Source organism: Podarcis tiliguerta (genome assembly GCF_965153285.1).
Source record: "Podarcis tiliguerta genome assembly, chromosome: 5".
Classification (NCBI taxonomy): domain Eukaryota; kingdom Metazoa; phylum Chordata; class Lepidosauria; order Squamata; family Lacertidae; genus Podarcis; species Podarcis tiliguerta.
The window spans coordinates 41,711,805-41,818,715 of record NC_139538.1 but is presented as its reverse complement, the minus strand read 5'-3'; the positions used below and the strand labels follow the sequence as shown (position 1 = coordinate 41,818,715).

The 106,911-nt window shown below is 46.0% G+C and overlaps 2 protein-coding genes across 5 annotated transcripts; one reads left to right on the top strand and one right to left on the bottom strand.

Annotated features, from left to right (window-relative positions):
* Positions 1-5,404: 5,404 nt before the first annotated feature.
* Positions 5,405-67,204, bottom strand: LDB1 (LIM domain binding 1). Of its 4 annotated transcripts, none has more exons than XR_014512116.1 (11): positions 66,794-67,199; positions 16,606-16,708; positions 15,855-15,899; positions 13,704-13,779; positions 13,367-13,469; positions 11,970-12,142; positions 11,621-11,743; positions 11,041-11,124; positions 9,435-9,558; positions 8,624-8,957; positions 5,405-8,283 (listed from the first exon to the last, which is right to left on the bottom strand). XR_014512116.1 is itself a non-coding variant. In XM_083443865.1 (11 exons), exons 1-11 carry the CDS (start codon positions 66,816-66,818, stop codon positions 7,635-7,637), a joined length of 1,236 nt encoding a protein of 411 aa, XP_083299991.1. In that variant the 5' UTR covers positions 66,819-67,204; the 3' UTR covers positions 5,405-7,634. The 4 variants fall into 4 exon arrangements, 3 of the variants coding, with proteins under 3 accessions (XP_083299991.1, XP_083299992.1, XP_083299993.1); XM_083443865.1 differs by having other exon boundaries at positions 5,405-7,865; positions 8,809-8,957; positions 66,794-67,204; XM_083443866.1 differs by having other exon boundaries at positions 5,405-7,865; positions 8,815-8,957; positions 66,794-67,204.
* Positions 67,205-80,286: 13,082 nt separating this feature from the next.
* PPRC1 (PPARG related coactivator 1) lies at positions 80,287-103,806 on the top strand. Its single transcript, XM_083443780.1, has 14 exons — positions 80,287-80,510; positions 88,465-88,605; positions 89,149-89,301; positions 90,311-90,412; positions 91,238-93,926; positions 94,545-94,598; positions 95,882-95,942; positions 96,207-96,274; positions 97,267-98,125; positions 100,306-100,443; positions 101,202-101,268; positions 102,433-102,554; positions 102,715-102,866; positions 103,409-103,806. Exons 1-14 carry the CDS (start codon positions 80,403-80,405, stop codon positions 103,510-103,512), a joined length of 4,818 nt encoding a protein of 1,605 aa, XP_083299906.1. The 5' UTR covers positions 80,287-80,402; the 3' UTR covers positions 103,513-103,806.
* Positions 103,807-106,911: the final 3,105 nt, after the last annotated feature.

Sequence of the window (106,911 nt, the reverse complement as noted above, 5' to 3'; positions counted from 1 at the left end):
GGCGGGGTGCGCTCCCGTCGCTCGGTCCCAGCGCCTGCCAACCTAGCAGTTCGAAAGCACTCCCGGGTGCAAGTAGATAAATAGGGACCGCTTACTAGCAGGAAGGTAAACGGCGTTTCCGTGTGCGGCTCTGGCTCGCCAGAGCAGCGATGTCACGCTGGCCACGTGACCCGGAAGTGTCTCCGGACAGCGCTGGCCCCTGGCCTCTTAAGTGAGATGGGCGCACAACCCTAGAGTCTGTCAAGACTGGCCTGTACGGGCAGGGGTACCTTTACCTTTACCTTTACCTTTATTAAGGGATGATGCCAGGTGCAGTATAAACATACAGGCTACACTGGTTTTTCCTTTCAAGAGATCAGCTGATAGAGGTACCATTAAGAAACAGAGAAGTGTACTGGGCCATAAAGTGCAATTGGCAATGCAAATATTGTACTGCCCAGCTCCAAGTGGTGAGCAGAGACAGAAAGATTGGGAGGGGGAGGTTGCCAGGGCTACATGATGTCACCGCAGGAAAAGAGGTGGTTTTTTGCAGGTGGTTTTCGGAAAAGAGTGAGAAGGAACAGGCAGCAGAACTCCATGCAGATTGGGGGACACCTGCCTTGCCATGTGAAAAGGATCTAGGGGTCTTGGTGGATCACCAGCTTAACGTGAGACAACAGGTTGATGCAGCAGCAAAATAGCCTAATACTATTCTAAGCTGCATCAACTAAAGTATAGTGCTCCTGATCAAGGGAAGTAATATTGCAAAATGGTATCCTTTTTTTCCTCCTCACTCGCTGCTTCTTTTTAAATAACTACTTCCCAGACTGCCTCTTTCTGTGCACTGCTGCAGCATATTTATCAAACTCCCAACAACCTGAAGCTAGCAAAAATCTGGAGCCAGGCTTAAATGCTTTTAAATAAAATAGTGCACAATTATACGTATGCTTTGATAAAATACCCTATGAGTGTTCACAGAGCTTCACATACATTATCTCAATAATCCTTAAAACAACTCTGTAAGGAGTATCTTTCATAAACGGGTGCAAGTGCTTAAAAAGAGAAAGCAACATGCTACTTTCCTGTTGCTCTTGGGTTTGTAATTCTTTGAATTGTTCTTAATCCGCAGGGTGCTGTGCACTTTTGCTGTGGGCATGGCTGACAGGAACACCTCTGCAGAGATTAGCACGCTTGAAAATACAAGCAGGAAGCAGGAAGTTTATGAGGGGCAGGTGGAGGAGGGTAAATCCAAACTGTTCTGGCTTAGAGTTTGTGATGGTTGCAGACCACTTCCTCCTTGGAAGGTGCAGGGACAGGCATCGTTGCCTGGCACCTGTTTATATAACACACAAGGCCACCTTTTAAGTTCACACAAGTAGTTTTGTTTTCAGGACAGCCGCTGCTCTTCCCAGAATCACAGATTAAGAACTGAAGGGAGCCAATGGCTATCTAGCTTGCACTCCAAAGCCACCCTGGGGTCAGCCTCTAAGAATCCAAATGACACTGTGCCATTTACCAATGGGAGCAGCGGTGCTTTCAGAACAATTGACCCACCTGTGTTCACAGGATAAGCCTTTAAAACATTCCTCCTATGAGAAACACAGGAGGAATATTAAAAGGGCTATACTCTGAAGAATGCTTCTAGATTACTGATATAATCAGAAGCAGATAGAAACACATTTCACAATGTTGTTCCATTTAATAACATACTAAACAGTTAAATGTGTGGTCTCAGGCATGTTGAGCAGCATATCACACAGGAAAGAGGGATGCAAACCTTTGGACCAGCCTTTTCCTCCGTCTCTTTAAAATGATGACCAAGGGAAAAGCAGCTTTTTTTGTTTGCCATCTGTACCATCACCGAACCCCTGTATCTATCTGCTGATTTTTTTGCCCTCCCTGTCTCTGGAAAGAAAAGCCTGCATTGTATCAATGACTGCCAAGGGGCAAAAAGACTTCCCCACCCCACCCCAAAGACCTCTATATATTGTATCTACCATATTTTTCTGTGTATAAGACACCCCCATGTATGGAAACTCCAGATTAAGAAAACACCCGTCAGCACTACCCGTGTAGAAGACGAGCCCCAATTTTAAACCTATTTTTTTGGTAAAAAAAAACCCTAGTCTTATACATGGAAAAATACGGTATATGGGCGTTTTATTTCAAAGTCACTCCAGGAGCCAATCCTGGCTGAAAACAGGGATAAAAATGCAATACGTAAATAATAGAAGACAACATGACAGAATAGGATGACATATTGATGTTCATATTTTGCATGAAAATCAAATCCCAATGAATGATGGGATAATGAACATGATTTTAAAGGGATCTGAATATACCTGAAATGTGATGTACAGTAAGTCTGCCACTTACATGGGAGTTACGTTCCAGAGATCGTGCCTAAAGCCAAAATCACATATAATCAAAACACATTGGATGCAATGGTGAGTGAGATTGTGAAAGTTTTTCCCCCTGGATGCCTGTCCCCTTTTAAAATGTTTTTGGGAGTTTTTAATTGCCAAGCGCATAAAGCTGAATGCACACAAGTTAAATGCACACAAGTTGCAGACTTACTGTGCTTCCTAAAGGCAATTTCCTGTAAGCAGCTTGCAGCATCAGAAGTGGCCCTTCCTTAGAATGAGTATACAGTCAAGTTTTAAATGGACCATAGAGAGAACTAAATATACCCAAATGTTACCTCCATATCCAAGCGCAAAGTCAACACGTCTTCACAGAGCAGTTAGGCCTAAACTGCAGTGCCTTTGTGTTCAGGCTGATCACACTGTAATCTTCTGGAGAGGAAAGGGCAAAGTGGCAATTGCTCTGCATCAATTTGCTCAGTGGAACAAGGCACCAGCTCCTAGCAGCTACGGCACAAGTAGTGGGTGGGGGCAGGGGAGGGGTTCTTTGATTTTTTTTCTCAGCGGGTGTGCATTTCAAAGGGAATTAGGGCTGCAATCCTGTGCCTGGTTTCCTGGGAGTAAGCCTCACTGAACTCAATGGGACTTAATTTTGGGTAGACATGTGTATATGATTGCCCTGCAAGTAATCAGATTATCTTATTCAGTGAAATCAGTGTCCCTGTACGCTCTTTTCTTCACCAGTGTTTCACTGCATGGCAAGCAAAAACAAAAAACAACCCTGTGGATCATGACTCTGTGCATCTTGGTGTTACAGTGGTACCTCGGGTTACATATGCTTCAGGTTACAGACTCCGCTGACGCAGAAATAGTACCTCGGGTTAAGAACTTTGCTTCAGGATGAGAACAGAAATTGCGTGGCGGCAGCGGGAGGTCCCATTAGCTAAAGTGTTGCTTCAGGTTAAAAACAGTTTCAGGTTAAGAACGAACCTCCGGAACGAATTAAGTACATAACCAGAGGTACCACTGTATAGTGATACCTCAGGTTATATACGCTTCAGGTTACAGACTCCACTAACCCAGAAATATTACCTCGGGTTAAGAACTTTGCTTCAGGATGAGAACAGAAATCGTGCTCCGGTGGCAGCGGGAGGCCCCATTAGCTAAAGTGGTGCTTCAGGTTAAGAACAGTTTTAGGTTAAGAACGGACCTCTGGAACGAATTAAGTACTTAACCCGAGGTACCACTGTACTGTTGTAGGACATGCTAGCTCTCACTGCAGCTGATATTTTTTTAAACAAAATCTTGCCATTAGCTACTGACCATCAAATGCTAAGACCAACTATAAGCTACATGCTGTTCTTCTCTGTCCCAAATGAGCATCCTTTCAATAAAGAAAAAATGAGCAAGTTGAAATCTGCAACTCGCAAACTGAGAAGGTAACCCTGAAGGAAAGAGGGGTTTTTATTGTGGGTCCCAACTCACAAAAAGCAGGCTGCTGGCAATGAAGATACAACAGAGCTGATTTGTACTCAATTTTTCAACCCCAACATTATGAGTTTCTAGTAACCTATGACAGCTTTTTCTTTTTTTCTTCTTCTTTTTTTTGGAAAAGGAGGATCTAGGATGCTGGACCTGAAAAGTATTTTTTGGCTGCTCCTACTGATGAGGAAAGGAGTGAGAAACCTGAGCCTTCCCCAATGGTATCATGACAGAACTGGCCTGACCTTTAGTCTTTTGCCAACAGGATAGGACAATTGGCAAGATTAACCATTGCTTAACCTCCTCCTGTCCTCACCCTCAACAGAACAAGCACTGTGGCCTGTTTGCATCTCTGTGGTTAACTGCTATCGGGATAAGAGCCAAGGCACAAGGAGGCTGCTGTCAGAACAAAAGCGTGGAGGCCCATTTCCCCCTCAGCCACCCAAAGTTATAGGCTTCTAAAGCAGCACAAATAATTATCCTGACGGAAAACTCCTTACGGCTTCCCTTGAGTAGGCCTGTCGTATAAAGGTTAAAGAAATAAAGGCCCAGGCTTTGGAGAAGTTGGTCTCTTCTCTTCCAACAGGTTTGTGCCTATGGGATCCAACAGTTTAGCAATTGCTAACAAATGTGTTTAAGCTTAAAAGAAGAATAAAGGCCTAGACAGAACCAGGCACGTTTGTGCTATGGCTGTTTGCTGACAGAAGTTACCACTCCATCCTCACTTTTTAAATTTGCATGGAGAAGGGACAGGAGAGCGGTCAAAGGACCTGTGTCTCTGAAATGTTGGAAAAGTCTGTTCCAAATAGGAGATGTGGAACAGGGAGGAGGGTTGCAAGGACTTTGGAAAACACAGGTCTCACAATGGGTTAAGATGGCCTTTCCAACACGAGAAGAGTTACAACTGAAGAGTTACAACTACTTTGAAGTAGCTTCACTGCATTCATTTTGAAAACACATGCAGGCGCAGGGAAATATAACGCTAGAAGTGACCACTGCTAGTGAGGCAGGAAGATGGCTCTTGCAGTTGGCACTCCCATCATAAGTTGTTCAAAGAACTGCTGCCTATCATGATTTTCCACCACTAACTACTTAACAAGTGACTCTCTTAGCCAGCCTGAAATAACATTTCCCTCCTTTCCCCCATCTCCCTACAACATGGCTTATGGTTGCTTGCTTATGGTTGCTTGGGTCAGTGATGTAGGACAATTTACTATTGCAGGTAAGAAGCCGTGTTGCAAACTCCCAACTCCATGTTTCTAGGAGCAATGCCATTCCAATCACTACCAGCATTGTTGATCCATGCCCTCACATCTTCTGTGATTTTTCGATGTGTCTGTTATTTCGTTTGTTTCCTGGTATACAAATCCCAGAATGGGTTGTACCAGCAAACACAGTTCCGTGGAGATGGAAGGGAAGACGGATAGGAGAGAAGGATGAGAGTTTAAAGTTTGGGAGAGGTTGGCATCAGGAAACAACAGGTAAGTCTTCAGGCTAAGCGAGGAAGTCCTAAACCTCACCTAGGACAGGTCCCTTTTCTCAAGGTCCAATGAGAAACGACTCTGGCAGGAGAGCACCAAACCGAAAAAAGTTGTTTTATTGGTACCATACATGACCATAAATGGCACAAACTATGCAAAAAAAAAAAAAAAAAAAAAGGCTTTACAGTGCCCCGGGGGGAAGTGGTAGGTGGAAAGGGCAAGAAGGGTGGGGAGAGGGGACAGAGTTCACGTCACCAGTTCATGCCGAGCACAGCAATGGGGGACGTGACACTCATATATTTAGGTACAAAAAGGTTACAGAAAAACGCCCTGTAAATTATAGTATTGACTGTTGTATTGCCTAGTCCCGGGGGACAGAGCAGAATGGAGCATCTGGGCCCAGTAACACAAAAAGTGACCAGTCCCACCCCACACCCCAAGCATGTTCCAGGTTGATCCATCTGGGCTCCTCCAGGGGAATGGAGAACATGGGATTCCAGCGCATGAGCCAGGTGGCATCTACCACAGAGCAATGGCCAGAAACAGCAGCTCTAGGGTAAGCCTGGCGGCAGCCATCCTCCTAGGAAAACCCCCTCGCAGTCTGGGACCTGCTCAGAGAAACAGTCTAAGTAAGGCAAAGGGTGGTCGCCATGACAGTCCAGACTGTGCCCTCTAAATGCCACCACCCTCACAATCAGCCCATGCCATGAGGTGACCAAAAGACTTTGGGGGCTACCTCACACATGGCAACCCAAGCTTGACAGATGGTTGGTTTGAGGCCTCCATGACAACGCAACTTCTCTCCATGGTTCTCAGGACAAAATTAAGAGTAAGGAATTGCAGGTGGAAAATGCTGAGTGACATCCGAACACCAGAGAGTGAACTGGGTGGGTTTAGGAACAGGTCTTCTTTCCTTGGGGACCTTTGTGAGCCCTGTCACTCCCCACCAGGAAGGATGGATCTGGTTGTAAAAAAGTTACCTAGAACCTCACTCCGCAATGGAGGAAATGGCCACCCTTCTTTACAAAGCACGTGTTACCCCATCTCCAGGCTGCGTTCACCCCCATTCCCCATGTTCTGCACTGCTGTAAACTGGTGACAGTACCCTCTGAACTCTCCTGCCTCCCACAAAGGACGCCCATCACAATGAACTCCCCCAACCACTGGTGGGGGCGGCTGCATTAGTGAGAACACAGTGAAAGAACAGTATCATACACACAGCCTACAGCGCGGAAATATACAAGCACAAGGTACACAAACCCGAAAGGGGGGGGGGAGGTGGTAGAGAAGGGAGGGAGCAAGGACAGCAGCACACACAAGTTACACAGAGGGGGCAAAGTGGGGCAGCCATGCTGTCCTCAAAGGATGTAGAAAGGAAGTCTGCAAAGTCTCTCCTTGGTTTGAAGCTCTCAGAACTGTATATAAAAACCAAGACTCCCAATTGGTAGACAAGCCTGTACAAAAATCAGGACTGGGGGGAAATAGGGAGGAAGGGCAGATATTTTTTTTAAACGTACAATTTTAATAATATTTTTTCTGTAAAAAAACAAAAAACCAAACCCAAAGTACAGGGGAGGGGTCAAGATTGCAGTTTTCTGTAGGAGCAGGCCTGACCCAAAGGGGCAGGTGCCCTCACCATGCCAACTGCAGGGTTGCTTTCTAACCCCACTCCAGGAGGCATTAAACTCCCCTTGTCTTCAGGCGGGGCAGCAGTGGCCCCACTGCCGCACCTACAGCCGCCAGGAGGGACTGCTTGAGACCCACCCCACAGAAATCATAGCTGCCCCCATGACATTGCCAGACCCTCCTGTTAGAAGGGAGCCCCCCTGAGGCCAAATATGGAGCTGGACTTCTATATAAAACGTGCTTAGGGCTGGACATTCTGCCAAATGGCCAAGAGCATTCGTGGCCCCTTCCCTTCCTGAGGTGTTTCGTGCCAGTCAGGTTCCAACGGGGCGTATAAAGAGCACGGAACGCCATCCTGCAGGAGTGCCGCCTGTGTTGTCCGGAGCTCTGGATGCGTGGGTGGGAAGGGAGGAGGAGTTAAAATTCTGCCAGGCCTAGCGTGAGACCCAGGCTCCGTCAGGCCCAGCGCCCCAAGTCTGCCCTAAAGGGCACAGCCAAGAGTGCAGACATCAGGGAGTGGTGGCCGGGCCAACTGGAGGCAGGTAGGTGGGCAGGCTGGTGCTGCAAGGCCCACTGGCCCTGATACCTTGCCGGCCAGCCAGCCGGCTACTCTTCTTCACAAATTGTCCAGGTAGAACGGTTTCGACTCAGTCCATGGGGACGCCAGCCAAGTCCGTGGAAGGCCAGGCTGGGGGTGAGGGCTTTACTGCGATGCTTGCGACGTCGGGTTCTCGGACTTGCTCTCCTGACTGGAGGGGGGCTTGCTGTTCCAGGGGCTGTTGGCGCCCAGCGCGGGAGAGTTGTTGAAGCTGTCCTCGTCGTCAATGCCGTTGGCAGCGTCGAACTGCGTGTTCTCCAGCCGCGTGATCAGGCGCTCGTCCTCGTCACCAAACTCCCCGCCCATCAGGGTCGGCTCGCCCACCACCATCACATCCTGAGGAGGGAAGAGGGTCCCGAAACATAATCGAGGTGGAGGCTGCCCTGACCCACACCACAGGGGGAGCCAGCCACCGCCAAATCAAAACATTCCCTTCTGAATAGGAGACCCACACCCCTTGGCTTCATTTGCTCTCTACTTCTTTTATCAAGCTGAACCTCCCACCCACCAACATTCCTACAACTGTGGCTACTCCATTTCCACTGTGTGTTTAGGAGCTGACAGCCACTTAACACGTCTGGGAGGTCAAATGCCTCTGGATCTACTGTTCCCTCATGAGGAGGAAGCTCTCCCTCCGACTATGCCTGAATGTAGGTGGCATAGAGCTGAGGGGGGCGGGATGTCAAACATGAAGAATTACAGAAGGAATCCTCTTCCTGATGTGGTGCTGGCACCAACAGGCGCCCAAACAGTGCTGCCATTTTCTTTCTTTTTCTTTTTCCACAACAGAATTTTATTTCAAAAAGCTAGTAGTAAGAATGATTATCAGTGCTCTAAGCCAGGTTGTGGAGGTGAAAAGCAATAAAGGAGTCTGATCTAGTGTAGAACAAGGAAGCAAACTGCCACCACTTTATAACAGGCGTGTAACCAGGTACCAGTGAAATATTTAAGCCTTTCAAGTTGCTTCAGGCTTTAAACAGTAAATAGTCTCATATATGACCACCCCTAGCCCCTTTCAGACACTACCTCAAACTGAATACAGCAAGTGATGGCTTCCAGCCCTTTCCCCAATCTCCACCTATTCAGGTCAGTGCTGCCATTTTCAAGATGGCTGCTGCCACCGTTTTGAACAAACGAAGCTCTCTATCCCCCCCCCTGCAGATATACCGCACAGAGCCTTCTCCAGCGTTTCGGAGGGTGTTCCAGCTACATGGAGCAGGGCCCCTCGTAGGAGGAGTTCTCAGGTTACAAAAAGAGAGAATGAAAAGGGGATGCTTACAGGTACCTGACTGGAGAGGGCAAAGGTGCTGGCTGGGCTCTTCTTCTTGCTGTTGCTGTTGTTGGTGTTGCCACCTCCAGAACTCATGGTGCTGCCCCCTGACATCTTCCTTTTCCGGCGCTTGCTGGGCTGCTGACGTGCAGGCTCAGCTGGAAAGTGTTAGCAAAGGGAACGCCAGTGAGATATCTTGGTCCCAGCAAATGAATCCAATATTCCCCACTATAATCAAGCTGTAACTAAAAATAACCTCCCAACCCAACTCGCTATTGTATATTTGCTAGGCTTCCCCCAAAGCCTGATTCACTGGTTACATTTGCCTGTAACCTCTTCGAACATCATCAACCCCCCAGATCTCATTCACCCATCCCACATTGTTAGCAACAGAGCCAGGAGTAGAAGCCAAGAGTTCTGGCACCAAGCACTGTCAGCATTCCCTACTAGCAATTGCATCCCAGAGAAGGGCAATGCCCATAGCACCCTCTGGTGGGTTTCACAGGAAATGTCAGTAGTCCCAACTAGCAGTTGCTGACCGGAGAAGGGCAATTCCTATACCTCCCTCTAGTGGGCTTCACAGGAAATGCATCCAGGAAGCTGTAGTACCGAGGGTGGCCCTGCAAAACTCTCACCAGGTGGCGCCACCATCCGTTGCCACTTTTGGAAGAGGCATGTCTTGAGGCAGTCCCGGGGACTGAGGCTGTAGGTCTTGTGCCGTGACATCAACTCCTGCATTGGTTCTAAGATTACGCAAAGCTGTAAAGAGGGAAAAAAGAGAGGTTAGGTTGGGTTTTGCTGCAGAGAGCAGGCCCCTATTAAGAGGCCAGAAACCCCTTAGAAAAGGAAGGGACCTTTTATCATATGTGGCGGGAATGTAGCGAAATTTTAAAAAATTGGGAAATGATATATAATGAATTGAAGAAAATGTTTAAAATGACATTTGTATAAAAACCCAGAAGCATTTTTGCTAGGGATTGTAGGACAAGACCTTCCAAGGAAAACAAAGAACTTATTCATGTATGCAACAGCAGCAGCAAGAGTCTTGATAGCACAAGGATGGAAGAATGAGGAAACCCCGACAAAAGAACAGTGGCAAGAGAAATTGATGAACTATGCAGAACTGGCTAAACTGACATACAAACTGCGAGATAAGGACAACTGTGACTTCAAAGAAGAATGGGAACTTTTTACAAAGCACCGTATTTTTCGCTCTATAAGACGCACCAGACCACAAGACGCACCTAGTTTTTGGAGGAGGAAAACAAGAAAAAAAATATTCTGAATCTCAGAAGCCAGAACTGCAAGAGAGATCGCTGTGCAGTGAAAGCAGCAATCCCTCTTGCTATTCTGGCTTCTGGGATAGCTGCGCAGCCTGCATTCGCTCCATAAGACGCCCACACATTTCCCCTTACTTTTTAGGGGGGGAAAGGTGAGTCTTATAGAGCAAAAAATATGGTATTTAAAAAGACAACAAAATGAATTGGGACTCCTTGGCAGGTTTTGAATAAACATACACAAATTTAGTGATTGCTAACATGGTAGATAGATAATATAAGAATTGAAATAATTTTATAATATGCAAAAAAAATATATATATATAAAAAAGAGGCTAGGAACCCCCTCGAGCCAAATGCAGCTCTGTGTCTGTGTCTTGGGCAAGATGGAAAAGGAGCACCCTGGCAACCTGAACCATCTTCTAGTCTCTGGTCTCAGAATAAAGTACATTCCCAGCTTCAGCCTTGCCCCTTTTCTTTGCTAGTGGAGCATCCACAGGGACACACCTCCAAGCCATGCATCTCAAGCTACACACAGAATGCAGAGGCTTTTCTGTGCACATGGGCATAGCCCAATATGAAGGCATCTTTGCCCCCAACAGCTATGGAGCATTCGCAGAAGCCAATGCCACAAGCTGATTTTCATACATAAATATATTTATGGAAATTCATGTTCCTCTGTTTAAACCTTCAATATGCATTTTCCTTTACTCTTTCCTTGCACGGAACTAGTTTCTAGCAATAACTTCCTGGCCTCCAGTCCTCCTTGCAGCCACAATATGCACGCAGTAAAACGATCTGCTCTGTTCAAATAAATCGTAAAGTAGAGCAAAAAATACAGAGGCATTTGTCCCCAGGTGCCGCATTTGAAAGGTAAGCTTTATGTTTCTTTATGAAAAGTAAAAGGGAAGGATGCAAGGGAGCTTTTTCCGCAGCCTAACCAGCGCTGTGGGAAAGCACTTACTCGGAGGTAGTTGAGCGTGGAGTTGGACAGTCCGCATCGAGTGATGTTCTTGGACAACTGGTCCAGCATCTGGGGATCTTGCGCCTGCAGTGAGCAAGGAGAAAAGGAAGAGTCCAACAAGAATAGGAGGCTTCTTTGTACTATTGTTGCACTTAATGTGATCGTCAATATTTCTTGGGCTTAGTTTTCATTGCATTTTGTATTATTTCTCTCCAAAGCCACTTTATGATTCTTTTCAGTAGAAAAAGAGTGCTAATGAAATGTAATAAAAACAAACCCATGAAATGCAGATATGAAAAGCTGGATAAAAGCCTCATGTATGGCATCCAGTCCAAGATCAACAATTTAGGAATTGAGAATTGTGCACCCGCTTCTTCCCTCTGGTGACAGGTGCTGGCCTGGGTGCAGAGGAGCTGAGCTGGCAAAGATCCAAGAAGCAACAGTGCTTTTTTGGGGGGTGGGGAGGGCTCAGCAAAACAAAGCAAGCTCCAACTACAAAATGCTCCTGATTTCAAAGGGAGTCCGGCTGAGTTGCTTAAACCAGGTCAAGCCCACAGCCAGTACCAAACACAGGACTCACATGCATAGCAAGGATGCTGCGGGGAATGAGCTCCCGGTGCTGCCGGATACTGAAGTGCCACGTCTTTATCCTCATCATGTCGTCAAACATGAACTCCAGGTAGAGGCGGCCCTCCACACACACCTGGGAAAGTGGAAAGCAAACAAATGGCATTGGAGGCTCAGGTGAGCCTTCTCCACCCTGCAAACAAACCTGGTCTCTAGGTTTCTGCCTGCTTCCGCCACCCTCGGGCTCTTTGCAGGAGGTCATAAGCAGTGACAAAGGCTGAACTACTCTGGGGAGCAGTTCAGCACAGACTCCTGCTAGCCTGGCTTGGGGGCAAGGCAGAGGACCAGTGCTGCCCTCTCACCTGGGTGAACATGGGCTTGCCATGCTGGGTGACCATGGTGCACTGGTCACAGTCAAGCGAGACAAAGTTGTTGTGGAAGGACTCCTTCGGGTGCTTCAGGACATAATACAGCTCGGTAGCACCCCCTTCGAAGATGCTGCGGAAATAGCGGGGGATCAGGGTGCGGCCAATCGCTAGACGCAGGGGAAGGAAAGGGAGATGAAAATCAGTTACTAATGTTTTGCACTGTAGACTCAGGGCTGCTAGAGCAATAGGCACTTATTTTTATGATGGGGATCATTAGCATCTCTGTGGAAATACCAAGCGAGCGAAGTCTTCCATAGTAAGGCACCAGGTGAAGTATCCAAATGAATATGTAGAGCAGTCCAAGCTCCAGTTTTGGGGGTCCTGGGCAAACTGTCCTTGTTTCCCAACCCCTCGGGCTTACTCATAGGTGGGTTGCCCAAGGCCCACCCATGACGATTGTGGGGATCAGAGCTGTGACCTGCTGTGATCAACAGGGTCTCTAGGAAGCTATGCTTCAAAAGCCTACTTGGACAACAGCATTCCAACCTCTGTCCCAAGGAGAGACTGGTGATGTGCCAAATTGCTTTAAAAAGAAATGATACACATTTTCATCCTGAAAGAATTTGCCTCTTATCTAGAATATAATGTATAAAGGGAGGTGTGTGGGTGTGCCTTAGACACATGCAAGTGCTGACATGAATGCATAAATCAAGACCATTCTGGCCCTGAAATTTTTCAGTTCCTCCATGAGAAATGAAGATTCTTGGAGGAACTACAGGGATGAAAATGCTTTTTAAAAATTGCTTGGCACTTTTAAGACTAGGAAGATTTTCATTTCCAGTGCGCTTCTTAATGCACCGACCTTTTCAGCCAATTTATGTGTCTGTGCCTAGGAAGCACTACAAATCTGTTTTCAATCATGGAAAATGTATTTATACTGGAGGAACAGAGAGAAATTGCTGAAAATTCTGAAAATTTGCCCTGCTCCATCACAGGTACACACCATGAGCTCCTAAGCAAGATCGCAGGTGCTAAATGTCTGCTGGAAGGCAACTGGAGTGTTCTGTGGTTGCAAAATGAAGGGTCAGTTTTTATAGTCTAGTAAGCAGTACGATATAGGCTCCGTTCCTAGTCATCAGCTTTACCAGTATCTGAGCTATGTAGTAGATTCTTCTGGAGTTCCTTCTTCAGGGTGTGAAGGCAAGGGGGGCTGGTTGAGCCACACCAGCTATGTACTAGATGCTAAGCTCACAGCCAACCCTGAAAACAGGGGACTACTCCTTCAAGGTTAGCTCAGGAGAGGCTTTGAAGCAACCTGCTCAGTTTCCAGCCCTTTCCCTGCATGAGACAACGGTGTCTGCCTGCAGGATCCGTCCTAGGCTGAGACTCACTGTATCTCTTTGGTCCATCTTCCAGACAGAAGGTGATTGTTAGCATGGCATCATCCTCAAAGAACTCGGTGGTGAAGGCATCCCACCACAGATTGTCACATTCCTGCAGCAACAGAGGACAAAAGCATTACATGCAGGGAGGGGAGATCTCCAAAGGCTAGGAGATAACCAGCCACCACCAAAGGCAGCAAAGGAACCCAGGAAGGGTGTTTCCAAGGGCTTGGTGGACACCCCAGACTCTTCGTCCATCCCCTGAAAGAGTAACAGTACCCCCATCCGCAAGTTTCCCCACTCTTCCTCCTGAGTCAACCACCCTGAACTCCCATATAAAATATACCTCTGTCCAGTTTTGCAGCCGCTTATTGAGCTCAAATATCCTGTAGTCAGTCTGGTTGCCATATGGTGTGTGCCTCCTGTCAATCAACCACAGCAATTGAACAATTAATATTTCAATCTAATAAGATAGAATAATTTGTCTGGGGTGTTACAATGATGCAGAATGAATTACTTGCTTTGCTGTTCACATTTCACAGACAGAAAAATGCCTCCCCACACCCCAAGTGCCATCCACCAAGTTAATGGCTGAGCAGGGATGCAAATTCAGGTTTCTCCACATCTGTGTCCAACTCTCCAATCACTGGACCATATTTTTGCAAACTTTTAGAAGGTTTTCTTACAATCAAGCAGTATAGTAATCTTGTCAAATAACAATTCCATTGTTAAATAAATAAAAGGCCTTTCCAGAGGTAAGCTGGAGGGCACACGCTAAATTTACTGTTCTCATGATACAATTAGATGTGACATTAACCACATATTTGCATGCCTGGAGTCCTCCTTTTTAAACTAACAGCAGCCATTAAGATCAGGGATGCAAAATCACCACACCACCAGGTGCTGCTGATGAAAACTGTAGGATAATGTCTCTGTAGATGGTAATTGCCACCATAGAACTTTATATAGCTACTCATATTAAAAATATTTGGGGTTTTTTTAAAATAAAAAAACTATCGTCTGATTTATTGCGGGTCGTTTTTTAGTCAATTAAAATAGGAACACAGGAAGCTACCTTACACAGGGTCCAACCACTGATTCATTTACTCATTGCTGTTTGCACTGACTTAGCAAGGGTTCTCGTTAGGTTTTCAGGTGAAAGTCTTTCATAGTCCAGAGATTCATCTACTAATCATTCCATGATTATGAAACAAAATAGACACCAGCAGCAATGGTTATGGAGCAAAATAAACAATAGGAGTAAGAACATGCTGCATGCTTATTGCTGTGGGAGGGGAAAGGGTATTTGTATCTCATGATTATACAAAATAAAAGCAATATTTTGAAAAAGTGCAGTCCTATCTTGTGATGCCAGGGATTGAACTTGAGACTCTTTTATAAGAGTGAGCCCAATTGAATTCAATGGGATTTGCTTCTACAAATGTTCCAATCCTAGTCAGAAAGTACCTGCATGATACTTGATGTGGGAGACTATTTCACGGGATTTCCTCAAACGAGAGAGTGCGTTTATTTCATAAAATTTATATACTGTTTGATTGTAGGCAAAAACCCTCAGAGTGATTTACAATGTAGGAACAGAGAAAAGGTCACTCCGCTGCTGCTGTTGCTGCTGCTAATTTATTTCTTATATCCCACCCATCAGACTGGGTTACCCCAGCCGCTCCTCTCAGCTTGATTCCACTTCCCTTCCCCCCTTTTCTCCCTACACACTGAAGTTCTGACTCTTGTCAAAATGGGTAATTTCATACACATCTGAAAATGCATAAATATGCACACCGCATGCACCCTTCATTTAAGGTTCTGTTTGGATGAGGACAGATGTTAATATTTTAAGTGGTTTGAACACAGATCCGCTACCATGAAAGCAAATGCCTCCAAGGGCTGCAAATGTTTCTTGAAACATTTAACTACAGAGCTTTGCTAGACTGTATCATGAGATTATAACAGCTGTCATTATAAGAAGGTTTGGAAACCAAGTTTTGTTTTTCTTCCGGAATATGAGTTCAGTAATACTATGGTACAGTTCCAACATGCATATGGATTATATGGGTTGCCAAGCTTTTTTTAGGTCTATGGGCACATTTGGGTTTTTTTAGTGTTATGGGTATGACCCTCTCTGGTCACTTCTCTCCCTTCTCCCTCACATCAGCCCCACCCCGAGAAAGAGAGAACGCACACAACCTTCACTTTTCTAAGGGATCTAGGTAACAGTCAGATCCGACAGAATTAAGCTAAGCCTTGAAAAGTACATAGAGCTGAAAGAGGAAGTGGGAAAGAGAGTCTTCCAACTTCCTTCTTTACCTCTAAGTACTTGTCAAGGTGAGGTGAAAGTAACCGCCTTCATACCCTCGTGAACAAGGGGGCAGTTGGGTGATCTGCTCAGAAATCACTTGCACCACACTTGAAAAATGTTTTATCTGTCTTTACCCTGTTGTTAACACAGTTTGTTAGAAGGAAAAGCAGTGCAGTCTCTTACCCAATCCCAGGCTCCAGGTATGTTGGCGGATACATAGGAGTTGGTCTGCAGAGAAATAAGCCAATACAGGATAGATTAACAAAAAAGCACTGTATGCAAGGGCACACCAGTATGCCAGAAGAGAATGGCTGGTGTGCCATGAGAAAATAAGTAATGGCTCCTATCAGCATACAGTAAGGTAAAGGTAAAGGGACCCCTGACCATTAGGTCCAGTCCGTGGCCAACTCTGGGGCTGCGGTGCTCATCTCGCTTTATAGGCCGAGGGAGCCGGCGTACAGCTTCATGTGGCCAGCATGACTAAGCTGCTTCTGGTGAACCAGAGCAGCACACGGAAACGCTGCTTACCTTCCCGCCGGAGCGGTACCTATTTATCTACTTGCACTTTGAACTGCTAGGTTGGCAGGAGAAGGGACTGAGCAATGGGAGCTCACCCCGTCACGGGGATTTGAACTGCCGACCTTCTGATCGGCAAGTCCTTGGCTCTGTGGTTTAACCCACAGCGCCACCCACGTCCCTCAGCATACAGTAGCTACTCTCAAAGGTAACCAACCACCTGCTCTCTGAACTCTGTCTCTCTGAACAATTAATGTCTCTGGGATTCCCTCCTTCTAATCAATAGTGGACCCTGCTGATGATACGCAGGAACTGAGCTCCCCTGAACTCCAGGGGTGTTTCTCCAGAAACAAATTTAGGTGACCTCCTCAGCTATCAAAAGGAAGGAAAAACATCTTTAAAAGAGCCTCTCACTTACCCCACATCTCGATCCAGCATAGTGCCCGGGTGAAAGGGGGGGAAGGCGTTGCCGTTTGGGGGCTCCTTTGGAGAGTACAGCTTGAATGACTTAGAGGAACAGCCTGGGGGAGGGAAAATGAAAGAAGATCACTCAGCCAGGAGCAGACGAGAGACAAGAATGAGACATACGTGATTTCATTGTGACTACTACAGCCCCTTAGGCATCCACGCCACTACCACACCAGCCCTGACTCAGCTCCTCCAGACAGAGATGTTCCGAATATAAAATGCCACCATCAAACAAAACTCAAAGCTGAAGATAAGAGAGCAAATATCATTGGCTGAAGAGCTGGGTGACAAAAACTGACACCTGCCACATCCCCCTTATTGCCACTGCACAGCCCTGTCTTTCCCACACCATGGAAAAACAGCACAGCGCTACAGTAGCTGTGCTTCTGGTCCTGTCTTCTAACATTGAAGGGCAAGAGACGCATGGAAGGAGCTGTTCCAGCACTGTGGTGTGGCTCCCAGCAAAGGAAGCACAGCGAACCACTATGACAGCTACATGCACTCCTCCCTGCTTCTAAAAAGTCACACAGAGTGGCTGCCAAAGTCATGTTGTGCCATGAAAGTATAATGCTCTGCTGTAGATGCTATCCTCACTCCCTGCCTCCCCTTGTCTTCACACTGGATATGGGGAAGAAGAGAAAGAGGAGAGGGTGCAGCCATTGTTTAGTGCTGCTTTTTCCCTGTCAGGGAAATGGACTGTGGCAGGAGGAAACCACTTCCAGCCAAATTAAGTGGCAGGTGACCACCTCACTGAACACCAATTTGCGAGGCTTCTCCAGCATCCACAAGGCAGTAGCATTTTCAGAAGAAGAGATAAAAATAAAAGGAGTTTGGGGGGGGCACTCTCCACCGGAGTCCTGTGGAACCTCAGAGGTTAACAAAGTAACTGTAGCAAAAGCTGTCATGGCCCAGAACCCACTTCCTCTTGTAGATCAAGTGCCCCTGAGCCCAGAAGAGTTGGGGACCCCTGCTCAAGATAGCATCTGGAGTGGAAACCTATAGGTGTAAATAGTAGAACATTGGTTTGCAGCACAAGGTGTCATTTATATGTTTGTTGCATAATACCAGCACTGCTGGGTCAGACCAAAGGTCCACCTTGCCCAGTGTCCTGTTCCTGAAGCTTGCCAAGCAGAAACACAAGCACAACAGCACACTCCCCTCTTGTGTTTCCCAGCAACTGGTATTCAGAAGGCCTTCTGTCTCCAACAGTGAAATAGTTCATTTTGTGTGCAATGCCTCTTCCAACATACGATTTTCTTTGTTGGCTTTTGGTTCTATCTGCTTCTTCCACCCCACACATAATTTTAGGCACCTTTATTATGCCCCTGTGCTTACTCAACTCTTCTACAAACTAAAAAGCCCAAAATGTTTTGACTTCTCCTCATAGAGAAGTTGCATTAGTCCCTTGATCATTTTGGTTGCCCTTTTCTGAACCTCATACCTAGACCTCTGGAGTCTATATGTCCGGGCGGGTGGGGGGAAACGGTGGTCCTAAAGATGTTGCTGAAACACATTTCCCATCAGCCCCAGAAAACAATGTGAACCTGTCAGAGATGGTGGGAACTGTAATCTAACATCTGGAAGGCCACAGGTTCCCCCTTAACTGTCCTACATTAAAATTAAAAAAACAACAACCACAGAAACAGCACCTGCATGCATGCACCAGCCCAGCAGGCAAGAGGTATGGCTCCTTTCTCCTTGTTATGCTTTCTTTCTTGTGACAGGGAGTTTTTATGTGGAAGAGTACTATAGTGCTGCTATGCAAATTTAAGTGGCACAGTCCCTTCTACCACCTTCAAATTTTCCCACCTCATTCAGCTTCCTTTGGGCTCAGAGAAGTGATTGGGAACATTTATCTTAGCAGGGCCCAGGTACAAATACTTTCTGCCCCAACACAGAAAAAGAAATCTAGACACTACAGAAAATATGTCAGGTGATGTGAATTAAAAGTTCGCCTTGTGGTTTGTGTACTTCCAGAGATCTAGATCAAAGTTCCTTCGCAGGTAATTCAGGCAGCTAGAACACCCCCTCAATCCAAACCGCTCCACATCCTTCCTGCCACAAAGGGTGTGGCTAGCAGCTCTGGTACAGAGTGATGGAGAAAGGGGAGTTGGTGCCTTATACCCAAGGTCATAGGCAGAATCAAGAGCAGTGTGGTGTTGTATCCACCAACTCACTTCTGGCATCTAATCTCTCTGCAGTGGGTAGGAAAAATTACACCACAGACTTAAAGGGTCAGTTGTACATGCGAGAACCCACTGAGGGAAGTCCAAGGAGCAGGGAAATGTCTCAGCATACAACAGCTTTAAACCAGAGGTGGGGAACCTATGTCCCTCCAGATGTTGTTGTACTACAACTCCCATGTGCAACTCTAACCACTGGCCATGCTGGTAATGGCTGATGGGAGCTAGAATCCAGCCAGCACCCAAAAGGCCACAGGTTTTCTATCCCTGTTTAGAAACAGAATGTAGGACTTAGTTGCATACAACACATAATAATTTTCAAAATACATTATAATTTTCATTTTTTAAAAAACGGTAGTGTTGATGGTTTCTCCTGTTTTTATTGGATTTTTTTTTGCCTTCTCATAAAGTACAAAAACCAAAGAGATGCTAGGTTTCTTACAGCTCAGCAGCTTGTAGCTCCAAATGTAACAAAAAGAAAGAAAAGCAAAAAGTATATTCAATTTGTAATTATTAACTGAATAAATTGTATTTTTAATATAGCATAGAGAACATGGTAATTTAATAGCAAACCAAGTTATGGATGATATATTTTATGTTTCTAAAGTAACAAAGTGACTTTGGATCTTTAAAGGGCACTAGAAAAAAAGTATTGCCTATTTTTCAATTTCCTCAAGAATTTCACCCCCAAAAAACTGTTTTGGTTTTTTTGTCCTTGATGGCTTTAAAATTTATGGTAATTTTACATCTCTCTTCTTGAGGAGGCTGTCACTGACAATCCAGTGTCATTTAAAGCACTAAAAAGTAATGTCAATTAGCGAATGTGTGGGGAGATACCAGAGTTTCAGTGGGAGTGGAAGGGGCTGAAAATACATGTGTTCTTCCGGCAAGTGTCTCTTGTGCTAACAAGCAAGTGTGTCACTAGAGGGCTCTATTTGCTGCTCCATCAATCTCTGCCACATCATTGCAGAGTACTGACATACACACTGGTTTCTGTCCCCTCCCCTCTGCCCCATCCCTTTTGGTGTTATCAGTACAGTTTTCCCTCTCCCTCCCTTCAGCCCCCTTCTTTGGACCAAAAGAACAGAGCCGGATCTTGCCTCTGTTTCCCCAGGAGAAGCACTGCACCAGTGCAGCAGCCACTCCCGCTGAGCAAGAAAGACCAGTTCCACTCCTGGCAGGTGCCGCCGCTGTGTCTGGACAGTATGTGCTGCAGCACATCACCTTCCCCACCCAACCAGCCTTTGGTCCTAACAGCTGGGTTCAAGCTGGAAATGCTTAGCTAACAACATCATGCACATTGGGGGGGAGGGGGGAATGGTAGGGGGCACTTACAGGCCCTTTGTTTAGTCAAGTAGCAAAACACCCTGGATATATTCAATCAAAGACAGGGGAGCCAAGATGTGGAAATGCACATGCAATCTGGGACACAGTGAACCAGCTCCCTGGCATTTTGTGTTGGTAGTTTTAGTTAAAGAACCCTGGTTGTAAGTTTCCAAGCTGCCCCCCTCTGAGCTGTTGCCTCAAGGGAGCAACTGGGGAGCTGTCTGTGCTAGACATTGTTGCCTTAGCACTGCCACCCACCATCAGGAATTATTTGACTCCAGTTGGTTCCTTCACAGCAGATGGCTCTTCTTCAGAAAAGGAGCAACTTGCCACATAGGATGCCCTGGTGACAAACTGTTCCAGTTTCTCCTCTCTGCTTCCCTCCGCAGGATGCTTATTGCAGGAGGCTGCTACATGGAACACAGACCTGCAGCTCCTCTTGTCCCTCATCATAAGTAGATACATGGGAAAAGGCAAAGAAACATGTGTGCTCTGATAAGAGGAGTTTTTGGCTCAATGAGAGGCAGTGGGGGAACTTTTGATTTTCAAATACCTAAATGAAGTGACCTGACGCAGGTGGCACTGTGGTCTAAACCACAGAGCCTAGGACTTGCAGATCAGAAGGATGGCGGTTTGAATCCCCACGATGGGGTGAGCTCCCATTGTTCAGTCCCTGCTCCTGCCAACCTAGCAGTTCGAAAGCACGTCAAAGTGCAAGTAGATAAATAGGTACTGCTCCAGCGGGAAGGTAAACGGCGTTTCCGTGCGCTGCTCTGGTTCACCAGAAGTGGCTTAGTCATGCCGGCCACATGACCCAGAAGCTGTCTGCGGACAAACGCCTGCTCCCTCAGCCAATAAAGCGAGATGAGCACTGCAACCCCAGAGTCGTCCGCGGCTGGACTTAACAGTCAGGGGTCCCTTTACCTTTGCCTATGCATGTGAGCAAGGAACGGACTATTCTCACTCTGGAAGATGAAGCAAGCCAAAATCTGGATTCCATTTCACTCGTGTGTACTTCGAACTCAGTCCAAAGCATTTGGAACAGGTACTACCTGCTGTTCCAAGATCTCAGGAGAGGGGTCCCCAAGACAATTCATCCTGGAAGGCATCTCTCTAACCTCCACTGCCCCCTTCCCAGAATATACCATCCCTCCAATCATACCCCCTGACTTACGTTCCAACAAATCTCAGAGCTTCATACACAGGAAGGGAGAGCATGAAGGACCCTCTGGGTGACCTTTCTGTTGCTGTGGTGATGGAAAAATCACCGAGGCAACCACCCTGCTCCTCCCCTCTCAGCATCCCTTGACAGGCACCATCTGCTGCTGGTGAGTAATGGAGTTTCCCTGGCTGGCTGGCTGGCTGCACATCCGGCTTGGTCCAGCTTGACCAAGGGTTCTTAGTGCCTAGACCTGCACACTCCAAATGTCTGACCTCTTTTTAACTCTATCATGTGGACCACCAACCCTAAAACATTCGTGCTTCCTGGCAGTTTGTCCCTTCCAGGTAAGCCAACAAATCATCTGCAAGCTATGCAAGGACAATGTGCCTGCACTCACCTGTAATGCTAAGCCTCCAGTACACCTGCATGGAGGAGACTGGAAGCTTCCACTCCCATTTTAAATTGACCACAATTTAGTGTTACACCTGAACCCTAAAATGCAGTTAACCTATAGTTCCAGAAACTATAGTTTCTGGAAACATGGCAGCTTTGTAAACAAAAAAAGAGTTTGAGGCTGGCTTGTTTAAACAAACTATCATTAAAGAGGGTGATGCATTTAGAGATTTTATACTCCACACGATCCCACTATTTCAACAAATACAAGACCATCCCCTTGATGCAAAAACCTCATTTGGAAACCACAGAATAACCATAGACTGAAAATTAACTACAGTGGTACCTTGGGTTAAGAACTTAATTCATTCTGGAGGTCTGTTCTTAACCTGAAACTGTTCTTAACCTTAAGACTACTTTAGCTAATGGGGCCTCCCGCTGCCGCCGTAGCATGATTTCTGTTCTCATCCTGAAGCAAAGTTCTTAACCCGAGGTACTATTTCTGGGTTAGTGGAGTCTGTAACCTGAAGTGTCTGTAACCTGAAGCATCTGTAACCCGAGGTACCACTGTACACCTTGCTGGGCTGAAACACCACGACAAACTGTGGTTAAGTCTAAAATGGAAGGAAAAGCTTCCAATCTCCTCTCCATGGCTAAACCAGAGAAGGGAGGGGGAAGGCACATGAGCTCAAGACTCACTCCACATGCACAGCCAATGGAGAAGCATCTCTGTGCAGCTGCATCCAGAACTGTGCCGAAGGAAGTCTGAAAAGGGAGGTATTTAAAATGGGATCAACCTAGAGCCTGTCTGCCATATGCTGAAAGCTCCACATGGGGAAAGGATTTCTGTCAGCAGCAGGAAAAAGCTAGTCAGAGTTCACAAGATCAGGCTACCCAAGGGGACATCTAACACTCCTTCACGAAGCAGCTTAATTACACCAAAACCATGCATTTCAGAGATTTGCATGGCACTTTAGCTTTCCTTGCAAACTCACTGCAAGCTCCTCCAAGATAAAGTCTGCTCTCAATATTTAAATTAAACTCCAACAAGCTGCATAAAAAAAGAGGAGGGGAGGAAATAGTTCCCACACCTTGGGAGCAGCCCATTTTTAGGCAACCTTCATGACACTTCACAACCTTCATTAAACTAAAGCGCCCCTTCCATGCCTTGCACCCTGTGCATACTGGATTGGTAAAGCCCACTTTGGAGGAGTCCTACTCCCCAGGTGTCTTGAAAGCTGAAGGGACTTCTTATTTGGCCCCATAACTCAAAAAGGAGGCAGAAGCATTGGTCTCCATTGCCTTGCTAGATCAGAACTAAGACCTTCGGTTTCAACATCTTTTTTCCAAAATTCCCTGGACAACTGCCTGTCATCTCTGGAAGCTCAAGGTGATAATGACCATCTACTGTTAGACCCTGGCAACTGGTATTCAGGAGGTATACTGGCTATATCACAGCTAAAAGCTGCTGATAGCCTTCCTCTTAAAAACCTTCTGAGCTAGTGGCCATCATTGCCATCACCATATCTTGCATTAGTGAATTGCATAAGGTAATTATGCATTGTATGAATAAGCACTGTTCTTTTATCAAATCTGCAGCCAGATCTCCAAGGCAATTAGGTAGGTGCTTTCATGCTGGTTTGGGAAAAGCTAAAACAACCTGACAGATAATTTCATGGCTTACTCATTCACTGCATAGTCAATTGATATGTAGCACACATCAAATATAAGTTAATACATCAGTTAATAAGGCTAAGTTTCCGAATGTATATTTCCTCACAGTAGGGGTCTACACTGCTCCTTTAATGTGTGGAACATTTACACAGTAGTTATCAGTAACCTGGAAAGAGCAATGGCATTGGTATAGGGATATTCAATGGAGATGCCTCCATCCACAAGATAAGCCCAGAACACACTACGTTTTGGAGTGGAAAGCATGTCACCAAACACAAAGTATAAAGCAGTCATCATTTGCTTTACCGCATCGTCAACTTTAACAGCCTATCACAGTTCAAAGCAAACAAATTTGTCAAATTTCCTTAACTTGCTTAATTGCATTCTGGTTACAAGTGTTGGTATGATGCATTTTTAAAAAAACCTGGCTTCTGAGCTAGAGAAATTTGCATGGAGATAACTAGTAGTATGCTAACAGCCAAAAGCTCTCTCAAAGACCTTGGGTTTTACCCCCAATTCTTTTCTCACAGTTGCATTAGAAAGGGACCGAGACCTGTTCTTACTTCTGTGCTGGCGCTTTCATGTGGACTATATATGGAACAGAACAAAAGTAAAATGATGTGGTAGAATGGACCACTTCAGACTGCAGGGATCACTTTAAAAAAAAAAGTTCCCTATTGGTATTGGTGAGCAAGCAAAAAACCTAGCTAGAATCTCTCTCTCTGATGTGCAAGCTCTTTACATGCAGAAGTTCTTTGCATTGGGGGGGGGGGATTCATAAATGGCATCCCTTGTCCTACAGACTGAAGTGATACAGCCTATTCTGCCCTTTTATTTTGAGTCATACATATTTCAGGTCTTTGAAAATTAGGTGTTTTAAATTTCAAGACTAAGGCCTGGTTCAAAGATGTGCAAAAAGCACTTAGGAAAGAAAACAGAGCATCATATGGTCCAGCATCATACCAAAAGGTTCTTGACCCATGTGTTGACCTCAGTTCATGCACCTTTTGAACTCTACAGTTTGGATGGAGGCCACACCATGCGCAAGCACTAGATATGTAGGGGGCAGCATACAAGTTAAGGCCGCTTTAAATCGGACACCAGACTATGGGAAATCTTGCATGTATAAATGTTTTTCACTTGCGTACTGCCTTGTCTAAATCTGGTCTGGGTTTGCGGAGGTGTTATATGTTAGGACTGACAGCCATGTGCTCTGAGAAGAGTCACCTTGAAAGCATACTAGCTGGTAGGCACATCAAAGTTGAAAGTCACTGGCTCAGTTTATTACGCAGTTTTCCAGATGGGTTGAGTCAAGATGCCTCACTGTCCCAGAAGCAAGGATATTACCGTATTTTTCGCTCGCTAACACGCACCCGACCATAACACGCATGTAGTTTCTAGAGGAGGACAACAAGAAAAAAATATTCTAAATGAAACAGTGGATGTATTATTTTTGTCGTTCATGCTATGGCCACAGACATGTGATCTGACGGTGAGTTTGGGGTGAGTTTGAGGATCCATGCGATCCATGCTTGTAACCACGTTTTTGCACCACTGCAGCCCCAGGCAGCAGTGGGTGCGTGATTTTTTTGGTGCAAACTGTAGCCATGGACATGCTATGTGATCTGATGGTGAATTTGGGGTGACCCAGTGCAAAAATCCTAAGGATCCATGTGGATCTGTGCTTTGTAACCACGTTTTAAGTGGGGAGGGAAGGAAAAGCACTCAAGGGACAAGGAGCACACATGGAGCAGGCTCTACTTCTCTCCCTCCTCCCCCCCCCCCCTTAGCGAGCTGAAAAACTTTGCTGGAGGGACAGAGAGCCTGCTTGCTTTAAAGGAGCCAACCGGACAGGAGCCGCTTACACTTGTGTAAGCGGCTCCTCTCCCGCTTTGCTCCTTTAAAGCAAGCAGGCTCTGCTTCTCTCCCTCCTCCCCCTCCCCCTTAGGGAGCTGAAAATCTTTCCTGCTATTTCCAGCAAAGCAGGAGAAGAGCCGCTGAGTGGGGACGAGAGATACAGAGAGCCTGCTTGCTTTAAAGGAGCCAACCGTACAGGAGCCGCTTACACTCCTGTAAGCGGCTCCTCTCCCGCTGGAAACCACGGAGGAGGGAGCGAATACACGCACAGACATTTCCCCTTACTTTCTAGGAGGAAAAAAACCACAAAAGAGGTGAGGAACTAAATCCAGTTGGCAGGCAAGACCCTTATCTGAGCAAACTCACAGCAGGCCAGGTGATCAACACAAGACTCTAGACTCAGAGCAAAAACCCAGAAGGGAGTTTCTGGGAGTGGTATTTTTCCTTCCTGTGCCTTGAATGCTAATTTTTAGGAGCGAAAGATCTGGGCTCCAGCAAGGTCACACTGTGATCTCCAAATCATTGTTTCTGGTGGTCCTACAGAATCACACATTCCATGCAGTGGATTCTGTGGGCACAGGACCAGTTTATAAAAACAATACATTCAATAGCCTTTAAAAGCTCAAACCCCCGTTTTAAATGCAACCAAAATTTACAGACTTCAAGGATCAAGTGCCAGCTACTGACGGTTCACAAAATCCATTGTTACAAGTTATGAAGTTATATGCTTGCCTTTTTAGATTGGTGTATCTGCAATACCTAATCATCCTGGCTGGATGTTTACTACTGTCACTCATCTGCAAGAATTATCACAAAGCAAATAGGATTGTGTGAATTTGCACTCGGCTTCCCTGGAGCACAAAGAAGCATAGCAGTTTCTTTTAGAACAGGCTATGTTGGGAGTAGGGATGTTCCAGAAGACAACCTAGAATTGGATCCCAGAGAAAGGGTCATCTAATAGAGAATAGTATTATGTTATCAGGTGTTCGAATAAATGTGTAGTGATAATGGTTTAGCTGAAAGGGAGGGAGGTGTGATGCTGGATGAATTCATCTGGGGATGGACAGCAGAGAGTAGAGGAAAAACCCACACAATGGCTAAGAGCTTCACCCGCTGAACTGTGAGGGAGGAAAGAGTTTAGCAATGAGGGTTGTTCGGCATCAGCCAGGAAGAAGGTTAGTGCAGAGACTGTGATGAATTAGGGGATTCTGAAGAGATTACTACTGCAGCTTGGCTATAGGGCAAAGACAAGCAGTAGGACTTGGAATATACTGCACCAGAGAAAACTTAACTGGCTTAAGATTGTTACATGAAGATGCAAGACAAATGCTTAAAAAGCATTGTGTAACTGAGGAAGCAAAGTTGCTATCCAAGGTTAAAAATGCCAAATGCATGACCTGAACTCTGCTTTCTGTACCAAGGCTCCAGCACACAGCTGGAATGTCACAGGCCAGAAATCACAAAAAGGAGTTAGAGCAATTCCCGAGCACTCTGAGCAGCTGAGCACTTGACCCTTGATTGGAGACTAAACATATAGCTTTTCCTAGAATAACTGAATTAGGCAGACTAGTGCCAATGAGACAAAGAAAGTAACCCATCACAGCAGCATTCTGGCTCCTACAAAGGGGCAGTTTGTGGGCAGAATATCCACAAGCTCCAAAGTTTTGAGTAGCCTTTTGGGAAAAGGAAATGGGTTGCTCATGAACTTGAAAGCTTAAAATTACTTGGAACCTAAATATCTTCTAGTCTGGAGTGGAAAACATTTTTTGACCTGAGGGCCAGTGATGGATGCATGTAAAAGTGGACCACACCACACTTTCACAAGTGCGCTCTCTCGCTTTCTGTACCCACAGTCATAGGAGAAGCACACATATACCTCCACCTCCTCAGCTGCTCCAGTGCAGATCAGCCGAGAAGACAGACAGACAAATTCCTTGGCAGACCAGGTTAGGTCCCTGGGCAAGGGGTTGGTCACCTCTTTTCTACCCACTGGCAATAGGGTCATCCTGATCAAATTCATTTATGTGCGATTTTGAACTTCACGAAGCATGTACAGCCGTGCATGCAGTAGCTGCTCCTTTCTCCTGGATGTCTGTCAGAGCCCTAACCTGATCACATTTGACAAGCAGCATTCAGAACCTTCATATCTCAGCACACATTTCATGGCTAGAATTAGGAAGGCTCAATACACAGCTGCAACTAGAGAGGCTGCAGAGGAACAGAAGGGAAATTCAAATCAGTGATCATGATGGTGCAAGTTTATATTAGTTACCCCTAACACCATTTCAGCAGGATGATGTCCTAGTGTGGTTAATGTGCACTACAAAGGGGCCTGATACCGTGGTTGATGACAGCAATGCTTCTGAATACCGGCTGCTGGAGACTACAGGAGGCAAGAGCGCCCTTGTGCTCAGGTCCTGCTTAGAGTTTCCCACAAACATCTGGTTGACCACTATGAGTACAGGATGCTAGACTAAATGGGTCATTGGCCTGACCCAGCAGGCTTTGCTTATGTTGTTATGACACCCCTTACAGAATCTGCAATACCAAATCCAAAACTAAATTCAGTTCCTGGCATCCCTGTCTGAAATCCTAGACAGCTACCGCTAGTCAGAGCAAATAATTCTGAGCAATATGGACCAATAGTCTGACTCAATATAAGGCAGCTAAGTATGCTCTTCCTATCATACAAAAACCTTGTTTAGTAGTTGTGCGTATTGAGCAGGGGTTGGCAACCTAAGGCCCATGGGCCGGTAGTGGCCCACGGGGCTCGTCTATCTGGCCCATTGTGACCCTTGCTGCCCCCCACTTTTACTGGTGTGGCGCAGTGTGGGGACTGACTTCCAGGTTGATGGCACCTGTGTGCGTGCGCACAGGCGCTCCTCCGACCCAGATGTGTGCCGGAAATAGCATGTGTGTGGGACAGAGAAGCGCCCATGCGCATGCACACACACTATTTCTGGCACACATCCAGATCAGAGAAGCGCTGGAAATACCATGCGCACATGGGCACTCCTCTGATCCGGAAGAGTGCACCTGCACACACACTCTGACCCATCCTCCAACTGATGGAGCATGGACCTGCCCATCATCCGGTAAGCTTCCTGACCCCTGGTATTGAGTATTCTAGGCATTTACAGAGGGAAAACTATGGTAGTCTGTTGCAACAAAAACAAAGAGTTGTGTATGACCTTACAGACTAACAAATTTTACTATGGCATAAGCTTTCATGGACTAGAGAATCATGTGCTTGGTGCTTTTGTTATCTTTAACACTGTTTTGTGAATGGTAAACTTTGCATACGTTTAAACTTTAGCCCAGCTGTTACATTTTTGCATTTCATTTCACCCTGACTTCGCTGCTTTCTTCTTCCTCTCTCTACCATCAGGTTTGTACTGACCTACAAACATAGAATAGCACTTGGGTCTCCAGCTGTTTTTGAACTACAGTTTCCACCATCCCTGACTACTGGTTCCGGTAGCTGGGGATGTTGAGCGTTGTAGTCCAAAAGCAGCTGGAGACCCAAGTTTGGGAAACACTGGTGTATCTGATAAAGTGGACCCCAGTCCACAAAAGATGGTGCACATCTTTTAAGGTGCCAGAAGGCTCTTCCCTGGTGCTGTACTCCAACAGAAATACCATGTTGAAAAGGGGGTTATGAAGTTCACTTTCCAACATGAAGTTCTAGATGAGGTTGCACACCCTCTGAAGAATCATGGTTGTAGCCTGAGGGCACTCTTAGATCCATCCTTGTTATTAGAGGTGCAAGTGGTATCTGTGGTGCACAGTAGTGCCTTTCACCAGCTTAGGTTGGCATCCCAGCTACAACCCTATCTAGATGTAGATAAGCTGGCTTCACAGATGAATGCCAATGTAAAGGAATGCTAGAAGATGTTAAAAGGCCTTGGAGAACAACTAAGTCTGTCTGGTGGATCAGTGGCTACAAACCATGATGGCCAAGCTCCGCCTCCACAGTTGGTGGCAGTAATACGGAGGGGAGAGTGCTTTTGTGCTTGGGTCCTGCTTGCAGGTTTCCCACAGCATCTGATTGGCCATTGGGAGAACAGGATGTGGACTGGATGGGCCATTGGCCTGGTCCTTCTTAGGGTATTGTAAAGACATTGTAAATGTGGGTATCAGGTGAGCCACTCTTGAGAGGGCATTTCACAACTGAAGGGACTCTGCTGAGAAGGTCCTTTTCTTTAGCAACTACTCTTTGTATGTCAGACTGACTCAGGCAAAACAGTTTAGAAGGTCATAATGCATGGATTGATAAATACAGAAGGATGTCTTCTGCCAGCTTCCAAAGTCCCAGTCAGAGAAGAAGAAGAAGAAGAAGAAGAAGAAGAAGAAGAAGAAGAAGAAGAGGAGTTTGGATTTGATATCCCGCCTTTCACTCCCCTTCAGGAGTCTCAAAGCGGCTAACAATCTCCTTTCCCTTCCTCCCCCACAACAAACACTCTGTGAGGTGAGTGGGGCTGAGAGACTTCAGAGAAGTGAGACTGGCCCAAGGTCACCCAGCAGCTGCATGTGGAGGAGCAGAGACGCAAACCCGGTTCCCCAGATTACGTGACTACCGCTCTTAACCACTACACCACACTGGCACCTATAAATAGGTGTAAGGCTTTGCAGATCAAAACAAACACTTTGAATTGGGCCTGGAAGCAAATGGGGAGCCAGTGAAGGTGAGAAAGGTTGTGATGTTTTATTCTCCTTGTTTGGTATCAGACTTTTATACTGAATTTTCTTGCATTATGCTGTGCTTTAAATTCTGTTTTAAAATCTAATTGCTTCATGGCACCTAAAGAACATCCAGTCTAAGGTGACCAGCAAATGCAAATAATAAGTAAAGTAATAAATATATTTAAAAGTGGTCTTATGATTGCAGCAGGGATAGAATAGTAAGCAGGACTGGTGCAGATAAATGTTAAGAGAAATATAGAGTTGTGTGGATTGCAGTGCATTGGGGAGGGGGAATCTGCAGGCCTCCAGATGTTGTTGAGCTAGAATTCTCATCGCTCCTGGCTAGTGGCCATGCTGGCTGCCACCAAGGGGAGTCTAAGAACACCTGAAGGACCACAGGCTCCCCACCCCTGCAATTCACAAAAGGGACTCTCATAACTTATTAACATTTCGGTATCTAAATAATAATAATACAATGTAAGGCAGGAGACATGCCAACAAGGGGGCTGGGGTAATTTTATCAAGCTTTGTGAGAGGGGGAAGAGTTTTCTTTAACAAATATCAACAGTAACGGATGGAAAGTAGAATGCAGTATCAAATGCAAAAGGGTCCAAGTCAAAGTTTCCACAACCACTAGTTTGCTGCAGAGATCCTTCAACTATCATTCTGCAGAAGATCAACTGGGCCTGCAACTTTGGCCTGCCGTGTCTTTGATACACTGAAATCTGTTATCCCAGCATTGCTTCTGGCACTATAAATAGGTGCTTCCTGGCTCCCATTAAGTTTCCTGGACACTCAGAAGATGTAACGCACCGCAGTGTATAAGGCAACGTTCCACTAAGCGTTCCAAAACACCAGTACGTGCTCCAACCCTGAGACTGGAGAGCTGAAGGAAGCACACGCGAGTTAAAACTGCCTACTTACAGCTCACCATTTTATCCCTCTTCCCTTGTGTGTCTTGTCTTTTTAGTTTGTAAGTTTGATGGAAGGCCCTCTGTCTTTCTTTCATTTATGTGTTCCGCTTTAGGAGACAACAGGACAGAAACACAGCAAATTAAAAAGAGACAAAGAAAGAAGAGGTAGAAGGATTGTGATCTCCCATGCTGCTGTTTTAAGGATCAAAAGCTGGAGAAAATCTTCCCTAAAGTAATGTGCATTACTCCAGATTTTGTCCTACCATCAGTGCTGCCCATTTTGAAGTCTACACTATTTCTGAGGTTATGCATCCACATTTATATCAGTCTGATGCCTCAAACCCTATAATGCAACAGTGTTAAGCCAGGAGAAAAAGGCAAAATTGTGGTCAATTGAAGAGACGGTTATCTATTTCACTAGCTCCACTAGGCTCAGTAGGTCTATCAGCCAGGTAAGTGTTTACAGGATTACAGCCTGCACACTTCAACCAACATTTAAAGCCAAGGTAGAATCCCAAAGTACTCCACTTTGGAATTCTAAATTCTTGGTGCAGAAAGGGTGGTCCTATTTATCTTTTTAAAAGCCACAGGGAGAGAAAAACCAGGCATATTTGATGAAGTACTACAGCACAGCAGATGTGCCAGTGGTTCATGCTTCCAGTATAATGCCTGAAGAGGGATCATACATATCTCTTCCCATTCCACCCACGGTAAGACACATGAGATGAGCTGGACTACCGTTTGGGGCTCATGCCTCTTACCCATGGAATAAGCTGAGCAGCTTCCCTTTTGGAGATTGGCAAGCACATCCATTATTTGCATTCCCAATGCTAGTCAATTGTATGTACAGTGGTACCTCGCAAGACGAATGCCTGGGAAGATGAAAAACTCGCAAGACGAAAGAGTTTTTCGTTTTCTGAGTTGCTTTGCAAGACAGATTTCCCTATAGGCTTGCTTCGCAAGACGAAAACGTCTTGCACCTTTTTTTTTTAAAACCGCCAATGCATTCCTATGGGAAACCGTCAATACACATTGGTGCTTCGCAAGACGAAAAAATTCACAAGACGAAAAAACTCGCAGAACGAATTAATTTCGTCTTGCGAGGCACCACTGTACATTATTGCCATTTCTTTATAACCTCCAAAAGCTATTCTACATTCCAAATGAATTAACCCTTACATGAGCTGGCCCAAATACTCTTATGGAAAGGAAGAGAGATCTCAAAAAGCAAAATGGAGCATATATTCCTCTATACAACTGGAAAGGCCTTGACAAAGAAGTAGAGGAAATAAAAGTGTGAGTTGTGGGCTTTTTAAATTATACTTGTCAGCTTGATCAGCAAAGTGCTGTGCAACCATGAGCCCCCGTGGGTTGGCAGTAGCACAGTGCTTTGGAGAGTGGATGGCATGCCTTAAATCCAGTGCCAAGGACCTGCGGAGTCTGGGCTAGGACTCTCTGCTGTGGAATTCTAAACCAAAATAAAGAAGCACAATGAAAAACCACATTTCCATTAGATCAGTTTCCAAAAGCTACAGAATAGATCTGAATCAGTACTGAGCATGTGAGAGATGGTGTGACAGAGCTAAGAAGATACAGCTTTGGGGAACTGATAATCCCTCACCTAATCACTAATGGTTTTGTTTTGCAACACTGAGCTTTGTTGAGGGAGATAGTGGAATCAGCAGGTTTTCCTGTGCAGATCCAGGCTGTGATGTTTAGCCAGCAGGCCCCAATCATACTACAACATAGCCTGCTCTAAACAATAGTTTGAAATCCGGGTGCTCTTACAATCTTGTAAAAAAGAAAAGGAAGGAAGTTCCCCTTGCCCAAATAAATTCATACTGGGAAATCTATGGTGCTACTCAATAGCTAGAGAACCCTCTACTTTACATGGCAACTGGATAGAGCAACATGGAGAAGCAACATGCCTACTAGATCTATTTCTACAACAGGAGACCCAGAAGCAATCTGGAACTGACCACAGACAATAAGACAAAGATGATGGGCATAGTCTGTAATTGACAGGAGCTCTTCAACTGCTTGGATTTGAAAAGTTGGGGGGGGCATAAGGTGACACAAAAACATAGTAATACAGACAGGAGTATTTTGCCACATGTATAGTATATGCTCAACTTGGGTATATTTGATGGGTGAAATGAAAAATGTTCATGGGATTCCTGGGCAGGAAGGTGTTCTCTGACAATCATTCAAAAACACAGGGCACATACCTAAAGTGTGATAGCACTGTTGTGCGAGTGATAGTTACATTTTTAATCTTTAGAGTGCTTTATGATTCTGCACTGTTCCAAGTGAGACACAAAACTCAAACACAGATCCCTGCGCATTCAAAACTTCCCAGCAACAAGAGATTATCCATTGTGGGGAGACCTCTTCAGCTCCTTCATTGATGCTTCCAGAAAAGGAGAGACACCAAAGTATCAGACATCTCCTTTGGCAGTATTAACATAAACATTTTACCAGCATACTCCTCCAAATAAACTCACAACAATTGCCCTGCAAATATGCAGAAAAGATAGAAACGGCTTGTTTATAACAAAGAACTAAGGAGATTAATAAGTTGGCAGTTGACCTATTATTTGCTTTCCTCAGCCTCCTTAAATGATTCTTACTGACCTGTTTGTACTCCCTACTGGGCTCAGTGCAGAAGAAGCACAATACTGTGCTTTACTCTGCATGTGGCCAGTCTGTCATGGCGAGGTTGCTGCTTTCCAGCACTGCTTTAGTCATCCCATGTTCAGAATAACTACCCAGATGGGGAAACTTAAACCTTGGAGGACAGATGGTGCCCCTTGAGCAGCTCTTGATTGCAGCCTCTATTCACCAAATCTTCTAGAGAAACTGCATCTCATCCCTTATCTATCTTTCCACAATGAATACTGACATTGTCAACACACAACAGAGGTCCAAAGATTTTTATGATTTGCTGTCAAATAACACACACACACACACACACCCTTCCCCAAGTCTGGAGACCAAGCACCTAAATAACAAAACCTAAAGCGAATACAATATCCTTGTTAATCTGTTGAAGCAAAAAATGTAAATTCTTGAGGCACCTTAAAGACTAACCAATTTATTATGACACAAACTTTCATATAGACAAGAGTTTGGTCCACAAAAATGTATGCTGTCATAAATGTGTTTAGTCTTTAAGGTGCCACAAGGTAGTCCGTCAAACCTTTAGCTGAGATTTTAACAAACCCTTCTCCCTGTTCTGAGGACTTGCAAGAAACCAAAGGGAGACACTAAACTGGAAATTCAAGTTCTGTAGAGTTGTCTACACTAACAGTGTTAGTGTCTGGTATGCAGGGCCTCTTTGAGGCAAGAGTCTGTAAAGAACTGGACGTGTTCTAATTTCAGTACACGGAACCAAAACACACTAAAGCAGCTGTTCCCGACCTGGTGCCCTCCAATTGTTGCAGATGGACTACCTCTCCCCTTCTCCCTGATCATTGACTATGCTGGCTGGGGTTGAGGTTAGAAGTCCAGAACTTCTGGAGGGCACCAGGTTGTAGAAGGCTTCATTTAAGCCTAGTGCAGGTGAGAATTCTCTTTCATGAGCTCAACATATCCCCACCTCTTTACCCTGCTCTGAGTCAACCAGCAGCTAGGGTCCAGATTAGAATTAGCCAGTGTGTCTAATGATCCCAAGACAAATGTGCTCTTCACTAGGTAAGGACCACAGTAAATAAACTCATATGGGTACAAGTCGCCGGCTCTTCCAAGTTGAAGACATTGTGTCCAATGCAAATTTTGCCCCCTGGACAGGGTTTGATAGAGCTACAAAGCATGTGAATACTAAGAAGAATCACAGAATATGACAGGTTAATTGAAAACACCTCCCACATTTTCCACAGGAACTACTGTCCTATCCCAAGTCCTAATATTTGTTTGAAACTTAAGAAACATAAAGGCCTGGTTAAGAGAGCTTCCACGCTGACAGACTCCCAACTCCAGCACCGGTCTACTGGATATGCAAAGGCCGCTCCTCCACCACCCTGTCCAGCTCTAGCCTCGCTGAGCAGCCTGGAAACTGGAAAAACTTATAACTGGTTTTCCAGGGGAAAGAGCTCTCAGCCAAACACAAGCTATTCTGGTTTACTGAAAGAAGCTGGAGCAAGACAGAAGGAAAAGGTCTGAGGCCAGGGAGGGCTGCTGCAGAGTGACAGCAGGAGAACAGCCTCCGGCAAAGAAAAATTAAACGACCCCATCATGCACACTGCGACCCCTAGTGCTGCTTATCTCCAGGGACCTATCCCCCCCCCCCCAAACCCATTCTCACAATTTCTTCCTAACACTCCGAGATTCTGCCATTCCCCTGTTTTGAAAACAGCAGACTTGGGAGTTGCAAACTCCACTAGAGAATTCTGGTCTCACTCCTGTCTTGGCGGCCTCCCTCGCCCACTGACCAAACATACACACCTTGAAGAGAACTTTGCTGCTGCTGCTGCTCCTAAGCAAAGCCCACAGACCCAGGAAGCCCCCATCTCCCAATCGACCCCTTCAGTTCCTTTCCCTTCCCACACCCCCTCTTTCTTAAGGGCCAGCTTGCAACTCTGTTCCGAGGAGAGTAGGGCCTAGTGTCACTGCCTGAAGACACGGGGTGGGGGGTGTGAAAGAGAGAGAGGAATCCAGAAGAAAGAAAGAAAAACCGGCTGGGAACAAGAAGACCCCCTCGCTGGGAGATCCACCCACCCACTCAAAAGGCAAGCCGGAGTGTCTTCAATCCCTCTGCCTTTCCTGCCCAACACAGCTCCTTCTCAATCCTCACATGGCTCTGGGAGCGCAGACATGCTCGGATGGAGGAAGCCCTTCGCCGCTCCGCATCCATGCAAGAGCCGTGGCTGGGAAGAAGCCATTGAACCGCCCCCCGCCGCCGCCGGCTCCTCCACCCCCCACCCCCCGGACCTTTCCCAGGCACCCGGGACGGCCTCGCGGACCTCCCCCGAACTTGATCCGAGCGCGAGCGGCGAGCTCCGAGCCTTACCTGGGGAGAAGTGGCGGAGTGTCGCTGTTGCGGGAGAGGGGCGGGACGGTGGGGTGGGGGGAGAAGTGGGAGACGGCGGCAAGACGGGAACTCAGAACATCCCTGCTGCCCGAGGGTGCTTTACTCCCAGCCAGCCATGGGGAGAGGAGAGAGAAAGTTCAAAATGGAAAGAATAATTGAGAAAAAGGCCAGGAGCCGGGTTGCAACTGGACCAGGCGGGAGCGGAGCGCGGCGGCGGCTGCCGAGAGGCCTAGCGGAGCGAGCGGCCGCCGAAGGAAACAGGAAGGCTTCGGTGAAAAGGAGGAAGCCCGTCCTTTGTCTGCCAGGTTTTCCCTGAACAATGGCTGCTCCTGCTGCTGTCTCAGGCCCTCTGTTGGGGCATGGAGGAGGCTCGGCTCTTGCACACACGCTCGCTCTCGCGTACACGCGCGCACACACACACACCTCCCTGTGCCTTTCAGAAAGAGGCCCAGAAGCTCCTCTCCAAGGAGGAGGAGGAGGAGGAGGCCTTCCCTCCCCACTCCCACTCCTCTCTCCCCCGCTCCAGGGGCTGCTCTGATCGCATGAAAGAGGGAGGGATCTGCCATGCCTAGGCTGAGAAAAACAAAAGGGAGAGACAGACCCAGACAGAAAGAGGTAAATCCCAGGGAGGGAAGGGGACGCCAGGCAGCCGGAAAGACCAGAGGAGAGAATGCTGCGGTGGGCGGTGATACCATCCGCCCTTAAAGATGATGATGGTGAAGAAGAAGAAGAGGGGTGGGTGAAAAGCTCCCCACTCTAAGTAATGCAGGCTGGGAAGAACCAGGTCTTCTCCCACCATGGAAGTAACCTTCTGGCTCTACAGCAAAAACGAAAAAACAAAAAAGGCCAATTCCCCCCACCCTCATCTAAGCGGGATGGAGAGCTTCAAAGCCTCCCTTATTCCAGGTCTTGCAAATATCCCTAGTAGGAAGGAAACTTCGCCACGTTGGGAGGTTTCACTCGTTTCTTCCATCTACGCAAATCTTGTGCCCAAATCGCTTTAATTCAATGAAAGGGTTGGGGTTGCGTGCTGAAATAGCTTGAAGTGCTTTTTCTTACTGGCTAGTTTGTTGCAAGGACGCACCTAAGAAGCAAAAACCCTTTGCATTTAGTAGGAGTTACTTCCAAGTAAATTAAAGATTGCATAGAATCCAGCTGAAACTGATATTTTGTTACCCACAAACAACCACGAAAATAATTACTAGCGGAACCGCATGTGAGGAGATGGGCATTTAACTACTCCAGTTCCTGCTAGCGTGTAGGGTTTGATTTAGAGTAGACCAAAAGTCTAAATTTCTGCAATGCCAGATGCAAAATGTTTATATCTCAGTGTAATTAGGGAAACTACGTTGAGACATCCTAGGGCTGTGCAGTCCAAAGCCTTCACTGCAATTCCCAGGATGTGGTGCCTTATTGTGATATGGGGTCTCTTCTAAATACTGTATAGCCAAAAATAGTTATGTCTTCCCTTGCAGCAGGGCTGAATTTGTGTCAAGTTGTTATGAGCAATGGCTAAAACCAGTAGAACTAAACTTGTGCCGTGGCTCACCAAGGACAGCCATGGAACCTAGGGCTCAGATTGTCAGTTCCCCCCATCCAACAGAGGAGCCAACAGCTTCACAGTTTGGTTGCTGGGAATGGCGATAGCCATTCCTTTTGCATTTCTACATGTCCTCCAGCTGCCAACAGAACAGAACCACTGTCAGGAGAAAAGGATGCAACCTTAGCCTAGGGCTCAGCCTTGAACATGTCATGTAATCATAAATAAGAATACCTATACTGGCTGCCTGATGAATAACTACAAATATTATGAGCACATTCAGAATTCAGTGGAAGGTTTCTAGCGCAGGATAGTGACCTGCAGGCACATTTGAGCCTTCACATTTCTAATTTTAGAAACAGAGTGAATCTATAGCATTGGTCTTTATGTAAGATAGTATTGAACTAAAGCAGGGGTAGGGAACCTGTGTCTTCCAGACATCACTGGACTACAACTCCCATAATCCCACAACAGCTGGAGAGCTACAAGTTCCAACTCATTAGATCTAATGCCACTGTGTCCCCTTCAGAGCTGCCCTGGGATATAGGAACCTTGCAGGTACAGACAAGATGTCTTTCAAACCCTAAATGTTACTAAGCAGGGAAGCATGAAATCCAGTGCTAGCCAGAAACGAGGGACAAAAGTGAGTTTTCAGCACCTGTTCTATGGGCAATATATGTTCTGTAGAATGTAACATCCCAAAATAAGGACACATGGCAGCTTTTGCAAATGAGAACTGATGGACAGAGCTGGCAAAAGACACTTTTCCATTCAGAACTTTTAATTGCATTTTTTTTAAAAAAAAAGTAGTAACAACACATTATTGTTTTTAACTTGGAAGCTAAACCCCAAGTATGTATCATTCCATTTTAGAGCAAGTCTTTTTAGCTACTCAGATTGGCTGGTATTGCTTGGTATATTTAATTCTCCTGCAATGAGGAGAACCGTAATTTTGAGACATACACCAGGTAAAAAAGCCAGTAAGATTCAAGGCATAAAATTAGGTGCTTCCTTCAATTGAGCATTGGAAAATAATTGGGGGGGGGGGGAGTATATAGCTGGTTGTGCAAATGTGCACACATATACAGCTGCAGCTGTACAACTGTTCTAGCACAATAGACTTTTTATAAGTTACAGGTTTCTAGGTTTGACTGTAATAGAACAAACCCTCAAAATATGGAATGCGTGCCTTCCACTTAACTGATGGCTTGCTTTAGCAGCACAAGCCTAAATGTACTGGCAGCCTGAACCAGGATTGTCATATTTTCATCAGATGCTAAAATCAGAAGTCAATAAATACAGCATTTTAAATGCCTGCTACTCATCTGAGCAAGTAAGAAAATAATGGAAGAATACTTCATTCTGCAGAACTCTGAGTAACGTGCAATTGCAACTGCAGCTGAAAGGCTACACATCTGTTTTCTTTTTCATAAAAGGAGTCGGGGCTTGGATTATGTGCTGAAATACGAAATCATACACACACACAAAACGTAGCTAAAGTGCTGTGTGTCAAACTGCCACTGGGACTAACCAAAGCTCTGCTTTCGGGAACAGCCTAGCGATAGGAATGGTTCTAATTACCAGACTCTAAGCTACAGAATTCAGGACACAAATTTCCTGAGAATCGCAGTTGGTTCTAGTGAGGGTCTAGCAAGGAGATGTGAGTCTCCGCTACATAAAAACAAAGGATCAGTCTTATGTGGTTAGTACATCTAGCACAGTATCCCCTCTCTGACAAGAACCAGCTCCAGATGTACCAGAGGAAGCCTGAAACAGTGCAATGAATCAACATATAACTCCAGCCTTTGCCATTCACTTTTCAGTTATTTCACTCTCCTAAACTGGTGACACCCTCAGCAAGAGGTCCTCCTATGTATTTACAAAATCCTAAACAACTTGGGTCCAGGGTACCTCAGGGATCACCCGAACCCTTATATCCCATTTTGATCACTAACTAAAATAATCTGCAAGAACTAAAATAATCTTCAGGAATGTTGTAGACCATTCCCCAAGTTGGCAAGGCTCACTTGATAACAAGAAATGGAGCCTTTAGAGTCTTCAGCCCAGGCCTGTGGAATATTCTGCAAACAGAGATTCAGCAGGCGCCTTCTGCTTCAACTTTTAAATACCTGCTGAAAACTTTTCTATTCCACCAGTCCTGTGAAGGAAATGAAGAACACATCTACAATGGTTAATTGATGTCTGTGTTTAACTTTTTTATATGATTTTTATTGTGTAGTTTTACTCTTTTTTGTTGTTGCAAACTGCTTTGTTATTTATTATACTGCTATTTCATTTAAAAATATTTCTATAAAGAAATAAGATGTCTGAACCATTTTAGTTAGTGGCTATGGAAAGGATTATGTCTAGGAAGAAATTCTACACCTTATGAAGTTAGTTAAACTATTGGCTATCACCATGATCTTATGGTAGCATGTTTCAAGGATCAATGATGCATGCTGTAGTAAAGAACTTAAAAAACAAAAACTAGATTTTAGTTTTAATTTCACTGTGTTACCCCTTCAGTTCTAGTGGAATGGTAAACATTAAAATGTTAGGCGAACAAGGCGAACACTTCTGGATGGTTCCAGACAACTGTATGAAGGTGTTTCACCCATTTGAGCTCAATGGAAGAGCATACAGGGAAATGATCAAGCCAGTATTTTAAAAAAAACAGAGCTGCTGCTACTACGTTCTCAGACCTATGCTCAGTCTCCCAAGTGGATCACAGAGCTTCCAGCCTAGTAAGCAAAGGCAGCAATAGACTTTCTCCTCTTGGCTGCTTCAGTGCCACAAAAAGCAGCATAGCCTAGGGTTCTAGCCCTGGGTACAAGGGTCAGTTTCTGGCTCTGATTTAAAATGCTACCAAGCAGTCCTCTAATAAACTTGGGTTTTGCAAGGAACGGCAGACAAAACAGGATGAGTCACAGAATAGCACCTTAATGAGATACTGCTCCTTTCAGCAGAAGCACCAGGGTGCATCTGTTATTTGATGTGCCCAGCTGCTATGGCTGTAGTGATGGTGTCTGGGAAAGGATGGTGCTGCTATATGTTCACTACTGCAGCAAAGGGTTATGAGTCATTTCCAAAATTCAGGGTACCATACCATGTCATAAAACACTGAATGGTCACATGGAACCTGAAAGGCTGATTGTGAAGCTATTTTCCTGATAACTCCAGAGTCTGATTTAAAAATAAATAAATAACCCTTGTAAAATATTATTATTTTTAATCATTTCCCTCTCCTGGCATTAACAAGTATCATCCTAACAATCCACAGTGGCAAGGAAACACTTCTTCAGGACCCAAAGCTGCATGAGCTTGGGAAATGGAGCCACAGCATATCCTAATGCACACATATTTGTGAGGTTTCCAACCTGTGGCTGATGCAGGTTCAAGGCTTCCTAGAAAGGGAGACCCAATCCCTTGCTGTCACGATCATATAAATCTGAAATTTTGGAGGTACAGCAAAATAGCTTATCCCCTTCCACCTCCTCTTCACACCTGTATTTGTGCTACACTAGGAAGCATAGCAAAGCAACTCTAAGCGCCAACACTGTTTAAAATCCTTTTCATAGTGTCATGGAGTTGTAGAGTTGGAAGGGACCCTGAGAGTAATCTAGTCCAACCCCCTGCAATGCAGGAATCTCAACCAAAGGATCCAGAACACTCATTTCTTTCATCTGTCATATTACGGTATGTCTTGCTAGAACAGGAAGACACTGAAAGTAATGAGGGTGCCTCTAATACTACTATAAGAACAAAAATACTGCCTACTATAACATTCTTGATTTCCTAAGTGCTTTACAGCCTTTATTGTATTTAACCTCACCACAATGCTATGAGAGAAAAGTTATCAGGATTCCTGTTCTACAGGTGTGGTGGGATTGGTGCTGAACATTTCTTTCTCAAAACTATATAAGTAATCTTTAGCAGCAGTTGAACATACATCAAGAGCTTCCAGATCAAAGTACCAGATCTATTAATCTACTGGAGTGCACGTCTTTCAGGCATTCACACATTGTAGACTTCTGTCCCACCTGACATCTCAGATTCACACATCACACAACTGCACCACCATCAACACTGCAGTGACAAGGAATGTCAATATACATATTATAATAGGCTTAGGAAATGAGACAAACAAGCTTCCCAACAAAGCTAGGCAAAGCTAGAAATTCTGTGATTCAGGTTAGCTAGGCATGGAGATGGTGGGATATACCTGCCTCATGGGGTGTATCAAAATCCAGAAACTGGGGGGCTAATTTCCCCACATGTATTTGGGGAGGGTGAAAACCACTAAGTCCTGCAGACTGGTACGTGTGGGGGTCAGCAATATCATTTTTTAGCAGCATCAGTCCATGTCACAGGAACACATTCTCTAGTAGGAACACATCTTTAGCAACCTTTGGGTAGGCAGAAAGAAAACATGCCCTGTGTGTGCATTTTATTCTCCTGTCTGCTCACTTAGGGCACCCTTATGCTACAGCAGCCTTGCAGCGCATCCTCACCTTCAGCGATCCCTCTTTGGAGCAGGTCCACAAAGATGCAGCAGCTCCAGCTGGTTCTGGTTCTGGTCAAGTTAATAATTAAAGAGGCATTGGATGGATGCTGAAGCAGGACTGGGATGTGGTTGGCGGAAGTCCTATTCAGTCTCCAGTGGGAGGTATTGTGTATTTTGTGTTCTCATTTTGTATTTTAATGTTGTGAACCACCCTGTGATCTTTGGACAAAGGGCACTATACATATTTTAACAGGAAGAGGAAGAGGAGGAAGAAGATCCCTTCCACCTTTTATACATAGGAGTCCAGCAGCACAAGAACCAACCTCTCTCTCAACTCCTGCAGTTCTCTCTTCAGTCTTTTCATGTGCCACAGTTCACCAGCCCCTTTTTACTGTACTCTGTGCAGCTAGCACTGGTGCTCTGGGAGATATAAATCACACAGACACAGCTTTACGGCCATTGATCCAACCACGTGGCAACGGATGCCGCTCTCCGACGAGGAGCACTTCCCCTTGTTAGAAGAGAGACACAGCTGCTCAGAAACTTAAGTCCTTTTTGCTGGGGCTTTGCCAAGATTGGATAGCCAAGATGGTTAGAACGCCTTAGGGAATATGGAGGGTGCAGGCTGGGTCGGATTTCCAGATCCTATGTGTAGGACCCTGAGGGGCTTGAAGGGACACTCCAGAGAAAGCACCAAAACAATTGCTCACCAACAAATCCTGGGGCTGTGTGTGTGTGTGACGGTGGGGAAGGGCCCTCATCTGAGGGGCAGGCTGTCTACTCCAGGACTTGTTGGCATGTGAAGTCAAGGGAGGAGAGGGGGGGGACCTCTGCACCTTGCAAAGGCCACAGCTGAGCAGGTGTTTCCTGTCACTTGTTTCAGGCAGTTAAGTGCTTCCTTCAGGGCCTGCTAAACAGAGTCCTTCATCTTCCCTCTCTAGTCTAGCCCTAGTTCCACAGGCAAATAGTCCACTGTCATTTTATCTCATTTCTTTTGTTGCCGCTGATCAATGAGGTTTCCAAAGAGCTGCCCCCAGCAAGGCAGCTTCTATGCTATGTTCCCAGTACCCAGGTACGCTTCTGCTGTGGGTGCCACTCAGCTTATCTCCTGTGCTATACAGGAACATGTGGCTACTTCATGTGTAGCAGGGCCTCAAGCGGGGTTCACAGCTACGGGCAGTTTTTGCTCCAGCTGGATTCTATTAGGTTACAAAAACTTACCCAATTTTACATACAGATTCCTGGCATGACAGTATTCTGAACAACAAAGCTAGTTTTACCAACTTTTTCATTGCCCTGCAGGCACCTTCAGCATATAGCAACCTGGAATAATTTGATCTCTTCTGTTGTTTGTTGGCAGCTCAATATAATCAAGAGACTGTGTCTGTCTAGAGATAAATAAATCATTGTTTTTGACCAAGGAAACCGAATGAAGCGGCCTGTATAAAATCATGCAATATCAATTTGATTTGTTATTATTTTTTGCATAATCTACTCCTTTTCTGCTAGCCATAGGGAGGAACAAAGAGCTATGCCAGGTGCTAAATCTGTTCTGCTTGTCTACTGAAATTCCTGTCTTCCCCCCCCCCTCTGGCTTCTGAGACTTCATATGATGTTCAGGGCATTTTAAAGTCTTGTTTTGCAGCCTTAAGGTCTAGAAACTTAAAAGAAGGTGACATTCTCAGGATGCTGAAGTTTGACCCCAACACCAATTCTTGTGCTTGCACATTGACCTGAATAAAAGGCGGAAAGCATGCCTTAATTTGTTTGATGGCCCTGCACTGCCCCTGGAAGATAACTGGAAGAGACATCAGGTGTCTCTGAACCAGTCATTGAGACAGAAGGGAAATTATTTTAAAGTTGCTCTGATTGCAACTTTGAAAACATTTAGACAGAGCTTGTAACTGTCACTGATTCCTGCACTAAGCTATTAGACCAGAGATTCTGAAACTGGACCATAAGCTCCATTTAGGTGATCCCAACAAAAGATTGTGAGCAGTCAATAATATTTTTTTTGTTGGCTCTGTGCCTGATTTGTTGTTGGGGTTTTTTTCTGACAATTGAGATTGAGGTCATTTTGACCAGCGAAGGAATTATCAAACAAGCTAACAAGGACTTGGCCTATGGCCCATTATTTTCATAACAGAACACTGGTACAGTTTACTAATTTCTCCCTTTTTTAAAAAAAGGCCACTTAAAGGGGCACTTCTCGGTGGCCTGGCCTAGAGCCTTTGGTTTTCACTGGGTGGTGCTGGTTTTGAACATGAAGCTGGCATTGAAAAAGAAGCAAGTGCTACTATGTGATTCTCTGAGATGAGTTTTCAAGTGTCTCTCTACAACCATAGTGCTCCCTAAATTGACTTCCCTAGCCTGCATTGCTATAGTCACCCACTGCAGAGTAAGCCCCATTGAACTCACTGAAACTTACTTCTGAGTAAACAATGGGTACAATTTTTATTTATTGTTATTTCATAAAATATATATGTGCCGCTTGATTGTAGAAAATATTTTTCCTATAAGGGCTACTTATATTAATTTTCAGCAACTGGATTTGTTGCCCAGTTGAGGAAAACTTCCACCTGGCCCACTGACCAACGAAACTTCCACTAGTTCACTCTTGGACATTTGAAGCACATTAAAGGACACTGGAGAAAGCACATTCTTTCCCTCACAGAATTCTAGGCACTGTAGTTTACCCTTCACAGAGTTATGATTCCCAACAACCCTTAACAGGCTACCGTGCCTTGAAAGTGGTGCTTTGAAAGTGCTTTAACTATGTAGGGTGCACACAGCTTTGCCCTCTGGCTGCTCAGTGACATCAAGCCTAGTGGACAGGGTTGGTGGAATTGGAGAAATCACAATAACAAACAGCCATACAGCATGCAGAGGGAAGAAAATGCTTCATAAAAATGCCCTAGTGCAACTTTCTCCAACTTGGTGCCCTCAAGACATTTTAAGCGACAACTCCCATCATTCTTGACCGTTAGCCACGCTGGCTGGAGGTGATGAAAACTAGAGTCTAACAACATCTGGAGGCCACCAAAACAGGGAAGGCTGCTCTAGCGGATAGCTAGAAAGAAGGCCTGTGGCACCCAAAGTGCTCTTGTGGTTCCCATGGGATTGGTGCCCTCTTAAGGGGGAGTAGCTATCCCTATAGGGAAGTAGCGATCACTCTAGTTTGAGGTCTAGATTAACTGGCAAGCCAATCTACTTGCTAACCAAAACCCTACAGAAAGATGTCTGTACTAGCAAAACCTTTTGCTGGAAACTACCACACACCCAGATTCTGCCAACCTAGCAGTGCAAGTAGATAAATAGGTACCGCTCTGGCGGGGAGGTAAACGGCGTTTCCGTGCACTGCTCTGGTTCGCCAGAAGTGGCTTAGTCATGCTGGCCACATGACCCAGAAGCTGTACGCCGGATCCCTTGGCCAATAATGTGAGATGAGCGCCGCAACCCCACAGTCGTTTGCGACTGACCTAACGGTCAGGGGTCCCTTTACCTTTACCACACACCTAGCACTATGCAGCTCACAACTCTCAAGCAGAGTCCCACTTAAGCGGCTTCTGGCAGACCAATAACTTCTGCATTACCCTAACCTTCTGGTTTCATGTTACATCTGTGCATGCCAATTCCATACAGCGGTGATTCTCTTCCTGCTAGGGAAGGGACAGAAAGAGCACAGGCCAGCTGCTCCACAGCTCTTCAAACCACCCTGCTGTCAAACAGCAGGAGAGAAAACCACAGACAGGCCCACTAATACTCTGGCACTTCTCACCTATACGTGAGTTTTAGTGGCAAACAAAATGCCAAGGAGATGACTACCATCCATCAGAGTCTCTTGTTAACAAGGGACACACAAACAAGCCAGGAGAAAGGGCTGAGAAGGAGAGGGGGAGCAGCATGTTTGAAATAAATAGAAGGGGGAAATGCACCACAGTAATGCATCATTACCCCATTCAGAACAAAAAGTGCTCTTACTCACGAGCCACATAGCCTACAGCTGTCCCAATCCTGACCCCATGCAACTCTACAGACCCCAAAGCATGGCACTTACCCCTTCCCACATGCTTTACAGGAGCTGAGTTGCTTATCAGACTTTGCCAAATATACTCTTCCATCTCAAGCTTGTTATCTGGGGAGTTGTTTGTAACCAACAGCCTTGCACAACTCTGAAAAGTGGGTGCTTCTTGGGCAGGGGGATTCTTACAGCAACCAGCCAAGCAAACACACCCCTGGTTGAATCTCTTCAGCCATTTACAATTTATGGTGCTTCTCTAGGAAACTGTGGACTCCACCCACCACAGATAACAACCTTTATCTTATTTAAATTGTTGTGCTAGAAAGGAAAGAGTGACCATGCTAGACTTTCAGCTGCTCACTTCACACTCAAGGTTCATCCTTTAAGCATGTAAACTAATCAGTTACTGAAGCGAGTCGGTTCCCCAGAATAACCAGGTGTCTGGAGGTGTCTGGAGACGTTTGCATGGCTTTGGGTAAAGCTTGGGACATCTTTTGGAGAAAAATGGAAGTCAATGAACTTGGAAGGGGGAAATGAACATATTGTTGTTCTTAACCCTTACCTAGTGTAACTCTGCTGCATCAGGCATTTTGTTCTCACAGTAGCCAACCAGATGCCTGCACAGGCAGGACCTGAGTGCGGAGAACTCTTCCTATGTGAAACCCCACAATGGGTACTTAAGAGACAGACTGCCTCAACAGTGGGGCAACAAAATAGCCATCATGGCTACTAGCCATTGACTGTCGTATTCTCCATGAATTTGGCCAAACTTCTTTAGAGCCATCCAAGTTAGCCACCATCACTATCTCTTCTGGGAGCACATAGTTAAACTAAGGAATTCTTGTGAATTTGAAGAAAGCAGAGTCTCCAACTGCTTGTATGTTTCTTTCAATTAGCCATATTGGATGATATGTTGAGGATATTTAATCAAGATCAGTTTTTGCTTGCTAACAAAAACAGGCAGATCACTCCTTCTTGAGGAAATTATCTTCACTATATTGTTAAGTGGAGTCAAGAAGTGTACAGAAATTACTTTTTCCAACATCCTCCCCATAGTGATTAAAACCTGATTTTTTTAAAAAAAATAAAAGGTAACATTTTAAATTGATTAATCACCTCTTTCATCCCTAGACAAAAAGGCTGAAAATGTGATGGAAGAATGCATCAAAGGGTCAGGAACTGGTAATTAAATACTGTTTTTTTAAAAAAGATATCCATGTGCGTTTAGAATTTCTGAAGTCATTCTCATGGCTTTTAGTGGTTGACTTAAGATTTTGAACATTAACAGCACCAGTGGTGGAAGGCTACACTTTAGAAGCATATACAGTGGTACCTCGGGCTAAGAACTTAATTCGTTCTGGAGGTCCATTCTTAACCTGAAACCATTCTTAACCTGAGGAACCACTTTAGCTAATGGGGCCTCCCGTTGCTGCTGTTCTGCCGCCGCACGATTTCTGTTCTCATCCTGAAGCAAAGTTCTTAACCCAAAGTACTATTTTTGGGTTAGAGGAACCTGAAGCGTCTGTAACCCGAGGTACAAGATTACAAGATTCAACATACAAGGAAACTGTTTCCTGAATGTGAAATACTGTTACTATACAAGGCAGAGGATCAATTGTGTTGCTCTTCTGAAGAAATTACAGTTGCACTAGCATAACATGCCCACATCAATCAGATGCAAGTTAGCTACAAAGCACTACCTGATTATACAATTGGCAATGGTGTACACACACGTCTGTGTGTAGGTGAGATATGATCACCTACTAGTAACAACAGGTTGCTTTCACTTTCTTTTTAAAGTATGGAAGTAAGCATGTTGAGACATTGGCAGAAACACCATGGCAGCCTATGATATCAATAGACCAACCCCCAGCAAAAATAGCCCAGGTTACGTAGGGATTTGGGATTTGGGCATCACTGGGAGCCTTGGCTGCTATATGTTGGCGTTTGGGGAGGAAATCTGGTAGGGCCCCTTTCCTAAGCATGGCTTCAGCATGTGGAACTGTACAAAGCAACTTAGGCAAAGGAGGACAGGCAGCAGCAAAGTCAGCCCCACCCTCACCCAAGAGTTGTTCTGCAGAAGGCAGGCTTATCGGGCACCTGCATGCATGACTTGTGGTTTCCTTCAGTTGCTGGGCAATAAGGAGGATCTGCCGGGCTCTTTTTGCAGCTGGCTGAGGAAGGGAGCATTTCCCCCACTCAGCGACACAAATCTTTTTTTTTAACCTAGAATTCAGGAGGAATGGGTCGGTGATAACCATGGATTATCTGAGCCCCCCTCAGGACTTGCACAAAGCAAATTTATTTTCCAGGCTTATAAAGGAGGAAAACGCTGTGTGTGTGTCTCTATATGAAGAGTGCCTTAGATTCGGCATCTCAAGATGAAGCTGCTGATTACTGTTTTTCCAAGGCATCAATATGCATTCTATGGAGAAAGGCCTGCCCATTCCTAAAAGCCCAAATGTGCACAAATGCAAGCAAACCAGAGATACACAAACAACAAATATATCAATTGCAGAATTCCTAGTGTGCAAACGTATTTGGTATACACGCATGCCTGTATTTGCACAAATACAGAGATGCTCACTCTTAACTAACTTGCATGCACAGTGGCTCAGACATGCGCACTGCCCCACGCTTTCCATTAGCTCCAGCATCTGGATTCCGGGGGGGGGGGGGGCATACTGAATGCATCAGGAATAGAGTTTCTCCTGCCAGTTCCTTCCCCAGGGGGGGTGCAGTTCAATCCAGCCTGGCTTACAGTCCCTATTGGGACTCTGCCTAGTTAAACAGATAGCTCCCTACTGAATAGGTAATTCTTCCATCTTCCTCCACTTGTTTCCTGAGCCTGAGGTGGCTGGTTCCAAGCTGGAGGAAACATTTAGCAGGTTCTAATCATGGTGCTGCAGTTGCTGCTGTTCCCCACTGGCTTCAGTGGTGGTGGCAGATAACGTTTCCCAACCCGCCTGAGCTTCAGAAACCGTCCCTTACAAACACTCAGCAACAAATACTAATACTGCCCAAGAGTTCAAGTATTGCGTCCTATAGGCCTCACTGAAATTTTCCACGATTAAAATACTGCTGTGTTTCCACTATTCTCTCTTCATAACAGAGTCACAAAAATGTAACCAAAGTCCTACAGTATTTGGGTGTTCATGAGTTCCAGTGTTCAACAATAATGGGCCACACAAGTGACACTGACACAACCCCCCCCCCAAATAGAATAATGAAGCATTCCCACCCCACTCACCTCTCCACCCTCCCCCTCTTTCCCCCTCTTTTCTTCTCAACCTAATACTGCATACAACACTAATGTCTCACAACAAATGAAACTGATCTGTAGAAAACACAGCTCGAAATAAGACAATACACATATTTTTGTAAACTAAGAAATCTTTAATAAAAATCATTATATTTTCCCCCCACAGTGAACTGTGAAACCAGATACATATATAATATATAATATACATATATAATACATATAATATAACCAAGTAGCCCCACCTCCAGGGTCACACACTCCTCCCCCAACATCTGCAGGTACAGCACAAAAGTCTGTAGGGAAAGGATCTTTGCACACACCTGTGAAGGCCCCCCTCCCTATAGACATTCACCTGTATGTCAGGAGAGGAACATGCCACCCTAGGGATGGGGCTACTTGTTGTGGCTCTCCTCCTTGCTCCCATGTTGTTGAACACTGGAACTCACGTTGCTTGAACACAGCTAACATTTATTAGGAATGTGCCTGCTGCAGAAGTGAGTGATGCTCTCTGTGCAAAGGAAACTATCGAGTTAATACTGGTTGAGAGTCAACTTCTGAAAGTGAACTTGAATTTGCCAGACACACAAAAGGCTGGTGGTTTAAACTGGGACACTGGGGAAGCTCTGTTGGCTGGTAGGATTAAATGCTTAGTGGCTTTGCTAGGAGAAGCAGATTACACTCATCCCAACAAGGTACCAGGTTTTTTTCCCTAGGAGAAAGCAGGGGAAATTCCAGCAAGGAAATACATCTAAGATGGAATGGTGCTTTGCATTCTGTGTCCAATACCACTGATCCTGCAGAATCCTTGCAAGAAAGAGAGTGAATGAGAAATACTGATGGCAGGGCACAGTTGACCATCATGAGCTGTCCTCAAACCTAAACAAGCTCCTCCAATTTCTCTCTCTCTCACACACACACACAGAGAAAGAAGAACAGGCTCCCTGGGTGGCTGGCCTTGCACAGTGAGCAGCGAAACCACACCAAAACACTTCTACTGATTAGAAATAACTGTATTTTAACATGAAGAGAGATTAGCCAAATTCATCCACCAACATCTCAAATAAACAAGCACAGTTTCCACAGCCACCACATCTGCATCTGTGCTTTTATATACATTTTTCCAGGTTTGCTCTTGACACTAAAGGGGTGAGAGCCCCAGCACAGTCTTCAACACTGTTCCTGGTAATACACTGAGCTGGTCCTTTCACCATTAAGAGGCAAAGAAAGGGGATTTGTTTCATTCATAATGGCCAATTGCACCTGTCAGCATAATACCAGAAGTTCAGAGCAGTGTGTACCTCTGTCCTTCTACCCTGATCTCTATAAGCACCACAGTAAAATGTTCTAACCCCAAAAAATTCTTTGCTTGCTCCTCAGGAAGAAGAGTCACAGAAGTTATGGGTACATGCAGAAAAATCCTGAAGCAAACCATGGTATCTGCTTCCCATGGCTCAGGCAAATAATTCTGTTCTTTATCACTACAGCCACCACTCAGCCTCCCCGGTAATCAATGAAGCTGTCCATGCTGAGAACAGGAGCACTCCATAACACTCCGGCCCCTCTCAGCCAGGAAGCAATTCAGAGCCTGCTTGCAGTTACAAAACTATTCTTTGTTTTTCTCTAGAGAGCCAGTGTGATGCAGCAGAGTGCTGGGTTTGAACAAGAGAAATCTGGAATCGCCTCCCCACTCAGGGATGAAGTTTACCAGGAAAGTCACTCTCTACAAGCCAGATCTTCCTCACAGGGTTGTTGTGGGGTTAAACTATTGCTCTGAGCTCACTATAGGACCAGCAGGATACAAGTACAGTCATACCTTGGAAGTCGAACGGAATCCGTTCCAGAAGTCCAAAGCGTTCAGCTTCCAAAGCATGGCTTCTGATTGGCTGCAGGAGTGTCCTGCAGCCAATCAGAAGCTGCGGAAGCCATGCCAGATGTTCAGCTTCTGAAAATCGTTCAAAAACTGGAACAATCACTTCCGGGTTCAGGAACCAAAATGTTTGAATTTAAAGGCATTTGGCTTCCAAGGTTCCACTGTGTAGGAAACAATCTAATTGTCAGTGGAGACTGGTCAACATGGGTGAAAGGAGCACTGCCTTACCAACTGCAGTCTGCCCTCAGCTACCCCCTGCCTGCCTGCCTTATACTTACAACCAGCCATGGGGTGGCTCTGCCTCTCACTGGCTCCGACTCTACCTGCTGTTAGTCTCCCTGCCGTCTATCCTGCCAGTCCCACTGGACACTAGTTGTTGTGAATCTAGTTTTCTCCAGAAGCTACGTTGCTGGAAAGAGCCTGTGTTTCAAAAGCAGCCAACGCACACCTTTGGCCTCTAGCAAGGAAAGGAACGCTCACAGACTTGGTCAGCTGAAATTTCCAAGACAAGAGATGAAAGGATCACGCTGCTATACCTAGAAGGGAAGAGTTATGGCATTTGCCTTGAAGATATGGACTTAAAAAGCAAGAGCAACTGTCAGTTCTGGATTGTCTCAGGCCAGATACATGCTGCAGTAGGCACCTTGATTATTAAATAGGATCCCCAGCCTCCCTCCCCTCTGAAAAGAAACCTCTGCAAATTGAAACTGGGACTCAGGTGTAAGCAAGCAGCTGCATTTTCATTCGGTTTTGCTGTACAAGTTGTCCTCTTTCCCCCTTATGCCATTCTAATTCCTTTCCTCATCCCCAGTCAACTCATATATATTTTTTTGAGATTCTGTAATAGCACACATTTGGGGGGAGCATCTAATGGAGTTAAGCCAGTCAACTAAGAGTTCTGCATCTTCAGAAGAGTGTTTCCTTTTTACATATCTTGAAAGGCTTTAGCAGCCCCAGCTGCTGTTGGGTTTTTTGTTTTTGTTTTTTAGGTGGGCGGGGAGAAGCCTTAAGAGGTAGAAGCCTTAAGGGTCCTCTAGGAATCATAAGAATGAGGAGCTTCTAAGCTTTCCCCCTGCCATCTAGACATATTTGGGGCAGTTATTATCACACATACCCCTTTTTTTCTGGAAGAGCATTCGGTCATGTGAACCTCCACCTATAGTCTGATGTGGTACAGCCCAAACACAGGTTCACATCTCAGTGAAAACTAAGCCCTAATGGGAGCCTGCCATGCTGGGGATTCTGGGAGGCAGCAAGGCTGAACAGGACTGGCAATGCACAGGACCCTCCCAATAGTCAGACTATTGGTGGTCCATCTAGCACAATACTGTCTACACTGACTGGCAGTGGGTCTCCAGGATTTCAGGCAAGGATTTCTCTCCCAGCCCTAACCTGGATATGTTCAGGATTGAGTCTGGAACCTTCTTCATGTAAAGCATATTCTCTACCATTGAGCTATGGCAGACAACAGTTATTGGTGATACTTCTGTGCTAGGTAACTCCAGTGTGAACTGAACAATCCAAGCTGCATCAGTGTTAGTTTTTTGTGTGAACCTTAATGCCATTTACGCATTCTACCAGCAGTGGGGAAGCCACTTATCCATGAGTTAGTGTTCTCATGGACAGAACAGGAAAGACCAATGTGGCTGGCTAGGTTATTTAGATACAGTGGTACCTCGGGTTAAGAACTTAATTTGTTCTGGATGTCCGTTCTTAACCTGAAACTGTTCTTAACCTGAGGTACCACTTTAGCAAATGGGGCCTCCTGCTGCTGCCACACCAGCACCACGTGATTTCTGTTCTAATCCTGAAGCATAGTTCTTAACCCGAGGTACTATTTCTGGGTTAGTGGGGTCTGTAACCTGAAGCGTCTGTAACCTGAAGCGTCTGTAACCCGAGGTACCACTGTATAGCCTCCAACTGCATGAGATCTGATCTCCAATGAGATGCACAGCTGGAAGAACTTTTAAAACACATCCTTCTCTTGGCCTCTTTTACGCACATATTAATAGAGGCGCATAGCTTAACACAGCTTTTGCCCTTGCCCATAGAACAAACAACTGAAAGGCATTATCTTACTCAACACCCGGCTGGGCTAGAGAAAAGGGAGTTCATGCTCTCTTTCCAGAACTCTTCATATTGGCTGTAAAATGAGTAGGAGCTGTTTTGTTTTTGTTTTCCCTTGTGCTGCAGTGTTTCTGCTGCCAGCAGCTTTGCAGTCCGTACCATGTCCACCCACCAGTGGCATAGCGTGGGGGGTGCAGGGGGGGCCGGCCGCACCGGGCGCAACATCTGAGGGGGGGGCGCTTGCACTCGCAGTGCTAAAATCCACTGGTTAGGGGGCGCAAATTACTTGCCTTGCCCCGGGTGCTGACAACCCACGCTACGCCACTGCCACCCACAACACTTTTGTGAGGTAGGTCGTTATTACTCACATTTTGCAGCAGGGGTAATAAAGATTAGGAGTCCACCCTGGGCTCAGCCAATCCATTTTCCAACCTGATCCAGACCAAAAGAAATATGTAGGATGACCCATATCTTTTATCCTATCAGCATGAGAGTGCACAAACAACAGAATCCAAGCACACCACTCCGTCCTCAGCTTTCTCCAAGCCTCTTCCATTCTTTCTTTGAGTGAGTGGCATTCCAATCCTTGAAGTGCACATCCCCACCCAGTCTCTTTAGTCTTCCTGTCACCTTTAAATTTATTTATTGAATACTATTGCATATACGCCGTGGCAAAAGACACGACTCCCTGCTGGTGGAGACTCTGTTATCTGGAATGCCCAAGCTACAGGTGAAGAGAGGCGGATTTAAATCAGCAATAACGTGGCTGACACCTAGTCCCTGTCCAGAATGACTACGGAGCAAATACTGTGTTGCTAGAACATGAATAAAACCAGTAGAGAGTCTCACCAAAAACTGGCAGGAAACAGAGGTCAGCGTAGAACATACAGAGCACAAATTCCATCAACATGATTTAGATGATATAAGGCAGATGCAGCTAAAGTGGTGCCCTTCTTTAAAAAATAATAATTGTTTTTATTAAAGATTTTATTGTGTTACAAAACAAACAAATAAACAAGGAAAAGTATATACAGCATCTCAACTTTCAGTTTATAGAGTCTTTTTCACAGTTCAATTACATTTGGTGTGAGACACTACCATAGAGTATAACTTCCGTCGGCCCCAGCTAGCAAACCCAAGGATAAGCAATAATGGAAGCTGTAGCCCAGCCACATATGGAGGGCACTGTGTTGGCTAGCCCTGATATAGGGCTTCCCTAGGAAAGAACAAAGCAGGGCTCTTAGTCCTCAGCCAACTTGTCTATGACAGGACAACTTCAGCTAATGTATGAATAGCTCTGAATAAAGCTGAGTGGTTTCGGAAACCAGGCAATTCTGGCAACGTGCTGGTAGATGAAGGGAAATGAACAAAATTGGGGATGAGCCTGCAGTCAAAGTACCCACAAACTGGATTTTGTAAACAGAGATTTCCTCCCCTCACCCTTTTAAATCCCCTATGGGATGTTCTGGGTCAGGAAGGGTCAAGTTGCTGAGGTTACAAAGCTAAGTCCACTCTGCCTTTGACCTCACTGAACCACACTGACAGTTTTAGGAGGGAATGCATTCTGAGCAAGATTCTGACCAAAGTACAGGTAACTTTGCTGTATGAAGCATGAGTTATGCTCAGGTAGCAATTTCTCTTGTTCACACCTTCCCACAATATGATCGCAGGCTCCACTGAAAGTTTATGCAGAATTTAAACACTCTGTGCAATGAAAAGGAATGGGTGGGAAACAGATGCAATGGAAGTCAGAATGTGCATCACACATGAGGAAATTATTCCATGGTGGACTTTTATTTTAGATTACCAACTAACGAAAGTTAAACTCCAGCTCAGAAAGTCTCTGAAAACCACAAAGGACAAGGCTTTGAGGCCAGGAAAAATACATTGCTCACATGTAGGCAACAGTTCTGAGCATCACAATTCAAGGAGGGTGTTGACAAGAAGATGGAAAGGAGTCAGAAGAGAGCTACAAAAATGATTAAAGGCCTAAGATCTGACTTTAACTGGTGAGTCATGCCACCACAATTCTTTTCAGGGTTTTTGAAAAGAGAGAGAGAGAGATGAGTGGAGATGCGAAACATATTATTCTGCATATGGGTCCTTGATCTGCAAAGGCTAAAATTATTAGTCAAAAAAAGTCCTACTGGGTTACACAAAGCTCACACCTACATAATGTGCACTGAACTGCAGCCTGACAATGCAATCCTGTGCATGTTCACTTGTGTTTGGTGGTGCTTACTTCCAGATAAATGTTTATAGAATCACAGTTTAAAATGCAAATCACACTTAGGACAGGCTGAATCAATGGGGTATCTTCAAGCCTGAGGAAAATATCAAAGGAACGGAAATAGGCTCACTGTTTTGTATTGTCTATAATGATCTAAAGTGATCATTTCAGCCTCAGCAGCAAGAAAGATAAGAATTTTTCTTAAAGTACAAGGAAGAAAATCAGGTTAAATGTAAGAAAGAATTTTAATAACTGTAAAAGTGTGAAATGCTTAAATAAGCTGCCTTGAAGTTTCCATATTCATATACATGTATTTATGTATGTATGTATACATATAGACAGTTTTTAGCACACTGCTGATATGGAATATCATGTCCCAGAGCAGAAATGAACTAGGTGACAATTAGGTCAACTCCTGTCCTATGTTTCTATGAGCATCTGAGGTTTAGGAAAGGGTGGCAGAACTTCTCCACCATCATTTACAGACCCATAATTAAGATCACTAAATGTAGAGTAGTTACCTCTTAACACTTTAGCTCACTGTACTAGCAGCCAGCATAGTTTAAAAGTGCTAAAAACGTGGTCAAATGCTTTCCACCACATGCTGTTCATTCATTCTAGTGAACTGAGTGGATCTGAACCCACATTAGTGACCCTGTTGGTGCATAACCAAAGGGTTATTCCAGACTAGACAAAAAGATCTGCTAGATTTAACACTAGGCTTTCATTCCAACTGTTGGGCCTCCCTCCTTCCCTCCCTCCAGCAGGACAGAAGGCAAACGAAAGCTGCATCCTAGGCCACCCTTATGACCAACTGGGTGTACAGAATGAATCGTAGAAGTGTGGAAGGGACCTAACAGTGATGACAACCACTTATAGTAAAGCATAGGTGGGCAGAAAGTAGGTTGGATTCTACGGGTAGATCTCTGTATTATTTGGAGTAGATCAGCAAAAACTCCCAATTATCCAAGAACAACAACAAAGCTCCCCCTCCCCTCACTCCCCACTGGCGAGAGACCAGGGGTGATTTTTGTGTGTGAAAAGATGTGATCTTGGTTCTGGTTCTGATAAAATTCCTGGACTGAGCATGTGCTCAAAGGCAACCTCTGCCAAATAATTCTCAGCCACCTGCATGAGACACTCTTATTCACCTGGCTCTGGCTGGTGGGTTCTAGTGGAAAACAAAATGGACCCTGAAAGCCTGAGGTTCTGCGCACCTCTGCAGTAAAACAGTATCTTTGGCAGCTGAACATCCCTAACAGAATATACCAGGCAAAATAATTGCACCCGTACCATGGTGTGCAAAAAGCAACAGCCAGTAAAATAGGCAGCTTAGCTTGGAGATACCTAACGGAGCCCACCCACAAGTACAGAATCATACTTGTGACTCACCTCCTTTAGAAGCCTAATTGTTTCCCTCCCCCCCCCCACAAGCCATGAAGGGATTCATTTCACAGGGATGGGTGCCCAGGCACCATGGGGATGGGTGGGGTGCACAGTCCTAGGCAAAGCACAAGGTGTGGAGAGGGGGAGAAACTTGCCAGGAAAATCCAAGTGAGGAGGAAGAGAAAAGGCTTGGCTCAAAAAAAGATGTTATTCCTTCAGGTGCCATATGTGGGACATGATCTAGGGGTGTGGCTTGTCATCCCATCAGCCAATCTAAACTACCACCTGCTATTATTCCATTACGCCCTGCATAGCCTCGTGTATCTTCAGCATCCGTGTGCAGACAGTGCCTAACCTGCAGTTGAGTGCCTAATGCATCCTTTCATATTCCACGGAAGCTGCTCTTCAGCAGCAAGGGTATCTTTGGGGGGCCCTCCTGACTGGGCTTGCTAAATTAACCTCAAGTAACTGCAACCTGCTTATTTGGGTTGGAGGATGCTGCTTCCACATCTTGGCAGAAGATACGTGCAGATTTTTCCTCACACAGGTCTTCCAACTTGCTTATTACCTCTAATGCGGAGTCTCCCTCCACATGCAATCGTGTATAGGACTCACAAAGCCCCTTGCCCTAATCTCTGCATAGGAGCACTTCTAGAGCTGTCTTCTACTCCATTCTTTTCCAGTGTGTATGTTGGGGCCACATGGCAAAACTTACCAACGTCATCTGCAAGGGTAGAGATACACGTTGCCCTCCCCCCCCAAAAATGCATAACAAAACTTCATGAGCAAAGCACCTTCAGGGGTGGGCAGGCAAACTGGAGCACTGGGATGGTGGAGTGTCTGCATGCATCTCCCCTGACCTGCTGCTGCCCCACATTGGTCCAAAAGCAAGATCACCCTTGCAAACATGTGTCTGGAAGCCCATAGGAATAGTGGCAGGGGGGGGGGGCAGGCAGAAGCTGAAACAGAAAAATGACAGCTGGGAGAAGGGTTAAGCACCCACTGCCTCCTCGTGCCTCCCTGCCTCTTCTCTGGAACCAGCCTCCCTCCTGAAACTACTTTACCCTAATAGTGTTTTGTTATGTGCAGTTGTGCATGACATGTAATTCCTCCCCAGCTATTGCAAGAAAAAAGCTCCATCTTACAGACTGTGGAGGAAGAGCGCATGCATTAGGAAAGTTCCTCTCTCAAAACATGCAGGGCAGATGGCTTGATTGTGAAGGGAGCTGCGAGCGAGTTTAGACGCAGGCTCTTCCTGCTGAAAGCAATGTCTGAATGACGGCAAGAGGGCTGGCCGGGTGGTGGAGGGGAATTCCAATTTCACTCCAGCCCCAGCCTGCCCCAGTAGGAAGCATATCCTGCCCCCTGCAGTTCTCCCTCCAAGGCCCTGCCTGCCCCCTCCCTATTCCCAAGGCTGGTGCATGCCCAGGCTGCGCAGTGTGTGCCCCCAGGCTGGCAGCACGGAGGTTTCTTTGTGTTTGTCTCAGAGCTGGTTGGCTGGAGAATTCCCTGGGCAGCCGAGCGGCAGAGCAGAGCTAGATGCCGCAGCGTGGCTGGCAAGGGCTCACATGCACCCAGCATGTGACAGCTCCCAATTAACTCCTGCTTCAGTTCTGAGTGCACACAGGGAAAGCACCAATCATGGCCCAGTATGACACAGCAGCTCACTCGCCCCCCACCAGGCATCCGCTGCTCCTGCCCCCACTCAGCACCCACGGGCTCCATCAAGCAATCTCTCACTACTGCTTCTCACCGCCAACCCTTATTGCATCCAGGTGCAGCAACAGCCCTGCCTAGAACTTCCTATCTTCATCTGAAAACAATCCCTACCAGCATCTTCCACCCCTTCCTAGCTTGGACAATAAGAAAGTTCCCTCTGATTGCTATGCATCCTGTCATCTCTTTCCAGCATCCACTGCTGAGACAAACTGGAACTGCAGTAGCATCATTAGCTGAAGTCTAGTTCAGTATTCTCTTTCCAGCCTCATGAAGTCACATCTGGCATCCTGTTTGGAGGCTCCACAATTTCCACAGGATTTGCTTCATGGATCTCCTAGGTTCTTTCACATCCATGAATTATGTAGAATTTTCCAGTTCCTGGTTACTCTACAACAGAATTAATCATACAGCCCTAGCCATGTCGAGGGAAGGACCATGGTTCATAATAGAGCATGCAAAAGGTCCCAGGCATCTCTGTGAATGGTTAGGAATGTCCCCTGCCTGCAACCCAGGAGGACAGCTACCAATCAGGGTAGGCAATGCTGAGTTAGAGGAACCAGTGGTCTGCTTCAGTGTAAAGTGGCTTCCTCTGTTGATTATGTATCTTGGAGCAGATGGACAATCACAGACCCATCTGGACCTAACAGATCCCACGAATACTTTTGATTCTTTGTTTGGCTACACCCACATTTTCCATATTAGAGATTGCCATAGGAATGCTACCCGAGTGAAACATGTCTTTCTCTTTGCAAAGGATGGAGTTTTCAAGTGCATGCAGAGATCAAGAGCTGCTCAAAAGCTTGGGAAAGAGAAAGACTCTCTCTGTGAGAGAGACAGAAAGGCAGACAGAGACAGAGAGAATGTACCTGCATTCTGGCCTTATCTCCATGTAATCAACACACAACTGTGTTTCTATCTACTGTACATTAAATTCCAGGTTGTGACTACAAAGTTGCTACTGCAGTGGTTTCCTCTCCCCACTGGGAATGTCCATTGCCACCTCTTTCTTGGCACAAGCAAGATTAGTCTTTCTACAAGTGTTTACTAAAAGGACCCAATTTCCTGCTGCTATAATGCTACTAAAATACTCTCATTCTGGCCAGCAGTGTATTTCGCTCCAGTGAGGAGCACCACTGATGCCTCTTCCATCTTATACTTAATGTCCTTGAAGCCACCATGTGGTACCTGCCCTGTTTCTTCAACTCACAACGAACTTCTCCATTTGCCATGCAAGCATCCCTGACCAGTTACTCCAAAGGGTTAAGAGAAGGCTTTCCAATTCTAAATATTGTGGTGAATTGCACAAGAGAATGTCCTTCAGCAATAATCCCTTGGGAGTCAGAGGCAACATCTGCCTATTGTTTATACTTAGTAGCACCTTGATCTTCATGGAAAGCATCTGACAGTAGCCTAAAGGTAATATGGGGTCTTTGGGATTGTTAGCTGTGGACCCTGGATTAGAGGGGCAGAAAGTTAGCATGAAGCAAATTCCCAGACTCTTCAGCAGCAACAGATATTTGTGGGAAGTATTCACAGTACTAAATAACCCCATAAGAAAGGAGGAATTTCAAATATCTATTGAACAGCCTCCGCCACCCTTCTTTTTCACACACACAAACCCAACAGAAGCCATTCCTGGCTGCATGCAGGGTTTGAGATTAGCAGGGCACCAGGTGCATTTTGCATCTAAAGATTCTCCATTTGCAAGCACCTCAAAAATCTGGGTGCCATTTTTTGCGCCTGGCTGAAACTCAAGGATTACTGAAATGTATGTGCTTTGAAGGCTCAAAGTATATGTTAAGCTTAAGGATAGACAATATGTCAAGGAGTTTAGTAATAAAGAGTAGCATTTTGAAAACTGAAGTATAGTACCAATATTTTTATTGTAAACACCAAATTAAACATGTATTAACAATTTCTGTTAAAAATATGATATTAACAATATGTCACTTATGTGAATTAGTTCATGCTTATCAAAATAATAAATAAAAAGCGTTGCCGACTCTTCCCCACCACCAAATGGCCACACTAGATATTCTGTTTAGGTGCCCACAACCCAGGCGCCGTTTCTATCCCAGTTTCTAACACTGGCCACATGGTTTGTGACAATCTCCAGTCAGCCAGCAGTCATGGAATCAGGGTCTGTTCATGTGCTCTGAGGCCATTTGGATATCTGGAGCACTTTAAATCCTATGTAGCCTAATAAATAGCCTGACTATTCAGTGGTGATTCAAATGGAGAAGAACCAGGAACTACTCTATTGCACTTCATAATTTCATTAGGCAGTACTTCCCCTTTGAGTGAAGGCAGAAGTATTCAATGCCTAAGGAAAAACTGCTCTGACAGGACAAATACACTAGTGCTATCAATATTGCATGGTATCTGGGCTGGGCATCTCAGCTTTCATAAAGTTCTTGTTTTTTTAAATCAAGTTTCTGGTCCTCACAACTGCGGAGAAAGACTGCTGAAAATTCAGAAACCAAAGAAGCTTTTGGTTAGAGCTTCCAGGGGTAATGGGAGAACTTTTGAGCCCCCAGCTCCAATCACTCTGCCACTATAGTGCTCCCACAACAGACTGCTTCTCTCCCTTTCCCTTGCTCAAGCATATTCTAAATCATGGGTAGGCAAACTAAGGCCCGGGGGCCATATCTGGCCCAGTCGCCTTCTAAATCCAGCTCAAATCCAGCTCGCAGACGGTCTGGGAATAAGCGTGTTTTTACATGAGTAGAATGTGTCCTTTTATTATAAATGCATCTCTGAGTTATTTGTGAGGCATAGGAATTTGTTCATTTTTTATTTTTCCCCCAAAATATAGTCCGGCCCCCCACAAGGTCTGAGGGACAGTGGACCAGCCCCATGCTGAAAAAGTTTGCTGACCCCTGTTCTAAATTCTGTAGGAGAAGGGAAACAAAGCAATCATAACCTATTTGTATTTACTTACATTTGATGGATGAAGGGCTCAGAACAGAGAATAATTCTGAGGCAATATGAGCCATTATGCAGTCGTACCTCGGAAGTCGAACAGAATCTGTTCCGGAAGTCCGTTTGACTTACAAAATGTTTGGAAACCAAGGCGCAGATTCCGATTGGCTGCAGGAAGCTCCTGCAGCCAATCAGAAGCCACGGAAGCCATGTCAGACATTTGGGTTCCAAAGAACGTTCGCAAACCAGAACACTCACTTCCAGGTTTGCGGCATTCGGGAGCCAAAATGTTTGAGTCGCAAGGCGTTCAAGATCCAAGGTACGACTGTATATAAGTAGCCTCTCCTTTGTAGAACAAACCCACTTAACCAAGTGTCTTTGGCCAGCTGGTTCCCATTTTCTTGTGCAAAGTCACCTTCAGAAATCAGTAATAGAGTCTCCATCAGCTGTAACATTGACTTGTGAAAGTAATGGGAAGGGAAGGATTCCACCTCTGCCTTAAATGGGAAGGACCATAGCTCAGTGGCAGAGAATCTGTTTCGTATCCAGAAGGTCCCGGGTTCAATCCCTGGCATCTCTAGGTAGAGCTGGGAAAGACTCCCTGCCTGAAATTCTAGGAAGCCATTGTCAGTCAGTGCAACCTCTGAGCTAGATGGACCAATGGTCTGACTCAGTATATACAACAGCTTCCTATGTTCCATGTCCTGCATTCCTATCTCCGGAAAAACCACTTATAAAATTATTCTTTGCAGGTGTGGGAAAATGCAAATATAGCATTGCAATGACCCAATGTGCTTCTTCATTATGGCTCTTTAGTGCTATTGAGGCGCTGCTCTTCTGCAATCAGCTAAGAGTGAGATTATCACTGTAGTTCCAAACTGTTATCGTCCTGGAATGCGAGAGCAAAGGTGGAAGTGGGTGGCACATTACGAGCTGCCCAGTCCCTGGCACAGAACTAGTGAGCAGTGTCAGGTATCCTACCCCCCACAATCCGCTTTACAAATTTGGAAAATCTGAGAAGTGCCATAAATAAAATGAAATTAAAATTTAATGAGTGAAACAAAACAAAAAAAAAGGCTAATGCCAACTGTTGGACAAATAATAACATTAGGGATTGTGTTACAGGTAATGGAAGAAGTGTAAACAGGTAGCTGCAAGGCAAGCAATGCAGAAAGGCAGGACTTCATACTATCCCCAGCTATGTTCTAGACCACTTTTCTGCACCAGGTGAGACAATAGCAACCGCTGAAATGTTTGTGTTGCAACTGAACTGGAAGTCAAAGAAAAAAACAAAAGAACATTTTCATATGCCAGTTTTTAAAAACCACAATGAGAAAGAACTTGGTACTGATTTTTGTAAGACGCTTCAAGGGCCTTTTTTTGCTAAAGGGTGGGGTATAAATGCCTTTATGAAGAAAGGAAAAAGCAAACAGCAGAGAAAACATGGGAAGGAATTGTATGGGAGGAACATCTTCTGGGTTCTCTTTATTAACCCAATGAGTGACTGTTGTCTATAACAAAGGAAAAGACTGTGAAATCTCTCCAAGAAAGCCAAATGGGCTTCTGCAGGGCCCTGTATCACTATGTCCAGCACTACTACACTACTACAAAAATATATTATTTTTGTGGATGCCCTGAAATACTCCTTGAGGGGGTGGGATCAAAATGGTGTTGGCAAGTGAACCATGCCATATACCAACGGAGAAGCCAGGGACTCATGTTTATCAGCCAATCTTCAGCTGCGAAACCACAACACCTTTACAAAACTAAACATTTCCAGTCCTTTCTGAAGCAGAGTTGTTTATCTGAACAATTGCAGCTTCATAGGAAACAGCTTTATAACATATACACAAGCACATTTATTTGCACAAACTACTGCGGTGTCCTGATCGCACAAGAATTTTCATAATGGAAGTCAACATATGGTACACAACGCACTGCGTAACACAACCCTGCAGGCCCAGCTGTGGCAGTGAGACATCACACCCAGCACCAACATCATCATTACACACACACACCCCTGCTTTGGCTCTCCTGCATCACGCGTTTTATAGCCACCCCCTACTTTAAAAAAAAATAATCAAGAAGGATGTCTGCTTCTGGGAAATTGGAGGAATTTGGAGAAAGGCATGGAAGGATTGGTGCAAGGCAAGAGACTCAGTAAGCACACTGGAATCAGATATTTCCCTCTGGTCTACAGGATGCGTGTGAGGCACTAGTCTTGCTTTCTGTCCTAGAGAAAATGGAAGGAATACAGAGCTACACCACATGGAGAAATGCCCTATAGAGGCAACCCTTTTGTTGTAACTTACAAATGCCATGGCTTCCCCTTTAAAGGCAAATATACCCGCAGCTGGAAACTCCTCCAAGTTAATGCAGCCCCCCCTCCATAAGAGCAGCCACACGAGAGGCTCATTAAATGTTTCGAGCTGGCAGGAGGCCAGAACCAGAGCTTGTTTGTTCTATATTCCGATAAACAGTCTGTTATGGGCTCCTAGGAGCAAAATCATGGGGAAAACTAGAGTTGCAGCATGAAAAAAGATGCACATGCACGGACTCTGCAGCCATTGGAAATAGCCAGCGCCCATTCTAGCAGGGGGACTTGGTTCTCCTACGGGGCCTTCTGAACCCCAGGCCATTTGCAAGATACTATCTATAAACACCTGGGACAAGACATGGCTACAAGACAGCATTTGTTGTCGTGTGCACACCTTGGGGAGCTGGGATTTTAACAAGCCCCTTGGTACACACAGGTCCAACCTTGAATGTGAAAGAAAACAGGAGTGCCATGTAGCTAAGGATGCAGAGAGGATCAATCTTCATCTCGCTTAATGCAAGATCCTCTATGAAAAGCCAGGCATTATGCAGCAGCAGCAGACCTGTTTTTTTTATAGGCAGATTGCAGGCTCCTTGGGACATGGAGTACCCTGGCTGCCCCCCACCCCACCCCACTTGTATTGGCCAGCAGACGGGAAGGGCCAATGCAGGGCTAGATAAGGAGGAATGCCTGGAGGGAGGAGAGGGAGAAGAAACCCACGCTGTGCCTGGTGCTTTAAATGTTTGGCCTGGCTTTGGAGGGAGAACACGTGACTTTCTGCTTGAGGAAGCAGCCGCTGCTCTGGCAGCTTCCAGCGGGAGATGGAGGAGGAGGTTGTGGGGGAAGGGAAGTGGAAGGGAAGGGGGGTTGTTTAGAAACAGAGATTGCTGCAAGCCAGGGAAGTAGATTCAAGCAGACAACAGGTAGGGGCTAATGAGGGAATCTGAGAGGTTAGGGTCTCAGGGATCCAATGTCAGATTAGGCGGAGGCTCCTGTGTGCTGGGAGTACAGTAATGGCCCATGCCCACTGGAGGAAATTGACCCACACTCAGGAAATCTGGGTCAGGCTGGTGTGTCACTGGGAGATGGAGCAGTTGGACATTACCTGGCCACTAGCATTACCTCAGTGTGGGGTGCAGTGCCCCTCTAAGAGTGAGGTATAAATTCTCAGACAGTCAAGCCACTTCCCTGTCAGTTATGGGAGGTCATTAGTGAAGCCTCTCTGGCAAATTAGGCCTCTGCTGTGAAGGGTTTTCCCCAAAAAACCATGGGCTGTGTGGGTGCAGCACAGCAGGCTCCCTACTGAAAGCAGCCTAACTTTTCAGTGACGCCCACACAATCTGCTTGATTGTGTCACAGGCTGCTGAAGCAGAAGAGGAGCCACGGGCAGCAATTGTTCCAAAAGGAAAGGGGCTGGAAAGGGAGTTGAGCATGGTCATGTCAAACACATCTTTGAAGAAAACCTACTGGGGAAGCTGTTTGACCCCACCCCACCACTCATGGCATTTAGAGAGATAACATTAGACAAAGAGTTCTGATAATGGAACAGAGAGTCTGCAGAGAATCAGTACCCATCCTTGATGCTTTATGGAGGATGGCCATCAGCTCCCTCTTAGCAGCAGTCTTGAATACTTAATGCATTCCTCAGTTATCAGACACACCCAGTCCCAGATCTTAGCCTTCCTGACTGGCACCTGTCTTTTACCAAACACTCATGGGATGGGTCCCTGCTTGGCTTCACATTTCATAACTATGGCAACTTATGTGCAAGTGTTTTAAAAGCTCTGGAGCAATGGTTGTGGGGCATAATACTATATTGAGGAGCACCCAGAATTTACAAAACTCTCTAGTTCTGGAGTAACTCCCAGGCTTATCAGGAAATTTTCACTCTGATAGCACAGTAAGACCCATGTTGGCACAGAGCTGAACGCCTGCCAGCTAGATCAATTTATTTATTTATTAAACTTGTTGGTTGATTTTTTTTTAAAAAGGGAATGCAAACTCAAAGCAACTTGCAATATAATACAAAAATTAAAACCAATAAAAATCTATGTTAATGAGCCAGCTAGTTCTCCTCTTCCCCTAATCCAACTCAAAAGCACTTAGCAAAGAGGAGAGACCCAACAACCATGTAGTCTCAACAGTTTCTCCAAAAAGAGCAGTTGCAGGGCAATAGTCAGTCCGTCCCCGTCCCCCCAAAATAGCAACTTCCTCAACCCCCTTCTTGGGACGCACAAGTCAAGCCAGAAGTGGTCACAACCACAGCAACTCTGGAGGCAATGCTTAACCTCACCAGACTGGAGTGAACCCCAATAAACCACATCCTTGAGCACTGTCAGGCTATGAATTACTGGAATTAGTGATCCTAAAAACGGAAGAGACGTTTGCACAGAACCCTGTAGAGGCGGAAGAAGCGCACACCTTCGCGCGCTGCAAAGCAACATCCCTTGAGGATAATCGGCACCCCACTGCTGAATACAACCCCCACAGGACGACCCTCCGCCCCACAACCGAACACCCCTGGAGAGCAGTACCCCCGCAGCCACTGCTGTCACAGAGCACAGGTCCCTCCCACAACTATTTTTGTAATGTTGATCTAGCTATCCTAGCCCGACCCCCCCCCATTCCCAGCATTCCTCTTAACTGCACAGTGCCCCACTCCCAGCCCGGAGACCCTCCCCCATCACAGGAGCAACTCCAACAGGCATTCACCTCAGCGCTGGGCACACCGCGCAAGCCCCCCCCCCGCCCCCCACTCTCTGGCTAGATACCAGCTATACTAGTGGCAAGCAAAATGCCCTACCGCAAACGCGCGCGCGCACACACAGATCCCGAGCCAACGCCAGGTTCCCCCACCTCATGCTCGGCTGAAACCCCGCCATCCCCAAAACTGCTCCCCCTGCTTGGGAGGGGAGGGGAGGGAGGAGGAGGTTTCTGCGGGGTTGTTTTCCGTCTGGTTGCAGAGGGGCCCGGGCAGGGGCAGGGAGGCAGGCGCTTCCCCCAGGCTTCGAGAAGGATGTACGCCCCACCGCTCCCTCCTCTCTCCCCTCGCCCTGCTTCCCCGAGCGCTCGCACTCACCTGGGCACGCACAGCCCACTGACATCTTCACATGCCCGGCCTGGCGCAGGGGAGGTGCGACGTGCCCGCTCGGCGGGGCCCTGGCATCCGCCGCCCTGAGAGAGACCCTGGCCGAGCCCTCGGGCAAGGCCGCCCCCCGATCGCGGGGCCTCCCCGCCGGGAAGCGCAGCAGCCGCAGCAAGCGGAGCGGCGGCGGCAGCAGCAACAGCAGCAGCCCGATCCCGCGTCTCTCGGCGAGTCCAGGGCTGGGCTACGCTGCGTTCCGGCCTCGCCGTGCGCGTAGACGAGGCGCTCCGATCGGCTCCGAATCCCGATCCCGGGGGCTGATTAATATGCTAATTGCGCGGCGGAGGGGGAGGAGAGCGAGCGCGAGCTTGTCAAAGTGACCTGAGCCGAGCGCCGAGCCGCGACAGGGAGGGGAGGGGCAGGCGGGCGGGGGGGAGGGGCAGCCATGTGACGCAGATGGGGAAAAACACACCAATCTCTGCCACAGCAGCCACCCTGGGCGGGCTCGCGCGGGGAGGGGAGGGGAGCCGAGGCAGGCGCGCGCATTAGTCTGCGCGCTCGCCTCTCTCTGTGTATTCTCGTGTGGTGGCATGTGCTGGCATGTTTTGCAAGCGTGCATATACATGTGTGCGCGCCGGGGGTGCAAAAGCACGGGATCACGTGCGTTGCGTGCATCTTGCTTAGGCGCGAACTTGTGGCTGGGGCTGAATCGTTCCAAAATCAGAAGGATCCTCGGGAGCCGTCGATTCCCTCTCTCCCCTTGCACCGAGGCAGGATTCATTCGCCGACCAAATCCCTGCTGCAGATGGCCCAGCCTCTTGCACCGATCCTCCCCACGTTCCCCGATTTCTCAAACCATTTGTCTCCATTGCCCTGCCCTGGATGCCCTGTGTAGTTTCGCTTGCTGCAAAGCCTGCCTGCCACCTACCCTGCAAGGCCTGCTAATGAGGTGTGTGGGGACCGGCCACGATGACTCAGTGGCGAAGAAGGAAAGGCACTCTGCAATGCTCAGCGGGGACACTTTTCTTGTATCGTTACTTTACATTTCCCAGGACTCACTAAGCCCTGGTGTTTGCAAATACGTTTCAGAGCTGAGTCTGGGTTAGATCTGCCACATCAAAAAACCAAACCAAGCAACACAAAATTCCCTCCCCTCCCTTTACCTGTATTCCAAAGTAATTACTCCTGGATGGAAAATGCAACCTAAATGGTTCTTCCCACAAGTTACAAGCATGGCATCTTGTTCTTTATTATCAAAGAAAAACCACATCCTCCTACTTTAAAAGCAATCTTTGTGAAAAATTAAAATTAAAAAATTGTTCCAGAGGCAATTGCTCAGGAATAGCACTCATTGTCTGAAACCTCCATATGTTTTTCCCTGTACAAGATAAATATGAGATGCCCCTTCAAAATTCCTATATATCTATCATGTTTCTGGTGCTCTTTCCTGAATCTTCCATTTTTTTTCCTTTGCATCATATTCAGCATTAAGCAGTCAAATTTTTACATATTTCTCTCTGCTGAGACCTAATCAGTGTTAAGCAGAGCAGGACTAATACTGTGTCTTGGCTATAGTGTTTCTACTAAGGCAACACAAAATGGCTTTCGCCTTTTTATGACAGTGCCTCCTATAATGTACAGTAGTTTGTGATCTGCTGTAATGCCTGTATTCTTTATCTATTGCCTAGCCAGTCTTTTCCTATATTGTATTTATACTGTATTCTTGTTGAATTTCCTACTGCAATTTACAATCCAGTTCTTCAAATTATTTGCCTCATTTATAACCCATTTTCCTTCACGGACAAAGCAGCATACTTTGCTATCCTTACAACAACCCTGGGAGGTAGGTTAGACTGAAATAGCCCTATACAGTATTCTCAGTGAGCTTCACAGCTGAGTGAAGATTTCAACGTGAGTCTCTCCAGTTCTAATCAAAGTGACCACTATACTGTACTACGCTGACTCTCATTCAGTTATAAATAATAAGTTCAGTTTTAATTTATTTTAATACATATTAATTTGATTTTCATATTGGTTACTTGAAGAATTAGACTTATATTTGCAGCCTCAACCTCTTACAACTTTTGGTCCTCTGCATAATTTATATGAGTACCCTTATCACATCTTAAATGGATCAAGAGAAACAGACCACAAAAAACAGAGAGCAGAATTTGATCTCCAATGTCTTTTTAAACGCAATGACTCTGTCTTGGGACAATTAAGTTAAAAATAAATAATAGCAATTAATGGACCTAGCTTAGCCATGTTCATGAATTTTAGTGGAACTATTCTGAGTAAAAAGGGACACCAGTGGCGCTGTGGGTTAAACCACAGAGCCTAGGACTTGCCAATCAGAAGGTCGGCGGTTCAAATCCCTGCGACAGGGTGAGCTCCCGTTGCTCGGTCCCTGCTTCTGCCAACCTAGCAGTTTGAAAGCACGTCAAAGTGCAAGTAAATAAATAGGTACTGTTCCAGCGGGAAGGTAGACAGCGTTTCCGTGCGCTGCTCTGGTTCGCCAGAAGCAGCTTAGTCATGACCCCAAAGCTGTACGCCAGCTCTCTCGGCCAATAAAGCAAGATGAGCGCCGCAACCCCAGAGTCAGTCACGACTGGACCTAATGGTCAGGGGTCCCTTTACCTTTACCTTTTATTCTGAGTAAAACTCTTGTTATATACAGTACTCAATTAATTTCTCTTGGCACTAAAGAACAATCAACAGCGCTCCACAAATATAAGCATAGGGTGGCATTCAACTATGTTGTACTGTACTCTGAGTAGACTCAGCTGAAATTAATGGGCCTAACTTGGAACTGTAGAATTGGAAGGGACACCGAGGGTCATCCAGTCCAACCCCCTGCAATATAGGAATTCTGCCCGCAGCTATCCCTGGGTGGGCTGGAACCACCAACCTTTTTGGTTAACAGCCAAACACACTGACTCATTGTACTACAGGAGTGTCCAATTAATTTCAGTGGGCCTCTTCTGAGTAAAACCTAGCTGAATACCACCCATAATGGGGCAAAACTTCTAGTAGATATCATATGGCTCTCAGGCATGCTTAAAGGTAAAGGTATCCTTGTCCGTTAGGTCCAGTCGCGGACGACTCTGGGGTTGCGGCACTCATCTTGCTCCATAAGCCGAGGGAGCTGGCGTTTGTCCGCAGTCAGCTTCCGGGTCATGTGGCCAGCATGACTAAGCCGCTTCTGGCAAACCAGAGCAGCACATGGAAATGCCATTTACCTTCCTGCAGGAGCGGTATTTATTTATCTACTTGCACTTTGATGTGGTTTCAAACTGCTAGGTGGGCAGGAGCAGGGACCGAACAATGGGAGCTCACCCCTTCATGGGGATTCGAACCGCCAACCTTCCGATCAGCAAGCCCTAGGCTCAGTGGTTTGGACCACAGCAATTTATCTTTAGAAATTAAGCCTGTTAAACCACTTCTGACCATGTCAAGACTGCACGTAGATAATACACAATAACACAATCAATATTAACTCCCTGCTGGATACTTTGAAGTCTGCTTTTAAGATACAGGAAAGCAGAGCCTGCCTCAGCTTGCTTGTATGCACTGAGTACATTATATTGGGCCACAAACAGCATGTGCTCATTTGGTCATCTCCACACTGCTCCCCACAGCCCAATTCCAGCAATGTGTCAATGTGTACTAGGGTAAAAAAACAGGTTATTTCTAATTAGTACATGGCAGTACAGTGGTACCTCAGGTTACATATGCTTCAGGTTATATATGCTTCAGGTTACACACTCTACTAACCCAGAAATAGTGCTTCAGGTTAAGAACTTTGCTTCAGGATAAGAACAGAAATTGTGCTCCGGCGGCGTGGCGGCAGCAGGAGGCCCCATTAGCTAAAGTGGTGCTTCAGGTTAAGAACAGTTTCAGATTAAGAATGGACCTCTGGAACGAATTAAGTACTTAACCCGAGGTACCACTGTATTTCTTCTTAGCTGTACTTTTAAAATACAGAAATCTAAATTTTGACAGCATCTCTTTATACGTATTGGTATTATCTGCATTACCAGATTTGTGCAGCTTTTAATTGCCTTTTTCCCTAGTTTCACCATAGGTTTTCCTGGTCCTTTCTTTTCATTCATGCCACTTCAGAAGGAACTCTTTACAAACCTAGCTTATTTTCCCCCCAGCTTTATATAAAAATTAAATATCTACTCTTTGATTAATTATTAAGTTGAACTGATGGTGCACCTATGTGTGATGGCAGAATTCTCAAATTTTCTGCTTAGGAAGATGTCATGCAATCAGTGAAGAAGAAGAAGAAGAAGAAACTAGGTGAATTCATGGTGTTCACTGATATCTCTTGACACAGTTTACCCCCCAAAGGTAGGGTGGAATAGTTTTGTGTGATTGCTATAAAGGAGTGGGTGGGAATCAGGTTTTACATCATTTTTATTCACCATACTTTCCTTTCCTTTAGGTGTATACAAATCCACAAACTTACCATTTATTTTAATAACTTCCCAGCAATGGGAACCATGAGAACAAGCAAGGGTAGTGGTTAGAGGAGTGTTGCCAACACTTGGCCTGTGGGCATGCATGTGCCTGCAGATGACATCCCCAGTTATCCAGGGATAACCAACATCTATTTTATTGAGAAGCACAACATTCTGTTATAGAAAAATCTGAGGCTGCCTTTAACAGCTCAACTCTCCATCAAGGGACTCCACTTGTCCCCTATCAGTCAGAGAAGGATGGATGGAGGCAGGAGGCAGTGAAAGCAAGGCAGATCTTTATTTACCTGTTGCAACAGAATTATTCGCCCCCTTTGGTAGGTGGTGAGGACCCAGAACAAAGGTGTCCAATAGCTTTTAAAGGCTTTAGAAACTACCCAGCCCCTTAGCCAGGAGGCACCCAAAAAGCTTCATACACTTGCCACCAAAAGAGGTCTACAACAGAAATTTGAGAGTGTGACTTGTCTCCTGTCTATCAAGATACTTGATAATATTTTACTGATTACATTACCTGGCCAGCCTGGGCCATTATTTTGAGATGGTAAATACCTTAGTTCCCGAATCCAGGTCACAGACCTACCCTATTCATATACATAATATGATTTAAAGGATTTGTAAGTGAAAAGAACTATTGGGTGAGGTTTTTTTCAAATATACTTCCTTCTGGTGAGGAAATATTTGGGGTCATTAGGAAAAACAATATGGATTTGGGATTGTCCAGTGTGCTAAAGTAAAGTGCCTATTTTTTCAGGGAAATATTTCCTAATTTTGAAGGGTGAAGGATTGGTTTTCTGTAGAATATGGCCCACTATGTGTGTACACCTTAAAATTATTTAACAGTTCTCCAGAGGGTTGGGACAATCTGATCTCTTAACAGATGGCCAAGCTCTTTAATAAATTAGCTTTTACCTAGCAGCAAGGACTTTACAGATATGGAGCACATAAAAAGACTTCACAGATATGGAGTTGGGGAAGGGATATGAAAAGCAAACCTGCTTCCTGAAAACCTCTTACAAGAGGCAGGCTGTTAGCAAAATGTACATTCAGATTGATTTATTCTTTTTATTGCAAGAGAATGACATTAAACAAAACTAGAGGAGATAGGGTGGGGATAAGTGGTCACTTAATTATCACCAAAAAGAGAGCAAAGGGTGCTGCAGATTTATTTAAATTTTCACATGTGTTGATCAGAATGAGGCAAAAGCTGAGGATGGAAGAGAAGAGACCCTGGCTTTCAATGTTGGTGCTCTGAAAGACACTGACCCTCTAGCCTAAAAGCAATTTGTATTTTGATAATTATTTACGATAATGGTGGCAGTGATCATTACTACTAGAAGTCTTCCAAAGGATATTAGATAACCTGTTCCTAGATGTTTAATCTAAAAGAACAAAGAGAAAGGAAGTACAGTGGTACCTCGGGTTACATACGCTTCAGGTTACATACGCTTCAGGTTACAGACTCTGCTAACCCAGAAATAGTGCTTCAGATTAAGAACTTTGCTTCAGGATGAGAACAGAAATCGTGCTCCCGCGGCGTGGCCATTAGATAAAGTGGTGCTTCAGGTTAAGAACAGTTTCAGGTTAAGAACGGACCTCCGGAACAAATTAAGTACTTAAACCAAGGTACCACTGTAATACTGAAAGGATACAGAACACATTCACAAAAAGAAGGGAGCACTTACTAATAAAATCTGATAATGACAAGAAACTTCACATTCTGATGCTCATTCTAGCCAGTGCAAATGGAAAAGAGTTGTCATATATTTCTGTCAATACAAACAGATGAAGTATAATTAAAAGCCTTTAAAATATACAGTCTGACATCAATAAAACAGTACCACTAAACTGTAGCAGGCAACGGAGCTAAGAGGTGAAACTTGAATATTTATCCAAAACAGAAACTTTAAAATAATAGCCACATTGCTCAATAGATGTAGTGTCTTCCAGTTAGGAAGTTGCAACTTTATTCAGTATCATTCCTTTTCAATGTAATTTCCTGAGAATATTCAGAACAATTTAAGATGCCTTACAAAAATTAATGAGGCTACTGATGCAGGAACCAAGTCTTTGGGCTCATGGCTTTTGGTTTCAGACTCCGAAATTTAGGGCAGTGCCAGCTTCCTTGCCTTGAACATGTGTGTGCAATAGAAAATAGTATTTTAATATTAGTATTCTTAAAGAGGAGGCTAGGGGGAAATCTACTGAGGCTGGCAGGCAGGGAGGGCAGGAGAAGATGCCAGGAGCCATATGAAGAGAGAGAGTCAGGAAGGCATCTATGGAGAAATCACTTAAGAGACCTTCTAGATTCCACATGGCCACCCAACTGCTCCCATTCTCCTGAATAACATACAGTACTTTTTTTTTTACTTACCAGGTCAAACTTTGGAGAGACTGGTAGCTTATTTGTAAAGAGGATTGCTGTGATTCTCTTTCAGTTTGTCCACTTTTGACTTCAATCGCCCCTCCCCAAACCATGTGTTTTAATTAGAAGGAAAGCTTATGTTAACCATGTTGTCTTGATTAACTAGTTTGTAGAACCATTCCCTTGGTGCCGGACACAGCTCCAGTCCCTAGTGAGGGGGAATTAATCAGGTCCAGGGATGGGAAGTTGGCTGGGATGTTTTCCCCACTTGAAGCAAAACTGAAAATGCTGCTCCCACCCGACTCCTCCTCTGCAGGCTGACTGGGGTGACTGGAGGTGTTCTGGGAAAGCCCTGGTTCGCTGAATGAGGGGAAAGGGGTGGAGTGGGGTGGGAATGTGCACAGCAGGCTGGCAGTGGCAGGTAGAACTGTAGAGTTGGGACCCTGAGGGTCATCTAGTCCAACCAAATATGTAGGAATCTCAACCAAACTACTGATAACACTCCTTTCTTTCTTTCATTCATTGTATTATGCCCAGCTGTAGCACTAAGCTAACTGTATGCTTCATCCCACACACCCCAACCCACCACGGTCTTACAATCCAGTGTCATCCCAAGGTCATTGAGGCTATTTCGCATTGTCCATGTCAAGGACATGTTGAAAGTTAAATCCCTGTTTCTGTCTATGTGTCATGTTACTTGGGGTTAAGGGAAGAAGTAGGTTTTATTCAGGGCTTTTTTATACGGGAACCTGCTGTGTCCAAACATCTCACATATGCACACACCTGTCAAGAGTGAATTCCCAAAAGGCAATAGAAGCCTTGTAGGCAAGTATTTTCCATGGTGAGCAGTATATGACAGCACATGGAATAAGGGCGTTTTCGTAGCTGGGTCATTTCGGGGTAACCTCCTCTAAATCTTGCAAAGTCATCATGCCATCACAAGGCATCCGGCTCCCTACAGTGGTTTTGTGCACTCTAAGATTCTCCTCCTGGTGCCCCAATGCCAATCAACAGTTCCTCAGTCCTATAGCCATGTCTGGGCAGAAAGTGCAAATGTGCCACTCATAGGCTGAATTATGAAAAAATCTGAAGCATGTGGGTAGCTGGCATTCCGCCCAAGCAGCAGCTGCCTAAGGTGAGCTGCATCCTGTTCACCCAGGCATTTTAGGGCTGAAAAAAACTGTTCTTCTTGTGCTCTGGAGCTTCCTTTAGAAGCAAGTGTAAAATTTTACAACCAGAGTCTTTACCTACGGTATATGATACACAGGGAGTTTTTCACTTCTGCTGCAAACTAATTGCAGGAGAGTTATTCTGAACACATGCACCAATCCACTCTCTTGCATGTGTTCACACCATATATCAATATATCAATATATATCAATAGTTTTCAACCAGTGTGCTGTGGCACCCTGGGGTGCCTTGAATGATGGTCAGGGGTGTCACAGGTAACACTGGCCTCTATCCCTCTTTCCTTCCCTTCTTCCGCTGATGCCCTCTCACATCTCTGCCTCCTGTTTGTGCGGCTCTTGGTTGCAGCAGAACCACCCCTGAAACAGCGTTATCTCTGGTGCCTGCCAGTCTTCCCAATTTTGAGCCACAGAGTGTGATTACTGTGGTACGAATTTGGTTTCTACACCACCTGTTTGTTACCCAGGTGAGGGAGCACCTTTTAAATAAAACACAGAACCAAAAGAATTACAGCAAGTGTCAGCATATTCAGTTAGGGACCTGGTTCATTTACTATTGCAATAGCACAGTCTTGCCAATCAGTTACTCAGCAGAACCAGTTCAAAAAAGGCTGCCCAGAGACAAATCAGAACAAAACTTATATACAGTAGTTCAAACACAGCACACAAAGCATCATACAACATCAAACAGTCTTCTGCATACATCAAGAAAGTTTACAGATCATGAGAAAGAAAACACACATGGCTCCATACAGGTAACTTCACCTCCACAATTACTTTTGGGTGCTCCTAACTGCTCAGGCCATTTGGGTCTCAAATGTGCTACTTTATCACTGTTTCCTTAGCAACCCAGCCTTTGCCAGGGTTGTTGACATTCCTGTCCCTATCTGTTCCTTGAAACCCCTAAGAAGATGTTGGGGCTAATTCACAACAGACATAGGAAAACATCCTGCCTTTTGTGCCACTTTCAGGGTCAGATAGGAGAGATGGAATGCAGCGGAGGAGGGAGGCATGAGAGTCACAAAATGCTGGCATGCAGGAATAATTCATGGATGCATTCGAGCCAAAGGCTAAATGCAATTAATATTGAAACATTTTTTTAAAAACAGAAACCTACACCCTGGGTCAAGGGACGCAGGTGGTGCTGTGGGTTAAACCACAGAGCCTAGGACTTGCCGATCAGAAGGTCGGCGGTTCGAATCCCCGTGACGGGGTGAGCTCCCGTTGCTCGGTGTCTGCTCCTGCCAACCTAGCAGTTTGAAAGCATGTCAAAGTGCAAGTAGATAAATAGGTACCGCTCCGGCGGGAAGGTAAACAGCGTTTCCATGCGCTGCTCTGGTTCGCCAGAAGCAGCTTAGTCATGCTGGCCACATGACCCAGAAGCTGTATGCCGGCTCCCTCGGCCAATAAAGCGAGATGAGCGCCGCAACCCCAGAGTCGGCCACGACTGGACCTAATGGTCAGGGGTCCCTTTACCTTTACCTTTACACCCTGGGTCTCTAATTCGTACATCATTACTGAGGCCAATCACCAGGCTTAGGCAGATTTACATGTATGGGTAATTAATTCATCTTGTTATAGAAAAAAAATGGGGTTGGCTTTTACAGCCCAACTCTCCATCAAGGGATTCAGTATCCCCTACTTATGTTATCCCTGAGAGAAAATTGAATGGAGAAAGGAACAAGCAGAAGGAAAACAAGGAAGATCTTAAGATAACTGATAATGTTTCACTGATTGCATTACCTGGCCAGCCTGGGCCATTCTTTTGAGATGGTAAATACCTTATTTATTGAATCCAGGTCACAGGCCTACCCTATTCATACACAAAATATGCCCTTAAAACAAAATTAGAAAGGTGTGCAATTGAAAAGAACTATTGGGGGAGGTTTTTCCAAGATGCTTCCTTCTGCAGAGCAAATATTTGGTATCATTAAGTGTCCAGATGGCTTCAGGATTGCTCTCCCATACTATTTCAGACTTGTATTTATATATGTGTGTTTACCTCATGCACTTATGAACATTCATTTTATTTATGATACCTTACAGAAGTCTTATAACAATATAATCTGGTCTCAAACCTTTTACTGCTGTAAAAATCAAGACCAGCAGTTTAAATGGGTGCCCATCAACAACTTGGTAACCAATACAATTGATTTAGGAATGGGGTAAAGCAAAACAGGCCATCTTGTTTCTTCTAGTATCTTGCTAGCTGATTTTTAACAAACAAACAAACAAAAAATATTTTTTAAAAAATATCAAATGAAGTTTCTGAACTTTCTTTAATGGTAGCTCCCATCAGGCAGCATTACAATACTCTACCCTAAATTTTAAACAAATGTGTGTGTATAACTGAGGCTATCTCTGTTTTCTGCACACGAACATATAGAATAGTGCTGTTGTATGTGGCCTCACTCTGGCACTGGACTGGACTTATATCTGCAGCCAGCTGGGACGCGGGTGGCGCTGTGGTCTAAACCACAGAGCCTCTCGGGCTTGCCGATCAAAGGTCGGCGGTTCGAATCCCCACGACGGAGTGAGCTCCCGTTGCTTGGTCCCAGCTCCTGCCAACCTAGCAGTTTGAAAGCATGCCAAAAAGTGCAAGTAGATAAATAGGTACTGCTCCAGTGGGAAGGTAAACAGCGTTTCTGTGCACTGCTCTGGTTTCAGTGTTCTGTTGTGCCAGAAGCAGCTTAGTCATGCTGACCACATGACCAAGGAAAAACTGTCTGCAGACAAACGCCAGCTCCCTCACCTGTAACGCGAGATGAGCGCCACAACCCCAGAGTTGTCTGCAACTGGACTTAACTGTCAGGGGTCCTTTACCTTTACCTTTTACTGTAATGGGCTTTCTTTAAAGATGGTCCAGAAGTTTCAGCTGTTGCAGAATATAGCCACCAAATTGCTTGCAGGGACAAGGTGGTTGGAAATCCAAATCCTGTATCAGTAGCACTAGTTGCCAGTGTGTTTCCAGGCCCAATTTAAAGGGCTGGTGATTGCCTTTAAAGTGGCAGAAACCTTGAAAAAGTATATCTGAAGGACTGCCTGCACCTCTATGACCTGTCCATGTCCTAAGAAAGAGTGCAGAGGTCCTGCTCAAGAAGCCCATCCTTAAAATTTATCAGCTTAGCAGGGCTCTTCTGTGTCATCCCATCCTTATGAAATACCTGGCTGTGACATACCTCGGGTTCCCTTCCTTATGCTGAATCAGACCTTAGGTCTGTGTTGAACCAAATAACTGTGTTGAACTGTTCTGGAAGCTCTGCAACACCATCTTGGTAGTCAAGATAACCCCACAATTAAGTGGTAGTTGTTGTAGCAATGAGCTCATATATGTTTATATTCACATGCTTTGATATAAGCTAATTGGCTTGCTTTGGTGTTATCCTTATCTATGGGTTTCGGGTGTTGGGCTCTGAGCCCAGAAAAGGAACTATCTGTATGATTTGGGTATTTGCCACCTATAACCTCATCTGGTCAGGTGAAGTGATGGGAAGTCCTGGCTAAAATGATGTATGCTGCTTTGTGTATAAAAAATGCACGAATGTTTGCTTGGGCACAGATAAGCAATCTCTTTGATGTGGTGTCCATCCTGCATCTGTAAAAGCTGGGAGACCTTGCAGGCTGATTTTCTGTAAGTCTACACCTTTCTCTTTAATATGTCCCTAGAACTGATCACTCTGGCATTTTTGACATCTTTCTTTAATAACCTTGCACCCAACCACTCCCACAAGCCCTCCTTTGGGCCTATGGACCAGAATAAAGTCCATCTAGCTCAGTAATGTCTACCACTGACTCGCAGCAGCACTTCAGGCCGGAGACATTTGCAGCCCTACCAGATGTCCAAAATTAAATTTGAAACCCTCTGCATACAGAATAGATGGCTGTCTGTATTTTATAAGCTGTAGTGTTGATATATATTTTAATTTTAATTTGGTAATTCAATGAAATGTTTATGCTGCTTCTGCTTCAGTTAATGGCATTTTATTGCTCCATAGCTTTAGTTGCACACCCCCTTGAGAGGACAGACAGAAGGATTAGCTACGATTAGAATTGGAATCTTCCGCTGAAAATATTTTAAGATTTATACGTGCTGAACTCAATTAATGTTACACTTTTGCACTCTTTGATGCTCTGGTTGTTACAGCTATTATACTGTTAATATTTATGAAATGTATGAACTGCAAAAAATGATAATAAACAAACAAGTAAATCCTCTGAGCCCAAGTGGCTGCAGCTGGACTGGGTGGTTCTAAGAGTGCCGGCTGCTCAGCCCGTTCGCCCCTTGAGGCTTGGAGTATTACCACGGCCTCTTGTCTGCTTCCTTCTTGGCAGAGCCGCAGCTAAGCTTGACTCACCACGCAGCAGCTCAGCTGCCCACATGGAAGCCAAGCACGCACCAAGCAAAGCTTGTGGGAGGAAACTTCCGGGCTGTAACCGCGGGAAAATGAGGCCACAAAGAGGCGGGGCTGAGTGACGTCACTCACTCCCGGAGTCGAAGGGCGGGCCGCCTACTATTAAGATGGAGCTGAGGCAGCAGCCCGTGCCCAACTGTAAAATGTCTTCCTCCTTCGCATAATTGTATTATTGTATTGTAATCATGTAATAAGATTGCCTAACGGCCTTAAGTCCAGACCTGATCTTTGTTAAGAGTCTGCTTTCTCTCGCGCCGCATAAGAAGAATATAGAATTCATGGCAGCTGTAAGCAAGGAAATGCCGCATTCAATAAAAAGGAAATTGTCGGAAATGATTTAATACTGCTTTGTACCGAGACGTCTTTCGGGGTCCAAGGCTAGAACAAAACTACTGTGCGTCACCGAATCTGCAAATCAGTCACCAGGCTGCCTACCGCGCACATAGGGTGCTAAGCAGCGCGATCCTATGCGTGCGTAGTCGGACCTATGAAATCTCGCTGTGTTCAATGGGCACGCTAGTTGGCAGTATTTTTGCAACCTTGGTTCTTGAGATCTGGACCTGTTACAAAAAAGAGAAGGCTAAACAGAATAATTGCTGCAATACTGATCTCCGTAGCCTTTCCTCATCGTTTTCCCCTGCATGCTAACGACGTAGTAGAATAACAGGAGAGCAACTTTTGAGGGTCTGCATCTTGTATAAAAACGAACCTCCGATTACGCTGCTGGAAAAATCAACCACGCAGCTTGAAGAGATCCCATCACCAAGCATCAGATTCAGACAGGCGAAGGCTGAAGAACACCTCTTAGTTATACCCTGCACTGAAGTCCAGTGCCAAACGATTTCTCCTCTGTACAGTTTCTTAACTGCATAACAAATAGGCTAAAAACTGTAGCATTACCTCAGACCAATGCAAAGATAAAGCAATGCTATTACCACTGAATGTCCGCGCTATTACTGCAAGCCTGAAGTGATTGATTATTGTTTGAGCCCGCCTCCAGCAGAAGAAACTACAACGCTCATGATGCTTTAGGGAACGGAGCTCCCAACATACATCGCGCCAGAAGAAAAGCTCACTTCCCCGCCGCGCTGCCTTCCGGGAAACAGAGTTTTAGCGTGCCGGCCGGGCTGCTGAAACTGCTTGCGAGGAGGTGCCAAGATGGCGGCGCTGTGGGGCGGCGGCGCGGGACATGCCGGGGCTGGGGGAACCCTCCCGCTGCGAGGGGCCCCGGAGCCCGTGGCGGGCAATGGCCTTTCTTCCACGCAGGTAATGGCCGGGTCTGGCGGCTGGTAGCGGGCGGGAGAGAGTTGGGCTAGCCCATTTGGCTGGCGCTGGGTGGACACGTGGAGGCGGCGTGGCCGGCATAGGGAGGTGGCACCGGCCAGCACGACCGGGAAACCGGGCTTAGCATGGCCCTGGGGTTGGGAGGCGAGGAGGGCGAAGGCAGCGCTGGAACCGGGCAGGAACGGGTACCCTTGGAAGGGAGCTTCGGGGGCAGGAGGGGGAAATGCTTCGCGGAACATCTGGCTCCAGCTTTTGCGAAGTTGCGAGAGGCTCCTCGCGTGGGCCCCGGGCGCGCGGTGGCGGCCAGAGGAGTGACACGGTGACATAAGGTGGGCTTTGGGGAGCTGGGTCAGGGCCACTGCAGTTCAGAGATCTGGAGGTGGCCTCCACCCCCGACAAAAAAAGTTATTGGGGGCCTCGACATAACGGATACGTTAAACTGGAGGTTTCTAAGACATGCTAGTCCTATCTTTAGGGTTTGTCGGGAGGGGGGTGTCTCCTAGACCATCATTGGGGCAGTTTTGGACTTATTTCCGTGGAGAACTGGGTATTTATGACTTGGCTGGGGTCCTGGGTTTAAGCAAGGGAAATAGGACCTCCCCACTTAGTCGTGGCATATGAATCTTTTAGGAATCGCTCTGATCAAATCTGGCTCAGAATGAGCCCCTTTGCCGTGATTATTTTTAAACTCCCTCTTCTGTGGTATATCCACATTATCTTTCATAACGGGGCGGGGCTCGTTTTGTCTCCTCCACCCATGCCAATGTGGGCTAGAGCACTTTTTGCTTGTTCTGGAGATGGGTGAGCCCAGTCTCTCATGCGCTGGGTTGGCTGCAGACGGGGAAGCGTTCCCTCATGTAAAAATGGGCCCTGATGCTTTTGCCTGCCTTAACTCCACCCTCTTCCTCTTATACACCCCCCACCCAAAGCTTTTCATTTCTGGGTGTGTTCATCACCACCCACTTGCTGATCCTGTTCAGCCCCATTTGATGATGCAGACTTTCAGCAGTTTCAGTCCTTCTTAGAGAAGACACTCTAGAAGCATGCATGCATCTGTCTGCTCCAAACAATCTAGCATCTCTTGTTCTCTGAATCTGATTCTACCAGCATTCCTGAAAACCCTTGGTGTTGGGTTATATATTTTTTGGAAAAATTATGATCACTTGGAGCATGGCTTTTGCTTCCAGCAAGCAGTTTCAGAGAGAAGCCATTTATGGGAGTTGAGAGTGTATGCCCATGTTAGGAATGATAAATAGCAGTAATGTGCATGTGGCCTGCTTTGGCATTTTGTTCACTGGAAGAGTCTGCTGGGACTCCAGCTGGACTTCTTTCTCCAATTGAGTTCCTTCCTACCACGTTCATACCATGTGATGAATGTACTAAGCATGTGATTGCAGACTGTGTCCCGACCATGCAAAAATAAATTAGTTGTTTTGTGTGTCTGTGCAGTGAGAAGTAAAGGAAAATGCATTTAACATAATTTATATTGCTAAATTGCCAGCCTGTTGCAGTTGGAAGTGGAAAGGGTGTTAAGTAGTAGGTGAACCTGCCTTCCTTAGCTTTCATCTGCAGAAGCTGAACCACTATGTTTGGCTTCTCTTGCAAGATTTTATCTTAGGTTTTCATTTGTCACTATTCTTCATGCATATCTTAATTGAAATTTGCAGTGTAGTAAGATCACTAAGCTCATGAATTCTTTCTGAGTACAATCATACCCTATCACAAATCGTAGAAAGCTACTTCTGGTCAATTAGACAGTATTGAGTTAGATGGGCCAATGGAATGGTCTGACTGTGTAAGGCAGCTTACTATATTCCTAATACCATGGAGAACACACTGCTAAGCAGATACAAGTACCAGACTTTAGTCTTCATAACATATGTGACATTATTACAGTGATAGATGTGTTAATTCTCAACCTGTCATCTCTTCTTTAGAATCCTCTTTAAGGATTCTTCTTTTGTTTTCTATTTCCCTTCACTGTATTCTTAATGTTAATTCCTTAATAATCTATACTTTTGTTAAATTACAATTGAAGTATGATATATTTATAGGGGCATTTATTAGGATACAGTAAGCCTACAACTTGTGTGCATTCAGCTTTATGTGCATGGCAAAATGATGATGATTATGATGAAAGGGAGCAGAAAGGGGCCTGGGAAAAATGACTTTGGCAATCCCACCTGCCATTGAATCCATTGTGTTTTGACTACTGTATGTGCAATTTTGACTTTAGGTTCAACCCCTGGAATGTAACCCTGGTGTAAGTTGTGGGCTCACTATATAACTGGAGTATGTTTGTCTATTGGAGAAGGCAAATCTGGAAACAAGGTTCAGTATAAGACACTGGGTAGCATAGACAAAGATCTTGTGAGCTTATAGCAGGGAGGAGGAGCATGTAGCTCTCTAGGGAGTTGAATGTTGGGCTCCAACTCCCATCATCCCTGGTCCACAGTTATAAAGGGGTTGGGAGAGAAAATCCAGCTTTACGTGACATGGCGTTGTAATCAGGGACCTGATGGCTAACCAAACATAACCTACAGCAGTTTGAGGGAGCAGCAAGGTCAAACCTGCAGTCAGTGGCAGTGTCAGGAATTTACCTGCTGATGCATCCCTGCTCGCTTAGGTGATTGCTCTTCATGCAGCATATTGACTCAGGCCTAGTGACAGGGTACTTGCTTTGCCACAGTAATCTACTGATGGTGGGAAACTGTTCTGTAGTCATTGGTGACATTTACAGACACATGGTGGTGGGGGTGGGAAGAGGTTAGTTGTGAAATCCACAGCAGGGAAAGGGAACATGAAGGGTTAATCATATAATTGTAGAGTTGGAAGGGACCAAAAGGGTCAACTATTCCAACCCCTTCAACAGGGGAAAATGCAGCTGGTCCGTACAGGGATCGAACCCACAACCTGGCCTTATCAGCACCATGCTCTAACCAACTGAGCTAACTGCCTGGGTTGTACCCAGTGCTCTGCAAATAGAACTCTGCTTGCATAGCAAAAAAAAGGCCCCCTTCTCCTTGCCCTGCTTGTCCCCAAAATCATCTTTGTAAGGTCCCCCCTCCTAACCTTCCAGAGCTGACTTTGGGGGTGTGCTGGTGACTGCATGGGGAGGTATGGTGGGGGCGGGTTCTGGTCCACAGTCTCTTGTGCTAGTGGAACTGGAAAGCTGGATACCACCTATAAACATTTAATCCAAGAAAAGATGTTGTCCTATCCAGTTGACATCATGAGCTATGGGTCCAATTGAGAAATTCACTTTTTCCTTTTGCCGTTTTATGAAGTGCCTTAAAAACGCCACATTTGGACCTTCAGAGAAAGATGGTAGACAAATCCACTTTCCCAACCAAATAATGAGCAGTTGATGTTAATGACCACAATGGAGGCCAGGATGGTCTCCCCCACATGTGAAACCATCTTATCCTGAGTTTGTTTGGATTATTTTCAAGCTTAAACTGATTAGGAATTTTCAGAATCTGAGAAGCTAGCAATGCAGACGACTCCATGGGAATTTTCAGAATCTGAGAAGCTAGCTATGCAGACTCCTCCACGTGGAAAATGTGGAACAGTTTAGCAGCCCTGCTCTGGATTCTGCATCTGAAAAGAATTTTGGCTGACTAGGTGGGAAGCTGTCATGGAAAAATTTGGTGACTGAGACATCAGGCCAAAGAATGCTCCCAGGTATTCATGGAGTATTGCCAAGTCCTTGTAGTGAGAGTCTGCTGTGCAAAGCCCAATAATTTCAGCTGGATGTCTAGGGAGGGAAGCGGTTAAACGTGCTTTGAGTTAGAACTTGTTCCATAGCTGCTTTCTAACCAGCTCTGCACATTTCCTCCCTCCCTGAAGCTGAGGTAGCTGCTCTCTGGGTGTTTGCATCCCTGAGACTAGCCCTGCTTCACCAAAAAAAGGAGTGGCCCTAGGAAGAAGTGTTTATGAGCCTGCCTTGGTGGAGTTAAAGTACTGTCAGCAGTAGGATCAAAGTGCTGAAATGGATCAGAAGGTGCTTGTTTGTAGAGAAGCAGCATCCTTTCCCTAGCTTGCCACAGGTAAGAGAGTCTGTTACGGTGGCCTTTGCACAGAGGAATGGACATGAGAAAATACGGCAGGCTGGAAACCAGGATTTTTGACAAACGAGAGCCAGACTGAGAGGTGCAGAACTTTGGTGGTGATTAGCAAGCATTAACTCAGGGTGGGATTCAACTTCATACTATGGTGAATGTTCCATCAGCACCAGCATTCTAGCTGGCCAGACAGAATGATCTCCTCCCCTGCATGCTGCTGGGGGCGGGGGGCATTGCCACTGAGTTGATGCAAGTGCAGGGCACAGAGAAAATGATAACAGACATGCTGAAGCGATTTAGCATCTCTGTGCTTGGTATCTGGGAAGAGCAACAGTTCATGTGACTCCCTATTTCCCCCCCACCCCAACTGCATGGGAGACCAGTGTTAGAAACCAGGGATAGAAAAGGTAGGAGCCATGTGGCTCCTGGCACCTGTATCATAGATTCTGTGAAGGATGACGAATTGGACATTTCTGTTCCAGAAACTCATCTGGAGTAAGGTTTAGCTGTAATGTGAAAGTACAGCGCATTAGGCATATATTTGTGAACAAATTTCTTGATGTCGGAAAATTGTTAATGATGGTGACGATGATGATAGTACTACTACTAGTAGTAGTAGTATCCTGCCCTTCCTAAAGGAGTCCAAGGCTGCAAACACATCCACAACAAAACAATTCTTAAAAGTATTCTAAAACATTATCTCATCTAGTGATCTCTCAGTTGCCAGGAACAGCTGTCAGACTTCCATGTTAGCATTTGTTACCTTGGCAGGAGAGCACGGACTGCTACTCATGGTGACTTGGTTGTTAACCATGTATGTACACACAAAGAAAACAAAAGGCTACCCTTCAGATTTACTTTGGTCAACCATTGGGCACCTTACAGTTACATAACAAAAATAGTCTTTGCCCCGAGAAGCTAGTCTTCAGCTTCATAGTTTTACCTATCTCTCCTATCCTGCCAGCTCTGCTACCTTCCATTGACCTAGTGTTTACAGATAATTGCATAACATTTACCAACTTGCCTGCTGGACATCCATGTGTGTGCAGTGCAGTAGTAGGAAACTGCTTACGTGGACAGGATTGCAACTCTGAACAAGTGGTTAATTGCAAGGTGGCCATGCCTTGATTTGTTGAGTGGTGCCTGTAGAATGTTCATTGGAAGAGTATAAAAACGTTGCTGTTCCCATTGCAGTTTGATATACGAGGCTAAGGAGGATCCCAAGTTACTGCAAAACATATGTCAGACTGCAATAGTATTCACTGAATGCATGTGCTAGAGGGTTTTTTTGTAGTACAGTGTGTTACAGCATATTTGACTTTATAATGCTCCTTGGCTGATATTAGACTGCAGTGGAATATGCTATCCGGAGAACATTCCTCGGAAATAAAGGAGCATTAATGGAATTTTTTGTTGTTGTTCTTATGGTGAATGAGACCAACTTCATTTTTTCTGTAATCTGAAGTGGGATTTAGTGGTGCAGCAGTAAAATTGCTAGCATGTCTGCAAAGCTAAACAGGGTCCAGTATGTGTTGAGACCTATAGCCCTATAGATATTTTTTGGACCACAATGGCTGGGAGTCCAATAGCATACGGAGGTCCACAGGTAATCCATTCATTGTCACAGTTTCCCATAACTTTGCTCATCACGTTCTCTTGCAGTTATGTCTTCCAAAAGGCTAGGGGGCAGGCATTGGAAAATGGAATTCCCACCATATCCATCTGTCAGAACCAGTAGTGAAGGCAGACTTTGGGAGTTGGCAAGTTTCCCATCTTAAATGTGTTGATTCAGCAGCCAGAAAATATTTCCCAGGTCAGAATGGGTGGCTCCTCCCAGAGATCATGTATGTTTATTTGCTGACAATACTGATTTTGGAATGCTGCCTCATAGTTAATGTTACTCCTGTAGAATCTGTCGTGTAGAAATAGATGAAGACCACTGCTTTCTTCCAGTTTAGCCTTTACCTTGAAATAGTTGTCCTTGTTTAAGGCAAGCCATTTACAGCGACTGCTCCTGTCTTTTCTCACTACCCCCTAGCCCTTGAGAAGTGATCAAGAGATCAGCATGGTGATCCTATTGTGCAAATGTCTCTTGAATATTCCAGTGCTGATATGATAATTCCATTGCTTAGAATGTTTGAAGATCCATTCCTCAAAAACACATTTAGCAGAGTTGGATGATATGAACCTTTCTTGCATTAGCAACAAATTGCACCTTATTTTGTGGCTTGGCATTTCTCTTTGATTTTTTTTTGGGGGGGGTGTGTTGGTGGGGTGTAAACATGCACTGACTCAGGAAAGTTCCATGTTCTGGGCTAATCGACAGAGACTGTGGAAATAGTCAACTGGGGATAGAAACTAGTGCAGGGGTAGCAAGGTTGTGCTTTCCAGACAAATTCCATTGGCCATGCTGGCTGGGGTTGATGGGAGTTGGAGAGCCCCACATTGACAACTCCTGACCTAGTGCATGCTAGCACTCACAGCTTTGGGTAGTAAGGCAACATTGGTACCCTAATTGGAGGATAAGGTATTAGCAAAACAGCTTGAGTTTACTTAGGGGCAGGAATCCAACATTTATTGGATGAAAAGGGCTGCACTTCTGACTCTAGTGATCTGTTTTGCCGAATGCAAGAGTTCTTTGGGAGTCAGTGGAAATAACACCAGGGGAGAAAAACTCGGTGATTTATTAAATAGTAGACTCGATACAAAATAAAAGTCATTGAAATCAGTATTTAAGCAGAGCAACATAACAGAAACAAGATAAGATACTTTCCTATTTAGTTGATGAGAATGAAAATGGGGAGACGAAGCTGGCCAGCACAGCACCCTACTGGTCTGGATCTACATTGAAGGTCAAATTTCAGATCCCACCTGAGAGCTATATAAATATACCTTAAACCCTTAGTGGCTATGTGTTGGCTGGCCTAATATCTAAATCCCTCACATCTGCTTCAGAAGTCATTATTTGGATGGTGTGAGGAATGTCACATCACCTGCAAGGTAAGATATGCTGGCCCCTGCCCATTGGCCTAATTAATAAATTCTGCAGCTGTACTGCTCCTGGCAGGCACCCAACCTTGTGAACTTGCTCACAAGCTGATCCTCCCACATTCTGCCAACACTTATCCTTGAAACACAAGCAGCAAGTCAAAACAATAAAGCAAACCAGAAAGCCCTTGAAAGTCCTGAAGGATGTGCTGAGAAGCAAGGAAGAATAATTGTACAAACCAATTAACGCATCTCCTTGAGATGCAAAATTCTTCCAGTATGTGTTTCCCCTATATGATCTCAGGGTGGGGGAAAAGTTTTTTCACACCTTGGAGGTTTTTCCAAGATTGCAGAATAGTTGGTCTTTTCTGCCTTAGAAATACAGTGTTGCTTCCCTCTTAAGCAGCTCAACACCAAAAATGTAAGCCTTATTGGCATTAAGGCTTTTCTTGCAAGTAGCTGCTCTGTAATACTTGAGAAAACAATGTTATTGTACGATATGTAAGCATAGTAAGTTTCTGTTAGTATATAATGCCTTCAGCAGTTTGGAACAAGGCTCCTGGAAGGAGTGTTTCACCCCATATGTGCCCACTTGACTGCTTAGAACTGCAGAACTGGTGCTTGTGCCACACATGCAATAAATCCCTTTTGTGTGTACCTTTTTTTCATTAAATTGATATATATCCTCCTCTTCATGCTGAAGGATACCCGATTGTTTAGACTAGTGTTTGAAATAGAGGGGAGGGTATTAATATCAGACAGAGTCAACTTTTAGGAAGGCCCTAACATGCACCTAGCAGGCAATGTTTAATTGACTTACATTGTCCCCCAAGCAGCTTTCTGTGCCCTCATCTGTTGCTCTTCCTTTTTCTCCTTCACCCCAGTACTTATTGGCAGAGGATTTGCATTTGACATCACTGGATGCAGAAACCATCCTTGAAGCAGGAGAGTTCCTGGAAACGATGCAGGACTACTTAGACTCTTCCGTCATCTCCATCATTGAGGATTTCAGCAGTCTGACTGAGGTATGGTCTGCTCTATGGAGAGACGAAAGCCAGCCAGCACACAGCAACCTACTGGTGTGGGCCTGCGTTGAAGCTCAAAGTTTAGACCTCCTCTGGGAGATTTATAGACCTTAAACTCTTAGTGGCTATGTGCTGGCTGGCCTAATATCTAAATTCCTCACATCTGCTTCAGAAGTCGTTATTTGGATGGTATGAGGAATGTTAACCAGCTGCAAGGATTTTATTTTCAATTGTTCTAACTATTCTGTGTTTATTTGGTTGTGAAGCTATCTTGGTAATGCTCCTTCATCTTGCAGATCTGAGCTGGTGGCCTTTAACAGCAACCCTCTGTTATCATTCCATTCCTCGACCTCCACAGCTTGTTTACTTGATTTGTTTTCCATGTAACTTTCAGTGAGTTAAGCCTGTGTTGGTAATGAGCTTGAGAGTTGCTCCTTTCCTTCCTTGGACTCTCCCTGGGTAAAGCTAAATTGGCCATCCCTGAGTTTCATATGTGAACTGAGTGTCTATTCCAAATTTGGTTTGTTTTCCCCCTCCTTACAGACGAAAGGCCGCATGGATGTAGAGAACGAGCTTTCCCTCTTGACTGCAATCACAGATATTCTGGATAGCACCGATGACGAGTCTCTCTCTCCTTTTGATACCATTCCTGACTCTGAATTGTTGACATCACCCAGAGAGCGTGATAATTCTTCGGTATGACATGGTTTATGGGACAGAAGATTTTGCTTGCCTTCTCTTGTATGGCCAGTTAAAATTGTGGGGTTACCACAACAGTGTGTAGCACCTTTGAAATTGCAGCCCATCCCGGGTAAGGTTAATTATGAAATGTCAGTTTGACAGAAGCTAATGTAACTTTGATCCTGTCTTTGTAAGACCATAGGCTGATTGAACCCTGGCAGAGTTTGTCTCATCTAATCTCTAAGTTCACAAGTATATATTTTTTCTCCACCGAGAGGAGACTTGGATGTGAATGACTCCATCCTCTTCTTCCTTCAGCTTCAAACTTCTCCCATAGGCTGAGCATCCAAGCTGCTTAATACTTTGCTTGGTACTCACCTCCAAGATTTCCAAGCTTATTGCTGTCATCATTATATACACACAACAGCATCCTGTTCTTGGCTGCTAGCATTTGGTTTTCTTGTGGGTTGTGTCACAGTTCCAGGACCATGCTTTTCACCCTTATGGAAGTTCTGGAGGCCCTTTTCTCACCTGTGATCTCATCTCAATCTGCATTTGATGATGAAGTTTCTTTGGACAGTCACGTGTTTTTTTTTTTGCTTATACATTGACAATAGTGACATCATTTTCTCCAGGCTAGCTGCCTCTTCCTGGCAGGCATGTGCATCAGTACACGCATTCAGAAAATCCTGGCAAGGATCCCTCTTCAAAGTTGGCATCCAAATGTAATGGGTCTAGCACACTGTGAACTCTGCAAGGTCAGAGCGCCCTCTGGTGCGCATGTTGTGGCATTAAGAGGTGGCTAGGTAGTGTTAAAAGGGCTCTCTTGACATTGGGTAGAAACATGCAAAGATGCTAAATGTGGTTTGAAGAAGATTCCTCAATCTATGCACCCCATGCAAGCATGGATTGGCTGCTATCTTGCAAAGCTCAGCTTCCGCTGGTAAAATGGGAGCGCTTCACATGGCATTTTCAGATTTAGTTGAATTTACTTCTGCTTTCCAAACTACTCTCCTTCTGTCAGTTTCAGAGGTTTCTCAGCTTGTCCGTGACACCCCCTGAGCAAGACTTCCACACCATAGAGGACTTAAAGGAGCCTAGACTTTGCTCCATTGTGACAGAGAAGGTGAGATGTTCCAACCAAATAGGTGGGTTGTGCAGTGGGCAACCCAGTTTTTATCTCTCTGGTTTACCGTTTGTTACATTATCTTGCAAATGGCTTTGAGGCTTACAATCAAGCAGTGTATAAAAAATATATGAAATTAAATATTAAACTAATATTTCCCTGCACCTATCTGTGCCTTGTATCAAGGTTATTTATGAAGCCCTCTTTGGCATGGCCTCTCCTGGATTGGGGGCTACATAGAGGGGGAGCTGAGTTCCAAATCAGCAAGAGCCGAGTAAGGGCAACCTCTGCAACCAGAGTACTTCAGAAGTGGAAGAAATGCCACTTGCTTAGCTGTTGTCTTTCACATAGCTATGAAAGGCGCAAATGCATTTAAAAATGCTTTAAATAAGTAAAAGCACCCCTTGGGTGATGACCTGGCAACCCTAAGAGACTAATAAACAGTGGTACCTCTGGTTAAGAACTTAATTTGTACCGGGGGTTCGTTCTTAACCTGAAGCTGTTCTTAACCCGAGGCACCACTTTAGCTATTGGGACCTCCCTCCGCTGCGCGATTTCTGTTCTCATCCTGAAGTAAAGTTCTTAACCTGAGGTACTGCTTCCGGGTTAGTGGAGTCTGTAACCTGAAGCGTTGGAACCCGAGGTACCACTGTAATTCTAGCACTGTAACTCTATTTTCTAGCACTGTAACTCTATTTTCAAGTCAGAGTTTATTAAGCATCCTTTGGTGAGATAGCAAAGGAGTCGGAAATCACGTCTCCCCCCCCTCCCCAAATCATCAATACCTGCAAGGAACTTTACTACATAATCTCTCTTCCCCTCCAGATTGAAGCCAGCTCTGCCAGCCTCCCTTTGGGACTGCCTCCAAGTTGTCACAACGACTCGGCTGCTTCAAAGAAGCCCAGTACTAAGCGGGTGCTGTTTAGGCATAGGGACCGAGAGCTGCCTGTGCTGCAGCGCAGTGATGGGGAGGAGGAGGAGGAGGAGGAAGCGGCCGCAACAAGCAGCAGGCAGGGTTTGGGGGCAGGTGTGAAGGAGACCCTTGTAGCATCAGCGATGAAGGAGGCGGAACCGAACCCACCTGCAAGTGATGGTCCCTGTGTCATTGCCCCGGAGAGCATCTCCCTCAGTGAGCTGGTGAGGTCCATGCACCCTTACTGCATACCCACTTTCACAGTGTGCCTGAGTCCTAACAACCGGCCCCTTGCCGAGGAGCTCCTTGCTGGCCCACTTGTTTTGGAGGTGGTGCCTGAGAGTGGAGAGAGCATGGAGATCCCTGTGGTCCTGCAGAGAATGGAGACAGAGATCCAGGACGTAACTGAGAACAACTGCACAGCTAGCCATGTGGATGAAGGGGCAGCACTCCTGGACCCTGCCCTGGAAAAATTACCACCTGATGACAGCACCAAGGCTGCCTGCCTGGACGGAGAGCCTGACCTGGACAAGCGGGCTGAAGATGTCGGCAGGGTAGAAGGGGTAGAAGATGCTCATCCAGGGGCAAAAGCTCAGGACCCAATGGATGATCAAGATCATATATTTGAACCTAGCTCAGCTGCACACAAAAAAGCAAAGCGCAGTGCCTTGGCAAAGGACCCGATGTGCACCAAGAGAAAATCGAACAAGGAAACAACGGGGCGCAAAGAGGCCTCAAGCTGTGGGCCGATTCCTGTCTGTACTGAAGAGCAGGCTGGGACTAAGCCAAGCCACCCTGTGCCAGAGAAGGAGATGGAGAAAACTGGAGGGGAAGAGCAGGGCAGGTTGCTCTCAGACCAGTCAGCCCATACAGTGGAAAGATCGGACATTGAGATGGAGGAACTGGAGCCCCAAACCCCACTTGTGCCATGCAACAAGGAACTGCGGTTTGCTGAGCACAAGGAGGGGGATGCGCCGAGTGAGCCTGTCCTGCTGGCGAATGAGGTGGCTGGCCCAGAAGCTCCCCAGCAGCTCCCCAGCAGTACTGCAGACTTTGAAAGGCAGCCTCCCAGTAATGAGGATGCTAGCTGTCCCCCAAAGGAAGCCAAGCCCAGGCCTCTCAGCCTGAGCGAATACAGGCAGCGCCGTCAGCAGCGCCAGCCTCGCGATGGGAGCTCTAGGAGTGGCACAGAGAACCAGAGTGCCAGCAAGTGGCCCAGCCTCCCTGAACTCCCCACAGAACTGGCTGAGCTTCCTTGCTTGGTCCCACCGCTGCCTTCCAAAGTTGCTTCGTCTGGACTGGCAAAGGACCCTGAGAAGCCCACTGGCTCCTCCGCTGCTCCTGTCCCAGCTGGCAGTGCAAGTGCCCCGCCTCTATCCATGCCAGCTCCAAATTCTGCACCAAGAGTGGCTCCTCCGTTGCAGCATGGCTGTATGAGCCCTGTTCCTCCTCCTCCACCTCCTCCTCCACCACCACCTACCACATCTCTCCCTGCTGCATCCCCACTGCCCAGCTCAGTCTGTGCCTTTCCCCCTGTTGGGGTTCAGGTGCCTCCAACGCTGCCTCCGCCTTTCCTGCCCCCAGCCTCAGGGGCTTTCCTGCCACCTGTGCCTCCCTGGCCTCCCTTTGCCCCTGTGCCAGCCACCTACCAAAGCCTGCCACCTCCACTTCCTGCTGCTGAGGCCCGCCCTTCTGTCTTCCACATGGCTCCTCCTGTGCCCCCTCCGACCTGGCCTCCCCCACCCATTCCTTTGCCACCTTTAGCCCCAGGCCCCCCTTACAGCTCTGTCGAGTGGGCGCCACAGCCACCGTACTGGCCGGGCATGCCAGTACCCCATCCAATGTTGCCCATCCCTTATGGGGATCAGGGATGCCTGGCTGGCAGTTTGCCTGCACCATCTTGTTCCGAAGGGGCGCTTGGTCCCCAGAATGCAGCCTTGATGCCAGAGCCCTCTCACTTCAGAATGCAAAGCCTGGCAGCCAGTGAGAAACCAAGCCTGCCTACACAGCTCCCACTGGCACATGTCCCTTCTGCCATCAAAGCTGACCCCAGAAGAGTGTCTGACCCAAGGAGGCAAGTAGCTCAGGGGAAGCTGCCTTCTCCATCAGTCATTGAGCCTTCAGGGGAAGCGGCACTGACTCATTGTGCCAGGAAGGGCTCCAGCCCTCAGTCTGCACCTCCTTCCCAGCAAGTCAGAGAGGCCCCGAAGCCCTTAGAAGAGCTGTCCTTTCCTGTTGTGCTACAACCTTCAGGGAAGCCCCCTGTGCTCTCTGACCATATGGAGAAGACCTTGAGTATACCCACTGCAGCTTCAGGTGCCAAAGAAGCGCCTCCTGCTTCCTGGTCGCAAGAAGAACGTTCTTCCTTTCCTGCTGCCTCAGTGCCAGGAAAGCTGCCAGCACCAACTGCAACAGAGGTGGGTGCTGAGGAAGCTGCCCCAACAGCAACCACTTCTCCAGCATCATTGGTGCCCCAGAAGGTGCATGAAACTGCTCAGCTCTCCAAGAAAACAACCCATATTTGGAAGTACCAACCACTCATCAACATTGCACAGCGCAGCTGTAAAGAGGACATTGTTCAAGCCTTTATCAATGAAATTGGTGAGTGGCTGTGCTGCTGAGGTTTGGGGGGAGGAGAGGGTTAAATGGCATCTGTGGCCCAAGAATGGCATGGCAGGCAGTCCTTTGCTGGACACAGAACTTGGGGTGCAGATCAGGTGGTGGGCTCTTGGTGGGCTTATAAACCTGTATGGTGGGATCCCCTTCTAAGAAATGGAAAAGGAAGCCCATATCCATTGGAGGCTCATAATTCCTAATTATGCACTATACCTTGCAAACTTATTTTCCTTTCCTATTTCTGCCCCATGGTATTTCTTGACCCCTTCACTTCAGGAGGTCAAAATCCATTTGGGAAGCCCTGTTTTAAAGCCTGGGGACAGTCCTCTTTCTAGCTCATCACGTGTTCGCAACCTGCTTACCCCCCCCCCTTTTTTTTTTGCTCCAAACAACTGCATTCCATGTTTTATGCTTAAGTAGTTACATATTCTGTCTGTCTCCCTCTCATGCTCTTAAGACACTGTTTTGAAGATGCTGGCAAAGAGGGCCAGGCGGTAATAGTGGGAGCCTGGCTTCTCCGGCCACCCAGTGAAGCTTCTTCTGAGAAGTCATGAAGCCCAAACAAATGTACACAATGCATTAATATTATCATTTCCCCCCCAGGAATTGAAGCCTCTGATTTGTCCAGCCTGCTAGAGCAATTTGAAAAGACAGAAGGTGAGTTGCGAAATTTGGGCAAGGAGCTCAGCATGTTGACCAGTGTGCCGGCAGGCTTGTTCACTCCTTCAGCTTCTTCGCCTGCCCCAAAACTGTCATTGAAATTCTACTCCCTATTGATCCAGAGCAGATTCCAACCTACACTTAGCAGAGTAAAAACTTAAACACATTGCAGGATTCCCAGAGGCAATTGTATTTCATCCAGCAGAGCTTTACCGCTACTGAAGGCAAATGAGCAATAATGGTCACATAAGAAATCCAGTTGAAGCAGACTTAACTTAAACTTACAACAACTTTAATAAGTCTAAACCTTAACACTATACAGCTGTACCTTGGATTCCGAATGCTGCAAACCCAGAAGCGAGTGTTCCAGTTTGCAAATGTTCTTTGGAAGCTGAAAGTCCAGTGTGGCTTCCACGGCTTCCAATTGCGTGCAGGAAGCTCCTGCAGCCAATTGGAAGCCGTGCCTCGGTTGTCGAACATTTTGGAAGTCAAACGGACTTCTGGAACGGATTCTGTTCGACAACCAAGGTATGACTGTGTACAGAACACGACGCCAGAAGGGAAAGAGATAGAAAGAGAAAGTGAAGCCGAGGCTCCTTCTGGCCTCCTATTACAGTTAGCATGACTTTGAAAAAAGAGATAACAGAACCAGTTTAAGCCAGCTATACTCTGCCTTCTCTGAAGGAATAACCCAAACATCATGAACCTTCTGCTTGTTTCTTTCACACAGAGAAACTTCCAGAACCCTCTTGAATTAATCAGAATAGGAAAGATCTCTGCATATCAGATCAATACTTTCTCTACTAAGAAATGCAAGCTGACACAAACATGCCTGACTGCCTTGTGTATCACATGAAGGTGGCAGCCAGTCCCAGGCTTCCTTGCACTTTCTTTCCACAAAGCACCAAACTTCTTGTGGAAACGAAGAGAGCCATCTGAGGGCCAGTGTGGTACAGTGGCTAAGAGTATTGGCTGAGAGATGAGAGTTCAGTTCCCCACTGGCTCATCTGGTGACCTTGGGCCAGCTTCTGCCTCCCAGCCTGGCCTACCTCACAGGGTTATTGTGAGGATAAAATGGGGGAGGGGAGAACCATGTATGCTACTTAGCGCTGCTGGAAGGGGAAGATGGGATATAAATGTAAAAATAAAATAAATGCGCCCACTGGCTTGGGTGAATGTGTTTTTCATTGAAAACAACCTAGGTCTCCAGAAAAGATAGGCAAGTTTTGTGCTCAGAAAAAATGCTTGTGAATAATGCTTTGCTTTATTTTATTTTTTAGCCAAAAAGGAAGCTCCTAGTATGGCAAAATCTAAGGACAATGTGACTTTGGGGAACAATGGGTGAGTACAGAAATTGGTCCCAACCAGGTATCTTCCCACCCACAATTATTTCCGCTTGGTTGACAAATAGCACTGCATTTCTGGAGGCACTGGTGGCAAGAGACCTGCTTTTCAGAGCACGCACATCCTGGACTAAGTTGCATGATAACCTGCTAAGGAGTACCAAGCGTGCGGTGTTTCAGTGCTCCATGTGCTGACTAGGTGATTCCTGATTGTGTGGGACACTGTGTGTAATAGAGGCCTTTCTCTCTCTCTCCCCTTCAGCTCTGAGGCACAGCAGGAAAAGAAAATGGTGGACCGGCTTCAGGCGCCAGAGCTCACCAATGTTGCAGGTGAAGGCTCTTAGAGTTAAGCTCTTTCTGTACTGAGACTGAAATGCCAGGAAATTCAACACGCTCTTTCTCCAGGAGTGGTGTGGGGTAGAGGTGAAGTGAGTGCTAAGGGCAGAGCTAATTTGCCTCATCTCTTCAGCACCCAAAAATGCATTCCTGAGATTCTCTGTTGAGCTCTTGCTGAGGGGCCTACCTTAGGTTGTTCATGCTGAGGAAGGGTGCTCTTTTGGGAAGGTAGATGGGGCAACTGTGACACACCCTTTTCATAAACATGAAAAGACATAAGCTAAAAAAAAAGCAGAAAAAGAATTGAGCAATTATAAATTGCCGTCAAAAGTGCAAAGGCATGAAATTTACATTAAAGGTGAACTGCCGTCGGGTGTGTGTGTGTGGAACCAATTCACTCAAAGACTAGGAAAAATAGGAAGAGTTTACAGCATGGGGGAGGGAAGCAGAGTGTGGCCCTTCAGGCCTCTCTGTGTGGCTCTTGGAACTCTGCCCAGGCAGCAGTCCTCACTGACTTGTGTTTCACACCCCAAACTATTTTGCTCTGGCTGTAATGTGTCCTCAAACTTTGAAAATGTATCTTGCTTGTCCAGATGGGGGGCAGAAAAGGGTGTGTAAATAGAAAGTAGCCCACTGTACAGTGGTAAAAGTTGCATAAGTTGCTCCTCCCACTTGTATCTCTGGCTCTGCCCAACACTGGGATACGGCCCCTGGAAGGTTGCCCAGAAGGGAATGCTACCCCCCCCCCCAAAAAAAGTTTACCCACCGCATAGCCTTTTCAAGAAGATGGAGTCTTCTTAATTTTTTCTGGGAGGAAGTTGTAAAATTGAGCTGGTTTGGGCTATTGCTGGGGGTGAAAACTTTGACACCCCCCCATAGGAGGGGCAACAAGGCCAGTTGCCTGGACCACGTTTTTTGAGGGTGGGAGGGGTGCTGTGCACATGGGTTTCTCTTCCATCTCCTGAGGGCTCTCTGTCTCTCTGCAGGACTGACGCCTCCAGCCACTCCGCCCCACCAGCTCTGGAAACCCCTCGCGGCCGTCTCCCTGTTGGGTAAGGCTGGCTCCACCAAAGGCATCAGGCTCACGAAATCCCTGAGCAAGCCTCACCGGAAAGCTGCAGCCCCCGTTCACGTCGGCTCCGGTGAGCATGACTACTGCCAGCTTGGTGCTGCTCAGCCAAAGGGAGGTGCCCGGTGGAACGTCAAGCAAAACTCTGACATAACAATAAAGCCCATCAAAGCCGTGGCAAAAGAAGTGCCGGATCAGCCCCCTGTTGCGAGCCAGCTCCCTGCTGCTGTCAGACTGGACCCTGCCGGCTCCCTTGGCGCGGCGGCTGCCTGCCAGAATCCCAGAGATGTTGGGCGGGAGCAGCTCAGAGCCTCTATTCCTGTTGCAGCCAGCTCGAGCCCTGACACATCAGAGTCACCTCTGTTGGACAGCAGCTCCACCAGCTCACAAAAGGAGCCCCTGGACCACCGGACTAGCACACCTAGGTCCGCGGGCAGCGACGATCCGTGCTCCGTACTGTTATCTCCGGCTGCATCCCCCTGCCGGGATGCAGAAGGACCCACGTTGCAGCAGCCTCAAGAGGTTCGGCAGAAGCGGCCAGCTTCCAAACGCTCCTTGCGGTGCTACCGGGGCAGGCAGAAGTCAGCCAGTCCACCAGAGGGGCCCTGGAGAGGCAGACGGACCCGTGCCAGCCGGACCCGCGCCAGCCGATCCTTCAGCTCCAGCTCTGATGGAGACAGTGACAACAGTGACTCTTCATCCTCCTGCTCCTCCTCTTCCTCGGCGTCCTCTTCTCGGTCACGCTCTCGGTCTCCCCCAGCGAAACGCTGGCGAAGGTGAGGGATGAAGTCTCTTTCCTCTTGCCAAGACTCGGCACCCCGAGTGGCAAATTGCCCTTGCGTGACACAAAGGTTTTATGGGCCTTTTCCCTCAGCAGCTGTTGTGGCTGAAAGTTATGGGTGTGGAGTGCTGTGGGGTGGCTTGGGGTGTTTTGCATGCATGTGAGCAGCAGTGGAGTCTACGTTGTCCAAGAGGAAGCCCACTGCACTCTTAGCTAGCCTTGTGGATAGCTGGGCCCTTTCCTAGCTTAGCGAGTCTTAGGCTCTTATCTACAGTATACCTGCCTATGTATGTACTATATAACGTAAGTAGATAAATAGGTACCAATAGGGAAAGTAAATGCTCTGGCTTCCGTCACGATATTCCATTGTGCCAGAAGTGTCATGCTGGTCACATGACCTGGAAAAAACCCCATAGTCAAATTTGACTGGACTTAACCGTCCAGATGTCCATTACCTTTATCTTTACATGCCTATTCTGGTTCTCTTCCAGAAGAGCTTTTGGACTGAACTTCTCAACTTGTATCTTGTTACTTGGAGGATAGCTTTGCAAACTGCTCTAATGAGTGTGCATCTAGCATCCCTTTCTGTCCCTTTGGGTTGAATCCAAAGCAGGGCTAAGTCACGGTCCCGTTAGCACAGGGATTTCTGTTTGCACAACAGGACTTTCTTCCTGCCTCCCCATGCCCCTAATTTTATTTTTGGAGGTTCTGCCAGCCTTCTGGAGCATATTTGATTAAATGGAAATCCTTTTGTTAGTTAGTTGGATACCCTTCTTGGTGAATTTGGTATGCACCTTATACGGAGGGGCCACAGGCTAATTCAGTTTGCATGTGACATATAGTCACCATGAGGACTCTTCCCATCCTAGGAATGGCAGCCTGTGGGTTGCTGAACCTTTTCAACTGGGCCCATTAAACCTCTGCTTCTCTTTCCATCAGTTCTGTTGTTCTGTTTCTAGTGACATCTTGTGCTGCCTGAGGCAGCTGCCAATATCCAGCCCTCAGCTGGTCTATTCACTTGATGGTACTGTGGAATGCACATGGATGCTGATGCTGATTAAGGCCTAAGATTTCAATTATTTCCAAAAACCCAGTGTTCAGGACCCTTGGAGTGGAAGCTTAGCCACACAATGGCATAGGTGGCAACAGTCCATTGCTAACGGATGCGCAAGTTGCACTCTCTTCTTAATTGCCTCTCTCTGGAGAAATTTTGATCAGGTGAATTACAGGAGAACCTCGGGTTGCAAACGTGATCAGTGCGGGAGGCACGTTCACAACCCACAGGGTTCTCAACCCACAGTGCCGCGTCTGCGCACGCACGGGTTGCGATTTGGCGCTTCTGCGCATGCGCAAAGTGTGATTTAGTGGTTCTGCACATGTGCGAGCACCGAAACCCGGAAGTAATCTGTTCTGGTACTTCCGGGTTCGGTGCAGTGCGCAACCCTAAAATGCATAACCTGAAGCGTCTGTAACCCAAGGTACCACTGTATTAAGACCTGTTGATGGAAATGAAGCCTTAACTTGCACAATGCATACCAAGCACAGAAACTGACCTTTGTCCCGATTTGTGGTGGAATACAGCGGCCTGAACATCTGCCATACTTCTGGTATTTCTTGTAGTGGGGAGATAGAAATGGCTATGCAGCCCTTAATTAACTCCACTGTGCGTATCCTGCACTTCTACTGTTAGCATTAAGTTACTTCTTGAACATAGTCTTACCTGGTATATGGCAGCTTCCTGTTCATCCATCTAGATCAGCATTGTCCAGGGTAGCTCTCCCCATCTCCTGTTAACTGATTTCTTTTTACTTTAGATGCTAGGAATTTCACTGGGTATCTTCTGCATGTAATGCAAATGCCCTATTATTAAGCTCCAGTCCCTTACAGAACAAGTGTTAAAGCGTCTTGGGCATGTCTTAGGGTGAACATTTGACCAATATATTTTGGATAGACCTCTACAAATGCAAGTAGATGTCACAGTCTGCTCCGCCACAAAGTTTTCTGTCTTGGGAACCCCTTGTTCCCTGGGAGAGAAGGCATGCTGAAGCTCCATTGCAAGCAGGTTGCACAAGCTGAAGGTCATTCAGGGGAGCTCCTGTGTGTGTTTGCATGCACTCCCATGGGCACACAGTGTGTGTAGCCGCTGATCTCACTGGGCTCCCTCCTTCACTCCAGGTACCATTCTCGAAGTTCCAGCTCCTCTTCCTGTGGGAGCTCCTGGAGTCGGTCGAGGAGCAGGTCCCGGTCTTCTTCGTGTTCCTCCTACATCTCAAGATCATCCTCCTGCTCCCCCTCTCTGCACAGAAGGAAGAGGTGAGACATGCAACACTTGTGTTTGTTCTCTTGAACAGTGGGATAGATAATCTGTCTTCTTCCCCTTTCTCCACCACCACCCCAGCAATTCTAATATGAAAGTAAAGTCAAATATTTTATGTTCAGTTTGGGCTCCCTCTCTGTTTCCCCACATGTGAAATGCTTTAAATACATTTTTGTGCCTTTTTTAGTCACCATATGGGTTTTCCTTGTGAAGTAGCTTTGCATTCTCCTTTCTTGAAACCTTGAACCCTTCCCACGTATTTGGCACCTTAGTATTCTGCCCTTCCTCCAAGGGGCGCAGAGGTGTGTTTTTTGCCTCGTGTGCAGTAAAGTGTGCTGTGACTTTTGCATTGAGTTTCATAGCTGAACAGCAGCCTAGGTTCTCCAGGTCTTGCCTGTATTCTTGCCACTGCGCCAACTTTCACAAGTTGGTTGTCACCTGATAAACAGCTTGCGGGTTTCTTTGTGTGGCACTCCCCCCCCCCATTCACAAAGAGTGGGGTGTTTAGCTTTATACTGACCAGCCACGTGAGTGGACCCCAACTGTGTCTGTACTTCTCTCTCCCCCGCCCCCTCTCTTCCTTGGAAGCTGCTTGCAGCCTGGAACATCTCATTCTTCTCTAAGAGCTAAAACCAGGAGATGATGGCTGTATCTCCCTAAGTGAAGAATCAAGTTGCTCCTACCTTTCTGCTACCATTTCACTTTTTTCACTCTGCTTTGCTTTGACTTCTTTTTTTAAAAACAAACCATACAGATACAATTCCAGCAGCTCCCGTGAGCGTTACCAAAGGCAGAAAAACGGATACAAAGACCGTGCAATAGTGAGTATTTCTGGGACATACCAGTGTTCTAGGAAGGGCAGCTACATCACCGGGGGGCTGCCTTAATCATGGTCATTGTAAGACCATGTGTCGCTTTCCTGCTCTGGAATTGATACGCTTTCGTCAACCTAATGCTATTTGGCTGTTTTTCCCACAACCAGGCAGCTCTGCTTTTTCCATTGATCCAAGGACAAGGAGAGGCTGGCCTGTTTAAGTGACAGTAAACTTTCCTCAATGCCAAAGTGCTAATACAGTGCAGAAGTGCAGTTTTTGAGCAAGCAATTGCTTTAAAAAAAAAAAAGCAAGTAGCTACTTCTTGAGTTGCAGGGATGACCTTGACAGTATGTGGGCCATGCTTGCTGAAATCTCAGAAGCCATAGAGGTGGCTGGTTAAGCTTGGTATGTTCTTCAGAGTCTTTGTCCTTGTTGAGATAGGCAAATACACAACAAGAGTTGCAAAAAAAAGAGAGGAAAAAATAAAAACAGATGCACTCAGTTAGCAAAAAAGCATGCTGGTTGCCGAATTTGGTTTTCCCTGGATATGGTACACATACGGTTGAGTTACCTTGAGAACGTGCACCTACTTGGGCTTTTCCCCTTCCCTTGAGGAAATCCTGACATTGTCTTAGCCCTTTAGGCAAACTTCCAAGTGAGGTCTTGGTCCTGGGGCACTTTCTGTTAGAAGTTGAAGTTGATTTGCATGAACACAGGTAATAGTTGTGGGTATTTGCATAGTAGCTAAACTGGCTCATGACTTCTGTTCAGTGGGGCAGTTCATGCGTACACATTCGCCACATAGAGAGTGAACGTGAGGCCGTCCCAAAATTCTCTGACTCTTTCCAGAGAAGCTGTAGCCCTCCTCTTAGTGATCCACAAAGGCACCATGGGAAGGGTTAGAACAAGTTTTGGAAGCCTGTGGCCCTCCAGATTTTTGCTCTTGGATGGGCAGTGCTCACTGATGCTAGAAAGTATATTCTATTAGCATCCTGAAGGACCATGAGTTCCCCATCAGTGGTTTGCACAAGTAAGCAGGGGGATCTATATTTAAAAATGAGTTTGTGGTGAGTGTTCTTGTTGGGGCAAGTGGATTGGCAGGAGGAAGATGATTGCTTGATAGAACTGTGGCTGAGTTATGCTCCTTCTCTCCCTCAATTATGTGCATAGGAAGAACGGCGTGTTGTCTTCATTGGGAAGATCCCCAGCCGGATGACTCGTTCAGAACTACGACACCGTTTCTCTGTGTTTGGGATCATTGAGGAATGCACCCTGCACTTCCGGGAGCAGGGGTAAGAGAGGATCAAGCCTTCCTTTGGGCAACCTCCGTTGCTGCATGGAGCTAATGGGAAGAGGGGGGAAGAGGATGGGGTGTTTCATTCTGGCCCTTCGCTTTCCCCCTGGCTGGTCCCAGCTGTAGAATCGTAATTCCTTGTCCTTCCTATCCGGCAGGGATAACTATGGCTTTGTGACATACCGCTATGCTGAAGATGCCTTTGCTGCCATAGACGGTGGGCATTCACTGCAACGCCCTGATGAGCAGCCCTTTGACTTGTGCTTTGGAGGACGCCGGCAGTTCTGCAAAAGGAACTACGCCGACTTGGGTGAGTCCATGGAGGTGACTGTGAGCTTGGGTTAAACACAGTTGCCATGAGTATCCATGTTCTTGGAACTTTCTTTGTGCAGGAGGTTAGCCCCCTGCTTAAACTTCATTTTGCTGATCTCATGATTCTTGTGGTGTCAGTCCTGCACTGAGGTGTCTCTCAACACAGCAAAGGAAGCTTGGTCTTAAGTATCTTGGGTAATGGAGTTGTCAGTTGAGGTTCAGCTAGCTTGGCACTGATTTTTCCCTATTATGCATTAAATTTATATACCACCCTTCATCCAAATATCACAGGGTGGTTTTCAACATAAAAAGACAAAATGGATAACATAGTAGTAACACCCCCATATATTCATGAACTATGATAGAGAAGGTGGGAGAGAGAGAAGAGTTCGGAATAATTGATTCCAGAGTTTTTTGGGGGCAAACAGCCTAGGGGGAGTGTAGAGGTGGCTAGAGGCCTAGTCAGCCTTTCCATTCCAGTGCACTTTTCTGGTTGCTGATTCTAGTTGACTCACCGGTGACTGTCTTTGTGTTTTTCAGACTCAAACCGAGATGACTTTGAGCCTGCTCCCGCGAGGAGCAAATTTGACTCCCTTGACTTCGACACCTTATTGAAGCAGGCTCAGCGGAGTCTGCAGAGGTAACGCTGGCTCTCTCGGGCTCACGTTGCCCGGTAGGCATCTGCCTACACCAGCCTTACCTCAGATTGGCTGCAGGGGCAGGTGCCCCTTGGGCCTAGCTGCTATGTCCAGCGTGGTTTTGTAATGAAATATAACAGAAAAAAAATCCCATAAACAATTTTTATCCTGGCTGTTTTTCTAGGGACTATTTAAGGGGAAGGACACTTTCTCTAACAGTGGGGACAGGAATGGAAAAACAACATCAACCGCCTTCAGTCCACTTAATCACTATGCAGACAATAAACTCTAATCATAGATCTTCCCAGTCTCCTACTTTTTGTCTGTCTGTATCTGTCACTGCAGGATTGGAGGAGGCAAGGTACAAGGCCTCAGGGATTTTCATACAGGTGTGAAATCAAGCTCATCTGATCAAGGTCCGAAGGGGTCACCTTGGGTGTCACACAAAGTTAGGATGTGCTGTTGTCTTAATGACCTGTGGTAGCCACAGGTGGGCTGTAAGGTGGCTGTGGGTGGGGCTGCAGAAGCTGCTTGTTGTCTAGTTTCTCCCAGTCTACATTCACCAGGGCTATAAAGAATGTAGGCTCACCACAGTTCTGAATGGCCAATAGTTAATGTGTTTCAGCTCCTGTGGGGTTGGGTGGGCTGGTTTTGTTCTCTTGCTCACCCAGAACGTCTCCTGTGCTGCCACACCCCTTCTCTGTTTGCTCTGCCTATGGTATATTTCTACAACAAACCCTGCAGACTTGTTCTCCCCTTTTCTAGAGTTGCAAGTAGGAATAATTATTATTACTATTGCTATGATGATGACGTACCAAGGCAACCACGTTGGGAGGTATCTAGCTAATGTGCTCCATGGATTTAAGCTTGCGCAATGGAACTTGCCCTTCTCTCATGCCTGCCCTGTGCCCTCCCCAAAATCTCTGGAGGGTTGGTGGGGAGAAAGCCAGGACAGATGCAGTGAGGCATGCAGGGATGGGAAAGGTCTGTTTCATGAGCTTGAATCCTTGTGAATTACTTGGCATTACTTTGGATACACCCCTTTTTCTAGCTGTTGATAGGAGCAAGGAATTTCAAAGGACACTGAAGTCCCAATTACTGAGTCTAGCAACACCTGATATTTGAGATCTCAGTAGGCATTGCCTGCTGAAATTCAAACAAATTTTTCAAGCTGTAAGGATTAGAAACCTGCCTCTTGTTTCTTTCTTCCTTTTTTAAAAAAATTGATCGTTGAGGCTCACTGGAAACTGGATTCTGTGCCCAATATAGTATCCTTCAGGTTTCTTGCTGGATTGCAGTAGGAACGTGGTCTTAGCTCAAGTGCAAGCAGCACACATTCCAGCAGTCTTCCATCAGACCTGCATCTCCGTGTGGCTGTGCACAGGCCCAAGTAATAGGCTAGCATGGTGCTTGATTTAAGGGCCTGTGAATTCTGCTCTGAAATCTATGCCAATACAGCTTAAGCAGACATTAAAGAAAACGGGTATTCTACAGGAAATTAATACCTTGAGAGAATTAGTGTGAGATGTGGAAATGGAGATGTTGAAAATGAAAGGGGCAGAAGCACAAGGGCAGCATGGGGAACCCCGACAACCTGCTGCCACAGTGCTTTCTGCCTTAGCTGCTTGGCAATAAGGCAAAAGCAAGCATCCTGAATGTTTCAAGTCCTGCCTGAATGTCCTGCCTGAATGTTTCAAGTAGCTGATCAGAGAAGCTGTCTGGGAGATGAGTCTATTTTAGCAAGTTGGAGCAAGTGGCCTCATTCACCACTGGATGGCACTGTACATAAATCAGTCAATAAACAGCATAATTGCTGAAGCCGGAACAGAATAACATTAAAAGCACAAGTTGTTCCCTGAACTATTTCCTTGGAGATTGGTGCCATGCATCACTCAAGCCATACAAGCCAGGAGATTTTTATGTAGTCATTGCTTTGCATGGAGAATAAGATGCCATTCAGAAGATTACCAGCTGACTCCAACCTAGGCTGCTGTATTCTGTACTTTGTGGGTTCTGCAGGGGGTATCTTTGCATTGGTTCTGTCTCCCCCTAGGGAGCTGTGCTAGGTCATGTTCTCAGCAAGAGAGTGTCTACTTACCCCCTGCTTGTATACATATGGTTGCCCACTTCCTTGAAATGACACTGCAGAGAGGGGTTAGAAGACATAATCTGCAGCATCAGCTGGAATATATTAGGGAAGTTTTTAGACCAAGGCATAAAATCACTCATAGACTTTATTTTTTCTACACACTATCCTGCAGCTTGGGAAGATACGCAGTAAACATAGACTTCCAGCTACACAGCTAATTTTTCAACAGCTCTAAGCAGCTTTTTCAGGATGCAGTTTTAGAGGTAAAAATTTTCCCTAATGATTGCAAACACAGTCACATTCTATTTGCAAACTCTGTGTCAGTTGCCAGCAACTAGGATGCAGGCTTGCTTTTGGGCAAGTTCCTCTTGAAATAGGTGGTGCCCTCTGGTGCCTGGACTGAGAATTCAGGAACCCACAGTATCAAAGTAGAAGTGGGAGCTCTAGGAAGAGGTTGCAATTTGGAGTGCTCCACCTCGGGGAGCCAGTCAGACATGCTCTCTTCCAGACACTATGCCATTTCCTCTGCCCCCCCCCCCACCTTCAGTCAGCCAGCACTCAGTCCTCATTGGACACAACATCTGCTAGCATTTCTATGTACAGTTGTACCTTGGTTTTTGAACAGCCTAGTTTTCGAACGTTTTGGCTCCCGAACAATTGAAACCCGGAAGTGACTGTTCTTGTTTTCAAACGTTCTTTTGAAAGCCAAACATCCTACGGGGCTTCTGCAGCCAATGAGAAGCTGTGCTTTGGTTTTCAAACGCTTTGGAAGTTGAACGGACTTCCAGAATGGATTCTGTTCGTCTTCCAAGGTTTGACTGTATTTGACACATGCTTTTCCCGCTTATCCTGCATCACTGAAACAGATGTAACAAAGGTGGTAGACATGTTTGCATTGAAAGTGTGGAAATCCTTTCTTATACTCATGAGGCTGTTCTTCAGTGGTGGTTTTTTCCCCTGGGGAGGAAGTAGTCTTAGGGTTGCAGAATTGCTGCAGCTGGCGCCAACTCCCATTCCCCTGCTTAGCAGAAAGAACACCACATGAGACTTCAGTATTAGCAGATAGAATACAAGGGAATCCATGAGAGAGTGCCATATCTGCTACAACTTGCCTGATCAATCATGTTATCAGACAATTTGGTGTGGAAGCTGCAACTTGGGGCCTGTAGGAGAGTAAGTGCCTGTGGCTTTCTTAGGCGCAGTATCTAGTATATCTTCCCGTGATGACACTGAGATTCTCCCATTTGCACTACCTTCTATAACAGCCACAGCTTGATAAAACTTAATGTGTGCCCTCTGGTTCTCTCAGACTATTA

Bases quoted from the DNA above. Each gene is read 5' to 3' on its own strand.
- LDB1 (XM_083443865.1), bottom strand. From the start codon at position 66,818: ATGTCAGTGGGCTGTGCGTGCCCAG. The intron at 11,744-11,969 runs GTGAGAGGGCAG...CCACTTTCCCAG, and splicing joins GCAAGCCCATGTTCACCCAG to GTGTGTGTGGAGGGCCGCCT. The intron at 7,866-8,808 runs GTAAGCATCCCC...TTCCCTCCTCAG, and splicing joins CCCTCTCCAGTCAGGTACCT to GATGTGATGGTGGTGGGCGA.
- PPRC1 (XM_083443780.1), top strand. From the start codon at position 80,403: ATGGCGGCGCTGTGGGGCGGCGGCGCGGGACATGCCGGGGCTGGGGGA. The intron at 90,413-91,237 runs GTGAGATGTTCC...CTTCCCCTCCAG, and splicing joins GCTCCATTGTGACAGAGAAG to ATTGAAGCCAGCTCTGCCAG. The intron at 94,599-95,881 runs GTGAGTTGCGAA...TTTATTTTTTAG, and splicing joins GCAATTTGAAAAGACAGAAG to CCAAAAAGGAAGCTCCTAGT.